Source organism: Phoca vitulina, unplaced genomic scaffold (assembly GCF_004348235.1).
Source record: "Phoca vitulina isolate PV1807 unplaced genomic scaffold, GSC_HSeal_1.0 scaffold32, whole genome shotgun sequence".
Taxonomy (NCBI): domain Eukaryota; kingdom Metazoa; phylum Chordata; class Mammalia; order Carnivora; family Phocidae; genus Phoca; species Phoca vitulina.
In genome coordinates this window covers 247722-369617 of record NW_022589735.1, presented here as the reverse complement: position 1 = coordinate 369617, position 121896 = coordinate 247722, and the positions used below count along the sequence as shown (strand labels likewise).

The 121896-nt window shown below is 43.8% G+C and overlaps 9 protein-coding genes across 11 annotated transcripts; 5 read left to right on the top strand and 4 right to left on the bottom strand.

Moving 5' to 3' along the window:
* Positions 1–292: 292 nt before the first annotated feature.
* On the top strand, positions 293–33568 carry TMCO6 (transmembrane and coiled-coil domains 6). Of its 3 annotated transcripts, none has more exons than XM_032425376.1 (12): positions 293–1849; positions 28254–28366; positions 30292–30407; positions 30511–30694; positions 30947–31051; positions 31228–31313; positions 31542–31658; positions 31864–31975; positions 32086–32272; positions 32437–32531; positions 32921–33088; positions 33335–33568. In XM_032425376.1, the coding sequence occupies exons 1-12, from the start codon at positions 1819–1821 to the stop codon at positions 33446–33448; spliced, it is 1428 nt and encodes a 475-aa protein (XP_032281267.1). In that variant the 5' UTR covers positions 293–1818; the 3' UTR covers positions 33449–33568. The 3 variants fall into 3 exon arrangements, with proteins under 3 accessions (XP_032281267.1, XP_032281266.1, XP_032281268.1); XM_032425375.1 differs by lacking the exon at positions 293–1849 and adding an exon at positions 27905–28068; XM_032425377.1 differs by lacking the exons at positions 293–1849; positions 28254–28366; positions 30511–30694 and having other exon boundaries at positions 29131–30407.
* CD14 (CD14 molecule) lies at positions 22593–24415 on the bottom strand. The gene is made up of 2 exons (XM_032425382.1): positions 23875–24415; positions 22593–23785 (listed from the first exon to the last, which is right to left on the bottom strand). The coding sequence occupies exons 1-2, from the start codon at positions 23875–23877 to the stop codon at positions 22673–22675; spliced, it is 1116 nt and encodes a 371-aa protein (XP_032281273.1). The 5' UTR covers positions 23878–24415; the 3' UTR covers positions 22593–22672.
* Positions 33569–33572: 4 nt separating the features above from the next.
* On the bottom strand, positions 33573–35834 carry NDUFA2 (NADH:ubiquinone oxidoreductase subunit A2). Its single transcript, XM_032425387.1, has 3 exons — positions 35691–35834; positions 35462–35568; positions 33573–33873 (listed from the first exon to the last, which is right to left on the bottom strand). Exons 1-3 carry the CDS (start codon positions 35789–35791, stop codon positions 33782–33784), a joined length of 300 nt encoding a protein of 99 aa, XP_032281278.1. The 5' UTR covers positions 35792–35834; the 3' UTR covers positions 33573–33781.
* An 83-nt stretch (positions 35835–35917) lies between these two features.
* On the top strand, positions 35918–48346 carry IK (IK cytokine). The gene is made up of 20 exons (XM_032425360.1): positions 35918–36124; positions 36665–36731; positions 38614–38706; positions 39201–39260; positions 40328–40495; positions 40651–40765; positions 41213–41283; positions 41380–41426; positions 42281–42444; positions 43726–43834; positions 44187–44226; positions 44387–44606; positions 44860–44878; positions 45556–45634; positions 46140–46220; positions 46479–46536; positions 47481–47569; positions 47771–47879; positions 48053–48087; positions 48173–48346. The coding sequence occupies exons 1-20, from the start codon at positions 36109–36111 to the stop codon at positions 48198–48200; spliced, it is 1668 nt and encodes a 555-aa protein (XP_032281251.1). The 5' UTR covers positions 35918–36108; the 3' UTR covers positions 48201–48346.
* A 2134-nt stretch (positions 48347–50480) lies between these two features.
* Positions 50481–55381, top strand: WDR55 (WD repeat domain 55). Its single transcript, XM_032425258.1, has 7 exons — positions 50481–50754; positions 53606–53706; positions 53793–53880; positions 53970–54149; positions 54246–54345; positions 54429–54598; positions 54683–55381. Exons 1-7 carry the CDS (start codon positions 50564–50566, stop codon positions 54999–55001), a joined length of 1149 nt encoding a protein of 382 aa, XP_032281149.1. The 5' UTR covers positions 50481–50563; the 3' UTR covers positions 55002–55381.
* Positions 55382–55437: 56 nt separating this feature from the next.
* DND1 (DND microRNA-mediated repression inhibitor 1) lies at positions 55438–57991 on the bottom strand. The gene is made up of 4 exons (XM_032425259.1): positions 57968–57991; positions 57716–57833; positions 56857–57318; positions 55438–56177 (listed from the first exon to the last, which is right to left on the bottom strand). The coding sequence occupies exons 1-4, from the start codon at positions 57989–57991 to the stop codon at positions 55720–55722; spliced, it is 1062 nt and encodes a 353-aa protein (XP_032281150.1). The 3' UTR covers positions 55438–55719.
* Positions 57992–58392: 401 nt separating this feature from the next.
* HARS1 (histidyl-tRNA synthetase 1) lies at positions 58393–71559 on the bottom strand. Its single transcript, XM_032425193.1, has 13 exons — positions 71386–71559; positions 71017–71106; positions 66386–66505; positions 64055–64150; positions 63028–63153; positions 62048–62155; positions 61801–61899; positions 61449–61542; positions 61151–61278; positions 60819–61061; positions 59450–59566; positions 59129–59275; positions 58393–58795 (listed from the first exon to the last, which is right to left on the bottom strand). The coding sequence occupies exons 1-13, from the start codon at positions 71473–71475 to the stop codon at positions 58724–58726; spliced, it is 1530 nt and encodes a 509-aa protein (XP_032281084.1). The 5' UTR covers positions 71476–71559; the 3' UTR covers positions 58393–58723.
* Positions 71560–71608: 49 nt separating this feature from the next.
* On the top strand, positions 71609–80403 carry HARS2 (histidyl-tRNA synthetase 2, mitochondrial). Its single transcript, XM_032425191.1, has 14 exons — positions 71609–71925; positions 73129–73203; positions 73483–73602; positions 73728–73823; positions 74784–74909; positions 75014–75121; positions 75379–75477; positions 75767–75860; positions 76646–76773; positions 76867–77106; positions 77270–77386; positions 77592–77738; positions 78295–78481; positions 80322–80403. Exons 1-13 carry the CDS (start codon positions 71818–71820, stop codon positions 78352–78354), a joined length of 1518 nt encoding a protein of 505 aa, XP_032281082.1. The 5' UTR covers positions 71609–71817; the 3' UTR covers positions 78355–78481; positions 80322–80403.
* ZMAT2 (zinc finger matrin-type 2) lies at positions 78488–88759 on the top strand. Its single transcript, XM_032425192.1, has 6 exons — positions 78488–79989; positions 80322–80415; positions 81697–81820; positions 83257–83330; positions 83833–83978; positions 84698–88759. Exons 1-6 carry the CDS (start codon positions 79972–79974, stop codon positions 84839–84841), a joined length of 600 nt encoding a protein of 199 aa, XP_032281083.1. The 5' UTR covers positions 78488–79971; the 3' UTR covers positions 84842–88759.
* The last annotated feature ends 33137 nt before the right edge of the window (positions 88760–121896 follow it).

Genomic DNA, 121896 nt, shown 5'->3' with positions numbered 1-121896 from the left:
GTCTTTTGAATCCATGTAAAACAGAGCTGATGAAAGTTGTAGAGAGCATGAAATAAGATAAGGCACCCTGGGGCACCTGGGTGGCTCAGTCGTTAAGCGTCTGCCTTCGGCTCAGATCATGATCCCAGGGTCCTGGGATCAAGCCCCACATCGGGCTCCCTGCTCAGCGGGAAGCCTGCTTCTCCCTCTCCCACTCCCCCTGCCTGTGTTCCTGCTCTCGCTATCTCTCTCTCTGTCAAATAAATAAATAAAATCTTAAAAAAAAAAAAAAGATAAGGCACCCACAGCACAAGTGGCAGGCACCGCTGAATAACTGGGAGCTTACATGCCGAATTCCCAGAACTCAGGGCTGTAAAAACAAGTCAGTAATTACAAAAAGGGAAGGACCAGGAGGCGGACAGGAGCAGCGTTCCAGCCACACTGTGGCAAATCCTGGAAGACAGTGCCCCCTTCTGCACAGGAGAGGCCATGCATTCTAAACGGATGCAAAAGTACCATAGTGAGTCTAAAGACTAGGGTATGTTTGCCCCTCTGCTACCTTTGATTATATCAGTGACCCTGAGATACTCAGATCCCTTCTCTGAGCCTCAGTTTGCTCACCTGAAAAATGTAAGCAATGTTGTCTTCTCTGCTTAAAAAAAAAAAAAAATTCTATGGTTTCCCCTTCAAGATGAAGTCCAAACATCTCAATAAATTTACAAAGCCCTTTATGACCTGGCCCCTACTTCACTCTTTAATCCTTCTCTCTTGACTCTTCCTCAAGCTATTCTCCAGCAAAATGAGCTGCTTGCAGTCACCCAAAGAGATCAAGCTCTTACTTATTTCTGAGACTTTGCCTGTTATCTTCCGTGCCTGGAATGTTCTTCACTCATTTTTCCTGGCCACCTCCTTCAGGAATCAACTTCCATGAAACGTTCACTCCTTCTCTTGCCAAGACTAACTTAGACGCCCCATAGAACCCTGTGTTGAAAAGGCCTTCAGAGCACTGATCATGGTGTTATAATGGTTTCTTTCCAGAAATTATAAACTCCATGAGGACAGGGATTTCCCAGGGTCTACATAGCACTGTGCCTAACACATAGTGAGAAGTCAATAAATGTCTGGGAATCAATAAATTAGTGAATCAAGGAAGGGCCTCCTCATAGTGCTCTCTAAACAGGAGAAGAAGGCAGACATCAATGGGGCTCCTAAGAGGTTGAAGAAGAAGACCTACCTGTAGTTCTGGAAGCCCCACAGCCTCAGCTTTTACCCTTTTGAGCATCCGGTTTCCTGGGCGCCGGCTCCAGGCTTTTACCACCTATGGAGAGAGGGTTCAGGCTAGGCTCCAGCCGTTGCTCTCTCAGGCACCCCCAGGCCTCACCTTGCTTACCTGCAATTCTCTCAATGCCCTGCCCAACTGGCTGAGCCCACTGTCTGTCAGGTTGTCTCCAAGGAGGCCTGAACGCAGGCTCTTCAGGCCAGCCCGGCGGGCCCGGGCCTCTGCTACGGCATCCCACAGGGTGGGCCTCACCTGTTTCACCTGCCTCCTCCTTTCCTCGGCCCCCAACAGAGCAGCCCAGAGCAAGCTCAGGGGGCCACCTAGTGAGGGGAGATTCAGAGTGAATCACTCCTGGATTCCAAAGCACACTGCCTATAATACTTGTAATTTTTATTAATAGCACTATTTATAAAAATAGCTAATACCTATCACGTGTTTACATGTGCTTGATGGCACTGTGCCAAGGCTTTTCATGGATTCTCTTTTTTTTATCCACATAACACTCCAATGGGGCAGCAACTCTAATTTGTCTTACCCCCATATTTTCCAGGTGAAGCAAAATGAAGCTCAGTGAAGTCAAGCAACTTCCTGGTGAGTAGCAGAGCTGACTTAAGTCCAGTTCTGTCTGACATTAAGGCCTGGGCCCTTAATCATGATACCAAACTGGCCAGTGGATAAACACATTTTTATCCTTCACTGCTTTATCCTTGAGGGTATGAACTGCCCTATTTTATCCTCCTCACTCCACAGGGCCTGGCACAGTGAGTGGTCTGGGAGCATATTAGCCAAATTAATGTGTGTTCATTAGTTTTGGAGACAGAGAGCCAAGCTCTTTATTATTATTATTATTATTATTATTTATTATTATTATTACTATAGAAAATTTCGAACATATACAAAGTACAGGAAACCCATCTATTTTATCATCCAGCTTCAATAATTATCAACTCTTGACCATTCTTGTTTGATCTATACGCTCCACTCGAACTCCCCCACGTCTCTGACATCATACCATTTCACAGAGGCCTGATCTTTAATAAGTGTGTGAAAACAGGCAAGTTCTTTCCCTCCTTTGATCCTCCCTTTCCTCATTTATAAATTAGGCTTCCCTCTCTTTCCTCATCTAACTTAAATGTGTCTCATGGGCTTGTGGTAAGAATAAAAGGCATTAGTGTAAAAATGCTCGGTAAACTGTTGAAAGTCTCTGAAGGGTGAGGGGTTGCTTTTCTATTGGCCCTGCCTCTCCAGACTTTGGCAATCTATCCATCCTGGGACCTTTCTGAATCCTGGCCCTCCCAGAGGGTTAGGCTTTCTCTGGACTGCGGTTGGGGCTGCAACTGAGTTGGTAAGAGGGTGGGTCAGGCATAAGTCAGATCCCAGAGCTTCCGCCAAGAACCCCCCCCCCCCCAGGCCACCTTGAGGGTCCAGGCGAAGAAGAAGGCCGCTGTAGCTGTTTCCTTCCAGGAGCCGTGAGACAATCCAGGGCAGAGAACTCTCCACCTGCTCACCAATAACCTTACCGGCCAACACCTGCAGCAGGGGGCAATCTCTACCAGAAGGAGGGAGGAAGAAAGGAGATGTCCACTGGTGGGTGGGGAAAGAAACTGGCCCAAATCACACTCTGATGGGAAGGTTGACTATTTCCAGTAACTTTTGTGCACCACCAGGCAGATTTGCAACCTTGCATAGATCTTTATTTTATTTTATTATTTTTAAAATTACACAATGTATTCTCATAGTACAAAATTTAATTCATCTATCTGATAAGGGACTTGTATCCAGAATATTTAAAGAACTCTTACCCTCAATAATAAAAGACTAATCACCCAGTTTAAAATGGCAAAGCAAGGTGACATCCACAAAAATGGCAGAGGAGGGAACTCTGGGAGTCTGTCTATTGCCAGAAACATCTGGCAAAAATGGTCAGAATCAACCTTCCTGGAATTCTGGGGGATAGTCAAAGGTTTACAGCAACCAAGTGAATGCTTCACTGGGAGAAAGCCAACTTAAATATGTTGAGATCTTTGTGGTGTTTTAACTTACTCCAGCCCCAACCTCCTCCCCAGCACGGAGGTGGTCTTGAAGACAAGAGCCCACATTTCTGGTGGGGATACTTGGCTCTGGAGGGACCTGAGCAGATCTTGTTCCCAAAGAATTGTGTTTGTTGTTTTGACTATCTAGGGTTTCCCCCGAAGGACTAACAAAAAGGGCTTCCCTTTGTTTCACTTACCTTGGAACTCTCTCAGGGCAGAACAGCTATGCTAGAGGACAGTCCCTCAAAACATTGCAAGATGAAAGAACGAGCAAAAATAACAGTTGGAGCAAACAACAAATGTATGGAAAGACTGGGAGGAAAAGTTGGGAAGTGAGATTTGGGGGGAATAAGGAAAATTCCCCCACACACTAGGGAACCTAGAAAGCCACACACATGCCCAGGGCAGGATGCATGCTGAGAAAACACCTGAGAAGATCATAAGTTTTCATTTCTGGATGATTTTTCAGCTCAGTGCAAGCAGGAAATGAGGCTAAGGCAGAGCTGTAAATGGACTGGCTAAGCACAGAAGGACCAACCCAACACAGAGCCAATCTATGGAATGCTGGAGTTTTTTTTCTTTTTTCTTTTCTTTCTCTTTTCTTCCTTTAGAAAAAAAAGGGGGGGGTTGGCCCCAGCAGTTTAAGTAATTCAATGTCAGGTCACTAGCTAACCACCGAGATAATGGAGACTTCAGTGACCACAAAGAAAACAGTCTTTGCAAAAATTTTTTGAAACAGTAACTAAGCAAGCAGATAGCTGTAGCCCACAACAAGCAACAATGCCAACCTAGAGAGGATGGAGAATTTGGTTTTCAGAGTTATCACATTATCATACCAAAAATGTCAGAGCATTAAGGAAAAGAAATGGAGACTTAAGAGACCAGCACAATAAATAATATAATCTTTATAAAAATAAAAATTCTCAAATTGGTCAGTTTCCAACCATAAAGATATCAGGCATGCAAATAAACAAGAACGTATGGCCCACAGGAGAAAAAAAATTTAACAGAAACTTCCCTGAGCAAGTACAGACATTGGATTCACTACACAAAGACTTTAATTCAACTATCTTAAATATGCTCAGAAAACTAAAAGAAATCAAGAAAATGATGCCTCAATGAATAGAAAATATCTATAGAAGCATAGAAATTATAAAAAGGAACCAAGTAGGGGCGCCTGGGTGGCTCAGTCGTTAAGTGTCTGCCTTCGGCTCAGGTCATGATCCCAGGGTCCTGGGATCGAGCCCCGCATCGGGCTCCCTGCTCAGCGGGAAGCCTGCTTCTCCCTCTCCCACTCCCTCTGTTTGTGTTCCCTCTCTCCCTATGTCTCTCTGTGTCAAATAAATAAAATCTTAAAAAAAAAAAAAAAGGAACCAAGTAGAGGGGCACCTGGCTGGCTCAGTTGGTGTAGCATGAGGCTCTTGATCTCAGGGTCATGAGTTCAAGCCCCATGGCGGATATAAAGCTTACTTAAAATAGAATAAAATAAAATAAAATAAAATAGGAACCAAGTAGAAATTCCAGAGCTGAAAAGTACAGTAACTGAATTCATAAATTCCCGAGAGGGCAGATTTGAGCAGGCACAAGAAAGAACCTCAGCAAAGTTGAAAATAAGTCAAATAGAATTATGCAGTCCGAGGAGCAGAAAGAAAAAAGAATGAAGGAAAATGAGCCTAAGGGACCGGTGGATGCATCAGGTGTATAAACATACGCAGAATGGGAATCTCAGAGGGAAAAGAGAGAGAAAAGGGGGCAGAAAGATTATTTGAAGAAATAATACTCAAAAATTCCCCCAAATTATATGAAAGACATTAATCTATACATCCAAGAAGCTCAACAAATTCCAAGAAGGATAAGCTCAAAGAGATCCATGCCAAGACACATTATAATCAAACTGTCAAAAGCTAAAGAGAGAATCTTGAAAATAGCATAGGAGAAGCAACTTGTTATGTACAAGTGATACTTCATAAGATGAGTTTCTCATCAGAAATTATGGAGGCCAGGAGTGCCTGGGTGGCTCAGTCAGTTAAGCATCTGCCTTCAGCTCAGGTCATGATCCCAGGGTCCTGGGATAGAGCCCTGCATTGGGCTCCTTGCTCAGTAGGGAGCCTGCTTCTCCCTCTCCCTCTGCCTGCCACTCCCCCTGCTTGTGCTCTCTCTCTCTTGTTCGCTCTTTCTCCCTTAAGTAAATAAATAAAATCTTAAAAAAAAAAAATTATGGAGGCCAGAAGTCAGTGAGATGACATACTTAAATGACATTCCCTCCTCTGCTAAGAAAAAGCCTGTCGAGAATGGGAGAAGATATTTGCAAATGACATATCAGATAAAGGGCTAGTATCAAAATCCACAAAGAACTTATCAAACTCATCACCCAAAAAACAAATAATCCAATCAAGAAATGGGCAGAAGGCATGAACAGACACTTCTGCAAAGAAGACATCCAAATGGTCAACAGACACTGAAAAAGTGTTCAACATCACTTGGCATCAGGGAAATACAAATCAAAACCTCAGTGAGATACCACCTCACACCAGTCAGAATGGCTAAAATTAACAAGTCAGGAAATGACAGATGTTGGTGAGGATGCAGAGAAAGGGGAACCCTCCTACACTGTTGGTGGGAGTGCAAGCTGGCGCAGCCACTCTGGAAAACAGTAAGGAGGTTCCTCAAAAAGTTGAAAATAGAGCTACCCAAGACCCAGCAATTGCACTACTGGTTATTTACCCCAAAAATACAAATGTAGTGATCTGAAGGGGCACCTGCACCCCAATGTGTATAGCAGCAATGTCCACAATAGCCAAACTATGGAAAGAGCCAAGATGTCCATCAACAGATGAATGGATAAAGAAGATGTGATGGATATATATATATATACACAGTGAAATATTATGCAGCCATCAAAAAACGAAATCTTGCCATTTGCAATGACATGGATGGAACTAGAGGGTATTATGCTGAGCAAAATAAGTCAATCAGAGAAAGACTATCATATGAGCTCACTGATATGAGAAATTTGAGAAAGAAGACAGAGGATCATAGGGGAAGGGAGGGAAAAATGAAACAAGATGAAACCAGAGAGGGAGACAAACCATAAGAGACTCTTAATCTCAGGAAATAAACTGAGGGTTTCTGGAGTGGAGGGGGGTGGGAGGGATGGGGTGGCTGGGTGATGGACATTGGGGAGGGTATGTGCTATGGTGAGCGCTGTGAATTGTGTAAAACTGATGAATCACAGACTGTACCCCTGAAACAAATAATACACTATATGTTAATAAAAGAAAAAAAAAGAAAAGAAAAAGCCTGTCAACTAAGAATTCTATATCTGGGAAAATTATCCTTTAAGAATGTGGGAGAAATTAAGGTATTCCTAGATTAGTAAAAGCTGATGGAATTCATTGTGAATAGACCTGCCTTATAAGAAGTGCTAAAGGAAAGAGTCCTTTACCATGTCAGAGGTGAGGAAAGGAGACTCTGGGGCTGGCTTGGGTCTCTGCATCCATATTTCAGAACTCCACCCCCAACCGCCACTCCCCAAAGCAGTCAGAAGACTCCATCAGACTTACAGGGCTCTGGGGAGCTGCAGGATCCTCAAGGCCCCTCGCCACATGCCCTGGATCCCAGGCTCCTCAGAAGGATCAGGCCCTGGGCAGAACATGGTGACAGTGAGCAGAGAGCAGGCCCTGTGGAGGAGAGGGTAAGATCAGGCCAAACACCTAAGGGATGGGGGTGGGAGGTGACAGGTGCCCTCCCATCCTCACCTGCCTTCATCCCCTGCAGCCTGCAAGTACAGCTCCAAGGCAGCTCTTGAGTCAGACACCTCCACCTCACTGGCATTTTCCACCACCCTGGAGGAAGGGGAGGCTGAGCTCAACTCTCAAGGGTTGAGCACCAGGGTTCTGCCCAGCCCCCCAGAACCTCTTCGTGGGGAGTCCATTTGCGATCCCAAAAGCCTGTAAGAATCATCCCCAAGGTTCCAAGCTCAGTACATCCCCTAAAAGCCTCTCATCTTCATGATCTCTTTTTCCCTCCTGTCATCTGCCCAGTGAGGGAAATAAGCTAGCTGGGATTTCTCCCATTTTACAGATGGAGAAACTGAAGTTCTGCTCAGTGAGATGCTCAAATCTCCCAGGATGATAATGACTGAGTTGAAGAGGCATAGATGGGTAGGGTAAGAAGAGTGAGAGGTTGGGGATATGGGATGCAGGGAAGAGGATGAGAGGGCGTGATAAGCATGACCCCAAGTGCATGGCAGTGGAGAGAAACCTCCAAGGGCTGGGTTTGGGGGTGTCAGCCCTGCTTTAAGACAAGCACCCTCAGATCCCATTGGGCCCTGGACACTCACAAGCCTAGGGGGGACACATCTAGCACTGACAGGTTCTCCGTCCCTGGAGAGAGCATGTCCCGAGTCCTCCCGCTGGGGCTGAGCTGGAATCACGCAAGCACAACACCGGTTACAAATAGAGCCTTTCCCAGACTTCAGCTCACACGATCCTCCCACTGGGGCCCTGTGGGCCAACCAGGGCACCCAAATTCAGCCATTTGAGGCAGGAAAAAGGAGGCCTCAGAGAGGCAAGCCCACGCTGGTGAGCAGCTGAATGAGGCTGGGCTCAAGCTTTTCTGGCTGCTCATAAGCCTCAGGCATTTTCTGCAGCACTGCCAGGGCCTTGGCTCCCAGGTCTCCCCTCCCTGCAAGGTCTCACCTGCACCAGGCTAAGGGTAATAAGCACAGGATCAGGGTCCCCGTGGGGCAGAGCTTCCTCAAACAGCATCTGCAACAGCTAAAGTGGAGAAAGGGGTTCAGTAGGGATGCAGAAAGGATGAATCCGCACTTCAACATTTCCTGAGGGTGCAGTTCTGCACCCAGTTCTGCGCTAGGGGCACAGTGTCCAGGACAGAAACAGCCCCAGCCCTCACGGTTCACACAGAGCCAGTCAAATGAGTAGACATTTTCAGTGAGACCTGCTGTTTCCTATAGCAGGGGCCTATGACATGTTTCTGAAGCTGCTATTTTGATTTGGGGGGCATTTTCATGAAGCCCTAAAAACAAAACTGTCAAGTTTATTATCAGTATTATGAAAAACTGTGAAGATTAGACTCCCTGGATATTTGATCTTTGCACACCACCCCTCCCTGACCTTCACCCCCATGGACCCCAGCCTCCAACCTTCCCCAGCCTCTTAATCACTGCCCAGATTGGTCCTGGCCAAACATTCTGTATGGACTGCAGTGCACTGTAGGAACCCCAAGGAGGGGAACCTAATCCAGCTAGGAAGGGGAAGGCAAGTTTCTCAAAGGTATCTGGGAGCCTCGTGAGACCTATGCCCGGTGGCTCCTCTGGGACTCACCTGAGGTATGAGCCGGGGTGTCTCTGCTTCCCGACCCCGAAGCAGTAGGGCTACACTGTACCCTCGGGCCACCAAGCCTAGTGTGGACTGGACTCGTGCTAGCAGCTCCTGCTCAGCCTCCTGCAGGGGACACAGAGACATCTCCTCATCTCAGGTGCCCTGACCCAGTCTGTCCGAGCAAAGGACTTGGGAAGCCCTCAGCGCTCCAGGATCCAGGAGCCTGAGGGCTCCCATGCTCCTCCCATCTCCCTACAACCCCCCTACCTGAGCAGCATCAGAGCCCAGGACTCTGTCAAAGGTGATGCATTGTTCCTGTGGGGAGGGCTAGGCTCAGCATTGTCATTCCCATCTTCCCCAGCCCTCACCCGCACCCCATCCCATTTTTACCTGAGTGTCTAGAGTGCCCGGCTGAAGCAGGCAGATGCTCTTGGGCCCCTCCAGAAGGAGTGTGGGGCAACAGGTCTCCTCAGGGCCTAAGAAAGATGGGCTATATATCAACTCTCATGGGGGAAACTGCCAGGACTCCTAGGTCCTGCTCTCAACTTTGGCCTCAGTTTCCTAACCTAGAGTACTACGCACAGGATCAGAGCCCCTGAGAAGCAGAGCTTCCTCAAACAGCATCTGCAGCAGCTAAAGCCGTAAAATGACCTCCTCCTTCCCCTCTCCCAAGGGGGTCCCCCAGGATGCACTCTCTCTAAGAATGAATGTGTAAGGACTTCTTACCTGATCCTCTGCCTCGCTCTACTTCTACTTCCACCACTACAGTCAGCCTGGCCGGGGGGTTGCCCATGAGGGCTGGGGTCACTGAGCTGTCCTGGCCCAAACCAGCCCCTGTGCTTGCCGCCTCTCCACACGCCATGGCTTTCATGCCTCTCAGATTCCCCTCAATAATTCATCTCCCTGATGTGAGGGCTCTGGAGAGGGCCTCTAAATAACAACTTATCAAAGGAGGTGGCAGTCCCCTCTTTTCTTTCTTTTCTTTTCTTTCTTTCTCTTTCTTCTTTTCTTTCTTTCTTCCTTCCTTCCTTCCTTCCTTCCTTCCTTCCTTCCTTTCTTTCTTTCTTTCTTTCTTTCTTTCTTTCTTTCTTTCTTTCTTTCTTTCTTTCTTTCTTCTTTCTTTCTTCCTTCCTTTCAGTGAGTATAAGTGATAGAAGTTTATTAAGCAAGTATACAGAAAAAGCTGTCAGGAGTGAGGGTCCTGACAGGGTTAACCTCTTTCTTTTTCTTAAAATATTTTATTTATTTATTTAAGAGAGAGCGCGCGCACAGGCACACAAGTAGGGAAGGGGCAGAGGGAGAGGGACGAGCAGACTCCCCGCTGAGCAGGGAGCCCAGCCAGACCCCAAGATCATGACCTGAGCCAAAGTCAGACACTCAGGTGCCCCAACAGTCCCCTCTTTTCTGAGTCAGAACATTGCATTGGATTCTTTTTTCCTCTTTTGAAAAATGTCAAACACATACAACTGTAGAGAGAATAGTATGATGATCCTCCAAGCAACCAACTTCAGCAATTATCAACCTATGGTCAGTCTTATCTCTTCTGTTCTCCTCCCCATTCCATAGCAAATCCCAGACATCTTATGCGTCGTCTATAGCTATTTCAGCTTCTATTTATAGAAGATAACTACCCCTTTAAAAAAAAAATGAATGGCTTAATTTGGTGAGGATGCAGAGAAAGGGGAATGCCCTTACACTGTTGGTGGGAATGCAAACTGGTGCAGCCACTCTGGAAAACAGTATGGAGATTCCTCAAAAAGTTAAAAATAGAGCTACCCTATGATCCAGCAATTTATCCAAAGGATACAAACATAGGGATTCAAGGGGACATGTGCACCCCAATGTTTATAGGAGCAATGTCCACAATAGCCAAACTATGGAAAGAGCCCAGATGTCTACTGACATATGAATGGATAAAGAAGATGTGAGATACACACACACACACACACACACACACACACACACACAATGGAATGTTACTCAGCTCTCAAAAAGAATGAAATCTTGTCATTTGCAATGACGTGGATAGAACTAGAGGATATTAAGCTAAGTGGAATAAGTCAGATTAAGACAAATATCAAATGATTTCTCTCATGTGGAGTTTAAGAAACAAAACAGATGAACATAGGGAAGGGAGGGAAAAATAAGATAAAAACAGAGAGGGAGGCAAACCATAAAAGACTCTTAACTACAGGAAACAAACTGAGGATTGCTGAAGGGAAGGTAGGTGGGGAGCCAGGGTAACTGGGTGATGGGCATTAGGGAGGGCACTTGATGTAATGAGCACTGGGTGTTATATGCAACTGATGAATCACTAAATCCTACCCCTGAAACTAATAATACACTATATGTTAACTAAATTGAATTTAAATTTAAAAAATTTTAAATAATAGCTTATCAAGATATAATCCATATACCATATATTTTACCCATTTAAAGTATATATTTCAATGGCTTTTACTATCACCATTTTAGAGCATTTCCATCACTTTATAAAGAAACTTGGTTTCCTTTATTATCACCTCCCTAACCCCACCCTACTACAATCACTAAACAACCATTAATCTATTTTCTGTCTCCATAGATTTGGCTATTCTGGACTTTTCATATAAGAGGAATCACAGTCTGTGTTCTTTTTGTGACTGGCTTCTTTCACTTGACATAATGTTTTCAAGGTTCATCCATGCTGTAGCATTCATCAGGACTTCTTTCCTTTCTATGACTGAATGATTTTCTTTTTTCTCCCCCCCGCACCTTCCTCGTCCCCTCCCCCTCCTCCCCCACTGAATGAATGCTTTTCCACATAGAGGTGAAATGACTTCTGTCACCAACTATGCAGAGTTTGGCCAAACCTGATGGCTAAGAGCACGTCTCCACAAGATTGCCCTTACTTCAGACACTAGTCTCAAGCTTGGGGTCCCCAGGTCTTCCTCATTCTGACCAGCTAGCAAAATTTTTAGGTGTTCCCACTATTCCTGCAGGTTCCATAATTTGCTAGAATGACTTACAGAACTCAGGAAGGCACATTATACTTACTGTATCTGACACCAATTCTCTGACACCAACTGGGTGTCCTTTTTTTTTTAAAGATTTTATTTATTTATTTATTTATTTATTTATTTGGCAGAGAGAGACACAGCGAGAGAGGGAACACAAGCAGGGGGAGTGGGAGAGGGAGAAGCAGGCTCCTCTATGAGCAGGGAGCCCAAAGTGGGGCTCCATCCCAGGACCCTGGGATCATGACTTGAGCCAAAGGCAGACGATTGACTGACTAAGCCACCCAGGTGTCCCAGGTGTCCTATATTTCAATCCAATTTTGACACTAACTACCTGGAGTTAGCACCAGTTCCCACAAGGTCCTCAACAAGACTGCCCTTATTTTTTATGACAGCCACAAGTGGGGTCCCCAAGTTGCTTGCACGACTGTCTGACTTGGCTACAGATTTGGGAGTTCTGATAACTACTCTTCAGGTTCCATAACTCACTAGAACGACTCACAGAACTCAAGAAGGTGCTCTACTTATGATTACCTTTTTATTATAAATAAACAATTAGATGAAGAGGTACATAGGGCGAGGTCTGGAAGGGGCCTGAACACAGGAATTCCTGTTTCTGTGGAGTCAGGCTGTGCCGCAAGAGTTATTTTTAATTGAGATTTCATTATGTAAGCATGTTTCATTAAATCATAGGCTATGTGACTGAACTCAACTCCAGCCAATTACATGGTTGTTTTTTTCTGATGAGCAGCCTTCTCCATCCTGAAGCTATCTGGGGGTCCAGCCAGAAGTCACCTCACTAGCATAGCAGAAAGACTCCTATCATTCAAGAAATTCCAAAAGTTTTTGAAGCTCTGCTCCTTCAACTGGAGACAAAGACCAGATATATTCTTTATTATACCACAAGCCATTTGATGGTTTTTCACCAAGGATCCCTTATAGCAAAAGGATCATACCTGTTTGATTATCTACATTTCGTAAAGTATTTATATAAGAGAACAATAATAAAAACATGAATATGGTAGTTCCCCCTTATTTATGAAGGGTGTATTTCAAGACACCCAATAGATGCCTAAAACCACAGATAGTTCCAAACCCCATATATACTATGCTTTTTCTTATGCATACCTATGGTAAAGTTTAATTTATAAATCAGCCACAGTAAGAGATTAACAACAACAATAATAAAATAGAACAGTTATAACAATATACTGTAATAAAAATGATGTGGATGTGTGTTCTCTCTTTCAAAATATCTTATTGTTGGGGCACCTGGTTGGCTCAGTTGGTTAAGCATCTGACTCTTAATTTTGATTCAGGTCATGATCTCGGGGTCATGAGATCAAGCCCCGCATTTGGCTCCATGCTGGACATGGAGTCTGCTTAAGATTCTTTCTCACTCTCTCCCTCTGCCCCTCCCCCTGCTTGCTCATGCTTGGCGATCTCTCGCTCTAAAAAAAAAAAAGAAAGAAAAGAAAAAAAGTATCTTATTGTACTGGACTCACCCTTCCTCTTCTTGTGAGGATGTGAGATGATCAAACGCTTATGTGAGGAGATGAAGCGAGCTGAATGATGTAGACATTGTGACATAGCCTTGAGGAACTGAAACTGCAGAGATAAACTGTAGATAAGGGGGTAACGAATTTATGTATGCCTAACATTTGAAGGAATCAGTGTGGGGTAGGCATAGGAGGCCGTTAATTAAATTTCCCAGTCTATCGATATTATAATCTTACCAACAATGCCAGTGGCACATTATATGTCATTGTGTAGATGCAATACAAAAAACAAGAGTAATTAGTCCAGTCCATAACTCTGTTTTGTGATCAAAATGTCTCCCAGGGCAAGGCTACCCAGGTTTGCAGTCTTCCATTTTAATCTGGTCATATAGTTGAGTTGAACAGTGCTGCTATGAATATTTTGGTACAAAATTTTGTTTTACATATTCCTTTTCAATCCTTTTGCATATACACCTAGAAGTAGTATTGCTGGATCGTATGGTAATTATACGTTTAACTTTTTGAGGAACAGCCAAACTGTTTTTCACAGTGGCTGTCCCATATTACATTCCCACCAGCAACATGTGAGGGTTCTTATTTATCCACATTCTCACCAACAGTTCTTTTTCTTCTTTCTTTTTATTAGAGCCATTCTAGTGGGTGTGAAGTGGTGCTTCATTATGGCTTTGATTTGCATTTTCCTTAATGACCAATGATTTTTTTTTTTTAAGATTTTATTTATTTATTTGACAGAGAGAGACACAGTGAGAGAGGGAACACAAGCAGGGGGAGTGGGAGAGGGAGAAGGAGGCTTCCCGCTGAGCAGGGAGCCGGATGTGGGGCTCGATCCGAGGACGCTGGGATCAGGACCTGAGCCGAAGGCAGACGCTTAACGACTGAGCCACCCAGGTGCCCAATGACCAATGATTTTGAGAATCTTTTCACATGCCTGTTTGGCCATCTGTATAGCTTCTTTGGAGAAATATCGATTTAAGTTCTTTGCCCAGGTTTTAATTATTGTTTGCCTTTTTGCAGCTCATTAATGAAGAATGATATTAAGCGTCTTTTCATGTGCTTTTCAGGCATGTGTACAGTTTCTTTGGAGGAATGGCTACTTAAGTCTTTCCCCCACTTTTTACTTGAATTGTCTTTTTTTGTTGATGAGTTAAGGAGCTGTATATATATCCTGGATACTAGACCATTATCAGATATATAATTTGCAAATATTTTCTCCCGTTTTGTAGGTTGTCTTTTCATCTTTTTGATGATGCTCTTTGATGCAGAAAAGTTTTTATTTTTTTTTAAAGATTTTATTTATTGGGGTGCCTGGGTGGCTCAGTCGTTAAGCGTCTGCCTTCGGCTCAGGTCATGATCCCAGGGTCTTGGGATCGAGTCCCGCATCAGGCTCCCTGCTCAGCAGGAAGCCTGCTTCTCCCTCTCCCACTCCCCCTGCTTGTGTTCCCACAGTTCCCAAGACCCTGGGATCATGACCTGAGCTGAAGGCAGGTGCTTAACGACTGAGCCACCCAGGCGCCCTGAAAAGTTTTTAATTTTGATGAAATTCAGTTTATTGGTTTTTTTCTTTTCTTTTTCTTGCTTTTGGTGTCATATCTCAGAATTCATTGCCAGATCAGAGGTCATGAGGATTAATTTTTGTGTTTTCTTCTAAGAACTTTATAGTTTTATTTTTTTTTAAAGAGTTTATTTATTTATTTGACAGAGAGAGACACACACAGCAAGAGGGGGAACACAAGCAGGGGGAGTGGGAGAGGGAGAAGCAGGCCTTCCACAGAGCAGGGAGCCCGACGCAGGGCTTGATCCCAGGATCCTGGGATCATGACCTGAGCCGAAGGCAGACGCTTAATGACTGAGCCACCGAGGCGCCCCTGAGCTTTATAATTTTAATTCTTATATTTGGGTAATTGATCCATTTTGAGTTAATTTTTGTATACAGTCTGGGTTAAGGATACAAATTAATTCATCTGTATCTGGATATCCAGGGGTCCCAGTGCCATTTGTTTGAAAGATTTGTTCATTGGGCGCCTGGGTGGCTCAATTGGTTGGGCGACTGCCTTCGGCTCAGGTCATGATCCCAGAGTCCCGGGATCAAGACCCACATCAGGCTCCCTGCTCAGCAGGGAGTCTGCTTCTCCCTCTGACCCTACCCCCTCTTGGGCTCTCTCTCACTCTCTCTCTCAAATAAATAAATAAAATCTTTAAAAAAAAAAGAAAGATTTCTTCATTGAATGTTCTCGACGTCCTTGTCAAAATCAGCTGTCCATAGAAACATGGGTTTATTTCTGGACTCTCACTTCTCTCTCAATGATCTCTATGTTTGTCCTTATGCCAGTTTCACAGTGTCTTCATTACTATTGCTTCACAAAAAGCTTTGAAATCAGGAAGTGTAAGCCCTCCAACTTTGTTCTTATTTTATAAGATTGTTTTGTCTACAGCATCTATGGAAATTCCATATGAACAAAAAGCTTAAATTCTTTTTTTTTTAAGATTTTATTTATTTATTTGACAGAGAGAGACACAGCGAGAGAGGGAACACAAGCAAGGGGAGTGGGAGAGGGAGAAGCATGCCTCCCGCGGAGCAGGGAGCCTGATGTGGGGCTCGATCCCAGGACCCTGGGATCATGACCTGAGCCGAAGGCAGACGCTTAACGACTGAGCCACCCAGGCGCCCCAAAAAACTTAAATTCTTATAAGACATTAATTGAATCTGTGGGTCAATTAGGGGAGAATTGACATTTTTTTTTAAATTTTTTTATTGTTATGTTAATCCCCATACATTACATCATTAGTTTTAGATACAGTGTTCCATGATTCATTGTTTGTGCATAACACCCAGTGCTCCATGCAGAACGTGCCCTCCCCAATACCCATCACCAGGCTAACCCATCCTCCCACCCTCCTCCCCTCTAGAACCCTCAGTTTGTTTTTCAGAGAGAATTGACATCTTAACAATATTAAGATCCATGTATGTGAGATGTTATTCCATTTATTTAGATCTTATTTAATTTCTTTCAACAGCATTTTGTAGTTTTAGGAGTATAAGTTTGCTCTTCTTTGGTTATATTTACTCCTAATTATTGTATTCCTTTTGATGCTATTGTAAATGAATTTTTTTTGAAATTTTTTTGAAATTTCATTTTCAGTATGTTCATTGCAAGTGTATAGATATAAAATTGATTTTTGTATGTTGACCTTGTATCTTACAACTTTATTGAACTTGATTAGTTCTAATATATTTTAGTGAATCCACAAGGTTTTTTTTTAAGATTTTATTTATTTATTTGAGAGAGAGAATGAGAGAGAGAGAGAGAGAGCTTGAGAAAGGGGGAGGGTCAGAGGGAGAAGCAGGCTCCCCACTGAGCAGGGAGCCCGATGTGGGACTTGATCGTGGGACTCCAGGATCATGACCTGAGCTGAAGACAGTTGCTTAACCGACTGAGCCACCCAGGTGCCCCCCACAGGATTTTTTAAATATACATGATCATAAAATCTATGAATTTAGATAGTTGTACTTCTTGCTTTCCAACCTGAATGTAATTTATTTCTTTTTCTTGAGTAATTACCATGGCCAGAATCTCTAGAACAATGTCAGATGAAGGTGGTAAGGACATATATCCTTGTTTTGTTGCTCATCTCAGGGCAAAAACACCCAGTCTTTGATTATTAACTATGATATCAACTGACTTTTTTTTGTAGATGCCCTTGATCATGTTGAGGATATTCCTTTCTCTTCCTAGTTTGTTGGGTGTTTTTTTTGTTTTTTTTTTCCTGAAAGATGTTGGATTTCATCAGATGCTTCTGTGTTTATTTAGAATGATCGTGTTTTTATGTTTTATTCTGATATATGGTGTATTACATTAACTGATTTTCAGATGTTAAACCAACTTTGCATTCCTGGGATAAATCCCAATTGGTCATTATATATAATTCTTTTTATACATTCTTCTTATAAATTGCTGGAGTCAATTTCTAGTATTTTATTGGGTTTTTTTTATTCATATTCATAAGGGAAATTGGACTGTAGCTTTATTTTCTTGTGATTTGTCAAGCAGTCTTGCTTAAACATTACCACAGTATCATACCTATCACATACAATACCATACCTAAAAAACACTAGTGATTTTTTTATATCCTCAAAGATCCAGGTCAGTGTTCAAATTTCTTCCATTGTAGGTAATTTGAGATGGCTCATAAAGAGCCTCTCCTGATCTAGAGAATAAGGGGGTTCTGATTTTGATAACTGGTGGGGGGTGGGGTGTTGGAGAAAAGAAGACTCTGTGGGAAAGAGCAGAAACTCTTGACTCAGGGTATAAGAACTTCTGAGGAAAAGAATTGACGTCTGTCTGGTTCCAGATGACAGCGCAGGAACAAAAGAGGAAGCTACAGGGAGACTTTTTGGCTCAGAAATGGAAGTCCTATGACCCCAGTCCTACTGTTGCAATATACAATTCGTTACACCACACCAGATATCCAAATTCATTGTACATGTGGAAGTAGAACCGTTGCTTCTCTCTCTCTTTTTTTTTAAAAGATTTTATTTATTTATTTGAGAGAGAGAATGAGATAGAGAGAGCATGAGAGGGGGGAGGGTCAGAGGGAGAAGCAGACTCCCCGCTGAGCAGGGAGCCTGATGCGGGACTCCAGGATCTTGACCTGAGCCGAAGGCAGTCGCTTAACCAACTGAGCCACCCAGGCGCCCCATGTTGCTTCTCTTAATCCATGCTTCACTCCTTGTTACTTCCTTCCCTTTCTAGGGCACATTTTTCAGCCTCGCCCTTATCAACACAACTTGCTCAATCCTTGGGTCTCAGTTGGGCTGCCCTGTGCACCCACCCTCAATTTTGCTCTGCCAGTTTTTAAGTTGGTTTTTTTTTCCCCAGAAGAAATTGTTTCATGCATCGCTGTAGATTCAGTGTATCAGTGGGAGAAGATGAATTCAGAATCTTCCTGCATCACACTTTTGAACAAGAACCTCTACCCACCCCCGATTTTGAATGTATGAATCCTACTCCTAGGCTGCTGTACACTGTCAGATCAGAAAATGCCACATGCCTTGTGACTGGAACTGTGACACATACTTTATGACCTCCAACCTCAGTTAGAAAAATATTTTTATTTGACCTTAATGAAGCAAAACACTAATCAGTTTTTCCTCACTTAACTCATGGCAGCAATAACGCCTCAGCCCGCTCTTTCCATTCATTCAATCAATTTTTTAGTAAAGATTTATGGAGCACCTACCGTGTGCCAGGGACTGTCTTTGGGACAAGAGATTCAGAAGTAAACAAGATTGACACCGCTGCTGCTCTGAGCAGTTGTCACGGAACTTCCAACACAATACTCAACAAACAAAAAAGGCAGAAATAAAGATGATTTCCAATTGAGATTAATGCTGTGAAGAAAATAATGTACAATGTTGTGATCAGGATAACGAGGCAGGAGGGGCTCCTTCAGATGAGGTAACGTTTAAATTGAATCCTGAACAACGAGGTGCCTGCCATAGAAAGATGTGTATTTAGAGCTTCAATTTGGTAGAAGTTCCATAGTCTCCTGTTACCTCAGGACCATCTTTACCCAAATACCCTGCTTTCCAGCCTGGTGACTATAAGTTGTCTGCTTGTGTGCTTATCTGAAGGCCAACCCCTTTACTGGTGAATTAGGTACCAGTCCTCTTCTACCTATTCAAGGTCATTCCTCTGGCAGGACTCTCTTCTTTCTCCTACATCGTCAAGTTCCCTCTCTACTGGATTATTCCCATGCTATTTCTCTTATCTTAAAAACCAATTAATATGGGGCGCCTGAATGGCTCAGTCGGTTAAGACCAACTCTTGATTTCAGCTCAGGCCATGGTCTCATTGTTGTGGGTTGGAGCCCCGTGTCAGGCTCTGCGTGTCAGGAATCTGCTTGAGATTCTCTCTCCCTCTCCCTCTGCCCCTCCCCCCACTTTGCACGTGTGTGATCTTTCTCTCTTTAAAAAATATAAATCTTTTTTAAAAATCAGTTAACATAACACCATACTCAATAGTGAAAGACTGAAAACTTACCCTCTAAAATCAGGATCAAGACAAGGATGCCGACTTTTGCCACTTCTATTTTTTTTTAAAGATTTTATCTATTTATTTGAGAGAGAGAATGAGAGAGAGAGCACATGAGAGGGGGGAGGGTCAGAGGGAGAAGCAAACTCCCTGCTGAGCAGGGAGCCCAATGTGGGACTCGATCCAGGGACTCCAGGATCATGACCTGAGCTGAAGGCAGCCGCTCAACCAACTGAGCCACCCAGACGCCCCTTGCCACTTCTATTTAACATAGTGGAATCCTAGCTAAAGAAATTAGGCAAGAAAAAGAAATAAAAAGAAGAAGTAAAATTATCTCTATTTGCAGATGACATGATCTTATATGTAGAAAATCATAAAGAGGGGCGCTGGGTGGCGCAGTCAGTGAGGCATCCAACCCTTGGTTTCAGCTCAGGTCATGATCTCATGCATTGCGGGTTCGAGCCCTCCGATGGGCTCCGTGCTCAGTGGGGAATCTGCTTGAAGAGTCTCTCCCTCTGCCCCTCCCCCCATTCACTCATGAGAGCTCTCTCTCGCTCTAATAAATAAATAAATAAATAAATAAATAAATCTTTTTTTTTAAAGAAAATCATAAAGATTCCACACACAAAAAACTGTTAGAATAAACAAATTCAGGAAATTTTCAGGATACAAAATTAACAAATAAAATCCAGTAAGTTTTGGGATGCCTGGGTGGCTTAGTCGGTTAAGTGTCTGCCTTCCGCTCAGGTCATGATCCCAGGGTCCTGGGATCGAGTCCTGCATCAGGCTCCTTGCCGGCTTCTCCCTGCTTCTCCCTCTGCCTGCCACTCCCCCTGCTTGTGCTCTCTTTCTCTCTCTGACATATAAATAAATAAAATCTTAAAAAAAAATCCAGTGAGTTTCTATACACTGATGATGAACAATCTGAACAGGAAATTAAGAAAAACAATTCCATTTACAATAGCATTAAAAAGAATAAAATACTTGGGAATTAACCAAAGACTTGTGGAGTGAAAACTACAAAACATTGCTGAAATAATTAAAGACACAACTAAATTGGGGCACTGGGGTGGCTCAGTTGTTTAAGCATCTGCCTTCTGCTCTCTCTATCTCTCTCTCTATCAAATAAATATTTATTATTTGACAAGCAGGGGGAGGGGAAGAGGGAGAAACAGGCTCCCCGCTGAGCAGGGAGCCCAACTTGGGGCTCGATCCCAGGACTCTGGGATCATGACCTGAGCCGAAAGCAGTCACCCAACCAACTGAGCCACCCAGGCGCCCCTAAATAAAATATTTTTTAAAAACTTTCTAACCACTCATTCTTGACTTTTAAACTTACCTCCTCATAGTTTGGTAATTAAACAGTGTGTGGGTTGGCACTTGCCATAGATGATATTTTGAATAGCATTGCCTTACAAGGCCCTACATAATCTGGCCCTGCTATCCTCTCATGTTTTCTCTTACTGTTCTTCCCTACCACCCCTGCTCACCCTACTTCAGCCACACTGGCCTCCTTTTTGTTTCCTTTACCATTCCAAAGACCTCAGAATTTTTGTGCTTGCCATTGTTTCTGCCTGAAATGCTATTCCCGCAGATATCCTCAAGCTCACTTTCCCAATTCACTCAGGAGTTTGTTCAAATATCCCCTATCAGAGAGACCTTCCTAACACTCTCACATATCAATCCTCAACACTCCATCCTCTTCACAACACTTATCATAGTCTGATATATTATATGTTTATTGTCTTCCCCTCAGCCCCACTATCCAACTAGAATCTGAATTCCATATGAACAAGAACTTCTGTATTATTCCCGCTCTATCCACAGGCTTTAGCATAGTCCCTGGCACATAACTGGGACTTGAATGAATCAATGTCTCCAGCTTCCATCACTGTGATCTCCAGCCCTACCTAATCAGTTATAATTCCCAGATCTGGCCATATACTTCCAGGTTTCTGAGCCTTTTAAAGTACCCATTTTTGCCTGGGAATGTCCTTCCTGAGGAAGTGATATTCAACTCTCAGACCCAGATTAAATGTCTCCTTTCCTGTACAGCCTTCCAGAGGACCTCATGGAGTTGATCCCTCCCACTCATTGAATTACAACTATCTTTTCTGTGTACATCTCCCTTATTGGATTGAGAATTCCCTGAGAACGTGGATGTTTTGGATTCATCTCTTTGTATATCAGGATCCTAACACAGAGCCTGAGGTTGAGCAGGGGTTCCATAACTTTGATGAAGAGTGCTCAAAGCTGTTCAGATGTAAAGAGCTGCTTGAGGTCGTTAGTTCTCTGACACTGGAAATGATCCACGAGGCTGGATTAAATCCTCTTGGAGATGTTCCAGGGGGTTTCCTGACTGCGGTTGGCAGTTTATTTACCAGTCCCCATGGATTCTTTGAGTCTGTGGTCTGGTAACCTGTGTAACTCTTCCAACAATGTTACTTTGCATCCTCATTCCTACCTGTGTGGCTCTGGACACTGGAGGGAGGCAGGCCAGAGGGCTGTGCTTATATTCTCCCTGCCCCCCCCCAATCCCTCTCCCAGGTCCTCTGTGAGGCAGGTGTCTAGCTCTCTGATGGATGTGGCTGCCTCCTCGATGTAGAGAAGGGACTCCTAGGAGGAACAGTACCTCTTGGCTGATGCCCTGGGTCTCTGAGATAATGTGGTTTGGAGGGCACATGTCATTAATTGCCCTGTGAAAGGTCTAAGAGGCTGTGACGGGTCTAAGCTATTATCCTATCTGCAAATTAAAGATCCAGCCAGAAACAATTATACACACATTTACTAACCTAATGACAAGATATCTGGTTCAGAGATAGACTGTTTAATGACAGCATCTTGGAACAGTCCTCCATGCACAAATTCCCCATTAGATGACACAGTGAAAGCCAGTGTACCTGTGTGTGCAGAGGGGCTTTACACAGCAGAAGAGAAACCCTGAAATTATGAAACTCAGAACTTATGTAGGACAGGTGGCAGAGCTGTCCCTTCTCCCTGGAGAGTGAGAGAGAAAGAGAGAGAGAGAATAAGCAAGTAACTCCGGGTTTTAGTACCTTTGAAAGGCGGAGCAGCTGGCTCTTGGAAAGTGCACCAGAGAGGAAACATTCTGTATCTTCCTAGGCATGTTTACCATTCAAACATCCTTTAACATGGGTGTAAGTAATCTCAGAAAGCCAGATTGTACAGAAACCCCCGTTTTTCAGGCACAGTCCTGGACAGGAAACTTCCTGCCTCTTCCGCCCTTTAAGTTCTATTCTTAGGTTTCTAGGGAATTAAGATGAAGAAAGCTAAATATAATGGATTCCACAGCCAGCACTGTGCCCCAGCAGATCACAGACACCCATTGAGTGAATGACACAAATCTTTGTTTCAGATTTTAATGAAGATGGGGCAGAGGGTTGGTTGGTTAAAAAAAAAAAAAAGACGTCCCGATAAGGCTTCCCTGGAGCCAGGGCAATCCGAGCCAATTCATTTGTCTCTCGTGGGCCTTAGGTGAAGCCTCCCACCCTTTGAAACACCACGAAGGTTCCTGACATCCCCACCGCCAGGGCCGAATGCGCACAGGCTGGGACCACGCCAGACTTCATCGGGTCTTCTTGGTAGTTGGGGGCTTCAGGGTCCAGAAAGGGATTCCCATCCAGTGTCAGGTTACTCACCTTGGGCAGCTCTTCTGGCCGAGGCTCTCTGTTCAGCTTGTTGCACCTAAGATCAAGCACGCTAAGCCTGGCCGGTAGTCCCTTAGGCACCTGCTCCAGCCCAGCGAAGGACAAGTTGAGAGAGTTCAGTGTGCTGGGCCAGACACACCCAGGAGCGCGGGGGGCGGTGGCGCGCAGCGAGTTGTGGCTGAGGTCCAGGCGGTGGGGTTGCACACCCGCCACCGCCATCGCCAAGCACACGCCGTTGGGCGTCTCTATCCCGGCGTTCCGTAAAACTAGAGCCTGGAGGGCCGGGAACTTGTGCGGACAGAGAGCTGCCGTCAGTCCGCGCTCGCCCAGTCGGGGATTGTCGGATAGGTCTAAGGTGGTGAGGGCCGGGAAGGTGCGGAGCTGCGCGCAGGAAAAAGCAAGCGAGTGGGCTTGCGCAATGTTCAGTACCTTGAGGCCGGGCTTCAGCCACTGCTGCAGTTCGGCGAGCCAGGCACCTCCCGTTGCCCACGACACGTTCCGGAGACTGAGGGTGGAGAGCGCAGGCCCAGTGGCTTCCCGAGGCGGCGGCGGCGTGGCGCCGGTTACCTCCAGGTCCTGGAGCGTCAGTTCCTTGAGGCGGGAGTACCCCAGCGCACGCAAGAAGGCGGCCACAAGGATAGCGGGAACCTGTGCGGAGGCCACGGTGAGCCGCCGCAAGCGCAGAGCCTTGACCATGTCAGCGTACTGCTTCGGGTCCGTGTCTGCGCCTTTTAGGAATTGTTCCAGGCTGCGGCCGCCGCCGTGGATCTCCACCTCGACGGCGCTCAGACACTGGAAGGCGCTGGACCACTCGGGCTCCGGATCCGTGAAGTTGCAGAAGCAGCGGAAATCCTCGTCGTCCACTTCGCAGGGCTCTAGTGCGGGCTCCGAGACGCACAGCACTGGCGGCAGCAGCAGCAGCAACAAGCAGAGCACCTAGGAAGAAAGCGGAGGTCAGGGCGGCCCCAGTCAGCCCCTGAGGTTCCTTGAGCAGTTCCCTTTCGGCCCCAAGACCGTACACTCACCATGGTCGATTGGGGCTCTGAGCCTCTGCGTCCAGGCAGGCTCAGGGCAGGGCTCCGGCTTCTTTCCTACACAGCCGCACTCACTGGTTTCTAGGCTCCACACACCTATCTGTCCTCTTGGGCGGCCTGAGAGTTTATGTAACCCTGGGATGTCACTCTGTTCTTTTCTCTGTGAACCCTGGTCACTCCCCACCTGTCTGCCACCCAACTATTCTATGCAGTGTACCCTTCCGGGAAGTTTTGCAATGAAGGATGTTGCCAGGACTGTAACAGGAAGGATCATGTAGGGCATGTAGAGTGCAATGCCCCTGGCAGTGCCCTGATGAGTCAGACACCCCAGGCTTGTTTGCTAACTTTGGGGAAAGAAAAATCCCTAGTGCTTCAGGCCAGAACTCTCACCTCCCCCTGCCTTTATCCCAGCGATTCAACCGAGGTAGTTTTTTTAACTTTTCCCTAGTCTTGGTGGTTACTATTAACTTACCGACACCCAATCCAATCCCCTGAATACCCTCGGATATTTAACTAGATATGTTGCGGAGGAGATTGCAAACTTCATCTGTTGACTCCAAGGGATAGAGTGAAGTTCGAGAGGAAGTTGGTCTGAAGAACAACTCCCTTCCTTTTTGTTTGTTTTTTTTTGTTTGTTTGTTTTTTTGCTGACTTGTTCTTTATTAAGAAAGTAACAGCTTTATTTTTTCAAAGATTATTTATTTATTTATTTATTTGAGAGAGTGAGAGAGAGAGAGAGTGGGGTGAGGAGCAGAGGGAGAGGGACAAGCAGACTCCTCACCCAGCACCCAGCCTGATGAAGGGCTGGATACCAGGATCCTGAGATCATGACCTGAGCCGAAACCAAGAGTGGACACTCAGCTGACTGAGCCACTCAGGAGCCCCAGCTTTCTTTCTTTTTTAAAAAAACATTTATTTATTCATTTCAGAAAGAGAGACAGAGAGAGAGAGAGTGCTCGAGCAGGGGTGGGGGGGCAGAGGGAGAGGGAGAAGCAGACTCCCTGCTGAGTGGGGAGCCCCACGCAGGGCTCAATCCCAGGACCCTGAGATCATGATCTGAGCCAAAATCAAGACAAGATGCTTAACTGACTGAACCACTCAGGCTTTAAAATAATAGCTTTCTTAAAAGTAGAGGTGTTTAACAGAGACACATTGGCCAAGTAGCTCCACCTCTTGCAGTTTCCATTTCCTTGCCCTGAAATGGAGAAACAGGTATTTCTAACCTAGTTTTCCCCCTTGTGCCTAGCTCTCCCTTGCCCTTCCCCCTCCAACACAGATCCTATGTCCTGGGAAGGAAAGGCTGGACCTTTGTTGAATGAGGTTAATTAGTAACTCACCTGTTTTGCCAAGAAAAAAAAAAAGCAAGTGTCCCAGAGGGTGAATAGGGGCTGTGCTTTTACAACCACCCTCACAGTTCTTCACCTGTAAATTCTGAGGCAAGAACTATATTAAAGATGTTTGAATTCTCACTTCTCCTATTTTTTTATAAATGGCTTCACACCTCATTCCAAACAAGGAGGTTTCAGTAGACCTCACTGCTCCCTGTGTATCTTGTTGGGCATGCCCTGATATCCTGAGCCATGCCCCAAGGCCAGCCAGGCCAGGTCACTGGAACATCCCTGAGGACCAAGAATGTGAGTATAGCTCAGTGTTAAATACACTGACTCTGTGGTCAGACAGCCAGGCTTGGAATCCCAGCTCTACCACTAAGGTTGTAATACTTGGGCAAGTTTCTGGGCCTCAGATTTCTGGGCTCCTGATTTGTAAAATGGAGAAAATGGTAGTACTTGTCTATGATTACAGAGCCACACCTATTAAGAGTAGTCCCGATTTTTATGTTCTTCATCAGTGCCTCTACATTCAGAAGACTCAGGCCACCGAAGCCTGGATCCTTAGCAAATCCCATTATTTTAAGGGAGGCACTCTGGATGACGATTGCAAGCAAAGAGGGGCAATAATGGTTCTTCAAGGATCCTCAACTCACACCTTGATTCAACAAGTATCTATCATTTGTCTACCAAATGTCAGGGCTGGTACAAAGCCCAGGGATGCAGACATGACCATCACACCATCCCTCAAGTACTCCAGGAGGTGGGGAAGGCAAACACAGATCCAGACTACAGTCCATAGGGAAGAGGACACACAGAGGAAAGAAACTAAGCACTTGTGGGAGCAGTGGAGAAAGGAACAGCTAGCTCTGTATTAGAGAGGACATGGGGCTGTTTTTTACAGGGTTGACAGTGATGTTGGGCAGATAAGTGCAAAAAAAACAGGATGAGCAGCTGTAACTGTCTGGGCAGGCATTTTGCCTAGTGACTTGTCTTACCTTCCTCACCAGGGGAAACATGTAGGTGTTAGAAGCAGCCTGTCCCATGACAAAGAAGAGAAGATCCAGACTCTATTCCCAGCCAGAGCATGGTGCATAGCAGTTGCTCAGTAAATGGCTGTCCCAGAGATGGATGGATGCTAGGCCTGGAGAGATGTGGGGGCAGGATAATGGTCTGCAGATATTTAACTAGGTGGTTTGTGGAAAAGATTAAAGGCAATTGACTCCAAGAGGTGGAATTAAATTCTAGGGAAGGAAGTTGGTTTAAAAGTGCCAAATCCTAACCACTAGACTACCAGAGGAAGTTGATTTGAAGAACAGTTCCCTTTCTTGGATTTGTTCTTACTCGTACATTTCCCTAAATAATAGCTTTCTAAAAATTAGAGACCTCCAATAAAAATTATTTTTTTTAGATTTTATTTTATTTATTTGAGAGAGAGAGAGAGAGCACAAGCAGGGGGAGTGGGAGAGGGAGAAGCAGGCTCCCCACTGAGCAGGGGGAGCCCGATGTGGGGCTCGATCCCAGGACCCTGGGATCATGACCTGAGCCGAAGGGAGATGCTTAACCGACTGAGCCACACAGGCACCCCCTCCAATAAAAATTCTTAACTGCTACCAGGACTCCACTCTCTTGGAGCTGTGAAGGGGATTTAGGGAGGAGACAACATCAAACAATTACACTGTAACTTCATGACAGTAAAAATGGTTATGAAGTATATGGTGCTATAGGCTCTCATGACAGGGACAGAGGTCCAGTAATTCTGAGTAGGGGACATTGGAATTGAGTTCTTGATGGTGGTTTTAATTAAGGGAAGGGTGCTGTTTGGGTGGGGGGTGGGTCAGTCAGAGACAGGGCTTTAGACAGGGCAACAGCCTGGCCAAAAGCCTGGAGGAGGAAAAAAGGAGGGCTTGTTTAGGGAACAAAAAGATCCCAGGAGAGATGAATAAGGCGAGGTGCCCTTCCAGTGAAGACTGGAGAGGTATGCAGGGATTAGACCATGTAAAGCTTACTTTGCCACAATTCGGATTTCGAGGGTGAGGAACATGGTTTTTTAGTTCACCAGTGTTTCCCCAGTACGTAGTAGTTAGTGGTGCTCAAAATTTGGTTTAAGAATTACTTTATCCCGAAAATAATGCGATTCACTTTTATGCAGGACAGTGAAATAATTATATTTGTCTCATTTTCTTCATACGCGCATAATGGAGATAATTGTTGTTGTGTAGAACATTCAATAAGGTAATGCAAATCCAGCGTTCATCAGTGGGAGCTGAGTTTTTGGTGAAATCTTCCTAGAGCTCGGGGTAGTTTTTTAATGTTCGTCTAGGGTGTGTTAAGTGTGGGGAGGTTGTATTTGTTGAACGGAAGGTAACGCACTGGCAGTCCGGGTCGAGGTGGAGTTTCTTTCCTGGAATCGGGAAAGAGAAAGAATTGGGAAGGAGAAATACCAATCAGAAGCAGAGTGGGCGCTGCGACCCAGGCTCTCCGTTGCCCAGGTCCTACCCAGCCTCTAGCTTTCGCCCCGCCCCTCCCTGCCGTTGCCCGGCCCGCCAGTCCCTGCCCTTGCCCCGCCCCTCCTGCCCTTGCCCCACCCCATGCTACTCTCCCTTCGCCCCGCCCCTCCTTCGGTCCGCCCGCCTTCATTTTGCACTGTGCTCCGCCCGCTCGCACCTCCTTTTCCGCCCTGCGCTGCGGCTGCGCGGTCCGTGCCGCCTTCTAGGCTCAGGGACCGGCTTCCTCGCTCTGGGCTCCTGGCGAGTTTTCTCCAGCTCCACCATGTGGAGCGGACGGCAGGGCCGCCTCAGGCCGGTGGGCTGCGTAGTGGAGGAGCTACGGTGCCGCCGGCGGGAGCGGGAGGCAGGTGCGGGAGGGCAAGGGAGACGGGAAGATGCCGGCGGGAGCACCGTAGCTCCTCCACTACCGAGGAGTGGGTGGTATGGCGGGTGGCATGGCGGTCGGGGATAGGATGAGGAGGCCCCCGGGTGGCAGACGGGATTCAAGGTGCTAGATGCCCCTCCTACGTTCAGCCGGCTCCTTTGCCCCCAGCACTGCGGAAGGCGCGGAGGGAGCAGCAGCTGGTCAGTAAGAGGCTGCTGAGAGACGACGTCCTGGAGGAAGTCGAAGGGGGATGTGTGGCCAAGATCCTCGGGGAAGCTGAGGTGAGGTGACCGGGTGCTCGGTGAGTTGTTCTACGCCGACTGGCGCCAAATTCCTTTTGAGCTCGGCGCCAAACCTGAACGCGGTCCCTTCAATACCTCCATCCATCCAGTGGGCCAAGCCAGAAACTGGGAAATCACTCTCGAGAACTCTGTCCCTCATCCCCACATCAATACATCAAGTCCTAAGCCCTTTTTTCACCTCCTAAAGAGCTCTGGCGCCTTTACGATGGAGAACATCGCAGCTATCACTATCCTCTTCGTGTACTCACAGTAGCCTTCTACCAGGTCATTTGCATCTTGCTTGCCGCCTTCAAGTTCATTCTCCATACATCAGTCAGATGTCTCTTAAAAATCCAAAATCTGGGGCGCCTGGGTGGCTTGGTTAAGGGTCTGATTCTTGGGTTTGGCTCAGGTCATGATCTCCGGGTGGTGAGATCCAGCCCCTCGTTGGGCTCCGTGGTCAGCATGGAGTATGCTTGAGATTCTCTCCCTCTCCTTCTGTCCCTCTCCTCTGTGTGAGCTCTCTCTCTTTCTCTCTAAAATAAATAAATCTTTGGGGCACCTGGGTGGCTCAGTCAGTTAGACGTCTGCCTTGGGCTGGGGTCGTGATCCCATGGTCCTGGGATCGAGTCCCATATCGGGCTCCCTGCTCAGCGGGGAGCCTGCTTCTCCCTATCCCTCTGCTACACCCCCTTCTTGTGCTATTTCTCTCTCTCTCAAATAAAATCTTAAAAATACATAAATCTTAAATAAAAATTCAAAATCCTTCCTTCCTAGATGAATGGTCTAACGTTTGCCTAGCTCCAACCTTGCCAGTTTACTCATCTTAGCCAAAATTCTCCCTTTTCAGTTTTTGAAAGAATATACTAGGCTCTTTCCTGTCTCAAGGCCTTTACATTTGCTACATCTAAAAGTGGGTCCCTTTTAGTATTCTGTCTTGACAGCCTGTTTGCAGAATATTAATCATACTGTTTGCTTGTTTATCGTTTCTCCAACTAGACTTTAAATCCATGGGAATCTAGACCCTATCTTCTTTGTTGTCATTGAAAACTCAGATGCCCTATAGTATCTGACATATAGTAGATGGTCATTATTTACTGAATAAGTGAATGACATGATTAGTTTAGCTGATTTATTCATTCAGCAAGCATTGGGTACCCCCGTTGTTTATAATGTCTGTGTTTACATATGTTGTTTACAGAAGCACTCATGCCTAGGTTATACCATTGGTTCATTGGTTCATTGTGTGCTTGCTTTATGCCAAGACACTGTGCTGGGGTCTGAGGTACACAAAGATGAGGAGAGTCCCTTTCTGTGTGGTACTTGCAGCAGCCCAGTGAAGAAGACAGGCGTGCTACCACCTGTCATGAAGGAAACATGAGGCACAATAGGAACCCCTAAGTCTGAAAGGAAGCCAGAAAGAACTTACTTCCCAAAGGCGGTAACAGGAACAGAAATCTGAAGGGAGCGGAGGACCTGGGGAGGGTATCCCAGGCAGAAGGAATAGATTGTGCAAAAGCTTGGAAGCATTAAAAGACAAGTCATGTTTTGCTGCGTGGTGTTGGAGTATAGGTTGCATGGGGAGAATGGCTAGAGGGGTAGGTTGTGCCAGACTGAAAGATTTAAATGTTACCCTTGAAATAACTGTAAGAAGGCAGGAAATACGTTATTCACATTTTTCAGGTGAAAAACTGAGGTTTAGGTTCCTTGTAAGTGGCAGGGCTGGTATTAAACCCAGTTCTGATTCCCTCTTCTGTCTACTCTACTGCAAGATTGATGCTTATTAGCCATATTAGCGTGAATGACAAGTTCTAGGGATGGTGGAACATTAGAGTGCTCACACGTGAAGTGGGCAGAGTAGGACTCACACTTGCTTTCTGGCAACTTTGTGTTGCCATCGCTCCTCTCCCTGCCCTGCACTCCAGATCCAACAGTTCCTCCGGTTAGCGCAACGAGGGACAGAGGAAAAGGAGAGAGAGAGGGCTCTGGTCAGCCTTCGTCGAGGCTTGCAGCACCCTGAGACGCAGCAGACCTTCATCTGGTCAGTATGGGTGGTGAGTGGGGCCTGGGCCTCTGAGGGATGGACAGGAGTGTGGAGGGGATGGGCCAGAGGCTGAGCAGGGCTCTGGTACTCACTCATGTAGGCTGGAGGGCAGCATTCGGACCTTGGTCGGGCTTCTGACCAGCAGCCAAGCCCTGTTGCAGCTAGAGGCCGCTCGGTGCCTTCATGAGCTCTCTCATTCTGAGCAGTCTGCGGTGGCTGAGGCCTGCCTGCCAGCCACTTCATACCTTCTCACCTACCTCTCCGGTCACAGCTCAGACTTTATAGTAAGCCCTGCCCCTTCCTACCTTGTTTTTGGCTTGGATTTAAATATTGTGCTTTTGGGTCTAGTTTGAGCTGGCATATAGGGGGAAGAAGAAAATTTGTTTCCCTTGATGTCCATAGCCATACATATGCCCATCATCTTCCACTCCCTTTTGCCCAGAGCCTCAAGGGCAAGACTGTTCATCCTCTGCACTCCCACCCCCACCCTAGCCTGAGACAGGCCGTGCCCCGTGCTTTTGTTGTCCCACTCTCAGGAGCTCTGTCTGTATACACTGGGTAACCTGATTGTGGAGAGTGAGGCTGTGAGAAGGCAGCTCCTGCCACAGGGCATTGTTCCAGCTTTGGCTGCCTGCATCCAGGTGAGCATCCATCCACTTTCTCCCTCCTTGGGCAGCCCTCCCCTGTCTTCTCTCTACATGGCCCCCCTGCTTTGTTTAGGCAGCTCCAGCCTTTGCCCTGTGCTAAGGGGTTGAAAGTCACAGGAAATCTTATGACCCAGCTTCCAGAGTCAGATCTCTACCCTGTCTACTTCTAGTCCCCCCATCTGACTGTGCTGGAAGCCCTTGGATATGCCTTGTCCCAGCTCCTGCAGGCTAAGGAAGCTCCAGAGATGATCATCCCGTAAGTAAAACTGTGTCTCCAGATGTGGAGGCAGGTGTGACCTACTTGGTGATGTAGCCCCTGGACACCTGATTGAGTTTTGTTTCCCAAACTTGCACATTTTGGCTCGATGTGTCTGGCTGGGAAGAGCTTTGGATTTGGATACTTTCCCACCTGCTGTTAGGGTTTGGGAAGAATGACTGACATCTTGCCTTCTGTGGTTCCAACTCACAACTCTCCTGTTGGCAGCTCTGTCTTGGGCTCCATTCTCCCCCAGCATATCCTGCGACTGTTGCAACCTGGCCCAAAGCTGAACCTTGGGGTCGCTGTGGAGTTTGCCTGGTGCCTGCACTACATCATCTGCAGGTAACACAGACCATTTGCAAAAGTGCCACAGACTTGCCCTGGGGCTCCCTTCTAGACACGGGCTTTTGAACTTTGGTTTCTAGAATTGCAATGAGTTTTCTTCCTTCTTCTCTGCTTGGATCCCAGGAAACCCAGCAATCTAGGCCATTTGCCATCCTAAAGGTGGAGTTGACTGAGTAGTGACTACTTCCTTTTTATTGCCTAGCCAGGTCAACAATGCCCTGCTTATCTACCATGGGGGTCTGTCCACTCTGGGGCTGCTGCTGTTGGACGTGGCTGGGGCTGTCCAGAGAACTGAGGATGCAGGACTGGAGTTGGTAGGTGAAGAGGACAGGTCAAGATCTGGGCTTTCTTCTTACTTTGCACCTCCTCCAGTACGTAGGTAACCCCTTCCTCCTTACACTGTACTCCCAACTTCTCTTTGCAGCTGGCATGCCCTGTGCTTCGGTGTCTAAGCAACTTGCTAACAGAAGCAGCAGTGGAGGTTGGGGGAGGGCCAAATCAGCTCGATGATGAGCGTGTTGTGGCGGCCTTATTTATCCTTCTGCAGTTCTTCCTTCAGAAACAGCCCAGCCTACTTCCTGAGGGCCTCTGGCTCCTTAACAACCTCACTGGTACGTACCATAATGTGCCTAGGCCTAGACCTTTAAATTCTGGGTATGCTTCCTCACTGCCTGGGCTGAGGTGGGTAGGACTGGGGCCAGGGCGGGGGGGGGGGGGGGGGGGCACGGTGGGCACCCCACTTTGAGGGGCTTCATCCTCACATTTTCCCTTCCAGCGAATAGTTCTAGTTTCTGTACCTCCTTGCTCTCCATGGATCTGATCGAGCCCCTCTTGCAGTTGCTGCCAGTTTCTAATGTGGTGAGCGTATTGGTAGGTATTGGGGTCACCTAAGTCCAGGATCTGATGGCCAAGGTAAAAACACTGGGAGCAGGCCTTTGCACTCAGAAATACCCTTACCTGAGGACTGGCAGGTGGTGTGGTATGGATGGCTTCAGGGCCAGACCAGTCTAGGTGTGAATCCCTAACTGTTTTACTAGTTACTAACCTTGGGCAGATCAGCTTATCACCTTGAACTTTAGTTTCCTCATGTATAATTTGAGAATAGCAGTGCTACCCGAGGGCAGCTGTGGAATTACAAAACATGCACTAAGTGTTTGGCACCGTGCCTGACCATTTGATCAGCAGTCCATATATTTTAGCTCTATCATTAGTCTTCAGTTTTCATCCTTTGTGGGGACTGTATACATGTCTCTCTGCAGGTGCTCACAGTTCTGTGCAACGTGGCTGAGAAGGGTCCTGCTTACTGCCAACATCTGTGGCCAGGGCCCTTGCTCCCCTGCTTGCTGGGCACGCTAGCCTCCTCTGATACTGAAGTAGTAGGCCAGAGTTTAGAGCTGCTGCAGCTGCTGTTCCTCTATCGGCCAGAGGTGAGTTTTGGCCCTGGTACCCCTGTTCTGAGGCCTCTAGTCTCACCATGGCCCCTTTCCTTCCCATCCTATCTATAGTCACTTCTCTGGGCCTGGCAAGCCTATGTGGACTCCAGGTCAGAAATTCCTGCCTCTTGTGGGGAAGGCACTCTTCTGAATAGAGGTGGGCTAACCTGTAAGGCTGTGGGAATCAAGTGTTGGGTTACAGGGACCCAAGTGTTGAATCCTTTTCTTTCGTGCCCTCAGGCTGTGGAGGCGTTTCTGCAGCAATCAGGGCTGCAGGTCCTAGAAAAGCACCAGGAGGAGGCACAGCTCCAGGATCGCGTGCATGCTCTCCAGAAGACCGCTCTTCACAGGTGACCTGGCCTCTCGATGCCACTCATTCAACTCATCACCTCCCCCCACCCCCTCAACTTCCTTGCTCCTGGATCCCCTTTTGAGGATTTAGAACCATGACATCTCATGCTCTCTGCTCCTATGTTGCGGACAGAATAAAGTTTTATTTTTGTATTATACTGCTTTGCCTCAGTGGTTGAACGATGGGGTGGCGGGTAAAATGAGGACAAGAACATCCAGAGATGGCATTTTTCGGCACAAGCTTTATAAAGAACAGAAGAACACTTTTTTCACATTGTACTCAGTCCTACAGAGCCCAAGCTGTGGGGCTGTTGCTCTTAACAATCAGTGGAGGCTTCAGGCTTTGCCACTTAGCACATTCTCCACAGCTCTGGTTACCTGATCAGCACTGAAGTTGTTCAAAGAGACATTCTTCTCTTGGCCAAATGCTGAGGAGAGAGAAAGGTGACTAAATATCTAGTATGTGGGGCTACCAAAATACTAATAAAAGGTCTTTGTCTTCAAATTACAGTCTTGTTAGGATGAGAAAAGTAGTATAGAAATATGACCAAGGTGTATTTGGGATACCTAGAATTTATCCAGGGGTTCTCAAACACATCTAGGGAGCCCAGGTCCAACTAGAATTTTGGCTTATTCTGGGTGGCCACGATGGGAAGGAAGATGTTTCAGAGAGTTTTTAGGGGCCTGGTAAGGTATTTATTATTAGCCACTACGAACAGTGCTTTGCATGGGCCTAGCCTTGGCTGGGTGCCAATTCTGTGGCTTCTATAGTTCTAGTATAATACACTAAAGTAATTTGTGTCCATCTCCTCCTCTAGTCTACTGGCTTTTTCCTCCTCCAAACAATTTTTAATGCATACTGCAGCTATCCACTGTTAGAACCAGTCTACCTTAGGTATGACTTTTTTTTTTTTAAGATTTTATTTTATTTATTTATTTGAGAGAGAGCACAAGAAGGGGTAGGGTCAGAGGGAGAAGCAGACTCCCTGCCGAGCAGGGAGCCCAAGGCGGGACTCGATCCTGGGATTCCGGGATCATGACCTGAGCGGAAGGCTGTGGCTTAACCAACTGAGCCACCCAGGCGCCCAGATACGACTTATTTTCTCCCTGCCCCAGCATTCCTAGAGGAAGGTCTATGTGTCAAGCAACATGACCATAATTTTCAGATTGTGGTAAACTTAGAGAATATGATAAAATGGAGCTAAGTGCAATGTTACATAATTTGCCAGGGAATGCCTTATTAAGGAGGTGCTATATAATTTCAGACCTGAATAACAACAAGGTGAATTCTAACCAGCTAGCCATGAAAATCTGGTAGAAGTGCATCCTAGAAAGGGGGGACAGGTGTAAAGGCTAAACCCTGTTGTATCCTACTACATAATCTTAGGTATGTTCCATAAAAAAATTTTTTTTTGGTAAGCTCTATGCCCAACATGGGGCTTGAACTCATGCCCGGGAGATCAAGAGTTGTATGCTCTACTGATTGAACCAGCCCGTGCCCCTGTTCCATAAAATTTTTGCTTCACCTTTCTAACCTTTACTATGAGAAAAGAAAGAATCCACCCCCTCATATAATTAATGAAGATTAAATGAGATGTAGGCAAGGAAGTACTCAACGCAGATCTTAGCATTAAGTGCTCAACAGTCATTATCATATGCTTGTATTATTGAGATTCTCACACTACCTGAAATGGCACTACCCACATGTCATGTGTAAGGACCCACTTCGATGGGAATTGACGAGCATCTCTTCCCCACCTGAACCCTGTTCTGAATTATGAAACCGACAGCTCCTGGTCCCTATGCAGGACAGGGCCTGCCTCCACATGGGTATTACTCGAGACACCAGCATTCTATAACCCCGCGAATGTAAGTTTATCCGAAACAACGTCAACAGCAAGGCCGAAGTCCGAGTTCCAGTCTCCCTACAAGTTTCTGTGTGACCCTGGATGGCCCTTTCTCTCCTTCAACCCTTGTTTTCCTACTGGGGTCCCAGACCGCCCGTTCCCCACTCACCGTAGCGGGCCCAGAGTTTGGGCTGCACATCAGAACACTCGCGGATTAGGATGGGCAGGCCAGGGTTCGCCTTCTTCAGCTCCACATAGTGTTTCTCGATGAATTCCCTATGGGGCGGGAGAGAAAGCCGTGCGTGCTGTCTACGCGCCGGCCTCCCCAAACACCCGGGAGGCAGAGGTCATGACCTGGGCACCCTGAAGCCTACCGGCCCTACCACCTTGCGCCTCACCTGACGCCCTGGCTGCCGGGCGAGCGCTGGCACAAGTGGACGCGAATCTCACGTAGGCCAAGTTTGGCCCCGATCCCGCGACTCACTGCGGCAGCCGCCATCTCCGCTGGTGTCTAACTCCCCGCCCCAGGACTTCCGGCCAAGTTCTCCAAGCCGACCAATCGCGGCCCACCCCCGTTCCCGCGATAGTTGGATGACGTAAGGGGGCGGGGTAAAATTTAGCCAATGCCTTAAAAGCATTGCAGAGGGAGCGGTCATTTTTTTTTTTCTTTTCTCCGTGAGCGGGCGGTAGCCGACTGGCTACGGAGCGCAAAGCACTGTGGGCTTGTTCCTGAGGTGCATCGTGGGAAAAATCTTGTCTCGGCTGTGTTGTCTTTGGAGCTTCAGTCCCTGCCGGCGTTGAAACACCGCAGACAAAATGCCAGAGCGAGACAGTAAGGCTCGGGTCATTTGTCCTTTATTATCTGCAGGACTTGGGACACTTGGCGCGTTGTTTTTGCTTCAGAGTTTAAGCTCTGTGTGGGTGGTGTGATGCCTTAATCTGGCGAAGCCATTTGGTCTCGAATGAAGCCGGGCAGCTCCGGACCATTGTCTCTAAGCTTTGTTCTTGCCCCAAGTGACGCCGCGTGTGTTTTGTCTGTGAACTCCCCCTTACCGCCAGCACTTAATCTTGGGTTGCGCCAGTTTATCTTACTCCCAGTATCTTGGATGTCATTTTCCGGAAGTATTTGCTGATCCTCCAGCGCCGGTTTAGGGGCCCCCTCTCTGCACCAACAGCTCCTTGTATTTTTTCACTTGGGCACTTATTACTTTGTACGGTCACTGTCGCTGTTTCTGCCTTGTCACTAGAATATGAGCAGTTTGACGTGAAAACGTCAGTATTCGCTAATATAGTCCCAACTTTTGCACAGGAACTGACACGAAAGAGATTGATTAAATTAATGCCAATTCTTTTTTCTTTTTTTTTTTTTAAGGCGAGCCTTTCTCTAACCCTTTGGCTCCAGATGGCCACGATGTGGATGATCCTCACTCCTTCCACCAGTGAGTATTTCAGTGTAGGACTACGGGCATGAACTGGGGAATGAATAGAGTGGTGTGGGAATGGTGAAGGAATTCTAAATGTCTTGTCAACAAGGATGGTGAAAAAAAATTGTACCACTTGCACCTTTATCTCTAAACTTTAGCTGGATTAGGTCAACTGCATAAGAGTATTAGAGGGGAAGTTCTGGATGGGAGGGTGCTAGTTTCTAATGTTTAATTATACATGATACAGGAATTGATTCTTGTAGAAAATTAAAGTAGAAGTAAGGGTAATGTTCTTTTTTGATAACATCCCCAATTCCAGTCCCTTTCTTAGAGGTAACCACTGTTCCTTCTTTACATGTGTCTTTTTTTCCTACTTTTTAAAAAATCCATTTATATACATACATGTATGTCTGAGGAAGATATGTGATTATTTTGTAAGTTGAAGTATTAAAATTAAATGGCATTGTATTATATACTTATATCGTTTTGCCACTTGCTTATTTTCCCCACTCATTGTCTTGGAGATTATTTTCATGGTGGTGGCAAGGACTCCCTCCTTTTTTTTTTTTTTTTTTAAAGATTTATTTCAGAGAGAGAGAGAGAAGTTAAGAGTGCGTGAGCAGTGGGGAGGGGCAGAGAGAGAGGGGAAGTAGACTCCCCACTGAGAGGAGCCTGGTGCAGGCTTGATGTGCTGCACCTTGATCTCTGGACCTGGAGATCACCACCTGAGCCAAAACCAAGAGTCAGACACTCAGCTGACTGAGTCACCCAGGTACCCCAAGGACCTCTTCCTTGATTAGACTTTCATCGGGCTTCTCTGGGGTCCATTTTTGACTAGGCCTGTTGGGTTCAGTTTTAGCAAAGAATGCTCCTAAGCCATTTTATGGAGAGTCCCCTTAAGTAATCAAGTAGATCAGTCAAGCTCCTTTTTCCCCACCCTTGATGGCTAACCAGCTTCCTCTTAGTAATTTTTTTATAAATCCCCAGTTGTCCCAGTTTGTTTTCAGAGTTGAGTTTCAATCCTTCTTCCCTTTTGCAGTAGTCTTTATTCCTATTACAGTAATCTTGAACAGTGTCTTCCTTGGAACACTTAGCAGGATTCTTTGCTAAAACTGGGCACAGCAGACCAAGGAAGAGACTCAGTCAGAAGAGGGCTCAAAGGGGCCTGACTAAAGTTAGGTCAAAGAGTGAGTCTTTGTCACTGTATTGCTTAAAATTATCTCTTGTACCATCATTGCTATCTGCCACACATTTGGGAAACACTGTCACAATCTAGTCTCTAGTTAATGGACATTTAGGTTGTTTCCAAGTTTTTATTACTTTCAAAGCTGAAATTGAGGGGCGCCTGGGTGGCTCAGTCAGTTAGGCATGTGCCTTTGGCTCAGGTCATGATCCTAGGGTCCTGGGATCAAGCCCCACGTTGGGCTCTTTGCTCAGTGGAGAGCCTGCTTCTCCGTCCCTCTGCTGCTCTTCCTGCTTGTGCACTCTCTCTCTCTCTCTCTGTCAAATAAGTAAATAAAATCTTAAAAAAGATAAGCTGAAATTGAACCGTTTTTACATGCTTTTTATACACTTACGCCGGTAATTAACAAAGCTAAATATAGGTGAATGGAGTTGCTAGGTCATAGGATATATGCACTTAAATTTTGATACAGCCAAATTGCCTTCACAGTGGCTATACTGACTTACGTTCCCTTCGGCGGAAGATTCACTTTACAGATTCTCACACATACTTGATTTATCAGACTTTATAATAGTCAACACTTTGATGCATTAAAAGTGGCATGTTTTGTTTTAATTTGTATTTTCCCGATTTCTGGTAAAGTTAACCATGTTTTTTATGTATTCCTTTTCCAATTCTTACTGGGTACTAATTTTTAAAATCTTTGCCTTCTAGATCAAAACTCACCAATGAAGACTTCAGGAAACTTCTCATGACCCCAAGGGCTGCACCCACCTCTGCACCGCCCTCTAAGTCACGTCACCATGAGTAAGTTCTGGGGTGTTCCAGCCTGTCTCCCATCTCTTTCCTACAGAAAATTACTGAACTAGCTGTCGTAGGAACTGGAAGGCTAGTTCTTTTTTGATGCCTGTGATTCTGATTCTCTCTTGTTGGAGATTGAAGCTCCAGTGAAGACTAGGGTGTGCTAAGATCTCAGAATATGTTCCACATACCCCTTGTACTACTAGAGTTGCTGCTAATGCTTAAATGGGCAGATTTCTTCAGGGTCCATTCCAGCTCTAGGGACTCAGATACTGAGGTAGATATTGGGGGATATAGAATTTTAATAGTGCTTTATGTGGTTGTGGTGCTTTCTAAAGCTTAGAATCACTCAACTACAAATAGAGATCTGGATCTCTGCATGGTCAAAGCTTTTGCTTTGTTCCATATTCTAGGCTTTTCTTCAGTCCTCAAGGCTAGTTGTTGGGGGTTTCTGGGGCTTTGGCAGTATTTTGCTATCAGTGAATTTCTTTTTCTTCTAGGATGCCAAGGGAGTACAATGAGGATGAAGACCCAGCTGCACGAAGAAGAAAAAAGAAAAGGTGAAGGAAGGATGGAGGAGTGTTGGATTGTAAGATGGATAGTGTTCTTTTGAAAGGAATAGGGGCCAGTAGTTATGAGGCTGGAGATTGAGGTTTTCCTTTATTATCTTGAGGTTCTCTGCTTTAGGGGAGAGGAGTGACAGGCAGAGTGGCAATTTAGGACTTTGGAGTCAGTGTGCAGTATTTTTAATCTCATCTTTACCAGTTCTTAGCTGGATAACCGTGGGCATATTGACGCACATTTCTAATCCCCAGTATTCTCATGGGTAGAACAGAGAGTGATTTCATAACTTTTATCAGGTTGTCATGAGGATCAACTGTGATAGTGCATGGAAACACTTAGCACCAGTGCCTGGCATACTGTAACCACCCAGTACATCTTGTCTGCCGTTATCACCATCACCATCATCATTATTATTTATAAAATACTAAAATTTCTGGAGCTGGTATTTTGCTGTTCCTCTCTTCTGGGGGAATACCAACAAGGAATGATTTTCTTTTTCTTTCTTTTTTTTTAAAGATTTTATTTATTTTTGCGAGAGAGAGAGAGCAAGAGCGTGAGAACGTGCTCGAGCATGAGTTTGGGGGAGGGGCAGAGAGAGAAGCAGACTCCCTACCAAGCAGGGAGCCTAATTCGGGACTCGATCCCAGGATCCTGGAATCATGACCTGAGCTGAAGGCAGACTGAGCTTAACTGACTGAGCCACCCAGGGCCCCAGGAATGATTTTCAGTTGAAATATAGAAGGTGATAAAAATTTAGTTAACTTCCTGGTTGTCCTATAGGAAAGTCTCATACCTGTTAGAGACTCAGTGATACAGAGTTGGGTGGCATTAAAGAATTCTGAAGTGACAGATGGAATGTCCTGAGGTGGCATTGAAAGAGTATATCTGTGAGCTGGAAGATGCTATAATTCTGATTTTGAGGACTATCCGGAGGTGGCCAGCAGTTCTATGAGGACATATATGAGCTTTCACCAGACAGTTGGATGAAACAGGCAGGAACAATTCTGCTGACCTTGGGATAGCAGCTGGTGAGCCTTATGCATTTGTTTTTCTCGGGTCACAGTTATTATGCCAAGCTTCGTCAACAAGAAATTGAGAGAGAGAGAGAACTAGCAGAGAAGTACCGTGACCGTGCCAAGGAACGGCGAGATGGCGTCAACAAAGATTATGAGGAAACTGAGCTGATCAGTACCACAGCTAACTACAGGGCTGTGGGCCCCACTGCTGAAGCGTGAGTACCCAGGCAGCCAGGGCATGATTCCCTCAGCATCCCAGAGTCCTACAGTCACAGTGTGAATTCTTCCTAACACTTTCTCCACTTTGGAGCCCGAGCTGAGCTTGGCACTCACAAAGGACTATTCCGATGTGGCTTCTTTCATTATACAGGGACAAATCAGCTGCAGAGAAGAGAAGACAGTTGATCCAGGAGTCCAAATTCTTGGGTGGTGACATGGAACACACCCATTTGGTGAAAGGCTTGGATTTTGCTCTGCTTCAAAAGGTGAGCCGTGGTGGGTAGGTAGAGAGTAATCCTAGAATGCTGAATCCTCTTGTATGGGCCTTTCAAGGTGAAGGAGGGAGATTGCTGTCAGCCCAGACGACATAGAAGGGCTAATGGTAGCTCTTATTTAGGACAAATTGCTACTCATCCTTTAAGTCTCAGCCTCAATTTTATTTTTGCGGGGAAACCTTCTCTGATGACACAGGTATGATTAAACTCCAGTAGTCACTTCCCACTTCTTCTACCCTTGCATAGCTCTTTTATTTCACGTATCATAATTATCACATTTTGTTTGTTGTCTCTTCTGCTGTAAGCTCCATTAGGGCAAGGACTATATTGTCTTGTTCAGTATTGAGTTCTTAGTTCCTGGCACAATGTGGTGTATTGGTGTTAGGTAAACATATGTGAAACCAATAGATGTCTAAATCCTATGTGCTTTCCTGTTAGGTACGAGCTGAGATTGCCAGCAAAGAGAAAGAAGAGGAAGAACTTATGGAAAAGCCCCAGAAGGAAACCAAGTAAGTAAATACCGGGGAAAGCTTGAGAGTTCAGGAAAGTAGGACCTAAAGTAGGAACACATTTGGCAAAAAAGAAAATTTTTTTTGTCTTTACAGAAAAGATGAGGATCCTGAGAACAAAATTGAATTTAAGACACGTTTGGGTGAGTACAGAATTTCTACACTAGTGGTTGTGCATTTTAGGTGAATTGTAGGGAATTTAATGCTTTGAGCAGAATATGCTTTCCCTTTCCCTCAAACTGTTTTCCTCTCTTTCTTGCACCCAGATTAGCTAGTTCTCTTAGGATACTCTAGCAGAACTTAGATGTGAACTTAGTCACTTCCTGTATGTTATTAATGTCTCCTTAGTTAGGTTGGAAGCTCTTGCAGATTGTGGCTTATGCATTAAGGAAGGTAGCTTATAGCTTATGTGTTAAAAAGAGGTAGGATGGTTGGTGATTAAAAGCTCAGAATTTGTAGTCAGAGACCTCGGTTTGAATCCTGGTGATGAAACCACACTAGGGATGTGGTATTAGGCAACTGACTTTGTCTATTTTCAAAAATAGTGTTAATTCACCTCATGGGATTATTGGAGCAACAAAAAATAGTGTATGCAACATGCCTTTCCTATTGAGCATGTAGCCGAGCTTGTTTTTCCATCATTGTCAATATCCCCTTAAACCTCATCCTTCTTCCCCACAGGGCCTAATTCAATATGAGGCCCATAGCGCCCTTGAGAGGACAATGTAAAAGAGTGGATAGGAGCTCAGGCATTGGAGTTAGACAGCCTAGGTCCCAGTCTCTATTCTCTTCTTAGTAGCTGTATGACTTCAGGTAAATCACTTCACTCTCAGCTTTAGTATTCTGATCAGTTAAAAGGAGATAATAATGTGCACCTTCCAGGGCTCTTGTGAAGATTGAGGCAGTAGTATTTGGTGTGGGAGTAAGCACTTACTAAATGGAAGCCGTTATTGTAGAAGCTTCTCAGTGGCTGTGCTTGCTCCTCTTCTTTTTGTAGGCCGCAACGTTTACCGCACGCTCTTTAGGAGCAAGGCGTATGAACGGAATGAGCTGTTCCTGCCGGGCCGCATGGCCTATGTGGTAGACCTGGATGATGAGTATGCTGACACGGACATCCCCACCACACTTATCCGCAGCAAAGCGGATTGCCCCACCATGGAGGTAAGTGATCCAAGTCCTGAGAGCCTGTCATGTGGGCCTCAAACCTGGAAATCAGCCTCCATTCTGCCCTGGGCCTCATCCACCACATTTAATCCATCACTAAGTCCTGTCCACTTTTTACTTTCTAAATTTCAGTTGAATCCATTCACTTTTCTCTATCAGTAACATTCCAATTGAAGCCATCATGTCTTGCTGGAACTATTAAGAGATGCTTCTGTTTTGTTTCCTCGCTTTCACTCTGGTTTCTTTCCAGTATTTTATTGTTTTATTGATTTAATTCATGTGCCATATAATCTGCCTTTTGAAAATGTACAATTCAGTGCCTTTCAGTATATTCATAGAATTATGCAGCCATCACACAGTTTAAAAAAATTTTCATCCACCTCCCCCCACAAAAAACTCTGTACTCTTTAGTCATAACCCTCACAATCTTCCTGTCTCCCTTTCCATTGTGATTTTTACATATGGCCGGTGTGATCTTTTCAGCATGGGAATTTTTGTCTCACCACACCTGAGGAGCTTTCAATGATTTCTCATTATTAGGATAAAGAGTAAAATCTTTGTTGTGGCCTCTGAGCCCCTGCACCTTCTGGCCTTCTGAGCCACTTTTTCACCATGATTCCCTGTTTGTTCTCCAGTGAATCCCAGCTATCTGGAATGTGCTAGATTTACTTTCTTTCTTTTCCTCTTTTTTTTTTTTTTTAAGAGAGAGGGAGAGAGCATGAGCAGGGGCGGGAGGGGCTGAGGGAGAGGGAGAGAGAGAGTCTGGAGCAGGCTCCATGCCTATTGTGGAGCCCAACGTGGGGCTCAGTCTCATGATCTTTAGATCATGACCTCAGGGGCACCTGGGTGGCTCAGTCGGTTAAGCGTCTGCCTTCAGCACGGGTTGTGATCCCAGGATCCTGGGATCGAGTGCCACATTGGGCTCCCTACTCAGCAGGGAGTCTGCTTCTCCCTCTGCCCCTCCCTCTGCTCATGCTCTCTCTCTCAAATAAATAAAATCTTTAAAAAAAAAAAAAAAAGATCATGACCTGAGCTGAAATCAAGAGTCAGGTGCCCAACCGACTGAGCCACCCAGGTGCCCCTAGATTCACTTTTGACCCACACCTTTGTATATGTCATTCTGTGTGCCTGGAATGTCCTATGATACCTCCTTTCCCTGTTTTTTACCTAGTTGATTGTAATTTATCCTTCAGTTGGTTAAGTGAGTGAGTGAATGAATGAATGAATGAAGAGATTCTTGCTCTGTGGGATAACATCCTTGCTGCTTGGGGTTTTCAGGCCCAGACCACACTGACCACAAATGATATCGTAATCAGCAAGCTCACCCAGATCCTTTCCTACCTGCGGCAGGGTACCCGCAATAAGAAGCTCAAGAAGAAGGATAAAGGTAACCTGGAGGATTACGAAGAGAAACCTTAACTCTTGGAGGGGCATCTGAGGGTAGAACCAAGGTTTTCTGGAGCCTTCTATGTCTAGAACATTGGGAGGCTCCTGGGGAGCAGAAAAAATGGAAGCAATGGAGCATTAATAAGGAGATGGTTACATCCAGGTTCTGTCTGCTTGACCTATCCAGGAAGCAGTGGTCAGCTTTGAGGCTTGAGGAGGGAGAGTATGGGGAACTTTTGTTATCCCACCTTCTAAACAGATGTTTAAATGGTCATTCAGAGCTGGAGAGCATGGTTAGGCTGAGAGGGAATCAACTCAGGAATGTTTTCTTCACTGTTCTTTTTATATTTTAGGGAAGATGGAAGAGAAGAAACCCCCTGAGGCTGACATGAAGTATGTATCCTACCCCTGTCACCTGCTATGTGTGAGGAAAGGGCTCTGTGTTTCTTGTCTTTGGCATTTTGGGGAGGTCCTGATGTGAGGATCTGGACAAATGGCCAGGGAAAATGGAAGTGTGTATGACTTTGGCAGCTGGTGATCTCTGTTTTTCTAGTATATTTGAAGACATTGGGGATTATGTGCCATCCACAACCAAGACTCCTCGGGACAAGGAGCGGGAGAGATACCGGGAACGGGAGCGTGATCGGGAGAGAGAGAGAGACCGTGACAGAGAACGGGAGCGAGAACGAGATCGGGAGAGGGAGCGGGACCGAGAGAGAGAGGAAGAGAAGAAGAGGCACAGCTACTTTGAGAAGCCGAAAGTGGATGATGAGGTAAGATAGGGCCCTCGTACAAAGTGGTGAAGCTGCCCATCTCTGCCTGCTCCTCCTGGTACAGGATTTGTTTGTTATATAGGTGCCTCAGGGCTCCGTAGCAGCAACTGGGTCAGCTAATCCAGGGTGGGAAGCATCCTGGAGATGAGGCAAGAAGCGGGTAGGGAATTGATTCACAGATCAGTGAAGCAGGGGAGGGATGAGTGCAGATCCCTCATGGCAATACTCACTTCAGTTTCTGTTTTCTTTCCAGCCCATGGACGTCGACAAAGGTGGGTGATATGTGAGACATCTTGCATTCGCTCTGGCAGTCTTGGGCTGAGAGGCTGTCTAGAGCTCAGAGCTGGCAAAGGTTGGGATTGTGGGACTTCCTGGTCCTGAGTTCTCATTAAGATCCATGTCTTGCTCCATGGAATAGAAAGAAGATGAGTCTGGAGTTAACTGCATCTTCCTGGGCAATGGCAGGGCATTTGCTCTGCTAGATACAGTTCCTCCAGCTGTGGGGTTCTGAAGACACGAGAGAGGTCAAACTGGCCGTGTCCTTTGTACATAACCTCATCTCAACCAGAGTAGCTCATTATTTAAGGATTCATTTATTTTCAAGAGAGAGTGTGTGCGCACCCACATGAGTGGGGGGAGGAGCCGAGGGAGAGGGAGAGAAAATCAAGCAGACTTCCCACCAAGCTTGGAGCCTGACGCAGGGCTCGATCCTATGACCTTAAGATCACGACCTGAGTGGAAACCAAGAGCCGGCTGATCAACCGACTGAGCCACCCAGGCGCCCTGGAATAGCTCGTTATTAGTTGGAATTTAATTAAAATTTTGTTAGCTAAAAGTGTTTTTTTTTTGCTTAAAAAAAGGATTTTATGAAAACAGGTTGGAAGTATGTGTGGGGAGCAGAGGTAAGTTCCTTGTTTCACAGTCTGAACAGAGTTCTCTTTTCCTTTAGGACCTGGATCTGCTAAGGAGTTGATCAAGTCGATCAATGAAAAGTTTGCTGGGTCCGCTGGATGGGAAGGCACTGAATCATATCCTTTATTTCAATATGTTGTTGGATTCTAGAAAACTGTTGTCCTGTTTTCTTTCTAATTCTACCTACCTCCCTGCTTCCCCGCAACCCCCAGCCCCCACCCTGCTTCTTGCCTTTTATAGTGGATTTTGTCAGGGATGCAGTCATTATGACTTTCCCATTTCTCAGTGGACCCATTCATGTCCTTAAGAGTTTTCATTTTGGGGCTTCTAGCCCTTGGCCCTTCCTTCTTCTTCTTCTTTTTTTTTTTTTTTTAAAGATTTTATTTATTTGACAGAGAGAGACACAGTGAGAGAGGGAACACAAGCAGGGGGAGTGGGAGAGGGAGAAGCAGGCTTCCCGCCTAGCAGGGAGCCCGATGTGGGGCTCCATTCCAGGACCCCGGGATCATGACCTGAGCCGTAGGCAGACGCTTAACGACTGAGCCACCCAGGCGCCCCTTGGCCCTTCCTTCTAGAAGCTTTTCTGCTATAGGTAGAATTATTTTCTTTAACATAGCATATGCTGAAGAAGCCAGAGGACAAAAAGCAGCTGGGAGACTTCTTTGGAATGTCCAACAGCTATGCCGAGTGTTACCCAGCCACGTGTGTGAGACTGTTAAGGGAGGCTGGGATGATTGGAGAACAAGTTGTGGGGAGGGGGCTGAAGTGGAAATTTGATTACCTGGGACCGAGGGGTACTTCTTACTTGGATGAACTATTCTTTCAGGCACTGAGTGGGAGGGCTTGGGTTGTGGGGGGGCGGTCATTTTTGGGCATATAGCATCTTAGTTGGGTAGGTTTCTGGATAAAGCATAGGGGTCTGGGTCTGCACCATCTGTTTAATTTGTTGCTTCTCTTTAGGATGGATGACATGGCTGTGGATAGTGATGAGGAGGTGGATTATAGCAAAATGGACCAGGTATGGTGTTGGAAGGATGGGTGGGGAGTCTTGGCAGTTACTCTTTGGCACATACCCCCTTCCTCACTCCCAACAGATCTGTGTCTCATTTTCTGGGACTTAACCTTCCATCAGCTACTAAGAGCAGCAGCATTGTGGAGTCATGGGAAGCTTAACTTTTAAAGTGTCTGTACAAAATGAAATGAGATAGGCCAAAAATAGATTTATTTTTATTTCCTACAAAGTGCCAGGCTTTGATTTCCATAGTAGGCAGTAAACAAGTCTTTACTGTATAAATAGAAAGGGTAGAAGGAATTTCAGTGTTTAGAAAATAATTGAATTTTATTCTAGCCAGGATTGAAATATTCTTCTCTAGTCTTAAAAACAAAAATACTCTTGAGGCACCGGGGTGGCTCAGTCAGTTAAGCAAAAGACTCTTGATTTCAGCTCAGGTCTTGATCTCAGGGTTATGAGTTCAAGTGATGCGTTGGGCTCCATACTGGGTGTGCAGCCTACTTAAAACAACAACAACAATAACAACAAAAACTGGCACATAGCACTATTAATGGTGAAGAAATTTCATCTACTTTTTTTTGTTTCTCTTTACTGCAATGGTTGAGCCTTGTTTAATTCCATCTTGGAGACTTGCTTAACCCTGGTTTTGCCATTTATTAGTTTTATGACCTTGCCAATTTATTTTACTGCTAATGCCCCAGTTTACTCATCAGGAGAATGGAGAGGAATATGGTTCTCTTTTAATAGAATTTGAGAGAATTAAATATGTGTTTAGTGTTCAGAACAATGCCCAGTACATACTAAGTACATAGTAAGCATTTATTATTATTTATCAGGGTGGGATTTATGAATAATGAAACAGGATTGTGAGAGAACATGGCTTTAATAGGGCTAAAATTCTGTTTCCATGACATTTCTTCCTTCCGTGTCCCCTTTCTGTCTTCCAACAGGGTAATAAGAAAGGACCCTTAGGCCGCTGGGACTTTGATACCCAGGAGGAATACAGCGAGTATATGAACAACAAGGAGGCTTTGCCCAAGTGAGTCGGTACTAAATATGGCCAGGGAGTGAGGAGAGGGCTGATGATGGGGTGGGCTAGCCTTCACCAGGTTAGAGGGTAGAGTCTGCCTGAGACGTTCCTAAACAGGTTCTTTAGTCACAGGGCCGTCTGGAAGCATGTTGGTACTGCTGTGCAGCCTCTGTTGCCTTCTTTCTCCCAACTGTCCTTTATTTTTCTCAGAGCTGCATTCCAGTATGGCATCAAGATGTCTGAAGGGCGGAAAACCAGGCGCTTCAAGGAAACCAATGATAAGGCAGAGCTTGATCGCCAGTGGAAGAAGATTAGTGCAGTAAGTGAGATCACCTCTTGGGTGGACTTCAGCTGGGAGGAGACCCTGGCACACGGATGCAGGAACAGGCAGGGGGTTGGAGAGCCAAGGAAGTAGGAGAGAGGTCAGCCTGGTGCCTCAGGTGATCTTAGACGGACAGCGTAACTATTGGGTGTAACTGTTCTTTTTCGTAGATCATTGAGAAGAGGAAGAAGATGGAGGCTGATGGGTGAGCATCAGCATTCTTCTTCTGGGGCACTGTGGGAATTGCTTAGAGTATAGATCTTAATGCTGACTCACTTCTTCCATTGCAGAGTTGAAGTGAAAAGACCAAAATATTAATCTCCAGTTCCAAGTCCAAAAATATTCCCCACAAGGATGGGCTCACCAGTGCTTCCTTTCTACAATTCCCCAAATAGTTGCAAGGTCTCTTTTTGTGAATGTATGTAAAATGTTACTGTATAATCATTTAGTTCCATTAAATCTGGCTAACCTACCATCATGTCTTCTCTGTTTGAGCATCCTCCCTCCCGGGCCCCTGAAGCACTAAGAGGGCTACTAATTCCACTGATTGTGTAAAATGCCCAGTGCAGAAAGTTAGCTTTCCTTGAGCTGTGGTTCTAGATTCCTAGACAGTAAGGATCCTAGCCAGGACACCTAGTGGAGAAGGAAGTAATGACCCCACTGATGAGCAAGAGGTAGATAGAGGAACACAAGGATGGTTAGTCTCAAATGTCAGACTCATTCAGGCCCATTTGGGGGCCCACTTTTAGCACAGAGATTCCCTGGGAATTAGAGTCCACCCAGTGGGCTGCCAGTCTGATCCCAAGGTTGTGCAGGACAGGACTAGGCTGTAGGTGAAGGCAGCTGATGAGAATCCCTTGGGGAACAAAAATGGATTTATGCCCTCCTGAGCACTTTAGTAATTCTAAGCACAAATTGCTGCTGCTTTGGCTGAAGGGATAACCTTGGGGAAGTGCCTTGGGGGGGATTCTCATGCTAAGCCCGCAGGGTTTGATGCCCTTCAACACCTGAAATATTTGCCAAAGGCTCTGGCCTCTGAATCATTCCATCCCCAGCCTTTTCCTCCTCTCTGCTCATCGCCAGCACTTCGGTCTGGTGCTCATAAGGATCATCCCTTTGCCGTTGCCTGCCCTGAGCCTAAGACCTCTGGGATCAGCACACACAAGGAAAGCTAGAAGACCACCTTAACCTTGCCTTGCCTTTGGTCACTTTCAGCTTGATAGGGCAAGAGCATCTGAGGAAGGCAGCTTTGCGTATGGCCTCTAGGAGGTTGAAATTGGGCTCTGTCTGCAATAGCACCTAGAATGCCTAGTATCAGACAGTAAAGGACACCCTGGTTTCATAGTTGTAGGCATTGGTCCCAGTTAAGAAAGAGATCACAGAGACCTGGCTTAGATGAAGATACTTAGAGGGTCATTAAATTTAGGACCTGGGGGTTGAGGTATGTGGCTGGCTCAGTCTGTAGAACATGTGACTCTTGATGTCAGGTCCTGAGTTGAAGCCTTGGGCAACATTGGGCAAAGAGCTTACTTAGAAAACCAAAAAACCTGGGGGTTGATGGTCCATTTAAAAAATCCATTTCTGCAGGGGAGCCTGGCTGGCCGGCTCAGTTGGCAGAACATGGGACTCCTGATCTCATGGTTTGTGTTAAAGCCCCATGCTGGGTGTTGAGCTTACTTAAAATAAAATCAGTTTCTGCGAATATCACCAAGCCTTGTGGACATTCCCAAGGTCCTCTGGTTGGCCACATGGTGAGTGACAAGGACCCCCAACACCACATGGCAACTTTTCCATTCACACAGGACATAAGGCTTCTCTGAGGTCCCTCACCTCACTTTCACCTCCCATTGAGGAGGTTGGGCATCAGTATATAAGATGTCTTAGAAGGCTTAGTAGCACAGTGATGTGAGAAGCTTCTCTTCAGTCCCAGGGGCTTGTGCTCCTTATGTGCCCCACCACAGAGTGTTCCCATCTTTATGGAACCTGTGAGAACCAGAATGTTCAGAACGTCGACTGTTGTGCCCGTTTTCCTCTTAAGCAACTCCTTGCCAGCTCTGAGCACTGCTGGCCTGGCCCTCTGAGGGTATGCAGCCAAACTGCAGGAACCGGCAGGGCGCTGTTCCTTTGGCCCCGAAGGTGTTGAGCATAGGCCGCAGCAGTTTAAGCGTGTGCTTGGCCGGCCTGACGTCCACGACCTCCACATACCGAATTCTCGCGGTGTGGGGCTTTCGCTGCTTCCGGACTAACCTGGAGGCTGCTCTTGGGTGTCACCAAGCCATGAAAGACTGGCGTCCCCCTTTCCTATCCTGAGGGCAGTAAATCATCCTTACTAGTTGCGGGAGGGAGTCCCAAACTGTCAGCATCGATCAGGATGAGGGGAAAGGACTTAAACAGTTCCCAGCTTTACGTGACGGGATCAAGGACAGCACTGACAGTCGCGCCGTCTACCTGGCCCAGCAAAGGGCCACGGTAACACGGACATGCTGCTCACCTTGACGAGGGCCGGGTCCTGGGATCCGCTCCACCCACACGCTAGCTGCGGCCGACCCGCCTTTGCCCGTCTTAGCGCCACTTCCGGCTCCGCCCCCAAGGCGGAAGTGGAATCTGGGCCGCTCCTCCAGGCCGGTGGGAGGGTTTGGGCTCACCGCTCTAGAGTTGATCTGCTCGGAGTCCTTCGGTGCATGGACCGCACGTGTGAGGAGAGGCCCGCCGAGGATGGGAGCGACGAGGAGAACCCCGACTCCACGGAAACCCCGGTCCGCATCCGAGACACCCCGGAAGACATCGTGCTGGAAGCACCGGCCAGCGGGCTGGCGTTCCATCCGGCTCGCGACCTCCTGGCGGCGGGGGACGTGGACGGGGACGTGTTCGTGTAAGTGCTGGGCAGGGCTCGGGGCTGCGAGATCTGGAAGCTCCCTCGGGATGGAGGTGGGATGAGGAGGAAAGGTGCAGAGAGACAAATCTTGAAAGACTCATCTGATCCGATTCGTTCAATAACGTTTGGTTTTAAACCAGTTAACTCACAAATCTCTTGAGACAACTGAAAGGAAGACAAAGTGGCTGGAATGTCCTGACAAAGCCCAGAGACAGTAGCAGGACAAGAAGGCGTTCAGGACACTGTTATTTTTCACTGGATTATTTTACTGAGCCTGAAACGGGTTGGGCCCCTTCCGCTTTGCTTCTTGCCTGCTTTAATCTTTCAAAAACACAAATCTAACCACCTCTCTTGATTAAAACCCCTCAGTAGTTTACCTTTGTTTTTAGGATTAAGTCAAAACTCCTTAATCTGGCTTTTAGGGTCTTGGCCATCTGGTTCTCGCTTTCCCCTTACTTTCTGTGCTCATTCATTCTTACCTTTTTAATGTATCTTAAATCCTCAGTTCTTTTGCGAGTTATTCCTTCTGCCTGCAAAACTTTCCCCTCACTTGTACCCAATATCCCTGAGTTCTCAACATCTCTACACTTGCCCTCCCGTTCCCCAGACTGAGTTAGATTACCCATTAGATGCTGCTGCGTTGGCACCAGATAACCTTCTCTCATAAACTTCGTATGGTTTGCAATCCTACATCCATTTGTGTCATTATTTGAATGCTTGTCCCCTTCACTAAAAAAAAAAGAAAAAAAATGTTTTTCAAACTTTTTGACCTCGCCGCACACCAAAAATAATTTTTGTGTGATGCACCCCGATATTTTCTGGTTTATTACGTTGTTCCTGCAGGCACACAGACAGAAATGCTGATCGCAGCTCACTAATGGGTCATGACTGGAGTCTGAAAAACGCTTTTCTGTAATCTGTAGTCTGTTTTGTTCTCCATTGTATCTCCTGCTTCTAGACCACGTTAGGTGCTCGATATGTGTCTGATTTTGAACAAGAGAAGTAGGCTGGAAGCAGTGAAAAGTCATTGAAGGTTTTAACCAGAAGAGTTGTGCTGTCAGATTTACTTAATGATGTTAAACCTCAACCTCCTCATTAGCTTCAGTCACCTTGGGCAAGTTAACTTCCATATTTTCCTCTTCAAAAACGATGTAGTACAGGCATACCTCGGAGATCCTGCAGGTTGGGCTCCAGACCATCGCAATAAAGTGAGGCACACAAATTTTTCGGTTTCCCAGTTCATATAAGTATACTCTATACTGCAGTCTGTTAAATGTGCCTTAGCATTAGGTCTAAAAAACAATATACATACCTTAATTAAAAAATACTTTATTGCTAAAAAATGCTAACCGTCATGAATGAGTCATAATCACTGGTCACAGATCACCATAACAAATATAATGAAAAAGTCTGAAATATTGTGAGGGTTACCAACATGTGACAGAGACACAAAGGAAGCAGATGGTGTTGGAAAAATGGCACCGACAGACATGCTCCATACAGGGTTGCCACAGACCTTCAGTTTGTAAAAAATGCAGTGTCTGTGAAGCACAATAAAAGGAGGTATGCCTGGACCTACCTTGCAGAGCAGTCAGGTGTATACTGAGTTCAACAAATGTGGGTTCCTTTCTATTACTATTCATACTTACTTCATGCCAGACACTTGGGGGTCACTCTGAACCTCCACCTTTACTCACATCAACATTGCTTCAGTTTGTCTCCTTTCCTACCCTCAGCCACTGCCTTTTGGCAGGCTTCTGACTTCTTCCATGACCATTCCAAAGAGGTTCCTTTTCCCATAGGAGTAAATTCATACTTCTGCTTGGCCTATATGGTCTCAAGTCCAGTCCAACCCGTCTTTCCAGATTCAGCCATTTCACTCTCCTGCCACTGGAACCCTCCTCATTCCTTGTCTCTGCCCTAGAAGGGACATTGATTATCTGCCTCCAGTATCTGCCAGATGAACTACTTATTCTTCGTGACCCAACTCACATCTTGACCTTAGCTTTCCAGGGCTCTTTTCTCATGCTAGGCACTGGGACAGAGCAAATAAGGAGACCCTGTTCTGCTCACCGAAACTCCCTAGCAATTAAGTACTTTGTCATCTGGCCCTTTTTGAAGATCTGCTCTGAGGTAGGCACTAGGGATACACTCTGGACAAATACTTGCCTCAAAGCTGAGCTTCCAGGCTGGCCCTTCTCTGTTCCACCTCCATTTTGATCCTACCTCCTTTTCAGCATGTGGCAACAATATTCTGTAATTAGTTTTAACTTTCTTTAGCTCATATAGACCTGGAGTACAAGAGCCCTATCTTTTGTTAATTTTTGTATTTCGAACTCCTGGGACTATTCTTTTTTCTTTTTTTTTTTTTTTTTTTTTTTAAGATTTTTGAGAATGAGAGACTCAGAGCACAAGCTGGGGGAGGGGCAGAGGGTGAGGGAGAGGGAGAAGCAGACTCCCTGCTGAGCAAGGAGTGGATCCTAGGACTCTGGGATTATGACCTGAGCTGAAGGCGGACGCTTAACCAACTGAGCCACCCAGGCGCCCCTGTTCTGTCTTTAGCACATAGTTCACGCCCTCCATAGTGGTCCAGATCTAGTATTTCCCCAGGCTGGGGCTTTTAAGGATGACGTGGGGTCAGTTCACAAAGAAGTCCTGAGCAAATATACTTTGAATGTATGTTGAATTAAAGACTGAACATTTGAAAATGGAAAAATGGGATGGTAAGCTCCGTGGGTTTGGTGGTATGTAAGCAGCAGTTCCTAGAGGTGGAAGGTTGACTAAGTTGGTCTTTATATTCCCTGCTGGCAGGATCTGGAGTCATTCACTCTCTTCCTCCTCCCCCTAGCTTTTCCTACTCTTGCCAAGAGGGAGAAACGAAGGAGCTCTGGTCCTCAGGTCACCACCTCAAATCCTGCCGAGCTGTGGCCTTCTCTGAAGATGGACAGAGTGAGTATTGGGCAAGGCAGCCAGCCAGCAATCTGTTGGCAAGGGAGCAGTGAGCAGCACCATGACCTGGGCACCTCTCCCCCCAGAACTTGTCACTGTCTCCAAGGACAAAGCCATCCATGTTCTAGATGTGGAGCAGGGCCGACTGGAAAGACGCATTTCCAAGGCTCACGGGTAAGGGGAACTAATTGTGTGTTGAGGTCAAGGGTAAGGTGGTAGGTTCCTCCCGGGACAAAATGCTTCAAGCAGCTCTGTGTCTCTAGTGCCCCCATCAACAGTCTGCTGCTGGTAGATGAGAATGTCCTGGCCACTGGGGATGACACGGGTGGCATCCGGCTCTGGGACCAGCGGAAGGAGGGCCCCTTAATGGATATGCGGCAGCATGAGGAGTATATCGCTGACATGGCTCTGGACCCAGCCAAGAAGCTGCTGCTTACAGCCAGGTACAGCCTCAAAGCTGCCTCCCTTTCCCTTCCCTGTCGCAACTCCCTCCTTCGATGGGAGCTTTGGCCAAGCCCGCTGCTCTGTTCTCTCTACAGCGGGGATGGCTGCCTGGGCGTCTTCAACATCAGGCGGCGCCGGTTTGAACTGCTCTCAGAGCCTCAGTCTGGAGACCTGACCTCTGTCACGCTCATGAAAGTACATCTCGGTGTGGGGGTTTGGGAGCACGACAGGGGTCTGTTCTGACAGGGCCCCCACAGACATGGTTTCATTCCCTGCAGTATGGGAAGAAGGTGGCCTGTGGCTCCGGTGAAGGCACCATCTACCTCTTCAACTGGAATGGCTTTGGGGCCACAAGTGATCGGTTTGCCCTGAGAGCGGAGTCTATTGACTGCATGGTTCCGGTCACTGAGAGCCTGCTGTGCGCTGGTTCCACTGACGGAGTCATCAGGTGAGAGAGGCCGGGACGGCCCTGAGGTCGCACGAGGGGCGGACCGAACCAGCCAAGACCAAACTCTCTTTTCTCTCTGCCCAGGGCTGTCAACATCCTGCCGAACCGTGTGGTGGGCAGCGTGGGCCAGCATGCCGGGGAGCCTGTGGAGAAGCTGGCCCTCTCCCACTGCGGCCACTTCCTGGCCAGCAGTGGCCACGACCAGCGCCTCAAGTTCTGGAACATGGCCCAGCTGCGGGCTGTGGTCGTAGATGACTACCGCCGGCGCAAGAAAAAGGGGGGGCCGCTGCGGGCGCTGAGCAGCAAGGCTTGGAGCACAGCTGACTTCTTTGCAGGACTGAGGGAAGAGGGAGAAGACTGCGCAGCTCAGGAGGAGGAGGAGAGTGAGGATGACAGTGACTGAGGGCATGAGCGGAGTCTCAGGATAGGTCCCCCCCGGCACATCTTGCTTCCTGGGCTGGATATGAGAGAGGCTACAAACTTGTACTGCTCTTGGGCCGTGCACAAAGGTGCAGAGCCAGAGGCTCAGGCCTGAGGGTGCGGAGGGGAGGAGGTAAGTACTTGCTCTGTGGTAGCCGCTCGCTCGGCCAGTGGGAGAGAAGCCCACGGCTGGGGCAAGACCGCACGGACACAGGTGTACACCAACCAGGGGTTTAATATAAATACAACCAGCAGAAAAACCCAAAACCACATACACCATAACCAGGAAGTCACGTAGTGGGGACACAAGGCAGATTTCTGACCCTCTGGCTCAGCCAGCCTCCAAATAAAATCAACAAAGATGACAAATCAAGAAAATAAGAAGTGAGATTCATACTGGGCTGTGGGAGAAGAGGGGGTGTTTGTGTGTCTATCACACAGAGAAGGGCCAAGAGTACCGTGGGGCCAGGTCAGACCCTGGGCCGGGAGGGGGAAAGCAAGGGTCCCTCACCACCACTTAGCCAAACCTGAGCTTTCCCAGGCCTCCGGGGGCCCTGCCCCAGCTGGGAGGCTGTGTCAGAGGTAGGGCGCGGCCCGTGCTCCTCCTCTTTGAGACTAGACGGCGGCTGCCCAGGCCTGCTGGGCTGGGGACTAACACAAGCTCTGCCAGCTCGTGCAGGCTGCCTGCAAAGAGGACAGCGTCACTGCTTAACCACGGTACCTGCCTCGGCTCCCGCAGACCGTACAAGGCTGGCCCCCGACTCCCGCAGTGCCTCTAGCATCCTGGCAGACACCGCATCCTTAGCCACCTCATGCCCGTTCTGCCCATCCGGGGCCAGCACTACCCAGATGAGGCCGCTGAAGGGCACTGGGTGCCCAGGGATCACCACCTGGTACCAGAAGCGGTGCCAGCCGGCAGGGCCTGTGCCCAGACACTTGGTGAGGAACACGGGGCTGCCCAGCTTCATCCGCTGGCACAGCAGCTGCAGGGCAGCGCGAGCCCCCTGGGACTCTAGCTTGTCCCTGGCTGGGGCCAGCCAACTGCCGTCCGGCTGCAGGCTCTGCGCTGAGGGACCCAGGAGCTGCTGGCGGAGTCGCTGCTTCAGGTCTGGCTTGAGCCACTCCACCGCCACCTGCTCTCCGCAGAGGCGTGACTGCCCTGCAGGAAAAAGGCAGAGACGAGGGGAGGTCTAAGCCCTGAATCCAAGCTCCCAGGCCCTGTGAACCCTTTGGAGTCTACGCGGCCTGTTTAATTTCTAGCCTTCCCATTTCCTGGTGGTGTGACCTTGGGCGAGTTAACTTCTCCAGGCTTCTTTGTTTCTTTGAAAAGGGGGCGTAGTGGCTGCTACCTTCTTAGTTCCCTTATTGGAGTGCCGGGGGATGCAGGCTTTGTCTGCCTCATAACCATCATAATAGCTAACCTTTACTGTGATTACCTGCCACCACTCAGGGAATGTGCTAAGTGCCACCTAATTCTCACAACAGCCTGAGGTAGCAAGTTCGATAGTAGATAAAAGGTAGACTCCGTAGGACTGCCTCGGGCGAATTAATTTCTCCCCAAACCCTCTCTTCATATCTAAAGAGGGAGATCATTCTGTGTTTCACTGGAATGTTGGAGACTAAGTTAGGAGATAATGCCTGGGAAGCGTTAACGTAGGTGGCACCTGGGAGCACCAGCGGAAACTAAAAATCTCAGGTCATATATAGTATGACATCGAAAACTCAGACTTGCTTTACCCTACGATCTTGCTTTACCCTCTATGCTGACGTGTAAAGTGCAGGGCGAAATGTGTCTGGCCCCCCCCCGCCGCCCCCCCCCCCAAGCCTCGCCCCCCTACCTTCCACCAGGGCTTTTTTGGCCATGGCGGCGGCGCGGTGCGAGTTGAACTTGAGCAGCGCAATTTGCGCGGGCGCCGGCCCGGGGCTGGGCATCAGCAGCGCCTCCTGCAGGCCGGGACCCAGGGGCTGCAGCGCGAGCAGCAGCGCGCGGCGGCTCAGCGCCGGGGGCAGCCCGTCCACACTCAGCTCGCACTTCTCCGTGCTGCGGCACACGAGCAGCGGGCAGGCCGGCCGCAGCGGGTGGTTGTGCAGCGTGGCGATGGCCGCCTGGGCGCCGCGCCGCGAACTGTAGCGCGCGTAGGCGAAGCCGCGGTTCAGGCCGCTGAAGGTCATCATCAGGCGGAACTCGTAGAGGCGGCCCACGCGCTGGAACAGTGGGATCAGCTGGTGCTCGTACACGTCCTGGGGCAGCCGCCCGATAAACACCTCGGACCCGGCCGGCGGCGGGCTGCCCACCCAGCCTGGGGGAAGGGGCGGGAAGGGGCACCGTCATCCTCCGGGACGGCTCCGGGTTTCGGGCCCGGGCACCCAGCGCGAGAGGGCCTATGAGCAAACGTCCGTGAAATGGGTGCAGCACTCGCACCCCGAGCCGTTGGCATAACCATAACCGGGGTGCCTAGCTAACAACGCGGCTGGCGCAGGGTAAGTGCACCTTAAGGCTGGCTCCCTCCCTCGGGGGGCGGGGGGCAAGGTGGGTGGCTGGAGAGCCACAGACAAGTCTCAGCTGCTTGATCGGAGGGGGTGCAACGGGTAGAGATTTCTGCCTGCAGAGCACTGGGCTAGGCCCCTCCCCCAGAGGGTGCACGGTAGGGACCGTCGAGGCTGGCGGGGCCCGGCAGGCGTAGGGCTGGGACGTACCTGGGGGTGGCCCGCCATACTTCCTCTGCCCGTTCACCTGCACCAGGCGGATGCCCGTCTCCCTGACCCACGCCTCCAACGCCGCCTTGTTCTCGGGATTCACCCTCTCACACCACAGCTGAAGGCGAAAGGGCAGGTTGGAATGGCGGATCGCCGCGCCCGCCCCCAACCTCGCCTGTGGAGCCGGAGCCCAAGGGGCCACTTCTCCCTGCGCAGGTGGCGCTTGTCGAGCCGCTCTTGCCAGCCACTCACCTCACACTCCCGCTTGGACTGCATGGCTCTCGGGCCAGCCCGTCGGTACCCCCTTTATAACCTCCTCCGCATCTCCCTCTGGAAGTTTCCCTACTCCTCCTCCCCCCAAGCGCTCATTGGCTCTGAACACGACCCCGCCCCCCAAGGGGGTGGGGGTATCCACTGCACGTGCGCCGCGGGAACCTCGGACCCTCAGGTGAAAGCTAGAGCCCTTAACTGGTGAGTGTGCGGGCATCGCCGGCTCCTCGGGCAAGGCCGTGCGCGGGAGGCAGGAGCCTCAGCGGCACCCTCCACCCCGGGGAGGCGCCCGGGGGGCCTGCTGTCAGTCTCTCCCCACTTTCGCACCGCTCAAGTGGTTGGAATGGCAGGTCCAGGCTCCCACAGGGAAGGCAGGGCTAGACAACAGTGACACAGGCAGGCTCCGGTGGTTGAGTCATTTTATTGGACCTTTAAGGATTAGGGGGAAGCACTCCCTCCATCTGGTTAGGGTCCTGCAGGGGCGACCATCTGAGGCTCGGTCCCTGGAGCACAGACTGGACTAAGCCCCCAGGACATCCTGTGGAAAAACTGTGTAATACCTGGCCACTTTTGCCTGTGATTACCAATAAAATAATCATAATAAAAAGTCTCCGTTCTGACCACCGTTCAGGTCTTCCTGCTGGAACAGAAGTGTGCAAAGCGGTGAAGTACATATGCAGAGTTTTGTCTGAGCCTCACATGGTGCCAGTCCCACTTTCCCCTGATAGTTTGCTCAACTCAGCAGATGCAAAGGGGCTGGCTTGTTCTCCTTTTGATTTCTTCCACAAGGTCTTGTCTTTGGACGTCCACCTGGCCAGGATGGGGAAAGAAGGTGGTATGAGCATCTCTGACTCCACTGCTCCTAAGTGCCCACTGCTTCCCCTAGTCATCAGACTTGGCTCAGCTGGGAGCAGGAACGCAGGCAAAGGCAGGCAAAAAGTAGACAGTGCTTCCTGGGGGAGCCAGAGACACAGGGTATAGATGGAGATGGGACTCCTACCCTACCAGGACCATAGTAACAGGTTAACCTTTAGTCCTTTCCGAGTGGGCACTAACATGAGTGCCAGGCTTTTGCTCGGGTCTTGAATGGGCATGGCCTGCCAGACATTCCCTGTCCCTCAGCCTTCCTGCCCACCTACCTACCTCTTCCCTGCTGGCCACTGAGCGGAGCTTGATGACCCCATCCTTGAGCTCCTGCTCACCAATGATGGCCACCAGTGGGATGCCTGCCTCCTCACAGTATTGCAACTGGTTCAGCAGCTTTGGGTTCTTCTTGTAGAGCAGCTCTGCCTGCAGGGGACCAGGGCAGAAGATGAATGCTGGCTTCTACTGCCCTCAGGGACAACTTCGTTGGGGCCCAAGTGCTCTTGGCCCTCCTCCACGAAGTTGCTATGGATAAGCTTTTATTTAGTTTGTTCCTAGCACTCCCAAGTCTGCTGCCACCCTGAGGCTGGCCTCCACTACCTTGATCCCAGCATCCCAGAGCTCCGAGACGAGCTTCAGTCTCTCCTCCAGCAGCTTCTTCTGGGCAGATGCCACAAGCACCTGTGTCTCTGTGGTCCGTACCTTCTCCTCCAAAGCCTGGGGAAGGGGCAAATAAGTGAGTCAGAGAGCTGGGCTATCTTCAAAGAGCAAACAGAGCAGGCTGTTGTCAGGATTCTGAGAGACAAGGCCCAACTGCACGAGCTCCACAAGGACAGGGGCCCTGTCTTCTCCCCTAGCAATTGGGCATGAGGTGGCTCCTAGGAGATGTAAGAAATGAACTGACTGGCTTGTACATATGACTTGCCAGAACAGATCATGTAGGGCAAGAGTAAAGGTAGTTTACATACAGTAACTTCAAACTTGTTTCCTTCTAGTACCTTACGCGTCCAAAAGAACATTCACACAGAAGTGATACTGTGAGCTCACCCAGTTCCCACTTACTGTCTGCCCAGTCAAGACACTGTGCCTCTTATACTTTGGCCACAGGGCCCAACCCAGGGTGTGGGTGGACAGGGGGAAAGGGAAAATGCTGCTGCTGCCCCTTGTCTTTTTCTGGAAAACTATTTTCATAGTTCTTAACAACATAAGATACCTACTGGAACAGTGACCTCAACTGGGAAACATGGGTGGTTTCCGCTCCAGAGAAAAGGATGGGAGCACTGGGAAGATGACTGCCAGAGGATTCCCCAAGGGATGAAATGCAACCAGCCAGTTAAGAGCAGCAGCAAAGGAGTGCTTAAGGCCATGAGGGCCTTCCCTGGTGTTACTCCAGGGGCTAGAGAGTCAAGATAGCCATCTGAAGGATCCCAAGACCTCAGATACATGCTTACCACTTAGAGACAACATCAGAGTAGTTAGGAGCAAGCCTTTGGAGTTAGACTGCCTGGATTCAAATTCTGACCCTGCTACTTAAGAGTTTCACAACCTTGAGCAAATTATGACCTATAATGCTTCAGCTCCCTTGTCTAGAAAATGTAAACAATACATTTACAGGGCTGTGTAAGAATTTTACTAGATAATGCATGAAAAGCACTAAGCATGGTGCCCAGTACAGAGTAGTAAAATATTAAGCATTCTGTATTCTGAAGAAGATCCGGGTCTTTGGTTATAGCAGCTATGACTTCTGACAGTGCTGAGGGAAGCAAGGACCCAGAGCAAGGATTCTGTGAAGAATGATCAAAGATCCATAAAGCTGGCCTACAATGGGGTGCGAGTCTGTGAAAGACAGCAACCATCTTTTCTCCATTTCTTTCCAGAGATGCTCCTTGACCAAAACAGTACTATTTGCCCCCTTGAAGATCAAAGAAAACAGCTCACATGCCACCAGCTGCCCACCCCCAGGACGTACCTCTAGCCTCTGCTCCACAATGGAAAAGATCCGCTCCACGCCAATGCTGAGCCCCACGCACGGCACCTTGCGTCCTTTAGGGTCGAACATGCCCACCAGTCCATCATAGCGTCCTCCAGCAGCCACACTGCCCACCCCCAGGGGCTCTTCCCCTGCTCGGACCGGGGTTTGTAGCAGCACCGCCTCATAGATCACCCCAGTATAGTAGTCTAGCCCTCGAGCAAGGCTCAGGTCAAAGGAGATCTGTGGAGACAAAATCATAGTACAAGATGAGGATCAAGGAACTGAAACCCCGGAGTTCAGCTAAGGTGTCCACCCCCAGCCTGACTCACCTTGTCAGCAATGCCAAACAGGGTCAGGTATTCAAACAGTAGTTTTAGGTCTCCCAGGCCCTCCAAGGCCTGTTTGTTTTGGGACAGTTCAGGATCCTGGAGCAGCTGTTCCACCAGGGATACCCCACCTGGGAAGGTATCATTTGTGAGCCAGACTGACTGACCGGACTACACATGTATGCACGTGCACAAGCGCGCGCGCGCACACACACACTCACACACACACACACACAGTTGTTTTGGCCTAAGATTTGAGGCCAGTTTGATGGCTCTTGGAGAGGCAGGGTCTGTTCCTCACCATGCTGCTGGACATAGTCCCCAATGCGGTCAGCCACCTCTGGCGCGAGGCCCTTCTCTCCCACCATCTCGTTCTTTACTTCCTCCCAGGACACCTAGGCAGACAGATACCAGTAAGGGACCCCTGGGTAGTTCTCCACTGCAGAGCAAGTGTGGGCCCTCCAGAAGCTGCCTCCAGAAGTTGCCTTTCACCCTATATTCTGGGGCTAATCTTCCTTTGGTGAGCACAGAGGCACGGCCCCTCTCTCCTGATCTTGTTTTACGTCTCTCAGAGCAGCAGATGATTCTCTGCCATAGCTTGGAGATAAAGGAAATGGACTGAGAAAAGAAGAGTGGCGTGTTTAGGTCATTACCTTGTCCAGCTTGTCCACCGAGGAGCAGATGGTCCGGAACTTGCTATCAGGCACACCACAGATGGCAAACATCCCATCTAGGATGCGCCGATCATTCACCTGCAGGGACCCAAGGCACAGGGAGGAGAGGATCTCTTTGTGTGACCATCAATAGTTTTGGTCACTTGGGCTACTGGTCTCTCTGCACAAGGATCTTCTATGAGAAGCTTGGCCCAACTTTGCCCTCCCAAACCCGTTCAGCTCTGACCTTGACCAGGAAGTCACCTATCTGAAGGGAACTCAGGATCTCACACATGATCTTCAGGCATTCTGCATCAGGGATCATGGGGTCAAATTGTCCGGCAATGTCAAAGTCCTGCAGGGAGATGGGTAGGTATAGTCCTCAGAGTTCTAACCTTCTTAAGGGCAGGGCGGGGAGCGGGGGAAGACACAGCCCTGGGGCTCTGCTTTTTCCCTATAAAGGCCTATCTGCACTCATGCACATACCACCTTCTTCATTATCTGTCCTATCACCAACCCAGAGGAAACTCCCAGCATTCTTGGGTCTCTTACCCATCCTGGTTTCCCTTCTGTCTACATTCCTTCATTATCTCACTCATGTATTTATCCTTATTTTCTCCTAGCACTGTGGGGGCAAATATATGGCCTTAGTACTTAGCCATTTTCTCTATTTATTCAGAAGCTCTGCCACCACTCTGGATGCTCTGATACTTCAAATCCAATTTCCCCATCCTTTGCTGTGATCCAATCACTGTGGTTTAATATAAAGAACAATGGACCAAAAGTTCTGCTCCTGACTTTGGCTTTCTTATGCCTATGATCTCTTTTTTTTTTTTTTTTTTTTTAAATTTCAGAGGGAGAGACAGTGAGAGAGGGAACACAAGCAGGGGGGGTGGGAGAGGGAGAAGCAGGCTTCCTGCCGAGCAGGGAGCCCGATGTGGGGCTCGATCCCAGGACCCTGGGATCACGACCCAAGCCGAAGGCAGACGTTTAACGACTGAGCCACCCAGGCGCCTCCATCCATATGATCTCTTAATCTTGCTGAGTCTCAAATTTACTCATATGTAAAATGGGGAGAATAATCCCTATCCTCTACATGAAAATGCTAAAGAAATCGAAGGTTAGCACTATCTGGTGCATCCAGTTTGTTCAGTGCACCATGAGTACTCAGTAGATTCTACTAAGTTGAGGGAGGGCCAAGTTCCCCATCACGCCCCACATACTCACACACTGATAGAATTCCCGATACCGGCCGCGGGTCATGGCTGGGTTATCTCGCCGATATACTTTGGCTATGTGGTAGCGTTTAATGTTGGTCAGTTTATTCATTGCCAAGTATCGAGCAAAAGGAACCTGGTAACAGTTAAGGAGAAAGACCCCTCCTCACACAGTCCGGCAGTTGATTATCACCACCAACAGAAGCTGGGGTCTAACCTCTATGTGTGAGTAAAACCACAACCTGTAAGATTAAGAGCATTTCTGAACATCAGAATCAACTTTGTTAGCACAGCAGAAGTCTCAAAAAAGATTAGGGTTCCTCTCTCTTTGGTTAGTGTCTCCCCTGGACTATGCTGAGCACAGGAGGGGGCCAGGCAGATCGGCCAGAGAACAGAAAAAGGTCTCCATGTAGGATTTCTGAGCAGATGATTCTCTGACATAGCTTGGCGATAAAGGAAATGTACTGTTGGTCAGTTAAGGAGAACTTTGCCCACTGGACAGGGCAGGGGAGAGATATTCTGGAGCCAAGGGATTACTGAGTTGGAGCAGGTTCCCAACATAAAGCTGAGGTCTCACTCGGGATTCAGAAGACTTTTAAGGCTATGTTCTATTTAGCTAAAGTCCCATTCCTGATTTAAAGAAGTAAGTTCCAGGGACGCCTGGGTGGCTCAATCCGTTGAAGGTCTGCCTTCAGCTCAGGTCATGTTCCCAGGGTCCTGGGATTGAGTCCCGCATCAGGCTCCTTGCTCAGTGGGAACCTGCTCCTCCCTCTGCCTGCCACTCCCCCTGCTTGTGCTCTCTCTCCCTCTGGCAAATAAATAAATAAAATCTTTAAAAAATAATAAGGAAAGAAAAAGACAGAAAGAAAAAAAAAGAAAGGAAAGGAAAGGAAAGAAAGAAGTTCCCTGATTGCCATAAGCATCATATTTAATCCCACCTATGTCTGGCTATCCCCAAACCTGAGGCTAGAAATAGCCCCAGCCCAATGAGAACCGAATTGATCCAAAGTACCAAGAGCCCAAGTTTAGAAAGATACAGTAAGGTCATAGCGAAGGGATAGTAGCTCTCCACCCTGGTCCTTCAGGTCATAGATAAGCTTAGAGTCTTCTCCATACTTCCCAGTCAGTGTTTCCTGGAGAAAATATAAAGAAAGGTGGTCACAATGATAAATATAACAATTTAAAAGGAAGTTTTAAAACAAAAACCCACCATCTTAACATGACTGATTCCAACTTGTCTATACTTCTTCTGCTGTCTATCCCAATGCTTATGTATTTGATGTTAACTATAATAAAAAGGAAATACCAATTTCATTTTCTGCTTATCACATTTCCATTTTGTGACACAGCTGAAGTATTATTTTTAAAAGCTGCATAATACTTCAGTGAGAAGCAGCTCTATATTTCCTTCCTTCCTAGTGTTACATTGTTAGTTGATTAGGTTATTCCAAAAAAAAAAAAGTTCCATAACATTTCAATAAATACACTTTGGTATATAGTTTTTTCTTTGGAATATACATTTTTTGAGAATTAAACTCCTAAAAGTGGATTATTAGATCAATAAAATGTTTTTATGACCCTTAAAGTTTGAACAATGTCAAAAGGCAAAACTGAAATAGCAGTTCTTGCGATGTGATGCCTTCAATAAGGTGATAACATATTTCACTTACCAGACTGGTGGCAAAGTTTAAAAAGCCTGAAAATTCCCGGTGTGTAGAATTAGAAACACTCATACATTGGTTGGTGTTATGGGCTGAACTGTGTCCCCTTCAAAATTCATATATTGCAATCCTATCCCCCAGTAACTTCAGAATGTGACTATATTTGGAGACGGGGTCTTTGAAGAGGTAGTTAAGCTAAAATGATGTCATTAGGGTGGGCCCTAATCCAATATAAGTGATGTCCTTATAAAAAAAGGAAAATTGGACACAGACAGAGGGAAGATGATAAGAAGAAACTGGGAAGACACCATCTACGGCCAAGAAGCGAGGCCTGAAACAGATCCCTCATGATCCTCCATAAGAACCAACCCTGCTGACACCCTGTCTTGGACTTCTAGCCTCCCGACACTAAATTTGCTGTGTAAGCCCCCCAGTCTACAGTTCTTTGTTATGGCAGCCCTAGCAAACTAGGAGAATTGGTAAACATAAATGAGTACAATCTTTTGACCCAGCAATTTCATTTCTATGAATTCACCCTGCAGATGAATGCCCACCAGTACCAGACATTGTTCTAAGCACTGAATATAGATCAGTGAACAAGACAAAGGTAGTCCATACCGTCATGGATCTTTCCTACCAAGGAGAAGAGACACTAAGGCAAGGAAACAAATGAACAGATGATTTCAGTTAGTTACAGCTGCTCTAATGGAAATAAAACAGGTCAGTGTGATAAACAAAGGATATTTCATTTATTTATTTATTTATTTATTTTTTAAGATTTTATTTATTTATTTGACAGAGAGAGACACAGTGAGAGGGAACACAAGCAGGGGGAGTGGGAGAGGGAGAAGCAGGCTTCCTGCGGAGCAAGGAGCCCAATGCGGGGCTCGATCCCAGGACCCTGAGATCATGACCTGAGCCGGAGGCAGACGCTTAACAACTGAGCCACCCAGGCGCCCCGACAAGGGATACTTTAGACAAGATAGTTGCAGAGGACTATTTGAAGAATGGCATTTTAGTTGAGATCTGAAATTAAAATCTTTAATCTCTATTTTAATCTGAAATTAAAGCCAAACAGAATTAGGGGCAAGGGAGTTCAAGAAGAGGGAAAAGCAAGTACAAAGGCCCTGAGATAGAAACATATTTAGAATGGTCCAGTCACAGAAAGAAGACCAGAGTAGCACAGTGGCCAAGGGGAAGAATAGCACGAGATGAGGCGGACAAGATAGGCAATGGCCAGATCATGCATGGCCTTGTAAGCAAGAGTAGAATTTGGATTTTGTTATAAATGTAATGTTTTTAAACAGGGAGTGTTGTAATCTGTTTTTTTTTTTTTTTTTTTTAACAGTAAAGAACTGGAAACAATCTCAGGGTCCATGAACAGGAGACCAGTTATATATTGATTCTTTATATGTATGGTTTGTATGTATCTCAAAACATCTCAAGTACAGGTACCAGGGAATTCACAGTAGAGAGGACCATAACAACTTTCACTAACAAGGGCTCTCTTCTGGAAGCCACCAGCCATGACCACGGCAAATAAAAGGCAGGGCCTCTCCTTCTAAACCAGGCCTGCTCCCCTTCTCATTGGAGAAAATATTGGCCTTTGTCCCCAACAGGAGAGAGACCTCTCACTCTCTTGTCATCTTCTGTGTTGTTTGTATATCCACTCTCCCACCACGCAATTTCTCCTCACCCATCCCTCACCTTTAGTTCAAACACAGGCGTATCGATTACTTCTGCACCATGACGCTTGAAGCAGCTGACGATTACATCAAACACCTTCTCCCGAACAGCCATCTGCCGGGGACTGTAGTCTCTTGTACCCTTGGAGTCCAAATTAGCCAAAGAATCAGGGATGGGATTTAAAAACAAACAGGGAACATGCAGGTCAAAAATATAAAAGCATGACCTCAAAGATGACAAATGCAAACACTGCCTCAAACTTTTTTTCCTATGGGCTACGGAGTTGTAAAGCAAGCACAAACAATTCCCTAGTAATTATCACACCCATCTGCTATCACCCTTCTAAATTCTATCCGCTTTTTAGCGTGGTTCTATTTTCTAGAATTCTTAAAATGCTATTTTCTCTTTTTCTTTTCTTTCTTTCTTTCTTCTTTCACACTATTTTCTGAGTAGTTTTCCTAAAAACTCTTTTTCTGTGATACCAGAACATTTCCCTTCCTAAGAGAAAACACCTACCTGATGAAAGGTATATAACCAACTCAAACTGGCTTAGCTAGTTGAATTCCAAATTTTATAAGTAACATTTTCCCCCAGCATAACTTAAAAAAAAAAATTCTAATAAATACTATTTGTTCTCTAATTTGTTTCTAATAGCCCTGTGACATAGGCTGGGCAGATACCTTTTATGGATGAATTACAGGATATTGAGAAGTTAAATCATTACCTAAGGCCACTCAGCAGGTTCGTGGCAGTCAGGACTAGAACGCTGTTCTTCCAGATCAGAGTTTCTAATCTGGGTGTTTACACCCTACTCTCAAGTCTTTGGTCTCAGGACCTCTTTAAACTTTACTATTTATTAAGGACCCCAAAGTGGATTATACCTATCAAAGTTTATTGTATTAGAAATTAAAACTGTGAACATTTAAGAATATTTATTAATTCAGTTAACAAATAGTAAATCCATTACATGTTAACATAAATAACATTTTAGGAAAATGTAACTACTTCCCAAAACAAAAAACATTTGGTGAGAAGGGTGGCGTTGACTTACATTTTTGCAAATCTTTAATGTCTGGCCTAACAGAAGACAAATGGGTTCTTATACATGCTTTGTGCATGTATACAATTCTGCTGTGATGTTGTTCTGGTTGCATACAGAAGATCTAGCCTTACAAAGATGTGTAATTGTAAAATAAGGAATATATATTTTTTTAAGATTTTATTTATTTATTTGACAGAGAGAGAGAGAGAAAGAGAGCAAGTATGCGCACACAAGCAGGGGGATCGGCAGGCAGAGGCAGAGGGAGAAGCAGGCTCCTCGCTGAGCAAGGAGCCTGATGTGGGGCTCGATCCCAGGACCCTGGGACACATGACCTGAGCCGAAGGCAGCCGCTTAACAACTGAGCCACCCAGGCACCCCAAGAAGGAATATTTTAATAAACTTTTCAGCTAACTGTAGATATTCTTCTTAAACTACACCAAAATCCAACAAATGGTAGTTTCTTAAAGATTGGTTGCAGTGTGGAATCTGAAACTTCAATGAACTTTTCACACTGTTACATTAAAATCCATTACTTATATACGGTACCCAGAATTCACAGAGACAGAAAGAACAATGGTTACTTGGGGACTGGAGGGAGGGTAGAGGGGGTAGTTACTGCTTAATGGGTGCAAAATGTCAGTTTGTTATGATAAAAAAAAAAGTTCTGGGGATGAATAGTGATGATGGTTCCACACAATGTGAACCTACTTAATGCCACCAAACTAGACTTAAAAATGGTTTAAAAAGGGGTGACTGGGTGGCTCAGTTAGTTAAGCGTCTGCCTCTCCCTCTCTGCCCACCCCCTGCCCCCAGTGCTCTCTCACACACGCTGCTCTGTCAAATAAATAAATAAAATAAAATCTTTAGAAAATGGTTAAAATGGCAAATTTCATGTTACATATATTTTACCATAATTTTCAAAATAGCGATTACTCCATCTTGTACTTTGAATGAATCTTGTACCCATGCATGATTTTACAACATTATACATTGGTCATGTGGAAAATATTGGTTCATCAATAAATTATACAGAGCTTCCAAATATTTACGCACTTCATTATATCAGAAAACACATTTGTTAATACCAACACAGAGCTCACCAGGAAAGTCTTCAACTACTATATTGGGAAGCTGTCTAGATCATGGGGAAAGATACAAGTTCCCTAAAATCCTAACTTTCACTTGAATGTTTGAATTTCATCACTGGCAACAAATATTCTCAGATGCTTTCCTTGAGGTGACAAAGCTCACTTCATTTTCCTCAAGATGTCTGCCAAATACCCAAATCTTTAAAACAACAGTTTGTCTTTCGAATAAAAAAGGTGTCCTGTGAAAAAAGTAGCTAGTTAGCTTAAATTCATGCAATGGCACAAGCGTTTTTCCTACTTTGGAATGCAGCAGAAGTGCTTTATGGATACTTCCCATTTCATCACACAGAATACTAAAAAAGTGTACTCAAAATGAGTCATTTTTGAGTAATAAAACGAGTAATTTTTACTGTTTTATCAAGGACATTCCTAAATAAAATTGATTTTTTTTTTTTAACCGCGAGTGCATGAAAGTAAAGAACATGATGGCTATTAGAATACTGTAGGGCCACTGTCATGTTTCATGCTAAGATACCAGCAGTTCTACTCACCAGTTTTGCATCTTCATAGCAAATGTGGTCACAAAGGCAAATAACGTTTTGGTATAATCATAAAAATAATTTTGACCATAAAAACCTCTTGAAAGAGTCCTGTCCCCATGATACTGAGTTTTCTGTTAATATAAATCACACATCAAGGAATGTGTTTCAACAAATTAAAGTGGATATTAACTCTCCAGTATAATTTCACTTTCTTTTAAAATAGTATAGAAATTTTCAAACACACATTATAGAGAATAGTATCATACACCAGCACATTATCTACTACCCAGCTTCAATAACCATCAGCATCTGTTATTTTTACTTTATCTAAGCCCCAACTTTTTTTTTTCCTGGAGTATTTTAGAGTAAATCCAGACATTATATCAGTTTGTCCCTAAATATTTCAGTCTGATTCTCTAGTGCACAAGGTTTAAAAAAAGCCAAAACACTACAATACCTTTATTACAACCAACAAAACAAACAGCAACCCTTTCATATTATCTAATACCCAAGCCATGTTTAATTTTCCCCAATTGCCTCAAGAATACTTTTTTATGGTTGACTTGTTTGAATTAGATTCTAAATGAAGCCCATTCACCTATTTGTCTCTTGTCTAATCCACAAGTTTCCTTTCCTTAAAAAAAAAAAAAAAGTCATTTATTTGTTGAGAGAATTGAATCTTTTGTCATAAAGAACTTTTCATAATCTAGATTTCATTAACAGTATATTCAATGTATCATTTAATACATTCCTCCATCTCCCATATTTCTGGTAAACTGGTAGGTCAGAAGTCCCGATTAGATTCAGGTTCAATTTTTCTTGGCAAGAATACTTCATAGGTGGTGCTGTGTACTTCTTATTGCATCACATCAGGAGAAACATAATGTCTGGTTGCCCTGCTTTTAGTGATGTTAGGATTGATCACTGGGTTTAAGTGAGGCCAGCCTGATCTATCACAAATTCCCCATTAATTTTTCACTAAATAGTATGAAAAACTATTGATAATCACTGCTTTGTGATTTTACATTGTCTCTTTAACATCTGAAATTAGCTGTGCGTAGAAAAGACTAGCTTAATGGATTTAGGAGCCCAAAGAATGAACCTAGAAAGGTGACACCTCAACACAAGGAAGACCCTTCTCCTTTGGAATCCAGTTCCACATACAATTATTGAATTATCTGTTCAGTTCCAGACACATAGTCTCAGCCTCTCAGGGTAAATAAACCATGTGAATAATTAAAAGTCACCAAGAAATGCAATAGTAGAGATATATATGAAGTGCCAAGGGAACCCAGATGAAATGGTAAATAATTCTGTTTATAGAACTTACAAAGACCGACATCTGAACTGAAATCCTGGAGACTGGGCTAGTAATCTCCAACGTCATTCCAATCCACTCCACTCTCCCTCTGTATTTGGTTCTACCCTGGAAACTACCAGGGCTCTTTTCTCCTTCAGGATTTCCATACTCTACCTGAACCTATCTTCCTCAGGCTCTTTCCCTGGCTAACTCCCATTCATCTTCGGTCAGTTAGTATATCACTTCTTCAGTGACGTTTTTTCAGACTCTCTAGTTCTTATTTGTCTCGGAGAATTCTTATTATTTCTTTATATCATTTATCACAATTTATAATTACATCTTCAAGAGTGGGATTATTTGTCCTACGTCTGTTCCCTTCAGTAGGAGGTAAGCTCCATGAGGGCAGGCTATATAGTTCACCATGGCATACTCACTGCTTCCTACGGTGCTAGGCACATAGTAAACACTCAATAAATATTTACTGAATGAAAGAAGGAGTAGCAGTAGCTGGCATACTCCCCTAAGCACCCAGCTGGCCTAGTTTCTGCCATCACTTTGCTATCCCAGAATGACGCAGACTCCAATTCAGCCCAGCGCCCAGAGCAACTGTTCAGGGAAGCAGGGGCATCCACCCTTGGGAGTGGGGTTAGGGGCTTTCTCCTTAAAGGAATTATATTTACCTTGGGGGTTTTGAGCACAAACTTCTGTTTCCCTTCATCAGGGCCCAGCTGCGCCTTCAGTTTCAGTAGTTTTGCTACCTCCTCCTCGATCTGTGGAGGTAAAGTAGGTGCTGGGCTATCACGTCTGCCACTCCCTTCCCTCTTCAGCCATTCATTCAGTATCCCTCCCTCATCAGAATCTGGGGCCGATCTCTCGCCTCAGGCCCAGCTTTGCTTCTCTCGGGTCCTACCCCGGCCACCTCCCCACCCAGGCTCTGCTTCTCCCTACCGGCCCGGTCCCTTTTCCCACATCTTTCCTCTATGCAGACCACCCAGCTCTATGTCCTCCCTGGCTCTACTTTGGCCTCTCCCCTGCCACCTGGGTCGCACCTGCTCAGCGCTGGCCTTCTGCTGCTTGAGGGCCCGCACGCGCTCTCCCTGAAGTCGTACTAGCTCCTCTAGTGCCGCACGTTCAGCCATACTGCGGCCACCCGGCGATGAGCGCTGCCTAGATCGGCCCTCGGTGCCGCAGCCTCAGCTCGGACAACTTCCGGCTATCGAGTCACTGGCCCACACGCCTAGAGAGCCTCCGCCGAGCACAACAACCACTTCCGGCTACTACCGGAAGTGCTGAAGCTGAAACGGAGCTTGAGAGGTTCGGAGCCATCCTTCAGGCTTTGGAAGGTGCGGAAGTGATCGCATTTTCGCTGGTGCTACGGCTAACCTCTACAGCGCTCTGCACCCTTACTGGGGTGGGGTCCGACCTGCCTCGTTCTCAGGTCCTTTGGCTCCTGTCTCGGAAAGGCTGCCTCCAGTTACGCGATGCCCCCGTTCGGACTCCTGCACGTGAGGGCCTGGGTTTCAGTGTTCAGCCAGCTCCTGCGGCCGTCCGGTCTTGTGTGCATCAGGGAGGTCCATTTTCATAGCCAGGTGAGCCAGACTGAGTGGTCTGTTGGGGCAGGATATCAAGGTCTGAAAGCATGGACTCGCGGCCTGCAGTCCAGTAGTACAGTCGGGTTTTTTTTTGAGTAGTTTACCGGTACTGAACTAACCATTTTAGATGCTTTGTCATTTAATCTTCATAGCAATCTTGAGAGATTGGGATTATTTCCATTTTACAGCTGAGGAAAGAGCTGCAAGGTTAAATGACTTATCTACAGATACATAGTAAAGGAGTCTTTTTAATAGAAGTCCACAGTCACTTATGTGAACCTCTTGGGGTCAAACACATTCTTAAGCAAAGTATATGAATATCCCCATTAAGTGAGATGACTGAAGACCACAGGTAGACTGAGTTCACATTAGAGTTACCTCAAAATGAGCTCCCCCTCCCTGAAAATAAAGAAACCCCAAAACCACTTTTCAGTTTTTAGAGATTTTTGGATTTTGGAATTGCAGAGGAAGCACTGTGGACTTGAACTGCCATCCTTTGGAGGAGAGAATCCGCCAAAATATGGAACTACCACATCCTCTGTAGTTCTGGAAGGGCAGGCATACAGCCTGCTGCTAATAAACAAAATTACCAATTCATTTTTACTTTGGTATAGACCCTAGCAGATGCATTGTGCTATTATGAACAGCAGGGTTCAGATCTTTTGTTACTAATTTTTGTTACAGCATCCTACCAGTCTGATTTTTTAGTTCAATTTGGATATCCATTCCTGGTCACTCCACAAGCATGTTGTGTGTTTTGGGCTTGTTCTCTTCTGTCTTTAGGTTACTTTTTGCATGTCTCTAAGCCTAATGACCATTGCTTCCTTATTAAAAATTCATGTTCATGTTTTTGCTCTTTGAGTAGGAACTAAGAATTGGAGATCATACTAATTCCTACTCCTAGATGGTTGGTGGAAGTAGTGGTGGAGATTGTTCTGTGCCTTCATTGTTCTCCGGTGCTTAAGCTTTTCCAGACATTTAAAAACTCCAAATATGATAAAAACCTGATCTCATGTGTATTAAGTACATAGTGCAAATATGATGTATGTTTTGGAGGGAGGCCGAGATTGAAGTAGATAAAACAGTGTTCAGGTTGTCTTGCTCAGGGCCAGATGTCTTTGCAGGTCGGGCCATAGGGCCAGAGATGTCCCAGGTCTGGCCAGTTTTGTGGCTCACATCTCACATTCCTTTTTCTGCCAGGTTTCAGAGGCAGTGTTAACATCCCAACTGAAACCACATCAAGAGAAATCAAATTTTATTATCAAGACACCAAAGGTAATGCCCTTTACCCCACCCTGTCCTATTAGAGTGCCTTGGAGACTGCCCTCTGCTCTGCCCTCTGCTCTGCTTGTCTCTTCCTAATCCCTTTTAATGTCTTTTAAGACTAATTTTTAAAAAAAACTTCACTATTCTTGAGATACTGATAGGGCTCAGTCAACTGAGCTCAAAGAGATTTCAACTTCCGACTTTCGATTATAGATGTTGTTTAACTCTTTGTCTTAAATGGACTTGTTTTTTGTCTGTGTTTTCACCATGGCTGCTTTTGGTTTCTAGGGCACCAGAGATCTTAGTCCCCAGCAGATGGTTGTGAGGGAGAAAATTCTTGATATGGTTGTTGGCTGCTTTAAACGTCATGGAGCAAAGAGATTAGATACTCCGGCATTTGAGCTTAAGGTAAGAGGAGAAAAGAGAGTGCTGGAACTCCATTTCTTTATCTGCCTTCAGTTTCCCAAAGAAGTTTTAGCCTGTGTTCTGGAGTCCTCCTTTGAACTGTGGTGGTTTTTGTTTGATCCCTGCAGGAAATGCTCACTGAGAAGTATGGAGAGGACTCTGGGCTAATCTATGATCTGAAGGATCAAGGTGGAGAGCTATTGTCCCTGCGCTATGACCTTACTGTATCTTTCTGAGTGTTAGAGACTGACATCTCTTTCCAACCCAGAGGGCTTCCTTTGACAAAAGGGAACAACAGTGCCTCTGGGATCCCATAGGTCTGTTTGCAGCAGCCTTTACTTCCAGTTCCTCCCAGAAGGCAATTCTGCCAGCAGAGCCTGGCTTGGAGCACTGTCATTTAACTTTATTGTCTATCAGAAATACGGATTTCTGGCCCTTAGCCCCGGATATTAATTCTGTACCTGGAGTGGGGTTCAGCAATCTGCATTTTAAACAGGCACCTGGGGTCATGAAGAGGCAGGTGGTTCTCAACCTATACTTTAAGAAACATTGACATAGGGGCTCCTGGGTGGCTCAGTCGTTAAGCGTCTGCCTTCAGCTCAGGTCATGATCCCAGGGTCCTGGGATCGAGCCCACATCGGGCCCCCCGCTCGGCGGGAAGCCTGCTTCTCCCTCTCTCACTCCCCCTGCTTGTGTTCCCTCTCTCGCTGTGCCTCTCTCTGTCAAATAAATAAATAAAATCTTAAAAAAAAAAAAAAAAGAAACATTGACATAAAAAAAAGAAGAAAAGAAGTGAAAAGACATTGACATAGAAGTTGCAGGCAAATCCAGGTTCTGAAACTTGACTATTTTGAAATGGCTGAGAATTGATCTGAATGGGAAGGAATAGCCCATACTTGGAGTTCTTGGGTCATTTCTATCTCATTCAGTGGGCAGCAGGCCAGCTTATCCTGCTTTTTTACTGAACTTGCACTTTTGCTTGGTAGGATTCCTTCATTCCGTTATATATATTGAATGTCAAGCCTGCTAGGCATTGGGGACAGTGGGAAACAAGACAGAGAATGTTCTTGTTTTCATCCTAGTGGATGATATCCAGTTGGTAATGGCCCAGTTCTCCCAAATGTCTTTACACTGGGCCTAAGCTTTGGATGCAGTATGCTTTCTCCTTAACCTGTTTATGTGAGGTCCCTTTTGCTCGTTATCTGGCCATGAATAAAGTGAAGAAGATGAAACGCTACCAAGTTGGAAAGGTGTGGCGGCGAGAGAGCCCAACCATAGTCCAAGGCCGCTACAGGGAGTTCTGCCAGTGTGTAAGTGACCAGATGTGGGCAGCATGGTTTGATAGTTTGGGGAGCTACAACCTGGGAACTGGCTGCTCAGTGAAGATTTTTTTCCCCCTTTTTCTTTGCTGCAGGATTTTGACATTGCTGGTCAGTTTGACCCTATGATCCCTGATGCAGAGTGTTTGAAGATCATGTGTGAAATCCTAAGTGGGTTGCAGCTGGGGGACTTTCTCATTAAGGTGAGACCAGGACCGAGGACTGAGGGGAGAAGTCTGGATTTGGCCTGATGCTCTCCTAAAACATAGGTGACCCCAGCCTTTAAGCCTGTAGACCTGGGACTTTCTCAGTACAGCTGTTGTATTTCATCTATATCTATATAGTCATGCTATGAAATTTTTTTTCTGTCCTTTTTATGAGATAGGCTAATAGGGACTGCCATTGTTTTGAGGGAAAAAGCATTGACAAGGCACTTGGGTTATTTCCGCTGAGTTCACAGGTCAATGATCGGCGGATTTTGGATGGGTTGTTGGCTGTCTGTGGTGTTCCTGAAAGCAAGTTCCATGGCATCTGCTCCTCAATAGACAAACTAGACAAGGTAACTAAAAAGACATACTTCAGTAGACCCTATCAGGGTCTCTGCCCTGCCCTCAAATCTGTACCCCTAGAGAAAAATAAGGAGACAGTGACTAGAAGTGAGCTTTGTCTGGGGAAGGTAAGGAGATAGTCCAAAGCAAGACCTGAGCTTTGTTGTGCAGTGGGTTGACTGTGGCTGCATTTCCTAACCTGCCTCTGACTTTGTTGAGTGTAGTGTTAGCTACTCATGACATTTCCAGTTAGATGAAGAAGGATCTTGGAACTGGGCTAATGTTTGGGTGTTTGCACAGATATCTTGGAATGATGTGAGACATGAGATGGTGGCAAAGAAAGGCCTGGCTCCTGAAGTGGCTGATAGAATTGGTGACTATGTCCAATGTCATGGTAAGAACCAGAGTTTTCAGAGCTCTGTGATAGAACTGGAGTGAGGGGGATGTGTGTACAACTTCTACCTCTGAAACAGCTCCTTTCCAAAGATAAGCTAAGTGCCAGAACCTGGCCTGAATTTAATTTCCCTTTTACTTAGTGTAATAACAACTTTATGTCTTCAGATGGCAAAGGCAGAGGAGGAGAGTCTGGTCATAAGAGATCAGGATGGTTTTTTTTGGTTTGTTTGTTTTTGTTTTTTTTTTAACTAAGAAAATGAGGAGGAGGGGCACCTGGGTGGCTCAGTCGTTAAGCGTCTGCCTTCGGCTCAGGTCATGATCCCAGGGTCCTGGGATCGAGCCCCACATCAGGCTCCCTGCTCAGTGGGAAGCCTGCTTCTCCCTCTCCCACTCCCCCTGCTTGTGTTTCTGCTCTCGCTATCTCTCTCTCTGTCAAATAAATAAAAAATCTTAAAAAAAAAAAAAAAATGAGGATTAGCTGGAGCATATTAAGAATAAATTTGGGTAGGGGCGCCTGGATGGCTCAGTTGGTTAAGCGACTGCCTTCGGCTCAGGTCATGATCCTGGAGTCCCTGGATCGAGTCCCGCATCGGGCTCCCTGCTCGGCAGGGAGTCTGCTTCTCCCTCTGACCCTCCCCCCTCTCATGTGCTTGCTCTCTCTCATTCTCTCTCTCTCAAATAAATAAATAAATAATCTTAAAAAAAAAAAAAAAAAAAGAATAAATTTGGGTAAAACACATCTGGGTGAAAGCACAGACTTATTTCTCCCCATATGTCTCCCAGGTGGGGTGTCCTTGGTAGAGGAAATGTTCCAGGATTCTAGACTATCCCAGAACAAGCAGGCCCTAGAGGGCTTGGGGGACTTGAAGCTGCTATTTGAATACCTGACTTTATTTGGAATTGCTGAGAAGGTAAGCTAAGTTGGGAGTGTGGACTTTCTGCTGAACTTTGGGGTTTTCAGTGTCCTGAGTCTTTTTTGGGACTTAATATACTTGTTCCCACAGATCTCTTTTGACCTAAGCCTAGCTCGGGGACTGGACTACTATACTGGAGTGATCTATGAAGCGGTGCTACTACAGACCCCAGCTCAGGCAGAGGAGTCCTTCAATGTGGGCAGTGTGGCTGCTGGTGGACGCTATGATGGGTTGGTGGGCATGTTTGACCCCAAGGGCCACAAGGTGCCGTGTGTGGGGCTCAGTATTGGGGTGGAGCGAATCTTCGCCATTGTGGAACAGAGGTTGAAGGTAGGTCCTAGGTAGGAGTGGAGTGGGACTGGAGACTAAAAACTCATGTTTGTGGATATACAGTTGGACTGTTTTCCTGATGATTCTTTTTGTCTTTTTTTTTTAATTACTGATGCACAGGAAGTTTTTTATTAGTTTTACTTTCTTCTCTCTCTTTAATCAGACTTCTGGTCAGAAGATACGGACCACAGAGACCCAAGTGTTTGTGGCCACACCACAGAAGAACTTTCTTCATGAACGGTTGAAGCTAATTTCAGAGCTTTGGGATGCTGGGATCAAGGTATGGTAGAACTGATATCCAAGTCGTCTAGGTATGTTTGGCCATTCAGGTGGCCATTTCTACGTAAAGCCTAAGGTGGAACTCAAGACCTTTCTAGTCTTCACTAAAGTGTCTTCTGGTAGGAAGGCTAGCCCCTTATTTCTTTGGAAATGCTTGAGGACTGTGGTCACTTCTAAGCCCCTTATTCTGTCTTCACCCTTTTCAGGCAGAGCTGCTATATAAGAACAACCCTAAACTACTAACTCAACTGCACTACTGTGAGCACATGGGCATTCCACTGGTGGTCATTATTGGTGAGCAAGAACTGAAAGAAGGGGTAATCAAGCTTCGTTCAGTGGCCAGCAGGGAGGAGGTGAGTGGGGGAAATAGAAGGCACCAAATGTTTCTACCTTTCTTAGATTCTTTAAGAAATATGTATCTTATGGCTAAGGAAATGTCTCCACGGTTAATAGTGGTAGAGATGAATGAAGACCCACGCAGGCAACCTGTTAGCCAGTGAATATTAGGTAGGTGGGCAGAAGGACAGATGAAATCTTAATGGGTATTTTGAGACCAATCCAACAAAATAGACACAGATCAGGTGTTTGAAAATCCCTCTCTCTCTGTGTCTCTCTTTTTAAAGATTTTATTTTTTAAGTAATCTCTCCCACCCTGCTTGGGGCTTGAACTCACAATGCCAAGGTCAAGAGTCACATGCTCTACCACCTGAGCCAGGCAGGTGCCCCAGGTGTTTGAATCTCTAGTCTTGAGGGCATACATTCTCTAGTCCAGCTTGAAGCCCACATTTCTTCCTACTGGTTATATAAGTAGTGGGAGCAGATGCAGGGTAAAATGAATCTGGAAAAGCAGTGACTAAGAAGCTAGTATCACTCTCTAGTTTGTCACATGAGGGTTCTCTTATGTTACAGGTGACCATTAAACGAGAAAATCTTGTGGCTGAAATTCAGAAGACACTATCTGAGTCTTGATCCTTGCCTGCTTGCCATCTGCTGCTTTTTCTAGAGGATGTTTCTTCTAGGACTGAGTTCCTGATGGAATTCACAACTGCTGGCCAGGATCGGTGACAAGTTCCTTGGCCTCCTCCATCCTTTCTGGGTACAGAACTGTAGGAGGCCCTGAGGACTCCTGGGCTAGTGTGAGCAGCTATTCTGCATGGATGCAGATGGCTGGTATGTGAAAGAGACATGTTCTAACTGCAGAGACAGATGGCAGATTTGAAGTGCCATTGAATGCTGCCAAGAGGTGCGGAGATGGTTGCTTTGAGCAAGGCTCTAGGAAAGTTGCCTCAGGCTGAGACCATTGAGATCAGACAGATACTTGACCTTCCACTATGGCTTCTGAACCAGATTCTGGGAAATTTGTCCACAACCTGCCCTTGGCTTGTCCAGGGAGTTTTGGGAGACAGCAAGGAAGGGGCAAATGGCTGCTTTCTCCTTTGTTTGAGGACAAATATGCTATCCTAAGGGCATAGCAGTGCTCATTTGATGTGGCATCTCTCTAGTCCATCCACTGTTAATAGAGTGAGGCTGTCTGTTTAGTAATCTTGAATGTTGAATTTAATAGGTGACTGACAAAATGGTCTAATCTTTTGAGATTTTGGAGACCATTTCTTGTGCCAGAATTACTGCTTGACTATATTTCATGTTCTCCTATGGAGGTGGCTGTTCTAGAAGTGATTGGATAATATATTAAATAAAATATTATATATAGTTTGGGTGATTTGTTATCAGGAGAGATTGGTTTGCATAGGCCGTAGAAAACGCTGGAGTGTACACTGGAGAATTCTGAGAGCTAGGAGCAACCTCCCAAGGCTGATGCTTCTGTATTCAGTGAAGGGAGCAGTCACAGTTCCCCAGTGCTCCCCACTGCCCGCCCCCCCCTCAACTTGGAGACATAGTCATGTCTAAATCAACATATAGTGAGCCATCTGCCAGAGTTCTTCACCCTACAGTGTTGCTGATGACTGGCCTTTCCAAGTCCAATCATGTTGATTAAATTGTGCCCTATAGATTGAATGACTATAAAGTTCTTCACTGAAGAAAGATGAGTTAACTGAAGGGTGATAGCATTGCTTCAAAAATAAAGAGACTGTGCAAAAAAACGCTTTCTACGTATGCTGTGGGAAGGCTGCAACTTTTAAAAACACTGGTGTCGGGGCCATATCTTTAGTGCATACAGGTAATGGGGCAGCTAGAGGCTCCTGATAACCAATGCAGCCTCAATTTAGAAATTCTTGGCAAACGCACGCAAAATTGATTAGACTAGATCAGAGGGCACTGATTTGAACCGTTTCCTTGTTTGTAAAATAGACGAGTTGAACTAAATCAGCCCTTCGATGCTTGTTTAGGAAGCCAAGGCAAAAACCATTTGTAGGTGCCCTTACTTCCGTATTGCTTCACGGTCTCTATGCGCATGCGCCATTTCCTCGGGGCAGAGGAGGGGCCGACAAGCCTATTTTAGAAGCTCTCCAGTCCTTAGCTCGTTTAGAACGCGAGACTCTAAGCTTATTGGAGGGCGAGCTTGCTTTACGGCTCAGGGCCGCTTTTTACGTCATTTTCCGGCTTCCCATTCACTTCGCAGTGAAGATGGCGTCGGGCAGCGGGGTAGGTGTTGTGTGTGAGGAGGCTTTGATCGGGGGGCAGGGGGTGGCTTCTCAGCGCGGAATATCCTGCACCCGACTGGCTTCTCAACACGTCCTTGCGGTCCAGTTGCCTGGGTTCAAGAGCTTCCCTGTGGGGTCCTGGCGCAGGGTCTGTGGAATCCCGGAGGTCTTTCGGGTTGGGGTCCTGAGGCCACCTCAGCCTCCTGGTGCGGTCCGGAGAGTTTTCGCTCTCTACAGTCCGGGGGTCGCCTTGCCAGCGTGGACGCGGTTCCCTCCGTTTCTCTAGGGGTTGGATATGATTAGCCCGAATCTTGAGCGCTTTTCTCCCTACAGACAAAAAACTTGGACTTTCGCCGAAAGTGGGACAAAGATGAGTATGAGAAGCTCGCCGAGAAGAGGCTTACGGAAGAGAGAGAAAAGAAGGATGGTGGGTGCCTACTCCAACAAGGGTTATGGGTATCGTAGAGGCGAAGCCATAGCTGGAGAGCGGGTGGGGAGTTGAAATGCGATGTCCTCATACCCTGTGTATCCTCTGGCAGAGTGTTGCCTCCCTGGTTCTCGATTTCTTAATGTATAAAAATGAGAGCGAGGAAATGGACTGAAGCGGTTTTGAGGTGTTTTCTAGCTCCGTTTCCTCTGCTTTCTTGCCGTCCTTTTGCTTAGCTCATTTCCTACTTTTCTTAAGTACAAAGAAGAGAGTAGAATCCTTGGTAGAGAAATGGACTATTTTGCTGCTGTGCATTACTGCTATTGAAGATACTCTTTCCCTTAAAGTCACTTAAGGGGAAGAACATCATAATTGGCCCAATCAAGACCTTGCCTTATAGTCTGAGAAGAGCAAGGGTACTCACCAAGGAATGTGTGATTGTTTCAGCTGGTGGTTTAGTAGTACTGTTCTCTGTTTTGTATAGTGTCAGGGAGTGGTTCTCCTTTCCTAGATAGAGATTCCACTATACAAAAAGAACTTACTTTTTCATCTGTTTTCAGACATACGCATTCTTCTTTCACTTTACTTTCACACCACCTCGCACACAGTAATCCTTTTAGTTTTGATGTAATTTGTAAAGTAGTGCCAAGTATGTAACAGGTATTTCCTGAATGTTGGTCCCCTATTAAAAATTTTCCCCAGCCCTCTGAAGATTGCTTTTGTGTTATGCTTGGGGTATCTGTCCGAAAGTATTACTGAATATTCTTACTTTTATTTAATTTTTCTAATATTTTTTTTAAAAAGATTTTATTTGAGAGAGAGAGCACGAGCAGGGTGAGGGGCAGAGGGAGAAGCAGACTCCCCGCAAGCAGGGAGCCTCATGCGGGACTTGATCCCTGGGATTATGACCTGAGCTGAAGGCAGACGCTTAACCGACTGAACCACCCAGGCGCCCCTCCTTGCTTTTCTTTTAAAAGTTTGCTTTTTGTGAAAATTAGGAACTCCCTTCAATTCAGTTAATCAATAAATAAAAAACTTTGCTTTTAGACTTGTTGGTTTTAAAGTGTTAAAAACTCTAGAGAGTTTAGGGATTGCTTATCATTTTTCCTGTGTTGAGATTCTCCCCTAGCTGCTGCTAGAAGTGCTCATTGTGTCCCTTGGTTCAGGCTCAAGAAAGAAATGAGAGTAGACATCTGTATTTCGGGTTTCATGCATTTTTTTTTCCCTTTTTCCTTAAGAAACTGTAATATTAAAGGGACTTCTTTCTCTATTATATTTTAGGAAAACCAGTGCAGCCAGTCAAACGGGAGCTTCTCCGGCATAGAGACTATAAGGTGGACCTGGAATCCAAGCTTGGGAAGACAATTGTCATTACCAAGACCACGCCACAATCTGAGATGGGAGGGTGAGTGACTTTTCGTCTTTCTCAGGAGCCAGAAATAGGTCAAATAAACTGTCTCTGTTGGTTTTAGCAAGTGTTGAGGTTCCCTGGCCCCAGGAGAACAACCATGTTACCTATAATTCTACCTTTATATTTGTTTTTCTCTCCTCCCCACCCAAGGCCTCAACTAAACATAGTAGTGTCTCTAGGAGAGACCACTCTGTAGGCCTCTTCATATTAGTGCTGTCACTACTTCTTAATATCTTGGAAGAGGAAGAAATGAATGAAAGGACTACTAAGGACATTTCTAGGGGAGAGATTAGGTGGAGCTAGAATGGAGCCTAGGAGCTGTTGATGGTGAATAAAGGGAGTTGAGGTTCCAGACTGGTTGCAGAGTATGTTGTAGTTGTTATGGATTGCTTGATCGTACACCTTTCTCCTAGACCAAGACTATAACCCATGGGAAGAAGTGTCCTGCGAGAGCTCTAGTCTATTTCGCCCACCATTACTTCTTTGTTCACTTAGGTCTTCTAGCAGGAGGGCAAAAACAGCAGTGAGTGAGATGTCTCTGGTTTGCTTAGAAAACCCACAAACATCGTTTCTCTCTATATTAGTTATCTATTGTTGTGTAAATTAACAAATTCACCCAAAATTTAGTGGCATAAAACAGCAGATAGCTCACAATTTCTGTGGGTAAGTAATCTGGGAAAGACTTACTTAACCTCTGTGGTTCTGGCTTAGGGTTTCACAAAGCTTCATTGAAGATGTCTGCTGGGTCTGCATTCATCTGAGGCGTAAGTGGGCCTGATTGATTTGATTGAAAGCTCTTTCATGTGACAGTGCTTTGGAGGCCTCAGTTCTTTGCCTCATGGGCCTCTCTGTAGTGCTGCTCACAATAAAGCAAGTGGCTTCGGCTTCCCCAGAATAAGACATAGACAGACTAAGACCGAAGCCACCTTTTTTTTTTTTTTTTTTTTTTAAATGACCTAATCTTGGAAGTGCTATCGCATCACTTTTGAACTTTTCTTTTAAAATTTTATTTATTTATTTGAAAGAGAGAGCATGAGCAGGCAGAGGGGCAAGAGGGAAGCAGACTCCCCGCTGAGCAGGGAGCCTAACGTAGGGCTCAATCCCAGGACCCTGAAATCATGACCTGAGCCGAAGGCAAATGATTAACTGACTGAGCCACCAGGCACCCTGAAATATTCTTTTGGTCACAGACCAACCCTAGTATGAATTGGGAGGGGACTGCCCAAGGTACAAATACCAGGAATTTCGGGATCATTGTGGGGCCATCTTGGAGGCTGGTTACCATACTCTTCCAAGAGGTAATGCTTTATGAAAATGAGAAGTACCTTCTTCTTGTAAAAAGAAAATTTACCTAAAAATATGAGTTTATTGGTTGAAAACATTACCTTACAGCTAGATTTGACACAAGTGCTGTTTCTTCTGTTTGCTAGGTATTATTGCAATGTCTGTGACTGTGTGGTGAAGGACTCTATCAACTTCCTGGATCACATTAATGGAAAGAAACGTAAGGCTTGGAGGTAGTTTGTGACTAGGGCTGGGACTGGGTTTTGAAGGTGGGGTAGGGGAAAGAGTGGTTTCAGTTGGATTTTTTTTTAATGCCTGAGAATTTCTCCAGTAGTTTCAGTACAGGGCATGCTTTACTTCATTATCTAATGTTTCTGGAGGCCCTTTACTTCATTATCTAATGTTTCTGGAGGCCCTGAAATGAGACACTGTTCTAGGCTCTCAACAAGCCCAGACTGTGGTCTTCTCCAAGGCCTAGCTGTCGTGACTGGTGTGCATTTGCTCAGTAAGGGCAGTTGAAAGCCACTTGCATCTTGCTGTCTGTAGCTGCTTCTTCTGGGAATAAGTAAAGCCAAGGGAGTTTCTTTTTCCAGTCATAATTATTTTTCCTGTGTATTTTATGAAAAGGTTTTTTTTTTTTTAATAAATAAAATAAAAAAGACTTTTTGAGGGCCTGAGGATATTGTAATGCCATCACCGTTTTCACTGTTGATCCCACCCAGATCAGCGAAATCTGGGCATGTCTATGCGTGTGGAGCGTTCCACCTTGGATCAGGTGAAGAAACGTTTTGAAGTCAACAAGAAGAAGATGGAAGAGAAACAGAAAGATTATGATTTTGAGGAAAGAATGAAAGAGCTCAGAGAAGAGGTAAGGCTCTGGTATCTTTCCATCTTTTGTCCCCCAGCTTTGAATTTTATGTTACGAATCATGAGGAGGCTCTCTTCTTCATTCCACTCCCACCCCCAGAGGATAGTTGTATCCTGAATTTCACTATACTGGGGGAAACATTTATTGCCTTTGTTTGGGACTCTTGTGATCTGAAGGATATGGCTGTAAACCTATCCTTTTTTTTCCTGGACTGTCTGGGCCTACTTATTTTTTTTTTACTACAGGAGGGATTAAATACACCTAGTCCCCAAGAGGCACATGGAACCAGGCTGACAGGGTCAGAATTCTGTTTCCTTCACTTACTGGCTATTACTTTTGGGCAAGTTATATAACCTCTCCATGCCTCAGTTTTCCCGTTAGAGAGAGATCTTAGTTTATAATCTACATAAAGCATTTAGATCAATTACTGGCATGTACTGTGTGCCCCAGGATAATAGTTGCTGTTATGTGGTTTTGCTTCCATAACCTTTTTAAGAACTAGAGATGAATTGGAACGTAGGACTGAGAAGTGCTCTTCACAGGCTAAAACTGCTCTTTGTTGTTCTTTAAATCTTTACTGTGGCTTTTCCTCTGCTCTTGAAATTTTACTTGTCTTTAACTATTTTCTCCTCAAGATAGAAAGGAATCTTGATACTCACTTGTCTCTTTCAACGTTTGGCTCAGGAGTCTGAACTGATTCTGGGTGATTTCCCCCCTAGGAGGAAAAGGCCAAAGCCTACAAGAAAGAGAAACAGAAGGAGAAGAAAAGGAGGGCTGAGGAGGACTTGACATTTGAGGAGGATGATGAGATGGCAGCTGTGATGGGCTTCTCTGGCTTTGGTTCCACCAAGAAGAGTTACTGAGGCTTTCTGTGCTTGGCTCTTTGCTAACTTTGTGTGTGTGTGTGGGGGGTCATTTTTGGGGGGATACTTGGGAAAGTCCTTAGGAGCCGCAGTGGGGAGGGCTCGAGGGTGGGTGTCTGTGGTTTCCCTCTACTTTGGGAGAGAGCACAGGATGCAGAGGTAATGCTGTGGCATATTCCTTTAGCCTCAGTATATCACTGGAGTCACAGGACCTCTGCCTGAGTTCCCAATAAAGAAAAACCTCTTCTGAGGCTGCTTTCCCAAAACTCCCCCTGTATCTTTCCCTCTTCATCTGTCCAATTTCTTCTCTGAGCATCCTACATTTATCCTGTGTTTTCCCTTTGTTTTAATTTTGACTCTTGCTTAGCCTGCAGCAGAAGGGTTCTCTGGGTCCCCAGTGTCCAGTTGATAGCACTCTTCCCCTCCCCCCCAACCTCCCTGTGATTCTCTACCACCTGCGCATGCATGTGTATTTCTGCCTGGGTCAGTGGTATGTGCGGGTGTGTGTGCATGAATTTGTCACATAGAGGGAGCCTGAGCTAGAACCTCAGAGCATTGCTGCCTTGGGGCCTGATGTTCTTGGCTCTCTCAGTGCATGTAACAGGAAATTAAATGGGATGAGTGTTTGGTGTGGTTTTTGTCTGGTGAGTTTTTTAACCTTTGTTTTTCATATGTAGACTGTTCAGCTTTTCCTGTTTGTTTCATTTTATTGAGGATTACTCTTTTTCTTTTTTTCTTCCTTGTGAGCAGGCTCTTGGAAGAACCTGTTTGATGCAAAAAAGAAAAAGGAAAAAAAAAAAACTTCATATGGGAGCCCTTGGGTCTCAGAGACTGTTCAACATGTATAATAAATGGCATTGACTGGGCCTATTCACATTTGGTGGGAACATTCCATATTCTTCCCTGTGTATTGTTTTTGTTCTTCCTACACTGAGTATTTACATATAGAGCTTCTTCTTTCTTCTCCCTTCATTTGAGCCCTGTCACTTTTTTTTTTCTAGGTTCCTTCAGCACGAGTTGTAATTTCCTCTGATGGGATGTGTGTCCGAAGGAGTCTGAACCCAACTTTTCCTATAATTTTAGCCTCCTTTGGTCTGTTTTTGGAACAGAGTTTAGGGTTGAACTTAGTGTTTTCCTTACTATCTGCAGTTAGACTAGGCACAGGGTTACTAAGTTTTGGCACTGTTGACATTTTAGGCTGGTTAGTTCTTTGTTGTGGAGGCTCTCTTGTGCATTTCAGGATGTTTAGCAGTACCGCTAGCCTCTACTCACTAGATGCTGGTAGCACCTCCTCTCCGAGTTTGACAGATAAGGATGTGTTCCCAGGAGTTGGCGAAATCCCTCCCCGCAGTCCCATTAAGAAGCATTGATAAGCTGCCTTCCCTATATTGGTCTAACTTGAGAACTGGATGGCACAGACTGCTTAACTAAAGAAAAAGCTTTGATATTCCCTGGATTGGGTACGTGCCAGATCCCAGGGATACAGAGGAAAAAAATCTGTCTCTTGAACAAACCAATAATAGTTACACAAACTCCCAACTAGGTGAATTCTATAATAACCTTTGGTGGTTCTGTATCCTGAAAAGTGGGCTCTGTGTGAGTTAATAAGGCTGCCACCATATGGCTTATTTACATTCTCTGCCTCATTTAGCCCCTTGAAGCATCTGAACCACCTGTGGGTCCCTTAAAGTAGTATACTCTTTCCTTTGGACTTTTGTACATAACTCCCTTGCTGCCAGGCATAACTTTTGCCTAATTTATTTCTGATGCTCAGTCTTGCCATTGGGATCACTGTGAATGTGTCTGTCTACTGGCTCAGAGTTTCACATACAGTATTTGTTGGCCAATTGCAGGCAGATTAGTGGGTTATTTCCTTGACAGGATTATGTGCTCTACAGGTCCTTCCAGTAACGCTCTACTCTAGTAGCCTGGGCCCTTTTGCTCCTCATTTCAAGGCAGGCTGGAGAAAGTGTCAGCTGAGTTCCTTCCATTTTTTAGTACTCTTCAGGAAACCACCTAATTCAGCTTCTCTTCAAATGATTTCCCATTCTCTTTGGTACAGTGGAATCTTACCTTTGGTCACCTATAATAAAGAGCAATTCTGAATTTTAGGTTTTCTTATCTAAATTCTCTTGGGACTGGCAAGTGGTTTGGGTCTCTAAGGGGTAGGTCTAGGTCATGGGTATGTGAAGGGACTCAAGCTGGTGACTTGGAAAGGGGGAAGAATGAGATGGGGTGGAAATTTAGGACCCCAGAGCAATCCCAGATAACTCAGAAATCTCTGAAAGAGAAATTTCTTTGATGTTTGTGGTCTTTCTAAAATCCATGGAAATTTTGCATGTGGGTTGAGGAATATGCCTGTGACTGGCCTACATGTGTTCATTTATTCAGTGATTGCTGAGATGCTGAACATGTTCTAGGCCCTGATATTCTTTTTTGGGGTAAGGCATCAGGGTTCCAGCTCTCATGGAATTTACATTCTGGTGGAATTGCCTTTAAAGTACCTGGGGAACAAAAGATCGGATGGCTTCAGATGATTCTGTGGCTTCAGGCACCTCCAGGGACTCTTTTATCTCTCTCATAACCCCCTCCAAAAATTTAAATGTGAAGATTCTTTAATCCAGCAATTCTACTCTAAAAACATACCTGTGTATGTGTACATATACTTACAAGGATGTTTACTGCAGCTTTGTTTATATAACAGTGAAACATTTAAAATAAAACTGGTACATTTATTCTTGAATATAATGCAACCATTATTATATATGTGAAGTAGATCTGTGTACTAACAAGAAAGATCACCAAGACATACTGTTAAGTAAAAAAAAGCACAAAAATAATACCAGACAAACATTTCCACACCCCTCCCAACCTCCTTCATAAAACTGTATTGTACATACAGTGAAATATATAGATTGAGAAAAAGGACTGAAAAACACACTGAAATTATAACTGGTTAACTGGAAGGAATTATGGGAAGAAAAAGGTTAGCTGTTAAACTGTACATGAAAGGATAACCACGTGGGGTTATTTATTTATTTTTGGTGGTTTTTAAAAACATTTTACTTTTGGAGCCGAAACCCAGGAATGAATATATGTGGGGGTTAAAATAATGTTTAAAATAGTAATAGAAGTAATACCATGGAACACCTATTATGACACACCAGAGAGGAGCTGTGCGGTTTATCTGGTTTAGCTTCAAAGTTCCAAGGTAAGGCCTGGAATATAGCTTGCACCTTGTAAAGATTCCACTCTTCTGACTCAGGCACTGTGAAAATCGATTTGATCACAGAGTGACTCCCTGTGGTTGTCCGACGAGTGTAGACGCTGGAGGTGGGTGTCCAGAGACTTGTGGACCAGATGACTGCTGTGTGGGAATAGAGAATAAGCTTGGAAGGCAACTGCTTGGGAGAGCTTGCTAGGGGGTAAACAAGATGTGAGTCCTCACAGCAGTATGTCCTCAGATGATCACTCTGAGTGTCTGGATAGGGCAGTTTTTTAGATGCTAGAGTGTACTGGATCATTCCTGTTCTTGTTAACTCACTGTATCACACGTCTTTCTCGCCATTCAAGATAGTATAATCTAGAGGATGTGGCCAGATTGGCCCTAGCTGAGCGGTTCCTTCAAGGAAGGCATTTTCTAACCACTGGAGTGCTTCAGGACCTTCTAGCCCTTTTGCCACTGTGCTGGCTCTCTTCATTTTCCCAATAATCAGCCTTGGAGAGAGTGTTTAAGACTCCTCCTCTGTCCAGAGCACCAGAGCGACTGGGTTTCCAGTGGATGTTCAGCTCCCTTTACACCAGGAATCAGGCTTCTTGGGGAAATGGTTGATGCTAGGACTGGGGAAGGAAATAAAGAGGTGAACCTGGAGCATCTTGTAGTGCCAGAAAGTAAGGAAGTGCGAACAAACAAAAAACAACCCAAAGCAAATAAATGAAAAACTTTTAAAATTACTTTTGGTGTTTAGTAATGTTTGTCCTTTTGTTCCACTGGTTATGGTTACACTTGTACCTTTTCTCGTGTCCTCAAATTTCTTTTCCTCATTCAGAATCTGTATTTTCATTTGTCAGCCATATCTTGACTCTCCTATTATATAGCCACAATTATTTTACTCTGTTTTCTCTCCTCCCATTTTTTTTAGTCGTTTTTAGGAAACAATTTGCATACTATTTTTTCCACTCTTATCACCACCTTTATTTTAAAGAACTACAACTTAATATAGTTAATGCTCCCCATCATAAGGTTTTCTGAATTTCCCCCCAGTTAGTCTTTATTTGGATGAAATTCATTCTTTAGTAAATTCTTCAAGAGAGGTTCCTGAATACTGTATTCTTGAGTTCTTGCATATTTAAAACTGATTTTTATAGCTTTGGTATTTGAAGGACAGGTGGATATAAAATCTTGGTTCACAGTTCTTTTCCTTGAGTTTTTAAAAACTTTGCTGCCTTTCTTTGTATGTTGTGAAAATACCAACCTGATTCTTTAATTCCTAAATGATTTCATCTTTTTGCCTGAGGCCTGGATGGTTTTTTTCTTTCAAATCTAATTGATTTTTTTTTTTAAGATTTTATTTATTTATCTGACAGAGCACAAGCCCAGGGAGAGGCAGGCAGAGGGAGAAGCAGGCTCCCCACTGAGCAGGGAGCCTGATGTGGGACTCGATCCTGGGACTCTGGGATCAGTTAATGATCGGTTAAGTCGGCAGGCGCTTAACCGACTGATTCACCCAGGCGCACTCTAATTGATTTTCTAAGATAAATCTCACAGTTGACCATTCCATATCAATTTTCCCTAAGTTCATGAAAGACCCTTTTGATGTGTAGATTCACATTTTATTTCAAGGAAGTTTTCTTGTATTATAATTTTGAATATTACATCTGTTCCATTATTTTGCTTTTTTTCTTTAGGGACTATATATAATATATTTTGGATTTTTTTTTTTGCCTCTGTAGCACTTTGTCTCTGATCCTTCTTATTGCTTTCTTGATTTTGTTTTTATTTCTTGACTTTTAATTCCTTTCTTTAATATCACTTATTATATTTTAAGTAAAGTCTTTCCCTTGGACATCTTATAAATTAGTCTTTTGAAAAAAAGATGATTTGTCTTTTTCTTCAGTTCCTGATTTTGACTAACTCTTGTCTTATATCTTTTTTGTTCACTTTTGTTCTTGGGGTTTTTTTTTTTTGATAATATTTTTTCATAACACCAAATGACTGTTTAAGGCTATTCAATTGGGGTTGGAGTGTTGTGTTTGTTTCATAGTTAGGTTTTTTTTTTTTTTCCTAAAACAATGCTGATTTATTTAGTATGCCCTTGAAATCAGTTTTTAAATATATTCTCATTTTTTGTTGACTTTTTATAATATAATGCCTGCCATTTTCTATTCATTTTGAAATGCCTTTATTTTCCAGTTTCAGCAATTGCAAGTGAGGCAGGCAGTGTTTCATCAAGAATACGCTCTTCTGCTGGCAGTATGAAGTGAAATAGAAGGCACTTTTTTGGGGGGTGGAGCCCAGGCTGGCATTATTCTATGGGAAACTGAAGGCCATCTTATTTTTTTCCTTGAAAAAATTTTTAATTGTGGTGAAATACACAGATCATAAAATTTACCATTTTAGCCATTTTTAAGTACAGTCAGTGGTATTTACATTCACATTGTTATGCAACCATCACAACCACCTATCTCCAGAACTTCTTTCATCTTGTAAAATTGAAACTCTGTCCATTAAACACTCCAATGCTCGCTCCCAGCCTCTGACAACCATCATTGTTATTATTGGTACATCAATCATCAATGAATTTGACTACTCTAGGTACCTTATATAAGTGGAATCACAGTATTTGTCTTTTTGTGACTGGCTTATTTATTTCACGTTGCATAATGTGCTCAAGGTTCATGTATGCTGTAGCATGTGATAGGATTTCCTTTTTAAGGCTGAATAATATTCTATTATATATGTTATATATATATAATTATACCACATTTTGTTTATCCATTCATTCACTGATGGACACTTGGATTGCTTCCATCTCTTGGCTATGGTGAATTCTATTATGAAGATGGCTGCACAGATATCTCATCAAGATCCTGCTTTAACCCCACTTGCCCGTTAGTGTAGAGGTTAAGGGTCTGGGCTCTAGAGGCAGAGTACACGGGTTCAAGCCCTGGTTCTAGAACCTCTATACTCTGTAACCTCAGCCAAATAACCCTACCTCTGTTACACTGCTTTTTGATTTCTAAAACATTGACATTCATAGTACCTACTTTGTATAGTTCTTGTGAAAATTCATTGGATTGGGGTGACTGGCTGTTCAGTTGATAGAGCATATGACTCTTGATCTCAGGGTTGTGAGTTTGGGCCCATGTTGGGTGTATAGATTAGTTAAAATCTTAAAAAAAAATTCCATGATTAATACCAGTAATATGCTTAGAACAATAACTGGCTTATAATTAGTGAATTGTTATTACTGGTACATCAGATAACTTAGGCAAGAGAGTTATTTTACCATCAGCACATCACTAAGTCACTAAAAGTCACTGACATCAAGCTAGAATCAAGTACAACTATGAGGTAATAAAGAGGGCAAGATCCTGCTTTCAATTCTTTTGGATATATACTCAGAACTGGGATTGCTGAATCACATACTCATTCCATTTTTAGTTGTTTGAGGAAACTTCATGCTGTTTTCCATAGCAGAGCACTATTTTACATTCCTACCAACAGTGCAGAAGAATTCCAGTTTCTCCATATCCTTGCCAACACTTGTTATTTTGTTTCTGTTTTTTTGTTTATATGGTAGTCATCTTAATGGGAATGACGTGATTCCTCTCTATTCTTGCATGTTTATTTTTCTGTTATTATTGTCTGCATCCATAAAATGTTGGTATTTTATTGGGATCATATTAACTAATCTATTAATTTGGAGACAACTGACATCTTTATGATATTAAGCCAAAGGGAAGTTTTCCACTTGTTCACAAGTCCATGTTTGTGCTTTTTAGAAGTGCATTAAATTTTTCCACACATGAGATTTTGTACATTTAACAAGTTTGCTTTTAAGAATTTATCTTGTTTTGTTTATAGATAGGTTATTCTATTCCTTAACACTTTCTGACTTGTTATTACTCATATATATGAAGATTGTTGATTTTTATGTGTAAATTTTATATGCTGACACCTTACTAAATTGTTTTATACTTCTTTTCCAGTTTATATACCTCTGTTTGTTTTCCTTTCTCTGACTGCATTGGATAATTCCCCCAATGTAATGTTAAAAAGTAGTAAAAATAGAAAGCATCCTTGCCTTGTTCCTGACCTTTATTGGAATTCTTCCATTGTTTCCCCATTAAGTAAGATGTGTCCCTAACATGATTATGTATGTGTGTATATATAATATATATATGATATAAGATGATAAAATATGTATGCACGCATGATCAGATTAGAGATACAGCCACCAATTCCCATTTTAACTATTTTTTTTAAAGATTTTATTTATTATTATTTATTTATCTGACCAAGATAGACACAGCGAGAGAGGGAACACAAGCAGGGGGAGTGGGAGAGGGAGAAACAGGCTTCCTGCAGAGCAGGGAGCCCAATGCGGGGCTTGATCCCAGGACCCTGAGACCATGACCTGAGCCAAAGGCAGACGCTTAATGACTGAGCCACCCAGGCGCCCCCCATTTTAACTATTTTTTAAAAATCTGGAATGTGTGTTGAATGTTATTGAAGGGTCTTTTAGCACCTAGGGAAAGATGACTTTTCTTCTTAGATCCACTGATTTGGTAAATTATACTATTGTAATTCCTAATATTTCATTCTGCATATCTGGGATAAATACCACTTAGTTGTGATGTTATTTATATAAAGTGTTGTTGGATTTTGTTTGCTAATATTTTATTTAATTTTTTTTGCCTCAATAAGACAGTTGTAGGTTTAGAGAAAAATTCCACAGAAAATATAGAGAGGACCTATGTGCCTTCTCTCTCCCTTTCCACCTTTCTATTATTAACATCTTGCATTAGTGTGGTAGATTTATTAAAATTGATGAACTAATATTGATACATTAATATTAACTAAAGTCCATAGTTTATTTTAGTGTTTACTCTTTGTGGTTTGTATTTCTGTGGGTTTTGACAAATGCATAATTTCATCTTTCCACCATTAGAGTATCATATAGAATAGTTTCACTGCCCTGAAAAATGCCCTGTGCTCCGCCTATTAATCCCACCTCCCTCATCAAACTTCTGGTAACCACTGATCTTTTCACTCTCTCCATAGTTTTGCCTTTTCCAGTGATATATAATTGGAATCGTAGAGTATATAGCCTTTTCAACTGGCTTCTTTGACTTAGCAATATGCATTTAAGATTCCTTCATATTTTTTCATAGCTTAATAGCTCATTTTTTTAATCATTCAATAATACAAGCATACTTTTTTTCCTAAGATTTTATTTATCTGATGAAGAGATAGAGCCGGAGAGCACAAGCCGGGATACGGGGCAGGGGATGGCAGAGGGAGAGGGAGAAGTAGGCTCCTCATTTAGCAGGGAGCCTGATGTGGGGCTAGATCCCAGGCCCCTGGGATCATGACCTGAGCTGAAGGCAGATGCTTAACCGACTGAGCCACTCAGGTGCCCCCAGGCATACTTTGTTTTATTGTACTTTACTTTATTGCACTTCACAGATAATTTTTTTTTTCCCCTAACAAATTGAAGGATTGTGGCAAACCTGTGTTGGCACCATTTACCCAACAGCATTTGCTCCCTTTGTTTCTGTGTAATATTTTGGTAATTCTCACAATATTTCAAATTTTCATTATTATTATATTCGTTATGGTGATCTGTGATCAGTGATCTTTGATGTTACTATTGTAACTTGGGGACACCATGAATTGTGCCAGTATAAGAGTAAACCAGGAGTGCCTGGGTGGCTCAGTTGGTTAAGTGTCCAACTCTTGATCTCAGCTCAGGTCTTGATCTCAGGGTCATGAATTCAAGCCCCATATTGGGCTCCATGCTGGGCATGGGACCTACTTAAAGAAAAAAATATATATATATATATATAAATAATATAAATAATATAATAAATATATTATTATACATTTATTTATATTAAAATATTATATATATATAAATACACACATTATTTATAAGACAGTGGACTTAATCAGTAAATGTTGTGTGTGTTCTTAACTACTCCACTGACTGGCTGTTCCCCATCTCACTCCCTCTCCTTGGGGCTCCCTATTACCTGAGACAAAACAATATTGAGATTAATAATTAATAACCCTACAATGGCCTCTAAGTGTTCAAGTAACAAAAAAGGTAAAGCTAGAAATGACTAAGCTTAGCTAGGAAGGCATGTTGATAATCAAGATAGGTTGAAAGCTAGGCCTCTTGCACCAAACAACCAAGTTGTGTGTGAATGCAAAGGAAGAGTTCTTGAAGGAAATTGAAAGTTCTGTTCCAGGCTGGTCCGAAGGTTATCTCAATTGATTTGTTCACAGTCAGTTACAGAACATTCTATTCCAGTGAACGCATGAATGATAAGAAAGTGAAACAGCCTTGTTGATACTGAGAAAGTTTTAGTGTTCTAGATAGAAGATCAAAGCAGCTACAACGTTCCCTTAAGCCAAAACCTAACCCAGAGGAAGGCCCAAACTTTCTTCAGTTCTGTGAAGGCTGAGAGAGGTGAGGAAGCTGCAGAAGAAAACTTTGAACCTAGCAGAAGTTGGTTTATGAGGTTTAAGGAAAGAAGCCATCTTCATGACATAAAGGTGCAAGTAGACATGAATGGACATTTTTCCACAGAAGACATACAGATGGCCAACAGACATGTGAAAAGATGCTCAACATCACTCATCATCAGGGAAATACAAATCAAAACTACAATGAGATATCACCTCACACCTGTCAGAATGGCTAAAATCAACAACACAAGAAACAACAGGTGTTGGCAAGGATGTGGAGAAAGGGGAACACTCGTTGGTGGGAATGCAAACTGGTGCAGCCACTCTGGAAAACAGTATGGAGGTTCCTCAAAAAGTTAAAAAACAACAACAACAACAAAACAAAAACAGAATTACTTGAGGGGCCTGGGCTCCGTCGATTAAGCCTATGACTCTTGATTTCGGCTCAGGTCATGATCTCATGGTCTTGAGATTGAGCCCCATGTCAGGCTCCACCCTAGGTGTGGAGCCTGCTTAGGATTTTCTCTCTCTCCCTCTCCCTCTGCCCCTCCCCTGCCTCTCTCTCTCTCGAAAAAAAAATCTATATATCTATATATATATATATATATACACACATCTATATGTATACACATCTATATATATCTATATATAGATATATAGATATATATATGAGGTGCCTGGGTGGCTCGGTCAGTAAGCACATGACTCTTGGTTTCAGCTTAGTTCATGATCTCAGGATCACGAGATTGAGCCCTGTGCTGGTCTCCACACTCAGCAGGGAGTCTGCTTCTCTCTCTCTCTTCTCTCTCCCTCTGCCCTTCCCCCTGCTTGCGTGCTCTCTCAAATAAGTAAATCTTAAAAAAAAAGAAAGAAAAGAAATACCTTATGATCCAGCAATTGGATCTACTAGGTATTTATCTAAAGAATACAAAAATGCTAATTCAAAGGGATACATGCACCCCAATGTTCATAGCAGCATTATCTGTAATAGTCAAACTATGGAAACAGCCCAAGTGTCCATTGACTAATGAATGGATAAAGAAGATGTGGTATATATATACACAATGGAGTATTACTCAGCCATAAAAAAGAATGAAATCTTGCCGTTTGCAATGACATGGATGGAGCTAGAGAGTATTAGGGTAAGCTAAATAAGCCAGAGAAAGACAAATGCCATATGATTTCACTCATATGTGGAATCTAAGGAACAAAACAAACAAGTAAAGGGAAAAAGAGGCAAATCAAAAAACAGACTCTTAACTATAGAGAACAGACTGATGGCTACGAGAGGGGAAGTGGGTGGGGGGATGGGTTAAATGGGTGATGGGGATTAAGGAATGCACTAGTGATGAGCTTTCAGTGTTTTAAGGAAATGTTGAATCATTATATTGTACACCTTAAACTTACACTGTATGTTAACTGGAATTTAAATAAAAACTTAAAAAACAGTGCAAGTTGAAGCAGTAAGTTATCCACACCTTAAACTTACACTGTATGTTAACTGGAATTTATTTATTTACTTATTTTTTTTAAGATTTATTTATTTATTTGACAGAGAGAGACACAGCGAGAGAGGGAACACAAGCAAGGGGAGTGTGAGAGGGAGAAGCAGGCTTCCTGCGGAGCAGGGAGCCTGATGTGGGGCTCGATCCCAGGAGCTGGGATCATGACCTGAGCCGAAGGCAGACGCTTAATGACTGAGCCACCCAGGCGCCCTGTTAACTGGAATTTAAATAAAAACTTAAAAAACAGTGCAAGTTGAAGCAGTAAGTTATCCAGAAGATCTTGCTAAGATAATTCATGAAGGTAGTACACCAAAGAACATATTTTCAATGTAGACAAAATAGCCTGTTGGAAAAAGATGCCACTTTCATAGCTAAAGAGAAGAAGAAAATACCTGGCTTCAAAACACAGGCTTACTCTCTCAATAGGTGTTAATGTAGCTGGTGACTTTATTTTTTTTTCTTTTTAAAAAATTTATTTAAATTCAAATAGCCAGCATATAGTACATCATTAGTTTTTGATTTAAATTGAAGCCAATGTTCATTTACAATTATTCCAAAAATCTTAGGGCCCTTAAGAATGATTGTAAATCTACTCTGCCTGTGGTCTATAAATGGAACAACAAAGCCTGGATGACAGCACATCTGGTTACAGCATGGTTTACTGAATATTTTAGCCCACTGTTGAGATGTACTCCTTAGAAAAAAAGATCCTTTCAAAATAATACTGCTCATTGACAATGCATCTGGTCACCCAAGAACTCTTATGTTCTCATGCTTGCTGACACAACACCCATTCTGCAGCCCATGGATCAAGGAGTCATTTTGACTTTCAAGTCTTGTTATTGAAGAAATACATTTTGTAAGGTTACAGCTGCCACAGATGATGATTCCTTGGATAGATCTGGGCAAAGTAAATTGAAAGCCTTCCGGAAAGGATTCACAATTCTAGATGCCATTAAGAACATTTGGATTCATGGGAAGAGGTCAAACTATTAAAATTAATAGAGGTTTTGAAGAAGCTGATTACAACCTTCATGGCTGACTTTGAGATGTAGTGAAAAGAAGGGCCATATGCACTTCAGTAGATGAAATAACTGCAGTAGATGAAATACTTCAGTACTTCAGTAGATGAAATAACTGCAAATGTCATGGCAATCGCAAGAGAATTAGAACGAGAAGTGGAGCCTGAAGGTGTGACTGAATTGGCACAATCTCATGATAAAATGTTAATGGTTGAGGACTTGCTTCTTATGGATGAGCAAAGAAAGTGGTTTCTTTTTTTTTTTTAATTTTATTATGTTATGTTAGTCACCATACAATACATCATTAGTTTTTGATGTAGGGATCCACAATCCATTGTTTTCATATAACACCCAGTGCTCCATGCAGTATGTGCCCTCCTTAATACCCATCACCGGGCTAACCAATCCCCCCTCCCCCCTCCCCTCAAAACCCTGTTTGTTTCTCAGGTCCATAGTCTCTCATGGTTCATCTCTCCCTCCAATTCCCCCCCCCCATTTTTCCCTTCCTTCTCCTAATGTCCTCCATGTTATTCCTTATGTTCCACAAATAAGTGAAACCATATGATAATTGACTTTCTCTGCTTGACTTATTTCACTTAGCATAATCTCCTCCAGTCCCATCCATGTTGATGTAAAAGTTGGGTATTCATCTTTTCTGATGGCTGAGTAATATTCCATTGTATATATGGACCACATCTTCTTTATCCATTCATCTGTTGAAGGGCATCTCGGCTCTTTCCACAGTTTGGCTATTGCGGACATCGCTGCTATGAACATTGGGGTGCATATGGCCCTTCTTTTCACTACATCTGTGTAAGAAAGTGGTTTCTTAAGACGGAATCTACTCCCAGTGAAAATGCTGTGAAAATTGTTGAGATGACAACAAAGGATTTAGAATGTTACATAAACTTAGTTGATAAAGCAGTGGCAGGGTTTGAGAGGATTTACTGATTGACTCCAATTTTGAAAGAAGTTCCTGGGTAAAATGCTATCAAACAGCATCACATGTGGGGTGCCTGGGTGGCTCAGTTGTTTAAGCATCTGACTCTTAATTTTGGCTCAGGTCATGATCTAACAGTGGTGGGATTGAGTCCTGCGTCAGGCTCCACGCACAGCGGGGAGTCTGCTTGGGATTCTGTCTCTCCTCCACCTGCCTCTCCCCCCACCCCAAATAACTAAATAAATCTTAAAAAAAAAAACAGCATCACATACTACAGAGAAATCCTTTGTGAAAGGAAGAGTCCATTGATAGAACAAACTTCATTGTTGTCTTATTTTAAGAAATTGCCTCAGCGACTCCAACCTTCAGCAACCACTGTCCTAATCAGTCCGCAGCCATCATTGAGGCAAGATGTTCCACCAGCAAAAAAAAGAGATTACAATTTGGTGAAAGCTCAGATGATGATTAGCATTTTTTTGCAATGAAGTATGTTTAAATTAAGATATATATATATTGTTTTTTAGATATAATGCCATTGTACATTTAATAGACTATAGTATAATGTAAATATAACTTTTATATGCACTGGGAAATCAGAAAATTTATTTCACTCACTTTATTGTGGTGGTCTGGAACTAAACCCACAATATTTTCAAGGTATTCTACCAATATACTACACATTGTCCATTCATTTATTGAAAGATACCTAGATTGCTTTCTGTTTTGGACCATTATGAATAAAGCTACCATAAATATTTGTATGCAGGTTTTTTTGTAGACAAAGTTTTCAACTTATTAGGTAAGTGTCTAGAAGCACAATTGCTGAATCATATGGTAAGCCTATGTTTAGTTTTCTAAATAACTGCCAAAATGTTTTACATAGTGGTGTTGTTCTCACCAACAATGAATGAGAGTTCCTGTTGTTCCACATCCTTGGCAGCATTTGGTGTTGTCAGTGTTTTGGATTTTGGTCATCCTGATTGGTGTATAGTGATATCTCATTGTTTTAACTTTCAATTCCTGAATATCTTGTGATGGTGAACATCTTTTCATATGCTCTCGTTGTTGTTGCTGCTCTTGGCCATTTGTATATCTTTTTTTGGTGAGAGAGATGTGTGTTCTGATCTTTGGTCCATTTTTAGATTGAGTTTGTTTTATTTGAGTTTTAAGAGTTCTTTGTATATGGTCTTTGTGTGTTTGGGCTGCTATAGCAAAATGCCATAGAATGGTGACTTGTAAGCAACACATATTTATTTCTTATAGGTCTGGAGTTTAGGTTAATGGCGCTGGCAGAATTGTGGTTGGTGAAGGCTCCCTGGTTCATGGATTGCCATCTATTCACATGATGGAATGGGATTAGGGAGCTTTGTGAGGTTTCCTTTATAAGGGCACTAAAGTCTCCCAAAGACCCCACCTCATAATATCATCACCGTTGCGAGTTAGGAATTCAACATCTGAATCTGGGGGGACAGAAACATTCAATCTCTAGCATATATTTTAGATACAAGTTGTTTTTTTTTTTTAAGATTTATTTATTTATTTGACAGAGACACAGCAAGAAAGGGAACACAAGCGGGGGGGGGGGGGAGTGGGAGAGGGAGAAGCAAGCTTCCCGCGGAGCAGAGAGCCTGATGCAGGGCTCAATCCCAGGACCCTGGGATCATGACCTGAGCCAAAGGCAGGTGCTTAACAACTGAGCCACCCAGGCGCCCCACAAGTTTTGTTTTTTAAATCAGATATATATTTTGCAAACATTTTCTCCCAGTCTGTGGTTTATATTTCCATTCTCTTAACAGTGTCTCTCATAGAGCAGAAGTCTTTAATTTTAGGGGCGCCTGGGTGGCTCAGTCGTTGGGCGTCTGCCTTCCGCTCGGGTCACCATCCCAGGGTCCTGGGATTCAACCCCGCATCCAGCTCCCTGCTCGGTGGGAAGCCTGCTTCTCCCTCTCCTGCTCCCCCTGCTTGTGTTCCTGCTCTTGCTATCTCTCTCTCTGTCAGGTCAATAAATAAAATCTTAAAAAAAAAAAAAAAAGAAGTCTTTTCTTAAAAAAAAATTTATTGTTATGTTAATCACCATACATTACATCATTAGTTTTTGATGTAGTGTTCCATGATTCATTGTTTGTGTATAACACCCAGTGCTCCATGCAGAACGTGCCCTCTTTAATACCCATCACCAGGCTAACCCATCCTCCCATGCCCCTCCCCTCTAGAACCCTCAGTTTGTTGTTTTTTTTTTAAAGTCTTTAATTTTAATGAAGTCCATCAATTTTTTTCTTTTTAAAAAAATTTTTAAAATTTATTTATTTGTGGGGCGCCTGGGTGGCTCAGTCGTTAAGCGTCTGCCTTTGGCTCGGTCCTGGGATCGAGCCCTGCCTTGGGCTCCCTGCTCCGTGGGAAGCCTGCTTCTCCCTCTCCCACTCCCCCTGCTTGTGTTCCCTCTCTTGCTGTGTCTCTCTCTGTCAAATAAATAAAAATCTTTAACAATAAAAAAAAATTTTATTTATTTGTGGGGCGCCTGCGTGGCTCAGTCGTTAAGTGTCTGCCTTAGGCTCAGGTCATGATCCCAGTGTCCTGGGATCGAGCCCCACATCGGGCTCCCTGCTCAGTAGGAAGCCTGCTTTTCCCTCTCCCACTCCCCCTGCTGTGTTCCTTCTCTCACCGTCTCTCTGTCAAATAAATAAATAAAATCTTTAAAAAAATATTTATTTATTTGTCAGAGAGAGAGCACACAAGCAGGGGGAGCAGCAGGCAGAGGGAGAAGCAGGCTCCCCGCTGAGCAAGAAGACCCATGTGTGACTCCATCCCAGAATCCTGGGACCATGATGTGAGCTGAAGGCAGACGCTTAACTGACTGAGCGACCCAGGCAGCCCATCAATTGCTTTTTTTCTTAAATTGTGCTTTTGGTGTTCTATCTAAAATGTGATCACCAAACCGAGGGTTTCCTAGATTTTACTATGTTATTGTCTAGAAGTTCTATAATTTTGCATTTTACATTTATATCTATTGATTCATTCTGAGAATTAATTTTTGTGAGAGGTGTAAGGTCTGCATCTATATTCTTTTTGTTTGTTTGTTTGTTTGTTTACATTTAGGTGTCTAGTTGCTCCAGCATGGACATTGCTGCAAAGATCCCCAGCTCCACTGAATTGCCTTTGTTCCCTTATCAAAGATCAGTTGACTATATTAGTGTGGGTCTATTTCTAAGCTTTCTGTTCTGTTCCACTGATTTATTTTTCTATTCTTCAGACAATACCATGCTGTCTTGAACACTGTAGCTTTATATGGTAAGTCTTAAAATCAGGTAGTATCAATCCTCTTTGATTTTCTTCAGTATTGTGTTGGCTACCCTGGGTCTTTTGCCTTTCCATATGAACTTTAGAATCAGTTTGTCAGTATACACAAAATAATTTGCTGGGATTTTTATTGGGATTGCATTGAATCTATAGATCATTTTGGGAAGAATTGACCTCTTAATAATATTGAATCTTCTTCTCAATGAATATAAAATATCTCTCCATTTATGTAGATATCCTTTGATTTCTTTCATCAGAGTTTTGTAGTTTTCCTCATATAAATCCTTTACGTCCCACAAATTTTGCTGTGTAATATTTTCATTTTCATTTATTTGAAGTATTTAAAAATTCATTCTGTGACTCCTTATTTGACTCATATGTTATTTAGAGGTCTGTTGTTTAATCTCCACATACTTTGGGATTTTCCAGCTATCTTCTAAATGTTTTGTTAAATTTATACCTAAGTATTTCAGTTATTTTGGTGCTAATAGAAATGGTATTATGTTTTAAATTTCAAATTCCAGTTATTCATTGCTGTTATATAGAAGGACAATTAACTTTTATGTATTAACTTTGTATCCTGCAGCCACCTGGCTATAGTTTCTTATTGGTTCCAGAAGTTTTTTGTTGATTCTTTGGGATTTTCTACATAGACAATCATATCATCCGCAAACATAGATAATATTTCTTCCTTCCCAAAATATATACATTTTATTTCCTTCCCTTGTCTTACTGTACTAGCTAGGACTTCTAGTATCACCTTCTGGAACCACCCTTGCATCCTGGGAATAAATCCCACCTGGTCGTGGTGAATAATCCTTTTAATGTACTGTGGGATCCTGTTGGCTAGGATCTTGGTGAGTATTTTGGCATTCATGTTCATCAGGGATATTGGTCTGTAATTCTCCTTTTTGATGGGGTCTTTGTCTGGTTTTTGGATCAAGGTAATGCTGGCCTCGTAGAAAGAGTTTGGAAGTTCCTTCCATTTCTATTTTTTGAAACAGCTTCAGTAGGATAGGTATTATTTCTTCTTTAAATGTTTGGTAGAATTCCTCTGGGAAACCATCTGTCCTGGACTCTTGTTTTTTGGGGAGGGTTTTGATTACTGCATCAATTTCCTTGCTGGTCATTGGTCTGTTCAGATGTTCTACCTCTTCCTGTTTCAGTCTTGGTAGTTTATGAGTTTCCAGGAATGCATCCATTTCTCCCATATTGCCTAATTTGTTGGCATATAGTTGCTCATAATATGTTCTAACAATTGCCTGTATTTCCTTGGTGTTGGTTGTGATCTCTCCCCTTTCATTCATGATTTAATTAATTTGGGTCCTTTCTCTTTTCTTTTAGATAAGTTTTTTTTTAAGGTTTTTTTATTTATTCATTCAAGACACAGAGATACAGAGAGAGAGAGAGAGAATATGAGCAGGGGGAAAAGCAGAGGGAGGGGGAGAAGCATGTCCCCCGCTGAGCAGGGAGCCCAATGCGGGGCTCAATCCCAGGACCCTGGGTCATGACCTGAGCTGAAGGCAGAAGCTTAACCATCTGAGCCACCCAGGTGCCCCTCTTTTGGATAAGTTTGGTCAGAGGTTTATCAATCGTATTCTTTCAAAGAACCAGCTTCTACTTTCGTTGATCTGTTTCACTGTTCTTCTGGTTTCTATTTTATTGATTTCTGCTCGAATCTTTATTATTTCTCTTCTCCTGCTTGGTTTAGGCTTTATTTGCTGTTCTTTCTCCAGGTCCTTTAGATATAAGGTTAGCTTGTGTATTTGGGATTTTTCTAATTTTTTGAGAGCAGCTTGGACTGCTATGTATTTCCCTCTTAGGACCACCTTTGCAGTATCCCATAAGTTTTGAATCGATGCATTTTCATTTTCATTAGTTGGCATGAATTTTTTAAGTTCTTTAATTTCCTGCTTGACCCATTCATTCTTTAGCGGATGTTCTTTAACCTCCAAGTGTTCGAGTTCCTTCCAAATTTCTTCTTGTGTTTGAGTTCCAGTTTCAAACATTGTGGTCTGAAAATATGCAGGGAATGATCTCAGTCTTTTGGTATCAGTTGAGGCCTGATTTGTGACCAGGTGTGTGATCTATTCTAGAGAAAGTTTCATGTGCACTTGAGAAGAATGAGTATTCTGTTGTTTTAGGATGGAATGTTCTGTATAATATCTGTGAAGTCCATCTGGTCCATTGTGTCATTCAAAGCCCTCATTTCTTTGTTGATCTTCTGCTTAGATGATCTCTCCATTGCTGTGAGTAGGGTGTTGAAGTCCCCTGCTATTTATGTATTATCAGTATGTTTCTTTACTTTGGATATTAATTGGTTTATATAATTGGCTGCTCCCACATTGGGGGCATAGATATTTACAATTGTTAGATCTTGTTGGATAGACCCTTTGAGTATGATATAGTGCCCCTCTACATCTCTTACGACAGTCTTTGGTTTAAAATCTAGTTTGTCTAATATGAGGATTGCGACCCCAGCTTTCTTTTGAGGTCCACTAGCATGATAAATTGTTCTCCATCCCCTCACCTTCAATCTGGAGGTATCTTTAGGTTCAAAATGAGTCTCTTGTAGACAGCATATGGATGGGTCCTGCTTTTTTATCTAATTTGATATCCTGTGTCTTTTGATTGGAGCATTCATTCCATTTACATTCAGAGTAACTATTGAAAGATAGGAATTTAGTGCCATTGTATTGCCTGCCAAGTCCCTGTTTCTGTAGATTGTCTCTGTTACTTTCCAGTCTATGTGACTGTTGGGGTCTCTCTTTGCTTACAGTATCCTCCTTAATATTTCTTGTAGGGCTGGCTTGGTGGTCACATATTCTTTCAGTTTCTGTCTGTCCTGGAAACTCTTTATCTCTCCTTCTTTTCTCAATGACAGCCTTGCTGGATAAAGTGTTCTTGGCTGGATGTTCTTCTCATTTAGTACCTTGCATATATCTTGCCAGCCCTTTCTGGCCTGCCATGTTTCTGTGGATAGGTCTGATGTTATTCTGATGTTCCTCCCTCCATATGTAAGGAATCTCCTCTCCCTAGCTGCTCTCAGGATAGCTTCTTTGGCTCTAAGATTTGCAAGCTTCACTATTATATGTCAGGGTGTTGATCTGTTTTTATTGATTTTGGGAGGGGTCCTCTCTGCCTCTTGGACATGAATGCTTGTTTCATTCCCCAGATTAGGGAAGGTCTCATGATTTGCTCAAATATACCTTCTAGCCCTCTCTCTCCTTCCACCCTCTTGGATCCTGATGATTCTGACATTGGTTCTTTTCAATGCATCATTAAATTCTCGAAGCCTTTCTTCATGGGCTATTAGTTGTTTTTCTCTCTTTTCCTAAACTGCCTTCCTTTGCATTAGCTTGTCCTCTAGATCACTTATTCTCTCTTCTGCCTCATTGACCCTAGCTGTTAGAGCATCCAATTTACACTTCATCTCATTCCTAGCATTTTTAAGTTCGGCCTGATTAGATCTCATTTCTTCCCATAGAGATTCTGTATTGTCATTTATGCTTTTTTTTTTTTTGAATATTTTATTTATTTATTTGACAGACACATAGAGAGAGAGCACAGATACGCAGAGCGGAAGGCAGAGGGAGAGGGAGAAGCAGGCTCTCTGCTGAGCAGGAAGCCCGACTCAGGACTCGATCCCAGGACCCTGGGATCATGACCCAAGCCGAAGGCAGGCGCTTAACCAACTGTGCCACCTAGGCGCCCCTCATTTATGCTTTTTTCAAGCCTAGCTATTAACTTTATAACTGCTATCCTGAATTCTATCTCTGACATCTTGCTTATATTCTGTGGCTGAGAACATTGCCTCTGGTTCTTTGTTGTGAGTTCCTCCTTCTAGTCATTCTGCCCATGGAAGGATGGGTGAGCAAATGAATAGAGTCTAAAATATCAACCACAACCCAGGCAAAATGCACCCTAGGAAAGAATCCAAAGTGGTTGGAAGCTACCACAGAAAAGCAAGCAAAGTTAAAATGAACACAACAATAGAAAAGGCAGGGGAGTGTAATCTTACAGGGTGGACAAAGCAGGGTGATCTACTTGTTCCTGATTGAATTTTGGTCTGTGTGTTAGAAGACACTACATCCCAAAATTGAAAAGAAAACAAAGTTTATAATATAACACTGAATAGAGTGAAAAAAGGACTAGAATGAGGCATAAATCTATAAAATGTAGATTGAAAAAAAAAGGTTAAAAAGCGACTTAAAAACATAAATTGGTAAAATAAGAATCTAGTTGAGGGACACCTGGGTGGCTCAGTTGGTTAAGCGTCTGCCTTCCGATCGGGTCATGATCCCAGGGTCCTGGGATCGAGTCCCATATTGGGCTCCTTCCTCAGAGGGGAGCCTGCTTCTCCTTATGCCTGCCACTCCCCCTGCTTGTACTCTCTCTCTCTCTGACAAATAAATAAATAAAATCTTAAAAAAAAAGAATCTAGTTGAAATGGGAAAAGGTTAAAAAAAAAGAAATGTAAATTTTAGACTGAAGGAAAAACGAGTCGGAGGGAACACCTGAAGCTTAATATATTATTTTCCCCTGGCGCTGGAGTTTTATACTCCTGTGGGATCTATAAGTTTGTCATTCACCTGTTCTTCCAGTCTGTCTTCTGGGGGAGGGGCCTGCTGTTCTGTTTTCAGGCCTGGGCGGAGTTACCCCACCCCTTGTCAGGGGGATGGGCTCAAGGTGAGCTGGTCGTCTGTGTAGCTTTTGTTCCCTGGTGGCTTTCCACGCTTCTTCAGAGGGTCAGGGCAAAAATGGCTGTGCCATGATATCTGGCCCAGAGCCACAAGATCATGGTCCACCTTCTTCAATAAACCCTCCAGGTCAAACCATCTCCACTTCTGTGTGCACCAAACCTGAAGACTCTCGAGGTTTGCCCCCACTGCTGTTCTCCCTGGGGGGATTTCCTGGGGCCCAAGAGCCACACGTAACTTTCTGTCTTTGCAGCTGCAAGTGGTTGTGGGCTCACGGGTGCAGTCTGCTCTGCTGCTCCCAGGTCATGGCGGAGTGCCCTCCTACTGTCCTTTCTGGGGCCACTGCCACCCTGAGAGTTGTTGCTCAACGTGGGTGCAGCTGTTTCCTCTCTCCCAGGGGATTTTAAACAGTCCGTACATTCCAGTCCTTTTCAGGCAAAGAGTGGTCTCCCTACCTGCCCCGTTCATGGTTTATGGCCACTGGAGCTGAGAGTCCCTTTGGGGCTCACTGACCATAGCCAGTTTCCCTGCTTCACTGCTTGGGCACTCTATTGGATCAGGCACCCCCGTTCTTTGTGTGTCTCCTGGGATCCTGAGATCACAGTGACCCACCTAGAATTCTGCTCTTTTCATCCCTCTTGCCCCTTTCAGAAAGGGATGTTTCTCACTAAAGCAGATTTCTAAGGGTCTGATCTTGTGCTGCCATCTTACATCACTTTCCAGTAGCTGGCTTATGGAGGCTGCCTCCTCCCTCCGTTTATCTTCCAATGTTTCTCCACAGATTCATGATTCTGTACCTCCTACCTTGCAAAAAGTAGTTGTTTTTCTGCTTGTAGAGTTCCAGATATATTTTCTTACATCTCAGGCTGAATTCATGTATGTTCAGAATGGTTTCATAGATATCCAGCTAAATTTGAGGGACCAGATAAAATGAGGTCCCCTACTGTGCTGCCATCTTGCCTCCCTTCTCTGCCTTCTCTAGTTTTGGTTGAGCATTTTATGTGATTTCAGGTTCTGTCCTCTCTTATTTTTTTAAGCTTTTTAAAAAGATTTTATTTATTTATTTGAGAGAGAGAGAGAATACACGAGTGGGGTGAGGGGCAGAGGGAGAAGCGGACTCCCTGCTGAGCAGAGAGCCTGATGCGGGATGCGGGGCTCGATCCATGGACTCCAGGATCATGACCTGAGCCAAAGGCGGACACTTAACCAACTGAGCCAACCAGGCACCCCTTTTTTTAAGTTTTTATTTGAATTCCAATTAGTTAACATACCATGTTATATTAGTTTTAGGTGTACAATATAGTGATTCAGCACTTCCATACAACTCCCAGTGCTCATCACAGCAAGTGCACTCTTTAATTTCCATCACCCAGTTAATCTATCCCCCCACCCACCTCCCCTCTGGTAACTATCAGTTTGTTTTCTTGAGTTAAGAGTCTGTTTCATGGTTTGCCTCTCTCTTTTATTCCACTTTGCTTGTTTGTTGTGTTTCTTAAATTCCTCATATGAGAGAAATCATGGTATTTGTGTTTCTCTCACTGGCTTATTTCCCTTAGCATTAATATTCTCTAGTTCCATCCATGTCACTGCAAATGGGAAGATATCATTCTTTTTTATGACTTTTATGAAAAAATCCATTCATCAGTCGATGGACACTGGGCTGTTTCTGTAGTTTGGTTATTGTAGATAATGCTGCTATAAAAATAGGGGTGTATGTATCATTTTGAATTAATACTTGTTAATTCTTTGGGTAAATATCTAGTAGTGCAATTGCTAGATCATAGGATAGTTCCATTTTTAACTTTTTGAGGAACCTCCGTACTGTCTTCCACAGTAACCACACCATTTTGCATTCCCACCAACAATGCAAGAGGGTTCCCCTTTCTCCACATCCTCACCAACACTTGTTGGTTTTTGTGTTGTTGAACCAAAGAGCTGAAAGACCTGTAATCTGAAAACTATAAAACACTGATGAAAGAAACTGAAGAGGACACAAACAAATGGAAAGACATTCCCTGCTCATGGGTTGGAAGAATGAATATTGTTAAAATGTCCATACTACCCAAAGCAATCTACACATCTAATGCAATCCCTATCAAAATGCTAGCAGCATTCTTCACAGAGCTGGAACAAACAATCCTAAAATTTGTATGGAATCACGAAAGTCCTGAGATAGCCAAAGCGACCTTGAAAAAGAAAAGCAAAGCTGCTGGTGTCACAATTCCAGATTCAAGTTATATTACAAAGCTTCAGTGATCAAGACAGTAGGATCCTGGCACAAAAATAAACAGATAGATCAATAGAACAGAGTAGAAAACTCAGAAATGAACCCACAACTATATATGGTCAATTAATCTTCAACAAAGCAGGAAAGAATATCCAATGAGAGAAAGACAGTCTCTTCAACAAATGGTGTGGGGAAAACTGGACAGCAACATGCAGAAGAATGAAATTTGACCACTTTCTTACACCTTACACAAAAAATAAATTCAAAATGGATTAAGACCAAATGTGAGACCTGAAACTGTAAAAATCCTAGAGGAGAACACTGGCAGTAACCTCTTTAACATGGCTATAACAACTTCTTTCTAGACATGTCTCTGGAGGCAAGGGAAACAAAAGCAAAAATACTATTGGGACTTCATCAAGATAAAAAGTTTCTGCACAGTGAAGGAAATAGTCAACAAAACTAAAAGGCAACCTATGAAATGGAGAAGATATTTGCAAATAACATATCTGATAAAGGGTTAGTATCCAAAATATATAAAGAACTTATCAAACTCAACACCCCAAAAATGAATGATCTAATTTAAAAATGGGCAGAAGACATGAGCAGACATTTCTCCAAAGGAGATGTACAGGTGCACCACAGATGCATGAAAAGATGTGCAACATCACTCATTGTCAGGGAAATGCAAATCAAAACCACAGTGAGTTTTTACCTCACACCTGTCAGAATGGCTAAAATAAAAAACACAAAAAAGAGTAAGTGTTGGCAAGGATGTGGAGAAGAAGGAACCCTCATGCACTATTGGTGGGAATGCAAACGTGCAGTCACTAGGGAAAACAGTATGGAGGTTCCTCAAAAAATTAAAAATAGAGCTACCCTATGATCCAGTAATTACATGACTGGGTATTTACCCAAAGGAAAAAAACCCTCTAATTTGAAAAGATACAGGCACTCCTATGTTTATAGCAACATTATTACAATAGCCAAATTATAGAAGCATACCAAATGTTCACTGATAAATGAATGGATAAAGAAAATGTGGTATACACATACAATGGAATATTACTAAGCCATAAAAAGAATGAAATCTTGTCATTAGCAACAACATGGATGAATCTAGAGAGTATAATGTTAAATGATATAAGTCAGGCAGAGAAAGACAAATACCATGTGATTTCACTCATACTTGAATTAAAAACAAAACAAAACAAAATAAATGAACAAAGGGGGAAGAAGACAAACAAACAAAAAAGACTCTTACCTATAGAGAACACACTGATGGTTACCAGAGGGGAGGTTGGGGATGGGTGAAATAGGTAAAGGGGATTAAGAGTATGCTTACCATAATGAGCACTAAGTAATGTGTAGATTGTGAAATACCTATATTATATACCTGAAACTAATATAACACTGTACATCAACTATGCTGGATTTAAAATTTTTTAAACAGAATAACCAATGGGGAAAGGATAGTCTCTTCAATAAATAGTGCTGGGAAACGTGATATCCAAATGTAAAAGTATAAAATTTGACCCCTATCTTACACTACTCACAAATATTAACTGAAAAGTGGATTAAGGACTGAAATGTGAGACATGAAACCATAAAACAACAAGAAAACATGGGGGAAAGCTCCTTGACATTGGTTTTGGCAATGATTTTTTGGATATGACACCAAAAGCACAAGCAACAAGAGCAAAAATCAACAAGAGGGACTATAACAAAATAAAATCTTTCGCACGGCAAAAGAAACATTCAAAAAGAAAACCAGTAAGGCATTCTACAGAATGGGAGAAAATACTTGTAAACTTTATGTCTGATAAGGAGTTAATATCCAAAATACATGAATAACTCATACAAGTAAAAAATGACAAAAACAGTGTAAAACGGGCAGATGAGGGGCGCCTGGGTGACTCAGTCGGTTGAGCGTCTGCCTTCGGCTCAGGTCGTATCCTGAGGTCCTGGGATCAAGCCACATAAGGCTCCCTTTTCAGCAGGGAGTCTGCTTCTCCTTCTACCTCTGCCCCGCCCACTGCCCCCCCCCACCCCGCTCATGTTCTCTCTCTCTCAAATAAATAAATAAAATCTTAATAAATAAAAATAAAATGAGCAGATGATTTGAAGAGATATTTCTCCAAAGAAGATATGCAAATAGCCAACATGTACATGAAAACTTGCTTGACATCACTAATAACCAGGGAAATGCAAATCAAAACCACAAATGAGGTATCATCTTAAACCTGTTAGAATAGCTATTATCCAGAAAACAAACAAAGCACGTACATACAAGATATAACAAATGCCAGCAACGATACGGAGAAATGGGAACTCTGTCACTGTTGGTAGGAATGAAAATTTGTTCAGCCACTACTGAAACAGTATGGAGTTTGCTCAAAAAATTAAAGATAGAACTACCATATAATCCAGCAATCCCACATTGGGGTATATTTCTGAACAAGATGAAGTCACTATTTCAAAAAGATATTTTCACTCCCATGTTCATTGCAGTATTATTCACAATAGCCAAGACATGGAAACAACCTAAGTCAACCTAAGTGTCCATCAGTGGATGAGTATATATATATATATATATATATATATATATATATATATATATATACACACACACACACACACACACACATTATACATATATATGTATACACATACATATATACATATATATACACACATATTTAATACATATATGTATGTATGTGTGTGTGTGTATGTGTGTGTGCACCATAAAAACAGGAAATCCCACCATATGCAAAAACATGGGACAGAACCTGAGAGCATTATTCTTCTGAGAGAAATAAGTCAGATAGTGAAAGACAAATGCTGTACATTCTCTCCTACGTGTGGAATCTAAAAGCATCAAACTTGTAGAAATGAGTGGAATAGTGCTTGCCAGGGGCTGAGGGGTGAAGAAAAGTAGAAATGCTGGTCAAAGAGCATAAATTCAGTTATAAGGTACATAAGTTCTGGGGATCTAAAGTATAGCATGATGACTATAGTCAAAAATACTGTATTATATATTTGAAAGTTGTTATCAGAGTACAGCTTTAATGTTCTCACCATAACAACAACAACCATAAAGTGGTCATTATGTAAGGTAAAGGATACTTTAGCTAACCTTATTGTGGTAAACATTTTGCAATATATACATATATAAAATCATCCATTGTACACTTTAAACTTAAACAATGTTGTATGTCAACTATATCTCAATAAAACTAGAAAAAAGTGGGGGGAAAGCAGAAAAGCTCAGGTATAGGTCACAGCCCATGCACAGGCTCACTAAAGACTGAGATGTGGTCATAGGATTATAGAATACTTCCCCTCTCCCCACAACATACCACCACATCAATAGGGCTCCTGTGTAACAGAAAATTGCAACTAAAAGAAGTACATGACTCAGACCTTATTTAAGAAGGAGTATCAAAGGAAATCCAAAGACAGCAGGGGAGACAAAACCAAGCACATTAGAGGAAATTTTAACCTCTGACACCTACAGCTAGGTGTAAAAACATAACCCCTGGCAAGAAAATAAAAATTGACACAAAAGGCCTATTTACTTCATTTCCTTTTACCTGATACAATATGTTCAGGTTTCAGAAAAATTTAAAAGGTACATTAAAAGAAATAAAGATACAGACTGAAGAGACAGAGCAAACATTAGAACCAAATTCAGATATGACAGAGATACTGGAATTACAATAGGTAGAATTTAAAATAATTAGCATTAATATATTAAGGGCCCTAATGAAAAAGGTGGAAAACACACAAGAAGAGATTGGTAATGTAAGCAGAGACATAGAAAATCTAAGAAGGGATTAAATGGAAATGCTAGAGATGAAACCCAAATCAATTGTATATGGTTTTATTTTCTTAAAGCAAAAACCCAAACACTAAAGCAAATGTTTTCTCCAATTCTCCCAGGAAAATTTGCTTACCACAGAGTGGCTATTGCAATTGCTGCAATACAGTCAATTGGAATTAGAATCTTCCATGAATTTGAAGATATGATGGAAAAGAAGCAACACAAGCAAAGTCTATCTTTAACAGAAATCTAAAATGAGGAACTTGAGATGCAAAAACCTCTTTCATTCCTCTTCTCCTGATAGACAAAAGTTTTTTAAAGTCATCTTTGTAAAAAGTCTTTAGATCTACAATGATTTGTTGTAAGTATATAACATGATTTGGTTCTTTATCTTCTTCTCCTATTGATATGGTAATTATTTCAGGTAATAGATGTAACCTTCAAGATTTCATGAAGTGGGGTGCCTGGGTGGCTCAGTTGAGCAACTGACTCTTGGTTTCGGCTCAGGTCTGATCTCGGGGTTGTGGGATTGGGCCCTGCTTCTGGCTCCATGCTCAGTGTGGAGTCTGCTTGTCCCTCCCCTCTGCTCCTCCTGCTTGGGCTCATTCTCTCTGTCTCTGCTTCTGTCTCTGTCTGTCTGTCTCTCTCAAATAAATAAATAAATAGATAAATAAATAAATAAAATCTTTTAAAAAGATATTTCATTAAGTAACGTCTGACAATTCACCCTGCCACTTGAAGAAGAAAAATCAGATACTTAAGGATGTGAGCAAGAATGACAGCAGTCTGTTATCAGGCTTGGCACCTCCAAAGCTGAGTAGAATCCATGTGATTGATCACTACGTACACACTGAAGGAGTTGGCCAAATAGTTTTTTGGGAAGAAAACATTCTAGGCGGGGGGGGGAAATCTAGAGCAAAACTCATAAGGAAGATAGGTTTTTGGTTTGTTCAAGGAATAGCACAAAGATTGATGTGGTTTGAGCAGAGAAAGGATGATCAGTAGTGCAGTCGGAAATGAGGTCAGGATGGTAATGGGAGAACCAGACATTTGGACTTTGTTACAGTAAGGCTTTGCCTTGTATTCTGAGTGAAATGGGAACCTAGGATTTCTCTTTTCAGAACAGGAGTGATATAGCTAAAGTCAGCCTGGCTGCCATGTTGAAAATATAATGCAGGGAGGAAAGGGTAAAAGCAGAAAGATACAATAAGAGGCGATTTCAGTAATCCCAACGAGAGGTTATAATGACTTTGGACATGGTGGTAGTACTTGGGAAAATAAAATAGATTCTTAGTATTTTTTCAACTTTGAAAACTTCAAATCTATAGAAAACTTGTAAGAATCAGACAATGAACATTCATATATCCTTCACTTACATTTACTAATTGTTAACACCACATTATCTCTCTCTGTATATGGAGATATCTATATATCTATGTCTATATTTGGTTATGTGTATTTGATATATGTATACATATGTGTGATATATATATAGAGAAATAGAAAGGTAAAACATTAAATGATTTTTATAATGTTACATGAATTTTACAAATGTTAAGCCATTTTACAGTCAGTTGAAGACATCATACTTCATACTGCAATACTTTATGTATCTATTTCCTAAGAACAAAGACATACTATGAAGGTTAATTTTTTGTGTCAATTTGACTAGGCCATGGAGTGCCCACGTATTTGGTTAAACATTATTCTAGTATGTCTGTGAGGGGGTTTCTGAATGAGGTTAACATTTGAATTGATAGACTGAGAAAAGCAGATTTCTTTTGCTATTGTGGGTGAGCTCATCCAATCTTATGTTATTCCAATCTTAAAGATAATGCATATGAAATTTCTATATCAAATGTAATTTATGCTGTAGTTTCTAATATATAATTTTTCAAAGAAAATAAATTTTTCTAAGACTTATTTTTAATCAGAATTATGTATTTAACTTTACTGAATACTGTAGTGGGTTGAACATTGGCCCCTCAAAAGATATGTCCATGTCCTAATACCTGTGCCCTCTGAATGTTACCTTATTTTAAAGACTCTGCAGATGTATAAAAGACTCTGCAGATGTAATTAAATTAATCACCTTAGACTATCCTAGATTACATAGGTGGACTCGAAATTCAATAGCAAATGTCCTTATAAGACAGAAGAAAAAACAGAGAAGAGGAGAGAGCCATATAAAGGTCAAGGGAGAGACTAGAGCAGATACAGCCACAAGGAATGCCGACCGCCACCAGGAGCTGGAAGAGGTAAGTATAGATTCTCCCCTAGAGCCTTCGGAGAACGTGAAACGTTGCTGACACCTTAATATCACAATCTGGCCTCTAGAACTGTGAGATAATTAATTTCTGTTGTTTAAAGCAATCAAGTTTGTGGTAATTTGTTACAGTAGCCCTGGAAAATTAATACAAATGCTTTTATGCATTATATGGTTTTATCTTTTAGTTTATTTTTAATTGGGAGCATATTCATAGGGGAAATTATGTGCTTACAATGTTATTGGAAGGGTTTAACTAGTAAGCTGCACAAAAAAGACCTTACTAGTAAAATTATTTCTTTTTAAAAAAGATTTTATTTATTTATTTATTTAAGAGAGCACACACATGCAAGAGAGCATGTACAAGGTGGGGAGGGGCAGAGGGAGAGGGAGAAGCAGACTCCCCACTGAGCAGGGAGCCTGATACAGGGCTTGATCCCAGGACCCTGGGATCATGACCTGAGCCAAAGGCAGACACTGAATTGACTGAGCCACCCAGGCACCCAGTAAAATTATTTCTGCTGAGAATGCCATTAGAAGCATACCAATCTACTTCTGAAGCTTCTTCTGTTTGCCACAACATTTGAACCCAGAATTCTGGAGAGTGTGCACAAAATATGTGATCCAGCAGTTAAGGAATCAGATTAAGAAGTAATACAGTTGACCTTAAGTCCTCTATTTTCAGAAATGACTGAAAATGTGAAAGCATGCTTGAGAAGTGTCAGGTAACACAAAAGGAATATTTTACCAAAATTATAATCTATGACAATGGCAACTTACAGACATTTTAAAAGTAATTCATATGCTTACAGTGTTATTATTAAGGGTTTAACTAGTAACATCTGCATAAGTAATATAATAATCTAACCTTTTTCAAAACTAAGAAAATTTTCTCTAAAAATGGTATAATCATAAAGAATGTGGAATGACCTTCAGTAATGTATATCAATATACTCAACAGAAGAAAACTCATAGTGGTGGAAAACACAGTGAAAGTAAGGAATGTGAGAAGACATTTAAATTTAATTCAGTCCTTACCAATATAGAGAATTCATATAGTGAGAAATTTTATAAATGTTAAGAATTTGAGAACATCATTATCTGTGTGGATAATTTAGTCACCACCAGAAAATTCATACTGGTGAGAAATTCTGTGAATATAAGGAATGTAAGAAGGTCTTTAGAGCTGAGTTCTTTTTGCAAACTAGAAATTCATATTGCAGATAAGCTTTATGAATATTGGTAATGTAGGAAAGCCTTTACTGTGTCTGGACAAGTTACTTAACATCAAGAATTTACACTGATGAGAAACCTGGTGAATGTACAAATGTGGCATGATGTTTAGACTTAATTCAGTCTTTACTAAATATTAGAGAATTCATACTGGTGAGATTTTTTTTAATGAATAGGAGAAATGAAATAAAGTCTTCACTGTGTGTGGACAATTTATCCAAGGAGAGGATTCATACAGGTGATAAATCATAGGAATATAAAGAATGTGGGAAGGTCTTTAGATCTGATTGAGTTCTTTTTTCAAACCAGAGAATTCATACTGGTGATACATTATATGAATTGTAAGGAATGAGGAAAGCTTTTTACTATGTATGGATAAGTTACTCAACATCAGAGAGTTTATACAGGTGAGAAATCACAGGAATATGAAGAATGTGGGAAGGTCTTTAGACCTAATTGAGTTCTTTCTTACCATCAGAGAATTCATACTGATGATAATCTTTATGAATGTAAGGAATGTGGGACAGCTTTTATTGTGTGTGGGCAAGTCACTCAATCCAGAGAATTCATACTGGTGAGATACCTGATTAATGTAAGAAATGTGGGAATATATTTAGACTTAAATCAGTCATTATTATAATATAGAGAATTCATACTGCTGAAAAGCTTTATGAATATAAGAAATTTAATAAAGTTTTTACTGTGTGTAGACAACTTATTCAACATCAGATTATGAATATTGTTAAAGAAAACCCACGACAACCCTATGAATGTAATAAAAATGGAAAAACCATTAATATGCAAAAACAAGTTACTTGAGAATAGAGTATTAATATTGGTAAAAAGCTCTTTGAATGCAAGGAATGTGGGATGGCTTTTAGATATCATTCAAACCTTAATATATGTTGGTGAATTTATACTGGTGTGAATTATTATGAATGTAGGGAATGTGAGAAAGCCTGTAGTCAAGGAAGACACCCTCATATGCAAAAGAGAATTCATATATGTGAAAAACACTTAATATAAAATATTGTGGAAAGACCTTTAGTAATGTCTATCAAATTACTCAACCTCAGAGAATTCATATTTGAGAAAATCTGTGAATGCAAAGTATGTGAGAAGACCTTTCCAATGGCACGCTTTCTTTAATTGGTATGAGTAGTCTTCCACCTTGAAATTGGACTTTAAAATTTCTCACGAAATAATTCCTTAGCTAAAGCAAATTAAAAAATGAGAAACTTAGAACTGCCTCATTTGTAGATCCATAAAACCTTGTTATGCTCCTTTACCTATCTCCTACTCTTCTCTTACACTTCTCCACCTCCAAGACCTTGTTTAACTTTCATTGATTCCTTAAATTTACTCCTTCTCCTCCTTTATCTTAACTCACAAAATCATCTCAGTGCATCTTAAAATTGATATTCCCATTTGGGGAAGACCTCAAAATCTAGTCATGTTTAGATCTCTGTGCTATTGTTTAGACTTCCCATATCCCAACATGAAAAGAGAAGTATCTTTCAAGATGATCATGAGGTTTATGTCTTCTTTTTTAAAAAGGTTTTATTTATTTATTTGACAAAGAGATAGTGAGAGCAGGAACACAGCAGGGGAGTGGGAGAGGGGGAAGCAGGCTTCCTGCTGAGCAGAGATCCTGATGTGGGGCTCGATCCTGGGACCCTGGTATCATGACCTGAGCCAAAGGCAGATGCTTAATGACTGAACCACCCAGGTGCCCCTATGTCTTTTATTCATATAAAGTATTACATTAATTGATTTTCAGATCACAAAACAACCTTGCATTACCAGGATAAATCACCATAAGTCATGATGCATGATCCTTTTTAAACATTGCTGAATTCAGGGGTGCCTGGGTGGCTCAGTTGGTTGAGTGTCCAACTCTTGATTTCTCAGCTCATGATCTCAGGATTGTGAGACTCAGCCCCGAGTAGGGCTCCACACTGGGCGTGGAGCCTGCTGAAGATTCTCTCTCTCCCTCTTCCCTCTGCCCCTCCCCCTTTCCCTCTCTAAAAAACAAAACAAAACAAAACATTGGTGGATTCAATGTGCTAGTAGTTTGTTGAGTATTTTTGTGTCTACATTGTAAGAGATATTTGTGGGCTTTTTTCTTGTGATGCCTTTGTCTGGTTTTGTTATCAGTAGCCTCATAGAATGAGTTAGGAAGTGTTCCATCCTCTATTTTTGGAAGAGTTTTGTGAATAATTAGTGTTAATTCTTCTTTAAATGACTGTCTGGTCCTGGGATTTTCCTTATTGGGAGGGTTTTTAAAAAAATTATTGCTAATCCAATCTCTTCATTTGCTATAGGTTTATTCAGATTTTTATATGCATTCTTGACTTAATTTTGATAGTTTGTGTCTTTCTAGAAATTTTTCCATTTCACCTGCATATTTAGTTTGTTGGACTACAGCTGTTCATAGTATAACCTATTGTTCTTTTTTTCCCCATGTTTTTATCTACATTCCAGCTAGTTAACATACAGTGTAATATTAGTTTCTAGTGTGGGATTTAGTGATTCATCACTTACATACTACAGCTGGTGCTCATCACAATAAGTGCCCTTCTTCATACCCATCACACATTTAACCCATCCCCCCACCCACCTCCCCTCCAGCAGCCCTCAGTTTGTTCTCTATAGTTAAAAGTCTATTTTATTGTTTGCTTCTCTTTTTTCCCTCTATGTTCATCTGTTTTGTTTCTCTTTTTTAAAGATTTTATTTATTTAAAATTTTTTTAATTTAAATTCAATTAATGAACATATATTATTAGTTTCAGAGGTAGAGGTCATTGATTCATCAGTCTTATATAATACCCAGTGCTCATTACATTTCATCCCCTCTTTAATGTCCATAAACCAGTTACCCCATCCCCCCATTCCCCTCCCCTTCAGCATCCCTCAGTTTGTTTCCTATGATTAAGAGTCTCTTGTGGTTTATCTGTCTCTCTGATTTAGTCTTGTTTTATTTTTCCCTCCCTTCCCCTATGATCCTCAGTTTTGTTTCTTAATTCCACATATGAGTGAGATCATATGATAATTGTCTTTCTCTGATTGACTTATTTTGCTTAGCATAATACCCTCTAGTTCTATACACGTAATTGCATATGGCAAGATTTCATTTTTTTGATTGCTGAGTAGTATTCCATTGTGTATATATATACCACATCTTCTTTGTCCATTCATCTGTCGATGGGCATCTGGGCTCTTTCCATAGTTCGGCTATTGTGGACATTGCGGCTATAAACATTGAGGTGCAGGTGCCCCTTCAGATCACTACATTTGTATCTTCGGGGTAAATACCCAGTAGTGCAATTGCTGGGTTGTAGGGTAGCTCTATTTCCAACTTTTTGAGGAACCTCCGTACTGTTTTCCAGAGTGGCTGCACCAGCGTGCCTTCCCACCAACTGTGTTAAGAGGGTTCCCTTTTCTCTGCATCCTCGCCAGTATCTGTCATTTCCTGACTTGTTAATTTTAGCCATTCTGACCAGTGTGAGATGGTATCTCATTGTGGTTTTGATTTGTATTTCCCTGATGCCAAGTGATGTGGAGCATTTTTTCATATGTCTGTGCCATTTGCATGTCTTCTTTGGAGAAGTGTCTGTTCATGTCTTCCGCCCATTTCTTGATTGGATTATTCATTCTTTGGGTGTTGTGTTGAGTTGATAAGTTCTTTATAGATTTTGGATACTAGCCCTTTATCTGATAAGACATTTGCAAATATCTTTTCCCATTCTGTCAGTTGTCTTTTGGTTTTGTCAACTGTTTCCTTTGCTGTGCAAAAGCTTTTTATCTTGATGAAGTCCCAATAGTTCATTTTTGCCTTTGTTTCCCTTGCCTTTGGAGATGTGTCTAGCAAGAAGTTGCTGTGGCCGAGGTCGCAGAGGTTGCTGCCTGTGTTCTCCTCTAGGATTTTGATCAATTCCTGCTAACATTTAGGTCTTTCATCCATTTTGAATCTATTTTTGTGTATGGTGCAGGAAAATGGTCCAGTTTCATTCTTCTGCATGTGGCTGTCCAATTTTCCCAACACCATTTGTTGAAGAGACTGTCTTTTTTCCATTGGATATTCTTTCCTGTTTTGTCAAAGATTAATTGACCATAGAGTTGAGGGTCCATTTCTGGGCTCTTTATTCTGTTCCATTGATCTATGTGTCTGTTTTTGTGCCAGTGCCATACTGTCTTTTTTTTTTTTTTAAATGAGACAATTGATGTATTTTCTTTTTTTTTTTTTTAAAGGTTTTATTTCTTTATTTGACAGAGAAAGACACAACGAGAGAGGGAACACAAGCAAGGGTAGCGGGAGAGGGAGAAGCAGGCTTCCCGCCGAGCAGGGAGCCCGATGCGGGGCTCGATCCCAGGACCACGGGATCATGACCTGAGCTGAAGGCAGACGCTTAACGACTGAGCCACCCAGGCGCCCCTGTGTGCCATACTGTCTTGATTACAGCTTTGTAATAGAGCTTGAAGTCAGGCATTGTGGTGCCCCCAGCTTTGGTTTTCTTTTTCAACATTCCTTTGGCTATTTGGTGTCTTTTCTGGTTCCATACAAATTTTAGGATTATTTGTTCCAGCTCTGTGAAAAAAGTTGATGGTATTTTGATAGGAGTTGCATTGAATGTACAGATGGCTCTAGGTAGCATATACATTTAACAACATTTGTTCTTCAATCCATGAACATGGAATGTTTTTCCATTTTTTTTGTGTGTCTTCCTCCATTTCTTTGATGAGTGTTCTATAGTTTTCTGAGTACAGATCCTTTGCATCTTTGGTTAGGTTTATTCCTAGGTATCTTACGCAGTTGTAAATGTGATCAACTCCTTAATTTCTTTCTTCTGTCTCATTGTTAGTGTATAGACATGCAATTAATTTCTGTGCATTGATTTTATATCCTGCCACTTTGCTGAATTCCTGTCTAAGTTCTAGCAATTTTGGGGTGGAGTCTTTTTGGTTTTCCACATAGAATATCATGTCATCTGTGAAGAGTGAGAATTTGACTTCTTTGACAATTCAGGTGCCTTTTATTTCTTTTTGTTGTCTGATTGCTGAGGCTAGGACTTCTAGTACTATGTTGAACAACAGTGGTGATAGTGAACATCCCTGTTGTGTTCTTGACCTTAGGAGGAAAGCTCTCAGTTTTTCCCCATTGAGAATGATATTCTCTGTGGGCTTTTTGTATATGGGTTTTATGATATTGAGATATGTTCTCTCTATCCCTACACTGTGAAAAGTTTTAATCAAGAAAGGATGATGTATTTTGTCAAATGCTTTTTCTGCATCAATCGAGAGGATTATATGGTTCTTGTCCTTTCTTTTATTAATGTGGTGTATCACATTGATTGATTTGTGGATGTTGAACCACTCTTGCAGCCCAGGAATAAATCTCACTTGGTCGTGGTGAATAATCCTTTTAATGTACTGTTGGATCCTATTGGCTAGAATCTTGGTGAGAATTTTTGCATCCATGTCTATCAGGGATATTGGCCTATAATTTTCCTTTTTGATGGGGTCTTTGTCTGGTTTGGGGGTCAAGGTAATGCTGGCCTCATAGAAAGAGTTTGGAAGTTTTCCTTCCATTTCTGTTTTTTGAAACAGCTTCAGAAGAATAGATATTAATTCTTCTTTAAATGCTTGGTAGAATTCCCCTGGGAAGCCATCCGGCCCCAGACTCGTTTGTCCAGAGATTTTTGATTACTGTATCAATTTCCTTGCTGGTTATGGATCTGTTCAGGTTTTCTATTTCTTCCTCTTTCAGTCTTGGTAGTTTATGAATTTCTGGGAATGCATCCATTTCTTCCAGATTGCCTAATTTGTTGGCATATGGTTGCTCATAATACGGTTTTATAATTGTTTGTATTTCTTTGGTCTTGATTGAGATCTCTCCTCTTTCATTCATGATTTTATTTATTTGGGTCCTTTCTCTTTTCTTTTTGATAAGTCTAGCCAGGGGCTTATCGATCTTATTAATTCTTTCAGGGCTGCCTGGGTGGCTCAGTTGGTTAAGCATCTGCCTTCGGCTTGGGTCATGATCCCAGGGTCCTGAGCTCCCTGCTCAGTGGGAAGCCTGCTTCTCCCTCTCCCTCTGTAGCTCCCCCTCCTTGTGCTCTCCCTCTGTCAGATAAATAAATAAAAATCTTTTTTAAAAAATTCTTTCAAAGAACCAGCTCCTAATTTTGCTGATCTATTCTACTGTTCCTTTGGTTTCTATTTCATTGATTTCTGCTCTAATCTTTATTAATTCTCTTCTCCTGCTGGGTTTAGGCTTTATTTGCTGTCCTTTCTTCAGGTCCTTTAGGTATAAGGTTAGCTTGTGTATTTGAGACCTTTCTT

Coding starts and splice junctions, on each gene's coding strand:
- TMCO6 (XM_032425375.1), top strand. CDS start 27,984: ATGTGGAGCGGACGGCAGGGCCGCCTCAGGCCGGTGGGCTGCGTAGTG. Junction 30,695..30,946: donor GTCACAGCTCAGACTTTATA/GTAAGCCCTGCC, acceptor TCCCACTCTCAG/GAGCTCTGTCTGTATACACT. Junction 33,089..33,334: donor TGTTCCTCTATCGGCCAGAG/GTGAGTTTTGGC, acceptor TCGTGCCCTCAG/GCTGTGGAGGCGTTTCTGCA.
- NDUFA2 (XM_032425387.1), bottom strand. CDS start 35,791: ATGGCGGCTGCCGCAGTGAGTCGCGGGATCGGGGCCAAACTTGGCCTA. Junction 35,569..35,690: donor CCCGGCAGCCAGGGCGTCAG/GTGAGGCGCAAG, acceptor CCCGCCCCATAG/GGAATTCATCGAGAAACACT. Junction 33,874..35,461: donor CAAACTCTGGGCCCGCTACG/GTGAGTGGGGAA, acceptor CTCTCTCCTCAG/CATTTGGCCAAGAGAAGAAT.
- IK (XM_032425360.1), top strand. Junction 38,707..39,200: donor TCTAAGTCACGTCACCATGA/GTAAGTTCTGGG, acceptor TTTTTCTTCTAG/GATGCCAAGGGAGTACAATG. Junction 47,570..47,770: donor AACAAGGAGGCTTTGCCCAA/GTGAGTCGGTAC, acceptor TATTTTTCTCAG/AGCTGCATTCCAGTATGGCA.
- WDR55 (XM_032425258.1), top strand. CDS start 50,564: ATGGACCGCACGTGTGAGGAGAGGCCCGCCGAGGATGGGAGCGACGAG. Junction 53,707..53,792: donor CTTCTCTGAAGATGGACAGA/GTGAGTATTGGG, acceptor CTCTCCCCCCAG/AACTTGTCACTGTCTCCAAG. Junction 54,346..54,428: donor CCTCTGTCACGCTCATGAAA/GTACATCTCGGT, acceptor CATTCCCTGCAG/TATGGGAAGAAGGTGGCCTG.
- DND1 (XM_032425259.1), bottom strand. CDS start 57,991: ATGCAGTCCAAGCGGGAGTGTGAG. Junction 57,834..57,967: donor AGTCCAAGCGGGAGTGTGAG/GTGAGTGGCTGG, acceptor TTTCGCCTTCAG/CTGTGGTGTGAGAGGGTGAA. Junction 57,319..57,715: donor GTATGGCGGGCCACCCCCAG/GTACGTCCCAGC, acceptor CCCTTCCCCCAG/GCTGGGTGGGCAGCCCGCCG.
- HARS1 (XM_032425193.1), bottom strand. CDS start 71,475: ATGGCTGAACGTGCGGCACTAGAGGAGCTAGTACGACTTCAGGGAGAG. Junction 64,151..66,385: donor CGCCTGTGTTTGAACTAAAG/GTGAGGGATGGG, acceptor TATTTTCTCCAG/GAAACACTGACTGGGAAGTA. Junction 61,900..62,047: donor TAGGTGACTTCCTGGTCAAG/GTCAGAGCTGAA, acceptor GGGTCCCTGCAG/GTGAATGATCGGCGCATCCT.
- HARS2 (XM_032425191.1), top strand. CDS start 71,818: ATGCCCCCGTTCGGACTCCTGCACGTGAGGGCCTGGGTTTCAGTGTTC. Junction 77,107..77,269: donor TTGTGGAACAGAGGTTGAAG/GTAGGTCCTAGG, acceptor CTCTTTAATCAG/ACTTCTGGTCAGAAGATACG. Junction 77,739..78,294: donor CAGTGGCCAGCAGGGAGGAG/GTGAGTGGGGGA, acceptor CTTATGTTACAG/GTGACCATTAAACGAGAAAA.
- ZMAT2 (XM_032425192.1), top strand. Junction 80,416..81,696: donor AGAGAGAGAAAAGAAGGATG/GTGGGTGCCTAC, acceptor ATTATATTTTAG/GAAAACCAGTGCAGCCAGTC. Junction 83,331..83,832: donor TCACATTAATGGAAAGAAAC/GTAAGGCTTGGA, acceptor GATCCCACCCAG/ATCAGCGAAATCTGGGCATG.